The 144,179-nt window shown below is 40.4% G+C and overlaps 4 protein-coding genes across 6 annotated transcripts; 2 read left to right on the top strand and 2 right to left on the bottom strand.

Moving 5' to 3' along the window:
- The first annotated feature begins 62,531 nt into the window (after window positions 1–62,531).
- On the top strand, window positions 62,532–68,201 carry LOC110970141 (somatostatin receptor type 2-like). 2 transcript variants are annotated; one of them, XM_022220355.2, is made up of 2 exons: window positions 62,532–62,866; window positions 64,676–68,201. In XM_022220355.2, the coding sequence occupies exon 2, from the start codon at window positions 64,721–64,723 to the stop codon at window positions 65,831–65,833; it is 1,113 nt and encodes a 370-aa protein (XP_022076047.1). In that variant the 5' UTR covers window positions 62,532–62,866; window positions 64,676–64,720; the 3' UTR covers window positions 65,834–68,201. The 2 variants fall into 2 exon arrangements, with proteins under 2 accessions (XP_022076047.1, XP_022076046.1); XM_022220354.2 differs by having other exon boundaries at window positions 62,537–62,782.
- A 684-nt stretch (window positions 68,202–68,885) lies between these two features.
- On the bottom strand, window positions 68,886–118,305 carry LOC110970142 (ubiquitin carboxyl-terminal hydrolase 22-like). Of its 2 annotated transcripts, XM_051941296.1 has the most exons (14): window positions 117,811–118,305; window positions 116,933–116,965; window positions 87,590–87,722; window positions 80,704–80,817; window positions 80,501–80,602; window positions 78,106–78,272; window positions 76,499–76,658; window positions 75,875–75,980; window positions 74,567–74,725; window positions 73,451–73,577; window positions 72,117–72,208; window positions 71,585–71,647; window positions 70,928–71,077; window positions 68,886–70,843 (listed from the first exon to the last, which is right to left on the bottom strand). In XM_051941296.1, exons 1-14 carry the CDS (start codon window positions 117,928–117,930, stop codon window positions 70,801–70,803), a joined length of 1,569 nt encoding a protein of 522 aa, XP_051797256.1. In that variant the 5' UTR covers window positions 117,931–118,305; the 3' UTR covers window positions 68,886–70,800. The 2 variants fall into 2 exon arrangements, with proteins under 2 accessions (XP_051797256.1, XP_051797257.1); XM_051941297.1 differs by lacking the exon at window positions 116,933–116,965.
- A 9,126-nt stretch (window positions 118,306–127,431) lies between these two features.
- med9 (mediator complex subunit 9) lies at window positions 127,432–129,007 on the top strand. The gene is made up of 2 exons (XM_022221180.2): window positions 127,432–127,554; window positions 127,746–129,007. Exons 1-2 carry the CDS (start codon window positions 127,475–127,477, stop codon window positions 127,963–127,965), a joined length of 300 nt encoding a protein of 99 aa, XP_022076872.1. The 5' UTR covers window positions 127,432–127,474; the 3' UTR covers window positions 127,966–129,007.
- A 365-nt stretch (window positions 129,008–129,372) lies between these two features.
- LOC110970852 (dexamethasone-induced Ras-related protein 1-like) lies at window positions 129,373–131,080 on the bottom strand. Its single transcript, XM_022221179.2, has 2 exons — window positions 130,401–131,080; window positions 129,373–130,307 (listed from the first exon to the last, which is right to left on the bottom strand). Exons 1-2 carry the CDS (start codon window positions 130,669–130,671, stop codon window positions 129,784–129,786), a joined length of 795 nt encoding a protein of 264 aa, XP_022076871.1. The 5' UTR covers window positions 130,672–131,080; the 3' UTR covers window positions 129,373–129,783.
- Between the last annotated feature and the right edge of the window lie 13,099 nt (window positions 131,081–144,179).

The following is a 144,179-nucleotide window of genomic DNA, read 5'->3' as shown; positions in this document are numbered from 1 at the left end:
GGTCTGGTGGGTCTCTGGGTGCCCCGTGGTACCCTTTCCTCTCCCCCTCCTCCTCCTTGCCTTCTTTCCCCCCTCGCCTCCCTCCTCCTGTCTTCCTCCGCCTCCTCGTCCTCCCGCTCTGCTGCCTGTCCTCTCCTTTCTTGTCGTCTCCTCCTCCCCCTCCTTCTCCTGCCTTCTGCCCTCCCCCTGGGGGGTGGGGCGGGGGGTGGGTGTGGGATGGGAGGGCGGGCGTGGGACGGGGTGGGGGGGCTTGGGGGGAGGAGGGGAGGGGGATTGGGACTGGGTGCGGTGCGCGGGGGTGTTCTGGCCTAGCCCGCTCCAATAGACCCTGTGCACGTCAAAATGCTAACTTCCGGGTTCTGACCGGGAGTGCTTACAGGTCCTTCCGGAGGCTATTTTGCAGCATGGATAACATGGAATCAAAAAAGAAAAACACTGTTTTCTTGGCAAAACAAAAAATCAAATTTCAGCCTGTTCAAGGTCGATATGGGAGGTACTGTAGTGTACCATTATGTTCGGCTTCTGGTGTTTATAACAGTTCTATAAGCCTTCACCGTTTTCCAAAAGACCGGCATTTGTGGGCTCAGTGGATTGCCAAAATTAGACGAAAAAAAAAAGTTTCACACTGAGCTGAGGAAATCCAAGCATTTGTCATTTTGTTCAAACAAAACTACAAATATAATATGTCTTGCTGAACTCGACTAACCCTTTAAGCTGCAGTCAATTTCAGCCGTTTTCAGTACAAAAAAATCGCTAACATTTGTAAAAAAAATATGACGAGAAATACAGGGAATATTGGACGTGCATCGTGAGGTGCATTTCCTTGAAAACGACCTATTCGTGGAGTATATACCGACTTCAAGACATGTTTTGGACAAAATATGTTACTGGCTTGTTTCGTCTGGATGTCCAAGGTTGGATTATAGCCGGTTTTTGTGGAATATTTTCATCCGTGTGTAATAATGAACCCGGAAATGTGAGTCGTGCTGTGTACGTTGAAGCCGTGTATAGAGAATGGATGGATGGATATTCGTTGTTTGTCGGACAAATGTGTTTATATTACCCGCTGTGGTAATCACATCTGAAAGTGGTTTATACCGGCGGATTCATGAGAATCTAAGCTTTCCATCGGCGTATAGTGTTTGTGTAATCGCGTTTGCAGTTTCAGACATTTAGCAAATTGCTTATGCAGATCTCAAAGTGTTCCGCGGGCGGCACACTGAAGCGCAACGGGCTAAGTACCAAAGACTAAAGTGTAAAGTGGATTCTAGTAGCTAACGAAGCAAAAAATAGTAATGTATAAATACAAGAAAATAAAATGATAAGGTACATGTTTGGCAAGCCTTACAGTTAAGCTAGCGCTAGTTATGTAGGATGCGATGCCACTTACCTTCAAAGTTATATATGTACTGGGATATATAAAATTTGAATCCCTTTTCCCGTTTGCTTTGAGGAGCTGACGAAAAATCATCAATGAGACGATAAACATCGTCAACAGAAATTTTAGGCAAGTTGCCTAGGCATCTGGAAAAGTAAAGTGTACTGCTGTACTGCTATAGGGGGGCGGGGGTTTGGGGGCTGGGTTGCGAGGGGAGTCGGGTTGTGGGGGAGGGGAGGGGGGGGGCTGGTGGTCGTGGGGGAAGTGGGGCTGTGGGCCGGTGGGGCGCCGTGGGGGTCTGCTATGGCCTGTTCTGCTGCGCGGGCCTTGGGGCTCTAGCGGTGTCGGCGGGGGTCGCTCCGGGCTCCTGGGCTGGGTCTCCGCTTGGTGGCTCCTGCGGGGGGGCTGTGTGGACCTCCTTGGGCTGGAGGAGACAGCTCCCTCCTTTTGGTGGAGGTTTTCATGCATGCCAGACCCACCGCACCGGCACTTACCAAAACTCAATAGAGTTTGTTCCTCCGGTCGCTGAGTCAGTGGAGGTTGCTGGGTTAGTGTCTGTGGATCTCACTCTGCTTTATCTATCCTTCTTGTGGTCTCCTGACATCTTCATGATTGATCCAGTTGGGATTTTGTTGTATTTGGTGTTTGTGAAGGGTCTTAGATTTGTAGCTGGTTTTAAGGTGTGAATTAAAGAGCACAAACAAATAAAATGCACCTTTTCTCTTAGAACACTGTCTATGCCTCACCTTTCTGTCTGTCCTGTGTTTGTTTTATGTTTCACTTGGGTGTACACAGCCCTCAATGGCATAATGCAGGAAACAGCTTGAAATAAACATGATAGGTTAATTTGCCATGAGGACAGGTGATGGTCACAGTCACAAAGAAGAAGAAAAAATTGCACATGAAGTTTAAGCAATGACACCATGGTTGGTTGGTGTCATTTTTGAGCGGACTTGCAGACAAAAAAAAGAAAAAAAAAGAAAACAGATCACAACATACAGTTCTATGACTCGCATAAAACAATACATGAACGTTGATATAAACAATTTGATGCTTAGCTGTGTGTAATGTTATGCTGTGCTAGCTGTGTATGTGGAAGTCCAGTTACCACACTCTATGAAAGAAAAAGTGTTCCTCTGTGTGTGTCCTTGTTAGCTGGTGGTTCCATAAATCTTACCATCCGTGATGTGGAGGTTTCTAATGCTGCAGGTCAAAGGAAACCAGTTGCTCCTTTGTTCTCTGCAAATGTAGCGGTTTAGCTTTAACATGTTCTGTTGCTCCTGTTGCTCGTGCAGCTAACAGACAGATTTCGTGTCGTGGCTGCTTAGCTAACTGAACTCTGTTGTACTCAGTTAGTGGTTCTCGCGTTGCTGCAAGAGGAAGAGATTAGTGCATCTCTTCTGGCCAAAGCCCGTGAGTGAGAGAAGAGAACCACTGACGGAAGAGCAGTTCAGGGAAGAAAATGAACAATAGTCAATTACTTGACCACCAGACCAAAACCAGCCCATAGCCAATCTCTGTTCTCACAGTCTTGCAGTTTGCAAACCTGTTGACTTGTTTAATGCTGACCATGCTGCATTGTATTTCTGTGCATTGTTTTTTCTTGCAAGAGATTAATATCATTTTTTAGGTATGGCTTAAACTGGCGGCTTGTTCACAACCTGTCTGGTTGTCTGATCACTCCTTCTTCATAAGTTTAGCAGCCCCTCCCTTTTTCCATATCTCAGTTCCGGTGATAGGCACAATGCTTTATTAACTGATAAAAATAACTGCCCAAACTACAAAAGCACAAATCAAATTTTAAGTAAAGTAAAAACAGAGCATACAGGAGAAGGAATACTAGATGAAAGCACTATTCACAAGTGCTGCATGAGAATTATTCAGGGGTGACCTTCTTTCAGATACGTAAACCAGTGAAATTCCACTAATTAGTAGAGCCTAGTCTCACACAGCACGTTGCTCATAACTTGACCTTGAAAGAGAAGGCTTTGTGTTCTTAAGTACCACTTGTATGTGAATCCATGAGTGAACCGCAACAATGGGGTCACAAATCAGGGTCAATATATAACTGAGAGACTTTTGTCAATTTATCACATGTCAAACAACACTATCTTTATAAATAACTTTTAATTTAAATTTTACTAATTTGTTTATATATTTTAGAAGAATCTTTCTCTAAAAATGCAATATGGTGTTTGGTTATAAGTGACTCTGTTGATTTTAGGCCTAAATACAGCAAAAATGTCAATTATGAGACCTGTCAACTAGGCTACTGCTCCAAACAATATACATTTTCTGTTGAAACTAAGATTTACCAGCTGGAAACCCCAGGGACTACAAAATGAAGCCAGCATGCCAGTGCCAAAAACTGTTGTCCCTTGAATAGCCACTTGAGGCTGTCTCTGAAAGCAAGTCAGTCCCACAGACCACCATGTATAACTTTACAGTGGAAAAAAATAAAATAAAAAAATACCATTTACTAAGACAGGGATGAAGCTGTACACAATATTGTATGGATTTTGTCCTCCCAGTGATTTATTAAATGCAGTCCATATAGCATTTACTACACTATATATAGTAGGTTAATGAAAGCTTGATTTTGCCTGTTGGTGACTGTCAATTCCAATGAAAAAAGCCATAAAATGATGACTCATGTCACCAGATCTTTGAAGTTGTAACCGAGCTTCTTCAGCATGCTGCTGCTTTGGTCCATTCCAGACTCATTGTTGATCTTTGTGCTCTATTCTAAGCAAAAATAGTTGTTTGGATGATAAACAACTTTAAATATATGAGCAATCACACTACTTTATTGTTTTATCAGCTTGCAAGTGAAAAGGTTAGTCAGTAATTTCATTTATAAAAAAATAATTGCATGGAAAGAAATTAGACTTTCGCTTTTGTAAAGTGGTTTGAACAGTTTTTCTTTTACAAGGCTCCCTTTTCAAAACACAAAGCAGTGACTATGTTGCACTGAGGTTAGGTTTTTGCACTGCTGACTGGGCTTTCAGCATTATCTGATTGATTTATTAAGGACATACTAAAGACAGGCTTATGTGTCAACAGTAGTATTTGCTAGGTAACAAGTGTGGCAGTTGATTTGTGTGATTGGGGAAACGCCCTGTTTGTACATGGCAGGAGGTAGTCATGAAAAATATATTGTCATATTTGTTATTTTGTTGTTAATAATGTTGTTGATTATCCTCCAAACAGTCAGGTTGTGCAGCGATGATTTACTGCTTGTGGTTGTCAGGATGGGCTGCAGCAGTGCGTGCGTGTGTGTGCGAATTTGAGCATGTGTTTAAACCTGATGCATTACTGACAGGAGCGGGCCCTGGTGCAGCAGTGAGCCATTGTTTTCCTTGGCAGAGATTAGCGGCCCCCAAGGGCCCGTGCCACAAAGAGGTCTCTGTTACCCACTAGAGTGCTTTATTGTGCACCAAATTACCCCTGTGGAGAGGGTAAAAAACTGCATGGCAAATATCAAGCATGCATAATGTCAATGAGGAAAATGACAGCTGCTTAGTCCAGAAATTGCGTGCTTAATGCTTAGTCCGTGTTGCTTGTCCTCTTCAGAGCTGGATTGAATGTTTCTAGATTGCACACTCCTAAACTTAAAAATCTACCAAAAGTTATGTGTAAAGAATCTTTTTTTAAAATAGATTTTCATCACTGCTTGTAAATATTTTTGCTGTTTCCACTATGATTCTTGTGTTTGGAGGGCCTCATTTTATCACATTAGAATAAAGAAACCACATTGTTTTGTGTGGTTTTCTTCCGCTCTTAAAAGCTTGTTCTTTTTCATCCAAAACATGGTTAGAACCTCACATCCCTAAATTCCTCTAAGACGGCTCAAACCTCTCCAAAAGACGAATGGGGTCATGTCTACAAAGAGCAATAATCTTCTTTTCTCCACGGCTGACAAACAGGCCTGTCAATTGGCTTCATTGTCAACATCCTAGGGGACTGGTTTTTAAAAGTGTCAAGATCAAAAGGCTTGACTGACAAAGCACGCTTTTTATTATTGCAGTGGCAACCCATAAGCTTCTAATGTTGGAAATTACAGTAATTAAGAACAAGCTGTACAAGCCTTGGATCTTGACAGGGGCTTTGAGGAGTTAACCACAAATCAAAAAAACAAGCCCATAGCTGAGATAAAGAGGGTTGTATGTAAATATGAGCCCTTTGTACTGGTATGAAGTATAGAGCGCTTGCCTGCGGTGTCTCTTATCATCCCAAGCAGCATGGGATTGATCAAATTCAAAGTGTTTTCATGGTGTCGTTGGCTTAATGTGAAGGGAATGGAGGAAGGGAGACTGGAAATAAAGAAAGTGATAATTAACAAGTGACTGGGAGAAATATTTTAGAAAACTAGAGACAGTGGGAGAAGTAAACACAACACCACATAGCTAAATAGGTGAGGACAGAAAATTCAAAAAAAGAAAGAAAATGACATGAGATTGCTTGATAGTAATCATTGCTGAACAACTAACTTCAGCCGACACTAAATACGTAGCTTGAGACTTTGAAGAAAGATTTTCTCAGTGGTGATCTGTAATCAAGCCAAGGCCCCATACTGTAAATGAAACAGTTTTTGCCACCCACCTTTCACCCTGACCATCCATCTTGATGCCTTTCAACCTACATGTAACTGAAGCTGACTTGCATTCCAATGACATATGGCAACATTAATCAGATCAAGATATTAATCACGACTTAACTGCTTTCCACAAAAAAGATCATCTTGAGCACATTGTGCTGGTGTCATGTCAAAAAGTGATCATCTGCCAAAAAAATGATTGCCGTCTGTAGGAGCAGTGTACATGGATCTAGATCTGCCTTTATCTGGGGCAGAGTGCACAAATACACATACAGTGAGGTCCATAAATATTTGGACATTGACATAATTTTCAGCATTTATCTGTTGGTGGTACATGCCGTGGAGGGGCTTGTCTCATCATGATGGTCGGGCCGCCTCTTCTGCATTGCAGTATCTCTGTTGCCTGAGGTATTCTCCTCAGCCAACAGAGGGGGGGCATCTTCAGGATGTACTCCTGGATCTTAGCTGCTTCATATTTGACAGTGGTGCAGTCACTCACCGGTCCTCAGCTGCCCTTAGTCCGCTTCGTTGACGACCTCAAATTGTTGGACTTGAACCTTCCATGCATAGTGGCTTCCATCTCCTCCTTTGGCCAGCTGATTATACCAATGGGGTCTCGGATATCTGGCAGGGACTATGTCTGAATGTTGTTTCTTCCATTCAGCAGACTCTTAAGGACATGTCTTGGTCATTCTAAGTATTTAGCTGTGGTAGATTTCCATAGGTCATCAAGGTCTCCAAAGTGTGCCAAGAAAATATCCCCCAACTATTACACCAACAACAACAACAACCTGAATCAATGACACAACGCAGGATAGATCCATGCTTTCATCTTGTTTACATCACATTCTGACCCTAAGATCTGAATGTTGCAGCTGAATTCAAGACTCATCAGACCAGGCAACATTTTTTTTTGTCCAATTTTGATGGGCCTGTTTCTAGCTGACAGGAGTGGCAGTGTGGTATTCTGCGATTGTTTTTTTTTTTTTTGTCTGCAAGTCCGCTCAAAAAATGACACCAACCACTCATGGTGCCATTGCCTAAGCTTCATGTGCAATTTTTTCTCTTCTTTGTGACTGTGACCATCACCGGCCCTCATGGCAAATTAACCAATCATGTTTATTTCAAGCTGTTTTCTACATTATGCCATTGAGGGCTGTGCACACCCAAGTGAAACATAAAACAAACACAGGACAGACAGAAAGGTGAGGCATAGACAGTGTTCTAAGAGAAAAGGTGCATTTTATTTGTTTGTACTCTTTAATTCACACCTTAAAACCATTTACAAATCTAAAACCCTTCACAAACACCTAATACGACAAAGTCCCAACTGGATCAATCATGAAGATGTCAGGAGGCCACAAGAAGGATAGATAGAGCAGAGTGAGATCCACAGACACTAACCCAGCAACCTCCACTGACTCAGCAACCGGAGGAACACACTCTATTGAGTTTTGGTAGGTGCCGGTGTGGTGGGTCTGGCATGCATGAAAACCTCCACCAAAAGGAGGGAGCTGTCCCCTCCAGCCCAAGGAGGTCCACCCAGCCCCCCCGCAGGAGCCACCAAGCGGAGACCCAGCCCAGGAGCCCGGAGCGACCCCCCCCTACACAGCCAGAGCCCCAAGGCCCGCGCAGCAGAACGGGCCATAGCGGACCCCCACGGCGCCCCACCGGCCCACAGCCCCACTTCCCCCACGACCATCCGCCCTCCCCCCCCATCCTCCCCCGCAACCCGCCCCCCAGACCCCAACCCCCCCCCCCCACCGTCCCACCCCCCGCCACCCACCCACCCGGGCAACACCCCCGCACAGCACCCGCCGCGGGCACCGGGAGACGGCCGAGACGCATTGCGACCCAGCAGAGACCCGTGGGGCAGCGCCTGATCCAGACGGCCGCCAGGCCACCACAAGCGCCAAGGGAACCACGGGAGGCCAACGACACCACACAAAGCGGCCACCCCCATGAAGAGAACACGACAGGCGACCCAGCCCGGCCGGGCGCCAGACCCAGACGACTGCCGGGCCGCCATCCACGACATTTTTAGTAGCAGACGGCGACCAGGCGGGCGCCCAAACCAGGCACCCGACCGATCCGAACCGCCCACCATGCCCCCCACAGAAGCAGCCACCCCGCAGGACGCCACCAGCCCCCCACGACCCCCGGCCCCCGAGGCGACCCGGCGCCTGCCCAAACCGAGCGCCGCCCGGGGAACAAGGCCAACCACATGGAGCCACAGGGGACAGCACCTGGAAGATTAGCCAAGCATGCAGTAACACCAAGCTAGCCAGTCATGCATATAGACAGAGGATCCTGGGGAGTTGTTGACTGTAAGTTGTCGTCGATACGGCCCGCTCGATCCTGCTGACAGCGACTGGGTTCCTAACTGAAGACAATCATTAGTTACACAATGCCAACATACATAAGCAGCAACATATATTGGGGTGATGTGGTGGTTTTCGCTAACAGGCAGAGTCAGGTTACCAGGTTTAAGTTAAGGTAGTTAACATACGGTGACCATGTTTGTATAAAATTTAACAACTGATTTTTATTTGAAGCAGAGATTTTCTCCATTGAAATGTGATTTATTAGGAGGTTCAACCAGAGATTAATGTTCAGAGATTGCTTATTTTTCCAGTTAACAAGGATTGGTTTTTTGGCAATGGCGAGGGCTACAAGTAAGGATTGAGATTGTTTGCGTGGTAGGTCCGTTGTTGTTAAGTCGCCAAGTAAACACAGACTTGGAGATAGAGGAATCCTGCAGTTTAAGATAGCGGAAAGTTTTTCTGAGACGTTAGTCCAGAAATTTTTTACGGGGGTGCACAGCCATAGAGCATGAAAATAAGTATCAGCAGTGTTCTGGGAGCACTGGAGACAGATGTCGGAGTCGGAGAATCCCATTTTGTTCATCATACACACGTGGACAAAATTGTTGGTACCCCTCAGTTAAAGAAGGAAAAACCCACAATTCTCACTGAAATCACTTGAAACTCACAAAAGTAACAATAAATAAAAATTTATTGAAAATTAAATAATCAAAATCAGCCATCACTTTTGAATTGTTGATTAACATAATTATTTAAAAAAACAAACTAATGAAATAGGGCTGGACAAAAATGATGGTACCCATAACTTAATATTTTGTTGCACAACCTTTTGAGGCAATCACTGCAATTAAACGATTTCTGTATTTGTCAATGAGCGTTCTGCAGCTGTCAACAGGTATTTTGGTCCACTCCTCATGAGCAAACAGCTCCAGTTGTCTCAGGTTTGATGGGTGTCTTCTCCAAATGGCATGTTTCAGCTCCTTCCACATATGTTCAATGGGATTCAGATCTGGGCTCATAGAAGGCCACTTTAGAATAGTCCAACGCTTTTCTCTCAGCCATTCCTGGGTGTTTTTGGCTGTGTGTTTTGGATCGTTGTCCTGTTGGAAGACCCATGACCTGCGACTGAGACCAAGCTTTCTGACACTAGGCAGCACATTTCTCTCCAGAATGCCTTGATAGTCTTCAGATTTCATCGTACCTTGCACACTTTCAAGACACCCTGTGCCAGATGCAGCAAAGCAGCCCCAAAACATTACTGAGCCTCCTCCATGTTTCACCGTAGGGACAGTGTTCTTTTCTTCGTATGCTTGGTTTTTGAGTCTATGAACATAGAGTTGATGTGCCTTACCAAAAAGCTCCAGTTTGGTCTCATCTGTCCAAAGGACATTCTCCCAGAAGCTTTGTGGCTTGTCAACATGCATTTTTGCAAATTCCAGTCTCGCTTTTTTATGAGTTTTTTTCAGCAGTGGTGTTCTCCTTGGTCGTCTCCCATGAAGTCCACTTTGGCTCAAACAACGACGAATGGTGCGATCTGACACTGATGTACCTTGGCCTTGGAGTTCACCTTTAATTTCTTTGGAGGTTGCTCTGGGCTCTTTGGATACAATTCCAACGATCCGTCTCTTCAATTTGTCATCAATTTTCCTCTTGCGGCCACGTCCAGGGAGGTTGGCTACTGTCCCGTGGGTCTTGAACTTCTGAATAATATGAGCCACTGTTGTCACAGGAACTTCAAGCTGTTTAGAGATGGTCTTATAGCCTTTACCTTTAAGATGTTTGTCTATAATTTTTTTTCGGATGTCCTGGGACAATTCTCTCCTTCGCTTTCTGTTGTCCATGTTCAGTGTGGTACACACCTTTTCACCAAACAGCAGGGTTACTACTTGTCTCCCTTTAAATAGGCAGACTGACTGATTATGAATTTGGAAACACCTGTGATGTCAATTAAATGACACACCTGAGTTAATCATGTCACTCTGGTCAAATAGTTTTCAATCTTTTATAGAGGTACCATCATTTTTGTCCAGGCCTGTTTCATTAGTTTGTTTTTTTAAATAATTATGTTAATCAACAATTCAAAAGTAATGGCTGTTTTTGATGATTTAATTTTCAATAAATTTTTATTTATTGTTACTTTTGTGAGTTTCAAGTGATTTCAGTGAGAATTGTGGGTTTTTCCTTCTTTAACTGAGGGGTACCAACAATTTTGTCCACGTGTGTATATTGAGTAATATGTGTTCTATGGAGGATTTTGTATTGGATGAGTTGTAAGTTTGTGTATTTTGTCATTTTAAATGCATTATCGCAAATTTGAGTCCAGAAGTCTGGTTCCGGAGATATAGATAGATCTGACTCCCATTTAGAGATAGGTAAATGTATTGTATCAGTGCTTAAGAGTAACTTATATATTTTAGAGAGGGTTTTAGTTGTTGTCGGAGAAAGCTTTATGATTGCTTCAGCTAATGCCGGCGGCCGGAGCGTGCTTTGAAGTGTTGGGATTCTTTTCTTAATAATATTTTTAACTTGAAGATAATGTAAAAAATTCCCGTTTTTTATTTTGTATTTTTGAAGTAAGTTTGTATAGGACATGAACGTATTATCTGAAAAGAGGTGGTGGAGATGTGTGATTCCATTCTGCTCCCAAACAGCTAAATGGAGCGGCTGATTGTTAACTTGAAAATCAGGGTTGTACCAAATGGGAGAAAACTTACAGGGCTCCAATTTAGAGTTTGCAATTTCTAATGCCTTCCACCAAGCGGTCAAGGTGGAGGAAATCATTGGGTTTTTAAAACAGTTATGTCATTTGATGGATGTTGTAATAAAGAGTATGTCTGAAAGTTTGATGCTATTGCAATCCTTCTGTTCTAATTCTAACCAACAGTTGGCATCTACGGTAGGTTGTGTCCATAGAATAAGATATTGTAGCTGGTTAGCTAAATAATAATGCATAAAATTTCGTGCTTCTAGACCTCCTTCGGCTTTACTTTTCTGAAGAGTAGATAGACTGATTTTTGCTTTTTTATTATTCCAGTAAAATTTTGTGATAGCCGAGTCCAGTGACTGGAACCAGTTGGACGTTGGTTTGAATGGAATCATTGCAAAGAAGTAATTTATTTTTGGTAGGATTTTCATTTTGATAGTAGCTATTCGTCCCATAAGAGATATAGGGAGATTGTTCCAGCGCTGTAGGTCATTGGTGATGTTATCCAGTAATGGGGAAAAATTTAAGTGAGCTAATTCAGATAATTTAGGTGAAATTTTTATGCCTAAGTATTTTAAGTTGCCTGTAGGGAAAGAGTAGTGAGGGTCCTGGTCTGCAGGACTCCATGAATTTTCTGTGATCGGAAGTAATGTTGATTTTGTCCAATTTATGGAATAATCTGATAACTCTGAAAATGTAGTTATTAAATTAAATACTTCCCTTAATGAAATAGCCGGTTCTTCTAAATAAAGTAATATATCATCTGCGTATAAATTAATTTTGTGTTCTGTTGCCCCAGAGCGGATTCCTTGGATCCTGACATCCTGGCGCACAGCTGTTGCCAACGGCTCAATGAATATCGCAAATAACAAAGGAGAGAGTGGACAGCCCTGTCTGGTGCCTCTCTGTAAGGTGAAAATCTTAGAGGCGATTCCATTAGCCGGGTTCTGCTCGAGGCGATTCCATTAGTGGTGACAGTAGCTTTGGGAGAATCATATAGTGCTGATACCCAGTGAATAAATGACTCTCCAAAGCCAAGCTTATTTAAAACAGCAAAGAGGAAGGACCAGTTAACTTTGTCAAAGGCTTTTTCTGCATCCAACGATATGATAACTGCCTTTTTGTGCTGCCGCTGTGACATTTTAATCAAATTTAAGAGCCTTCTTACGTTGTTGGTAGAGTGTCGACCTTTAATAAAGCCGGTTTGATCATTATGTATAATTGTTGAAATTACTGTCTCTAGTCTAGATGCCAAGGCCTTTGCAATAATTTTAATGTCGGTGTTAATTAGTGATATCGGGCGATAACTTGACGGAAGGGTCGGGTCTTTATCTGGTTTTAATAAAAGTTTAATTGCTGCTGTGTTCATATGAGGCCGTATGTGACCGCTGGTTTTAATTTCTGTTACTAATCTAAAAAACAGTGGAGCCAGCGTTGACCAGAAGTGCTTCAGAAATTCGGCCGGAAAACCGTCTGGACCTGGTGCCTTACCATTAGGCATACTGTCTAGCACACTGGACAGCTCATTTATGGACAATGGAGCATCTAGGATATTTTTATGTTCAGTAGATAACTGAGGCATATTTAAACTACTGAGAAATGCCTCAATATGCTCAGGGTTGGGTTTGTTATTTCTGAATACAGATTCGAATAATAATTGTAGAAAATATGATTAATTTCTTCTGGCGATTGCGTATACTCACCAGTTGTCCCTTTATCGCTGTTATGAGAGATTTTTCCCGATTGCGTTGGAGTTAGTTTGCAAGAAATTTGCCTGATTTGTTATTATGCTCAAAGTTGTTGTATCGCAATTGTTTGTATTATGAACTCGGTCCTTTTGGATAACATCTCATCCAGCTGTATTTTGTATTTTGTAATTCAGTCCATATTTGATTATTTGGGTTTGTTGTATATTCATCAGTTAGTTGTTTAATTTTATCTTCCAGATCTTTTTCTAATTTTTGATCTTGTTTCTTTTATACGATGAATATGAAATAATTTTACCTCTAAGTACTGCTTTCCCTGCTTCCCAGAGTAAAGATGGAGATGAGTTTGGGGAGTCATTCATTTCCAGATAGTCTGCCCACTCTCTCCTTATGATCTTATCGAACTCTTCATCTTTTAACAGTGAGATGTTAAAACGCCATGTAGGAGGTGGTTTAAAGGTGAGGTCAGTTTGTAAGGAGAGGGAGACTGGTGCATGGTCACTGATAATAATGGGGTGTATTCTTGTAGAAGTTTTCTCAGTAATAGAATTATTTGTAAGAAAAAAATCAATTCTTGAAAATGATTGATGCACCGAGGAATGGAAGGTGAATTCCTTCTTTGTTGGATTTTTTAGTCTCCAGCTGTCGCCAAGGCCAAAATCATCCATATATTCTTCTATTACTTTAGCAGATTGAGATTGCCTTGTACGTGTTGTATTATTGGAGCGATCTACTGATGGATTTAAGACTGTGTTGAAGTCTCCTCCAATGATAACAGTTGAATTTGCTGTTAAGTCAGATAGTTGAGAGAAAAATGAATGAAAAAAGGCCGGATCATCATTATTAGAGGCGTACAAATTCCCAATCGTATATTCTTTATTGAATATAGTTGCCTGGATAATAATGTATCTGCCTTCTGAGTCAACTATTATGTCATTTAAAGTAAAAAGTAGCCTCTTATGAATAAGTATAGAGACTCCTCTTTGTCTACTGTTATAAGAGGCAGAATAAACCTGATTGAAATTCATGCCAGTAAGTAATTTTTCTTCAGATTTTTGTAGATGGGTTCTTGTAGGAGACAAATGTCTGCTTTTAATTTTGAAAAATGGTCTAAGATTTTTATTCTTTTTGTCTGTGAGCGAGTGCCACACACATTCCAGGAGACCAGAGTTAGTTTATGCATATAGACTGTTTAAATTCAGCCTTGGATGTATATCTATGTGAGCAGCTTACTAATATTGGCATGTTATGAAATAAACTCAGTCGACTGATAACGTTGGATGAGTGTATAGCAGGGTTTAAATCTATGATGGGGTGTGGATAACAAGACTGTAAAACATGTCAAACGTGAGCACAAAAAAACAAAGAACACTGGTGCCTCGACATATATAACACACAAAAGATTTACATTGGGAGTTTGTGTGGGGGGAGAGGGGAGGTGTGAGTTTAGGTGGTTAGGGGAAGCAGAGGGAGGGGAGGTAGACAAAAAGGTGAACAGAAGGGGGTCAAACATAAAACAGTGAGCCATTATTATAAGTAGCCATAGAGAGATTAAATACATATACATATATACATACCTTCATATATATACATGTATATATACACACAATATATACATTATTTTACAGTAAATAAACAAAGCTCTTTCGTTTCACCATACTGATCAGAACAGCCAGGGAGTGGTATTGGGGTCCCGGTACAGTTGGCCGTCGATATAAAGTTTATCTACAACCAAAGTAGACCGTTTACCCTTCTGTCTGCTCTGCTTCAGTATGGGAAACAATACCTTCCGCCGCTCGTTGATCTCTCTCGGGAATTGATCGTTCATTCCGAAAGAGGTCCCTTTAAGCTCCCGTCCTATACTTTTAACTAATTCTTTCTGTTTAAAATGTTCGAATTTAGCGATAATAGGACGGGATTTATTGCTTCTACGGGCTCCAAGTCTGTGAACGCGGTGAAAGGAAATATTATTCACCGTTTCCTGGGGAATTTTTAAAGCCGTTGTCATAAATTTCTTAATTTCTGTCTCCGGATTATCTGTGGTGCTTTCAGAGATTCCTGAAAATATTAAATTGTCCCGCATACTACGGGATTGAACATCCAGTACAGTTTCTTTAAGCGCTTTATTCTCCCTTTTAATCGTTTCCAGCTCGGTTGTAACTGCGGAAAAGTTAGAACGTAGTTCCGCGTTGTCCAGTTGGAGCTCACTTACCTGTTGATAGGCGTTCTCCAAACTTACCTTCAGGTCTCGAATCTCGTCGCGGAGGACGCTGAGAACATCTAACTTTTTATTTATAGACTCCAGGACATCAACCGGGACGTCCGTTGTAGCTAGGTCGTCAGTATCAGTCGAGGAATCGTTTTTCCTCTTTTTAGACGGATTGTCGCGGTTCGGGTCTTCCATGACGCAGTTGTAAAAATATCCGTCGATAAATCGCTCGAGGTCCTCCACGGTGGGTGGTGCTCCAAATCCGCAGTTCGAGTAAGGAAATATCAATAATTAAATGCAAGTAATGCGGTGATTAAATTTAATTTTGTTTCGAGAAACAGCTAAGACTAGTGAATTCTATTTCAGCAGCAGGGCGCCGCCATGTTGTATTCCGAAATCTCACTGGCAGTCTCGCGAGAGTCACAGCATAGCCTCAGCTCCTCACCCCTGTGTGCGTCAGCTGAATGTGCTCTCCACTACTACACTACTACACAACGTAGTGCACAACCTTTTGAGGCAATCACTGCAATTAAACGATTTCTGTATTTGTCAATGAGCGTTCTGCAGCTGTCAACAGGTATTTTGGCCCACTCCTCATGAGCAAACAGCTCCAGTTGTCTCAGGTTTGATGGGTGTCCTCTCCAAATGGCATGTTTCAGCTCCTTCCACATATGTTCAATGGGATTCAGATCTGGGCTCATAGAAGGCCACTTTAGAATAGTCCAACGCTTTTCTCTCAGCCATTCTTGGGTGTTTTTGGCTGTGTGTTTTGGATCGTTGTCCTGTTGGAAGACCCATGACCTGCGACTGAGACCAAGCTTTCTGACACTAGGCAGCACATTTCTCTCCAGAATGCCTTGATAGTCTTCAGATTTCATCGTACCTTGCACACTTTCAAGACACCCTGTGCCAGATGCAGCAAAGCAGCCCCAAAACATTACTGAGCCTCCTCCATGTTTCACCGTAGGGACAGTGTTCTTTTCTTCGTATGCTTGGTTTTTGAGTCTATGAACATAGAGTTGATGTGCCTTACCAAAAAGCTCCAGTTTGGTCTCATCTGTCCAAAGGACATTCTCCCAGAAGCTTTGTGGCTTGTCAACATGCATTTTTGCAAATTCCAGTCTCGCTTTTTATGAGTTTTTTTCAGCAGTGGTGTCCTCCTTGGTCGTCTCCCACGAAGTCCACTTTGGCTCCAACAACGACGAATGGTGCGATCTGACACTGATGTACCTTGGCCTTGGAGTTCACCTTTAATTTCTTTGGAGGTTGCTCTGGGCTCTTTGGATACAATTCCAACGATCCGTCTCTTCAATTTGTCATCAATTTTCCTCTTGCGGCCACGTCCAGGGAGGTTGGCTACTGTCCCATGGGTCTTGAACTTCTGAATAATATGAGCCACTGTTGTCACAGGAACTTCAAGCTGTTTAGAGATGGTCTTATAGCCTTTACCTTTAAGATGTTTGTCTATAATTTTTTTCGGATGTCCTGGGACAATTCTCTCCTTCGCTTTCTGTTGTCCATGTTCAGTGTGGTACACACCTTTTCACCAAACAGGAGGGTGACTACTTGTCTCCCTTTAAATAGGCAGACTGACCGATTATGAGTTTGGAAACACCTGTGATGTCAATTAAATGACACACCTGAGTTAATCATGTCACTCTGGTCAAATAGTTTTCAATCTTTTATAGAGGTACCATCATTTTTGTCCAGGCCTGTTTCATTAGTTTGTTTTTTAAAATAATTATGTTAATCAACAATTCAAAAGTAATGGCTGTTTTTGATTATTTAATTTTCAATAATTTTTTATTTATTGTTACTTTTGTGAGTTTCAATTCAACAATTTTGTCCACGTGTGTATATACACACGTGGACAAAATTGTTGGTACCCCTCAGTTAAAGAAGGAAAAACCCACAATTCTCACTGAAATCACTTGAAACTCACAAAAGTAACAATAATAAAAATTTATTGAAAATTAAATAATCAAAATCAGCCATCACTTTTGAATTGTTGATTAACATAATTATTTAAAAAAACAAACTAATGAAACAGGCCTGGACAAAAATGATGGTACCTCTATAAAAGATTGAAAACTATTTGACCAGAGTGACATGATTAACTCAGGTGTGTCATTTAATTGACATCACAGGTGTTTCCAAACTCATAATCGGTCAGTCTGCCTATTTAAAGGGAGACAAGTAGTCACCCTGCTGTTTGGTGAAAAGGTGTGTACCACACTGAACATGGACAACAGAAAGCGAAGGAGAGAATTGTCCCAGGACATCCGAAAAAAAATGATAGACAAACATCTTAAAGGTAAAGGCTATAAGACCATCTCTAAACAGCTTGAAGTTCCTGTGACAACAGTGGCTCATATTATTCAGAAGTTCAAGACCCACGGGACAGTAGCCAACCTCCCTGGACGTGGCCGCAAGAGGAAAATTGATGACAAATTGAAGAGACGGATCGTTCGAATTGTATCCAAAGAGCCCAGAGCAACCTCCAAAGAAATTAAAGGTGAACTCCAAGGCCAAGGTACATCAGTGTCAGATCGCACCATTCGTCATTGTTTGAGCCAAAGTGGACTTCATGGGAGACGACCAAGGAGGACACCACTGCCTGAAAAAAACTCATAAAAAAGCCAGACTGGAATTTGCAAAAATGCATGTTGACAAGCCACAAAGCTTCTGGGAGAATGTCCTCTGGACAGATGAGACCAAACTGGAGCTTTTTGGTAAGGCACATCAACTCTATGTTCATAGACTCAAAAACCAAGCATACGAAGAAAAGAACACTGTCCCTACGGTGAAACATGGAGGAGGCTCAGTAATGTTTTGGGGCTGCTTTGCTGCATCTGGCACAGGGTGTCTTGAAAGTGTGCAAGGTACGATGAAATCTGAAGACTATCAAGGCATTCTGGAGAGAAATGTGCTGCCTAGTGTCAGAAAGCTTGGTCTCAGTCGCAGGTCATGGGTCTTCCAACAGGACAACGATCCAAAACACACAGCCAAAAACACCCAAGAATGGCTGAGAGAAAAGCGTTGGACTATTCTAAAGTGGCCTTCTATGAGCCCAGATCTGAATCCCATTGAACATATGTGGAAGGAGCTGAAACATGCCATTTGGAGAAGACACCCATCAAACCTGAGACAACTGGAGCTGTTTGCTCATGAGGAGGGGGCCAAAATACCTGTTGACAGCTGCAGAACGCTCATTCACAAATACAGAAATGGTTTAATTGCAGTGATTGCCTCAAAAGGTTGTGCAACAAAATATTAAGTTATGGGTACCATCATTTTTGTCCAGCCCTATTTCATTAGTTTGTTTTTTTAAATAATTATGTTAATCAACAATTCAAAAGTGATGGCTGATTTTGATTATTTGATTTTCAATAAATTTTTATTTATTGTTACTTTTGTGAGTTCAAGTGATTTCAGTGAGAATTGTGGGTTTTCCTTCTTTAACTGAGGGGTACCAACAATTTTGTCCACGTGTGTATATATATATATGTGTGTGTGTGTATATATATACATATATATGTCAGGGTAGAGACTGCGATTTGGTAGAATTGGAGTCTCTACCAGTAGAGATTGCGATTGGAGTCTCTACCAGTAGAGTTTGAGATTGTAATCTCTACCAGTAGAGATGGAACTTTAAATCTGACCCCTGACCCTAACCTTAACTGACCCTGACCTTTTAATCTAACCCACTGCCCTGACCCCTGACCCTAACCTTAAAGCTCGTGTCTGGAGTTTGAATCGCAGCGTCTCCCAAAACACCGTTGGTCCCACCCTCCCTCCCTCTGATTTCGCCCCTTTATTTGTGCATGCGCGCAGTACCTGAGAGGAGTGCCCGAAGTGCTGCAGCATCTTGCCTGTTTTGCTGTTTTTCACTCTTCTACATTAAGTACATTTAGTAAATAATAAAGGAATTACGTTAGAATTCTGTATTGAGTCTAACTTGTCCTAATACCAAAATAACATGAATCTGCTCGGACGAACGAGTAAAGTTTCAGTATGTGATTACACTCGTGTATCCCTCTCGATGACGTTGTTTATCAAACTTAGTGCATTTACGCGTGTATATGTGTTACATTGTTTATTTATTTCTATCTAGACTTTAGAACTGCATGACTCCTCTGATGAAGAGTATGCCCCAGACGCCCTAACATCTTCCTCCAGAGGTCGGGCATCTAAACGAAGCCGTCAGGCGGGCTATGGAGGCCGTGGTCAGGGAGCGACACGAGCACCCCGAGCCAAAAAGCATCCTGCAGTCTCTTGGCCTGGCAAGCCGTGGGATTGGTAACTTTTCTGGAAGTTGCTGATCCCTGATGCTCTCTCCTCCACAGGCAAAACAAATGTGCGCGCGGCTGCATAGTGCGTAGCTCGCGCACCTCTGCATGGGCGTGCTTGCTGTGCGCGTAACCATTGATTGACAGCATGACAAAGCTGAAGCTCGAACTTGATTGGCTAGCTGCCGACCGGCGCTTTTTGGAATAACATGGGGGTCTATGAGAGGAAGGCGGAGCTCATGAATAAATTTTCATATCGTGTCATACTAACATTATATTATAGTATCGAACTAGATTAACACATTTAAGCTTTGTTAAACAATGATACATAAATTGAAAACAAACGGAAACTCCGGACACAAGCTTTAAAAGTCTAACCTTAGCCCTGACAAATCTCTACCGGTAGGATTGGAGTTTCTACTAGTAGAGATGGTAATCGCAGTCTCTACTGGTAGAGACTTCCAATTCTACCAAATCGCAGTCTCTACCATGACATATATATATTAACTGAATTGGATTTTTTTTTTTTTTTTGTATTTTTATATTATTTGCCAAAATCGATTTCCTGCATATTTGGTGACACACCATCACATGTCTTGAACTTTAAACTCCTTAGTGGAAAGCCCTGTCTCAGAGTTGGAAGGATGGACACTGTTTATTGCTCTACTGTCTTGCACCTTTTTATGCTATTGTTTATGAGTTAATGGAATTAACTCACAGGTGGGCTGGTCTGGTCCAAAAACTCCTGGGCCGAATTTGACTCCCAATCCGGCCCTGTCTAGGGGACTGCCTCCAACACACAGACTGGGACCTTTTTGAACACCAGGACCTGGACACATTCACAGGGACAGTACTGGACTACATTAAGTTCTGTATGGGAACTGTGTCTGTGGACAAAGTCATCTGGGTTTTTCCAAACCAGAAACCCTGGATGACCAGCTGGGTCCGCTCACTCCTCAAGGTCTGTGATGCTGCTTTCAGGTCAGGGTACAGACCTCTCTACAGTGTGGCTCGACCTGATAAAAGGGATCAAGGATGCCAAAGCAGACTATAAGAGGAGGATGGAGTCCCACTTCACCAGCAAGAGACCACAGGAGGTGTGGCAGGGTCTGCAGAGCATCACAAACTTAAGAGGGTGTGATGCAACACCAGAAGACCTGAGCGAGTCGCTGTCAGAGGAGTTCAACTGCTTCTTTGCTCAGTTTGAATCATCGCAGCAACACTCATCTGCCCCAGCTCTGCCCCAGCTCTGCCCCCACCCCCACCAGACTCCAGCACCCCCCTACTCCCTGTGGAGGAACACGATGCGAGGTGTGTGCTCCTGGCAGTGAACCCAAGGAAGGCTGCTGGTCCAGACAGAGTCCCTGGAAAGGTGCTCAGAGCATGTGCTCATCAGCTGTCTCGCATCTTCTGCAGGATTTTCAATCTCTCCCTGGCCCAAGCAGTCATCCCCACCTGCCTCAAATATGTCACAATCATCCCCACATCAAAAAAGTCACCCACAACCACCCTCGATGACTACTGTCCTGTTGTACTCACACCTGTTGTAATGAAGTGTTTTGAGAGACTGTCTCCCCCCCTCACTCGACTCCCACCAGTTTGCACACCGAGTGAACAGATTTACAGGGACGCCATCGCCATAGCTCTGCCCGCTGTGCTGGCCCACCTGGAACAACTGCAGAGCTATGCCATGATGCTCTTTGGGGATTACAGCTCAGCTTTCAACACAATCATACCAGACATCCTGATAAACAATCTGGACATCCTGGGCCTCCCCGATCTCACATGCACCTGGATTAAGGACTTTTTTTTAAACCAACAGACCCCAGTCTGCGAGACTTGGCCCCCACCTTTCCTGCACTCGCACACTGAGCACCGGGGTACACCACAGGGCTGTGTGCTGAGCCTCCTTCTGTACTGTCTCTACATCTATGACTGCAGACCGGCCCACAGAAACAACATCATCGTCAAGTTTGTTGACAACACCACAGTGGTCGGTCTGATTTCAAAAGGTGATGAGACAGTCTATATAGAGGAGGTCCAGAAACTCACAACCTGGTATTCAGGAAACAACCGGACACTAAACACCTCAAAGACAAATGAGATCATCATGGATTTCAGGAGGACCATTTAAGGACTTAAATACAAATTTATGAGAGGAAATGAAGTCAGTCTCAACAGAGGAACATAGTAAAGTTTAAGATACAACTAAAAGATTATTACTTGCAGGGCTGCACAGTGGAGTAGTGGTTAGCACTTTTGCCTTGCAGCAAGAAGATCCCCGGTTCAAATCCCGGGCTGGGCCTGGGATCTTTCTGCATGGAGTTTGCATGTTCTCCCTGTGCATGCATGGGTTTTCTCCAGGTACTCCGGCTTCCTCCCACAGTCCAAAAATATGCTGAGGTTAATCGGTTACTCTAAATTGCCTATAGGTGTGAATGTGAGTGTGGTTGTTTGTCTGTGTATTGTGTGTATTGTTGTATATTCTGTAATTCTGATTTGCATGTGTTATGTGTACATTCTGCATTTTGTTGTTGTTCCAAATTAAATTATGAACACCCCCGGAAGAATAGCTGCTGTCTTGCAGAAGCTAATAGGAGATCTTAATAAAACAAACAAACAGAGCAGAGAAAAAGAGACTTTATATATGTAATATTGAACATGAAAACATGATTGACGGAAACAGTGTTGAAACTACTATGTCCCACTATCACTTAGGTGTGTGCTTTGTTTTCCCTATTTGTTTCACAGTCAAGAAATAAAAACATTAAGGACAGATTTAGAGAACAGAAATTCAGCGATATTAGGTAATGTACCTCCTCATGCAGCTCTCCAAGGGATATGGGGGCTTATGTAGATCTGTCTTTGGCTGATTTGGAAAACAGGGCAGCGTACAGTATGTCTTCCCTGAGCAGCAGCTGGCTTGACAGGGAGAGAGGGAGGTGAGAAGATCCTGTCATCCACCAACTGGTCTAATGTCTTCCTAAAGACTCTGTTGAGAACGGAGTTCCTGAATGTCATTTAGGACATGCAGTAACCATGGTGATAACCCTGCAATGCAATAGGGCTTTTGAGAGGATTTTGGCATGTTTTATCACAGCAGAAATCAGTGTGTGGAGGCTAACCAGGAAGGAATACAATGGTGCATCCTGGTGGCTCAAATGGTAAAGACACACAACATGGTATATTTCACATTGTACTGCTTGTTTTCTGTCTGCTGTCTGCGGGGTGCTTTACAAAAAAATCATAAAATAAAACATCTCAAACATGAAATTATACTAATTCAATACAATTGCAAGAGGTTGTGTCTTTTTCTATTACATTTACAATATTAGGATTTCTGCTTGACCTTGTGCAACATTGTGGAGCTTTTTTTTCTGAGAATCAAGCAAAACAAATAGCAGGAAAACAGAATTTTCTCCATTCTGAAATTCAGTGACTTCATAAAAAGAAATGTGAATCGCTGGTTGAAAATATAGTTTCTTCTCCGCTCTCTGATAGGATGGCTCACTTGCTGTCAAGCTGTCTGTCAGCCAGGATGACTGTTGAGAAATGCAGCATGAGAAGTGTGGCTGAGGATTTATTGACCAAAAAGAGAAACTGACAGATGGGTAGCTTAGACTGGTTATGAAATCCTAATGGTGTTGCAACACAGCTAACTCTGTGTGAGATGCCACACCTACAAAAAATGTTTACCAAAATTTTGGATGAAAAGACTGGTTCCTTAAGCATAGGAAGAAGTTAACAAATACATAAGCAGTTATCTACAGTGTAACAATAATTACAGAAGTAATACTGTAATTACACACATAATTTATATAATAATAATATCATGTCTAAAGGCATACATATATATCATATACCGGTATATAAATGGTAAATGGTCTGTATTTATATAGCGCTTCACTATACCTCCAAGGTACCCAAAGCGCTTTACAAGATACGTCACATTCACCCATTCACACACACATTCACACACTGATGGCGGAAGCTGCCATGCAAGGCGCTAACCACCAACATATCTATGTTGTAAAGGTAGATCAAGCAGTTTGTATGGTATTCAATAATTTAATACCAACCCTTCAGCGAACAAAGCAGATATCACAAGATATTACCAGGAAATTACAGACCACTATCATACTTGTTTCTAATATTTTCTATAGCACATACATTTTTTAATCTTTCACCATCTGACACCTCTCACCCTTCCTGACATCTCCACTAAAACACAACTGAGATCTATTCTCTTTGAGGTCTTTGTATTTTTAAATGGTGGCAAGCAAGAAGATTTTTTTGTTGTTGTTGAAGAGCTGATGCCCCCAGCTATGACTTAGCAGTGAGTGGGGAATGTGTTACAGGATTAGGGTTAGGACAAAAAAAGACACAGCAACATATATAAAACTGGTACATGTTTTTTTTTTTTTTTTGCACAAATCAAGTAATTATTTTAAAGGTGACACCTCTCAATGTGCAAATGCAATTTGAAATATTTTGTCAATAATCAGTTGCTAAAAGAAGCACTGTTTGCAAAAGAGTTATGTCTGAAATTCTCAGTGACACCGACTTCATTTTTACTCAAAATGTCCTTGATGTCGAATAGACCAGTACATATTTGGTGGTGCTTGTGTATTTCAGAAATTAGAAATATAAGTTAAAAGACTTATTTCTCTTACTGAATGGAAAAAATATAGAATTGAAGAGGATACATTTAACACTAATACATTTAGCCTCCCCATCCATCGCTATCTTTTGTAGATTGCAATCCTTCCTCTGAATGGTGAGTTTGATTTTTCTAGCAAGAGTTGGAAATTATGCTTATGGTTTTTCTGCAATATTGTCCAGCATACTGTACCCTCCTCTGTCTCTGTTGCTATGGTTGCTCCCCTCCACAGCTCTGGAAATTCAATCACTGCTTGTTGACGTAAAATGCATGGGTACCAGTGCACTGACTCAGAAAGCAGATTTTAAACTTTCAGCACACTGTGAAATACAATTAGATTAGATACAATTACTTTATTAACTGACATACAGGCATCAGGAATATTTTGATAAGCAAGTGTGCTACTTCATTTATTAATCTACCAACCTGTTAATTATTTCTTTACTTACCTCACCATTTCGCTTCTTTCCATTGCACTTTATCAAATGATAAAGCGCATTCTTCTGATTGAACTAAACTTGTTCATTACTTGCTTCATGCATAACATTGTGTTAAATCAACCTTCTCCTGATTAAAATTCCATAGCTATATATTGTTATATTTAACATAAGCATGAGAGAGTAATGCCAAGGCACATGAAACTGTCAGAGCTGTGCACTTACTACAACTGTTGAAAGAAACTGTTGCTATGCTGCAAAGAGTTTTGAATCACAATTTTTTTATCAATTGAAATGGAAAATGAATGAAAGGTGGAATTAATTGAAATGAAAAAGAAATTTAGTGAAAAAAATCTAAATGGTACAATGGCACGGTCAAAGCACCTTATCTTCAACAACCTGCAAATCACACCCCATTGTTGCACTGCTGGCCAGGAACATGTTTGTGTACTTCTGAGATTGGCTTTTCATATATAGATTTTGGGGGACACAGCTGACTGGAAGCTCTAATGAAACCAATTCTCATCAAGCCTTCCATCTGTTCTCATAATGATTGTCAGGAAACGCATTGTTACCCTTTTTGAGAGAGAAGAACAAAAACCATTCCTCTTGCAGTCCAAGCCTGTCTTGGTCCATCTATGGTCCATTCCCCAACAAGTATGAGCAAGTTAATGGCAGCTGCTTAGATTTTGGTCATATCCGTCAGGTGTTGGTGTTATCCAGTGACAAAGCTGAGCCAAACACAGATGGCAATCACTGACAAGTATCAAGCCAACAGGAGAGCACCCAGATAAACAATGTGTTTCTGCTGATATCAACACATCACCAAAAATAAACCAATTAATGTAGCCGCAAGGGGACACAAGTCAGTGTCTTATTGTGCCGGTCCCAAGCCCGGATAAATACAGAGGGTTGTGTCAGGAAGAGCATCCGACGTAAAACTTTGGCCAAATCAAACATGCGAATCAAATGTATGACTTCCATACCGGATCAGTCGAGTCCCGGGTTAACAACGACTGCCATCGGTGCTGTCGACCTACAGGGTGCCGGTGGAAAATGGACGACTGTTGGTCGAAGAAGGAGGGGAGGAAGGTGTGTTCATAGGAAGAGAGAGAAGAGGAACACCAAGAGTCTAGGACTGAGAGTAGGGACTTTGAATGTTGGAACTATGATAGGAAAAGGTAGAGAGCTGGTTGGCATGATGCAGAGGAGGAAGGTGGACATACTGTGTGTCCAGGAGACCAGGTGGAAAGGTAGTAAAGCTAGAAGTTTAGGAGCAGGGTTCAAGTTGTTCTGTCATGGTGTAGATAGGAAGAAAATTGGAGTAGGAGTTATCTTGAAGGAGGAGTTTGTTAGGAATGTGCTGGACAGGGACGGCTGGTATAAATGGGCTAACAGGGCTAAGCCCTCCCAGGCCAACACAAAAAGATGAGAAAATTATTTTTAAAAAAACGTACAACAGATTGTTCTACGTTTAGGTGAAAACAAACAGCACCAGCAACAGCACCAATCAGTCAAAAGAAAAACATAGAATATCTCTAAATGGGCTTATTTTTTTACAGCCCCAGCAGATACAGTCCGCTTTCATTCATTTCATTCTTGTAAGTGATTGACAGGTGTCATGTCCCGCCCCGGTGATTTACCTATCGTTTGGGCTAGCTTCAGGCAGCCCACAGGCCACTGACTTTTGACCAATAGCAGCGAGTTAACACAGCAGTGGCTTTCATTCATTTCATTCTTGTACACACGTGGACAAAATTGTTGGTACCCCTCAGTTAAAGAAGGAAAAACCCACAATTCTCACTGAAATCACTTGAAACTCACAAAAGTAACAATAAATAAAAATTTATTGAAAATTAAATAATCAAAAACAGCCATTACTTTTGAATTGTTGATTAACATAATTATTTAAAAAAACAAACTAATGAAACAGGCCTGGACAAAAATTATGGTACCTCGATAAAAGATTGAAAACTATTTGACCAGAGTGACATGATTAACTCAGGTGTGTCATTTAATTGACATCACAGGTGTTTCCAAACTCATAATCAGTCAGTCTGCCTATTTAAAGGGAGACAAGTAGTCACCCTGCTGTTTGGTGAAAAGGTGTGTACCACACTGAACATGGACAACAGAAAGCGAAGGAGAGAATTGTCCCAGGACATCCGAAAAAAAATGATAGACAAACATCTTAAAGGTAAAGGCTATAAGACCATCTCTAAACAGCTTGAAGTTCCTGTGACAACAGTGGCTCATATTATTCAGAAGTTCAAGACCCACGGGACAGTAGCCAACCTCCCTGGACGTGGCCGCAAGAGGAAAATTGATGACAAATTGAAGAGACGGATCGTTCGAATTGTATCCAAAGAGCCCAGAGCAACCTCCAAAGAAATTAAAGGTGAACTCCAAGGCCAAGGTACATCAGTGTCAGATCGCACCATTCGTCGTTGTTGGAGCCAAAGTGGACTTCATGGGAGACGACCAAGGAGGACACCACTGCTGAAAAAAACTCATAAAAAAGCGAGACTGGAATTTGCAAAAATGCATGTTGACAAGCCACAAAGCTTCTGGGAGAATGTCCTTTGGACAGATGAGACCAAACTGGAGCTTTTTGGTAAGGCACATCAACTCTATGTTCATAGACTCAAAAACCAAGCATACGAAGAAAAGAACACTGTCCCTACGGTGAAACATGGAGGAGGCTCAGTAATGTTTTGGGGCTGCTTTGCTGCATCTGGCACAGGGTGTCTTGAAAGTGTGCAAGGTACGATGAAATCTGAAGACTATCAAGGCATTCTGGAGAGAAATGTGCTGCCTAGTGTCAGAAAACTTGGTCTCAGTCGCAGGTCATGGGTCTTCCAACAGGACAACGATCCAAAACACACAGCCAAAAACACCCAAGAATGGCTGAGAGAAAAGCGTTGGACTATTCTAAAGTGGCCTTCTATGAGCCCAGATCTGAATCCCATTGAACATATGTGGAAGGAGCTGAAACATGCCATTTGGAGAAGACACCCATCAAACCTGAGACAACTGGAGCTGTTTGCTCATGAGGAGTGGGCCAAAATACCTGTTGACAGCTGCAGAACGCTCATTGACAAATACAGAAATCGTTTAATTGCAGTGATTGCCTCAAAAGGTTGTGCAACAAAATATTAAGTTATGGGTACCATCATTTTTGTCCAGCCCTATTTCATTAGTTTGTTTTTTTAAATAATTATGTTAATCAACAATTCAAAAGTGATGGCTGATTTTGATTATTTAATTTTCAATAAATTTTTATTTATTGTTACTTTTGTGAGTTTCAAGTGATTTCAGTGAGAATTGTGGGTTTTTCCTTCTTCAACTGAGGGGTACCAACAATTTTGTCCACGTGTGTAAGTGATTGACAGGTGTCATGTCCCGCCCTCGGGATTTCTTCAGTCAGCCCACAGGCCTTTGACGCAGCAAGAAAGGGTTAAGCTATGGCAGCCGTGAGCATGAACAAGGTGAATTATTTGCTTTCATGTCCATTTTTCTCAATGTCTTTGGAGGAAAAGCTGGAAGTTAAGAGACTGGGATCACATCGGCCGTCGATGTGAGCGTCTTTTCAAATAAGGTAGGCCCATGTTGACCTGTTAAAGGACTGTGACACTTTGTTTTTGCTGAGGTTATCTGTTGTAGTGAAGGCGTGTTTTGCACTACATGTCGTCAAACAGTTGTAATCAGACAGTTGCAACAGGCTATCTGTGGACAGTCGTTGCAGTTGGAACACGTTTTGTAGTGGTGTGTGTGTGTGTGTGTGTGTGTGTGTGAGTGAATGAGTGAGTGAGTGAGTGAGAGAGAGTGTTGATGTAGAGCACTAAAAAAGTATAGTGTACCTGTAATTGATGTAACTGTGTGTATCATATGTGATGTTGCTTTTGCAGGTGTGTTAAAACCCGTTAAGCTTCAGTGTCCCGCGGGCGGGACACTTGAGATTTGCATAAGAATTTAAAGAATGTCCGAAAGAATGTCCGAAGCTGCAAACGCGATTATAGAAACCCTATTCACCTTATTCAGGAAGTGAGGCAGGGCGGCGTCATTTTTGAGATCGACTTCCGGTTGACCGTCTTCGCACTACAACAACATCGAGTCCTCTTGCTACTGTAGCTACTTTTAACTGTTCTTTTAAGCGATTTTAACATGTTTGGCATCAATTGCGCTGTCCGTGGGTGCCACAACAACTGGGGAAAGATGAAGCTTTCTCTCTCTCAGAATTGTTTAGAGCACGGAAAGGTTAGATCTGAATGCTGCGGACCAGCTCATGGCTATGTAAACACACAGCTTGCATCGGTCACTGTCAGCGCAGCTACAGCGATTCTACCAAAGTTCAGTTTCCACTAAAGACCTACCTATGCCATCAGTGAGGTAAAAGATACTCTCTGCCATTTTGAAACGTTGTTATGACTGCGGTTTGGTCAGAATCAGTTTTTTGTTGCTCCAGGGAATTAGCATTAGCTTGTGACAGGGCTAATAACACAGTAAACCGCAGGAGCTGTTTCAGAAATGACAATAACAACCTCCGTTTGCACAACCACATCATATATATATGAATCAAATAAAGTTTTATTCAAATCAACATACCTTCCATAATATCGCAGCAGTGTGACTGCAGGACCGTCCCAACCCAGCGATACAGGAGCATCCCGTGGTCTCCACCACTCCATCAGCTGTCACCAACACCCACGCCATGTGTGAGGAGGTATTAGCCTGACTCGGACTGACATTAGCTTTAAGAAACGTATATTCCCGTTCTTGATGTAACAGAACAGCGCCGACTTTACCACTGTGCAAATATTGATAGGCTTCAGTGCTCTTATAATTCCTCATAGCCAAGCGATCAACGCCAAGAGACAACACGAAATAGTTAAAAATATCGCCATACATGACTTGTGGCCACTTTTTCATGTCATCCTCCCACTCTGTAATAAGTCGCGAATGCGGCAGACTTGATCCATTTCTGTTTTTTTAAAGAGGTTTTCGTTTCTTCCCACATCACTCTCTCAGTTGTAAACACCGGTATGATCGAGTTACCGGAAGTGCTACTCAAAACAGGAAGTCCCGCCCGTTGGAAAATGGGCGGAGCTGAATAAGGTGAATACACCTATGTAAAACTTAGATTCTCATGAATCCGCCTGTATAAACCACTTTCAGATGTGATTACCACAGCGGGTAATATAAACACATTTCTCCAACAAACAAAACATTTAAAGGGCAGAACTCACCTTTGGACGCTCTTTGGATGCTCTTTTACTGGTCAAAGATGAAAATAATGCACAAAAACCGGCCGGAATCCAAGCTTCGGCATCCAGACAATACTAGCAAGTATAATATTTTGTCCAAAACATGTCTTGAAATAAGTAAATAATCCACAAATAGCTCGGCTCCATTCGCGCACACGCGGCGCATGGCGGCGCTGCGCGTCTCATATTCACTGTATTTATGCTCATATTTTTATTCAGCATACAGATATCCATGCGGTCTTCGACTCAAAATGGTGACTGAAGTCTATCCTTTATGTTTACACCGTGTTTCAACCAATCAAGTGACTCGGACCTGCCTCCGAGCCCTAAACGGCCAACCGTAGCTGAGACTGACCGATCTGGACCTACCTCATTTCGTCAGTAAATTCTGAGCAAATCACATCGGAGGAATCGTTTGACTGACAGGGCTGATAGTCAATGAGCCTGCTGAATACCAGGATATAAATAGAGCCTCTGCCAGCGGGGTTGTGTGACATTTCACACCTTGGCTGCGTCTGCAGCTGGAGACTTTCTGTCTCCCTCTCTGTCTCCCTCGCAGTCTCTGCGTCTGATCCACACTGAAGTGCCTTTTTTGAGTTCTTTATGAGTTTTTGCAGTGAAAATAATGTGAAAACAGGCTATAAAACGAACATATACCATTTTTGCCCAGGGTGTACAGAGGATGTACAGAGGGTGTCGGGCCATAGCAGTACAAATACATGTGTGAAAGTTCATTTCTTGTAGTATTGCTCTGAAATTTTGACCTGAACTATGTAAGACCCCCGGCTGTTGCCTTTTTGTGTTTTCAAGCTGTCACAGTGCTGCCACACTTATTTTCAGGTGTTTTATTAGGGAACAAATTTAGGCGAGAATAAAAGTCATCCTAATTCAGTGTGTTCCAACATAAAATACTCTGTGCCAGTAGCACCTAGAGTAATTCTGACTGCACTGGGTGAAATTCAGGTTGTCAGCTTTCAAAGGAGACCCCAACCATGCCTGTACTCCAAACAATTCAAGAACAGCATTCAATTTACTTTCCGTACATCTTCAGTAGAAATTTCAGGCGAATATTGATGGAAGCTTATTTAATCGGTATTATGCATTTGTTAGCCCACCCAAAAAATTTCACCACCAGCCGCCACTGGTCCTGGAGGTAAAAAGAGTGTCAGATTGAGTGATGAGCCTGAAGCTAGAAATCGAAGGTGTGATGTTCAATGTTGTTAGTGGGTATGCTCCACAGGTAGGATGTGAGCTGGAGGAGAAGCAGAAATTCTGGTTGGACCAAGGTCCAAGGACCAAGATGAAGTGATGCAGAGTATCCCTAGAAGTGAGAGAGTTGTCACTGGTGCAGACTTCAGTGGACATGTTGGTGCAGGAAACAGAGACGATGAGGAGGTCATGGGCAGGTTTGGTATCCAGGAGAGGAACGCAGAAGGACAGATGGTGGTTGACTTTGCAAAAAGGATGGAAATGGCTGTAGTGAATACTTTCTTCCAGAAGAGGCAGGAACATAGGGTGACCTATAAGACTAGAGGTAGGAGCACACAGGTAGACTACATCTTGTGTAGACGGTGTAATCTGAAGGAGATCAGTGACTGCAAAGTAGTGGTTGGTGAGAGTGTAGCCAGACAGCATAGGATGGTGGTGTGTAGGATGACCCTGGTGATGAAGAAGATGAAGAGGGCAAAGGCAGAGCAGAGGACCAAATGGTGGAAAAGGAAGTCCTACAGACTTGCTTTATGTGTGAGTTAAAGGACATGTCCTGGTCAAAAATAACTCCAAGATTCCTCACAGTAGTACTGGAGGCCAATGTGATGCCATCCAGAGTAACTATTTGCTTTGAAAGCGAGTTTCTAAGATGTTTGGGGCCAAATACAATGACTTCAGTTTTGTCTGAATTTAGCAGTAGGAAGTTAAAAGTCATCCATGTTTTAATGTCCTCAAGACAATCTTGCAGTCTAGCTAACTGATCAGTTTCATCTGCCTTCATAGATAAATACAATTGTGTGTCATCTGCATAACAATGGAAGTTAATACAGTGCTTCCTAATAATATTGCCTAAAGGAAGCATGTATAATGTAAAAAGTATCGGTCCTAAGACTGAACCCCGAGGAACTCCATGATTAACTTTAGTCTGCTCAAAAGAGTCATTGTTGACATGCACAAACTGGAACCTATCTGATAAGTAGGATTTAAACCAATCCAGTGCTGTCCCTTTAATGCCAATTGAATGTTCTTGACGCTGTAATAAAATTTTGTGGTCGACTGTGTCAAACACTGCACTAAGATCTAACAAAACAAGTATAGAGACAAGTCCATTATCTGATGCTATGAGAAGATCATTAGTAACTTTCACCAGAGCCGTTTCTGTGCTATGATGCACTCTAAAGCCTGACTGAAACACTTCAAATTATTCCTTTGTAAGTGTTCACATAATTGATTTGCAACTGATCTTTCCAGAATTTTAGAGAGAAATGGTAGATTGGATAAGAACAGAGGTGAACATCTGTGAGCAGCAATATGGTTTCATGCCAAGAAAGAGTACAACAGATGCAATATTTGCTTTGAGGATGTTGATAGAGTACAGAGAAGGTCAGAGGGAGCTGCATTGTGTCTTTGTAGATCTGGAGAAAGCTTATGACAAGGTGCCCAGAGAGGAACTGTGGTTTTGTATGAGGAAGTCTGGAGTGGCAGAGAAGTATGTTAGAGTGGTGCAGGAGTTCAAGGTGGAGGTGGGACTACATCAGGGATCAGTTCTGAGCCCCTTCTTGTTTGCTATGGTGATGGACAGGATGACAGATGAGGTTAGACAGGAGTCTCCATGGACTATGATGTTTGCAGATGACATTGTGATCTGTAGTGAGAGCAGGGAATAGGTGGAGGAGAAGCTAGAGGCGTGGAGGGTTGCCCTGGAAAGGAGAGGAATGAAGGTTAGCCGCAGTAAGACGGAGTATCTGTGTGTGAATGAGAGGGACCCAAGTGGAAGAGTGAGGTTACAGGGAGAATAGATCAAGAAGGTGGAGGATTTGAAGTACTTAGGGTCAACAGTACAGAGCAATGGAGAGTGTGGAAAAGAGGTGAAGAAGCATGTACAGGCAGGCTGGAACAGCTGGAGAAATGTGTCAGGTGTGATGTGTGATAGAAGAGTTTCAGCTAAAATGAAAGGAAAGGTTTACAAAACTGTGGTGAGACCAGCCATGTTGTTTGGTCTGGAGACAGTGTCCCTGAGGAAAAGACAGGAGGCAGAGCTGGAGGTAGCAGAACTGAAGATGCTGAGGTTCTCTTTGGGAGTGACCAGGATAGATAGAATCAGGAATGAGTACATCAGAGGGACAGCACATGTTAGAAGCTTTGGAGATAAAGTCAGAGAGGCCAGACTGAGATAGTTCGGACATGTCCAGAGGAGAGAGAGTGAATATATTGATAGAGGGATGCTGAGTTTCCCACTGCCAGGCAGGAGGCCTGGAGGAAGACCAAAGAGGAGGTTTATGGATGTGGTTAAAGAGAACCTGAAGGTAGTTGGTGTGAGAGAAGAGGATGCAGAAGAAAGGGTTAGATGGAGGCAATTGATTCGCTGTGGCGAACCATGAAGGGAAAAGCCGAAAGGAAAAGAAGACCAAAAATAAATCAATTGTTTCACAAGTTTCATCATCAGTGCTGCCTATTTGTAGCACTAACATACTCCAATGTAAGTCTGTATTGTTTATTACAAAATGAATTAGAAAGGATGAATAACATGACACACTTCAGGGATTACATGGCATAATTTATTACCTTATCTTTTAACTCAGAAGTTTTTCTAATGATCCAGTATGTGATGAGTGGATATAACATTTTTTTTTTGTTTCAAAATTGAGACTTTAACAACGTGTAAAGGCTGACACAGGTAAAACAAAAAAGCAATATCAAGGAAAAAAACCCTTTGATCTCTGAAATAAACAAGGCACACATTGACAGCACAGTATATTATATTCAGCTAGCTGTGCTCTTTTATCTCACTTCAAAGTTTTATCGCTAATCCCCAAAAGCTCCATCGATCACAAAGCAGCACAAAACCATTAACAGGAACAAAGAAAACTCATTTTGCTGTCCCCAACTTATCAGACTGACATTTTTGAGCAGCGCCTAGTGGCATTAATACCCCTTACTGTAGTGAGGAATGCTTACATTTACACACGTGGACAAAATTGTTGGTACCCCTCAGTTAAAGAAGGAAAAACCCACAATTCTCACTGAAATCACTTGAAACTCACAAAAGTAACAATAAATAAAAATTTATTGAAAATTAAATAATCAAAAACAGCCATTACTTTTGAATTGTTGATTAACATAATTATTTAAAAAAACAAACTAATGAAACAGGCCTGGACAAAAATGGTGGTACCTCTATAAAAGATTGAAAACTATTTGACCAGAGTGACATGATTAACTCAGGTGTGTCATTTAATTGACATCACAGGTGTTTCCAAACTCATAATCAGTCAGTCTGCCTATTTAAAGGGAGACAAGTAGTCACCCTGCTGTTTGGTGAAAAGGTGTGTACCACACTGAACATGGACAACAGAAAGCGAAGGAGAGAACTGTCCCAGGACATCCGAAAAAAAATTATAGACAAACATCTTAAAGGTAAAGGCTGTAAGACCATCTCTAAACAGCTTGAAGTTCCTGTGACAACAGTGGCTCATATTATTCAGAAGTTCAAGACCCACGGGACAGTAGCCAACCTCCCTGGACGTGGCCGCAAGAGGAAAATTGATGACAAATTGAAGAGACGGATCGTTCGAATTGTATCCAAAGAGCCCAGAGCAACCTCCAAAGAAATTAAAGGTGAACTCCAAGGCCAAGGTACATCAGTGTCAGATCGCACCATTCGTCGTTGTTTGAGCCAAAGTGGACTTCATGGGAGACGACCAAGGAGGACACCACTGCTGAAAAAAACTCATAAAAAAGCGAAACTGGAATTTGCAAAAATGCATGTTGACAAGCCACAAAGCTTCTGGGAGAATGTCCTTTGGACAGATGAGACCAAACTGGAGCTTTTTGGTAAGGCACATCAACTCTATGTTCATAGACTCAAAAACCAAGCATACGAAGAAAAGAACACTGTCCCTACGGTGAAACATGGAGGAGGCTCAGTAATGTTTTGGGGCTGCTTTGCTGCATCTGGCACAGGGTGTCTTGAAAGTGTGCAAGGTACGATGAAATCTGAAGACTATCAAGGCATTCTGGAGAGAAATGTGCTGCCTAGTGTCAGAAAGCTTGGTCTCAGTCGCAGGTCATGGGTCTTCCAACAGGACAATGATCCAAAACACACAGCTAAAAACACCCAAGAATGGCTGAGAGAAAAGCGTTGGACTATTCTAAAGTGGCCTTCTATGAGCCCAGATCTGAATCCCATTGAACATATGTGGAAGGAGCTGAAACATGCCATTTGGAGAGGACACCCATCAAACCTGAGACAACTGGAGCTGTTTGCTCATGAGGAGTGGGCCAAAATACCTGTTGACAGCTGCAGAACGCTCATTGACAAATACAGAAATCGTTTAATTGCAGTGATTGCCTCAAAAGGTTGTGCAACAAAATATTAAGTTATGGGTACCATCATTTTTGTCCAGCCCTATTTCATTAGTTTGTTTTTTTAAATAATTATGTTAATCAACAATTCAAAAGTGATGGCTGATTTTGATTATTTAATTTTCAATAAATTTTTATTTATTGTTACTTTTGTGAGTTTCAAGTGATTTCAGTGACAATTGTGGGTTTTTCCTTCTTTAACTGAGGGGTACCAACAATTTTGTCCACGTGTGTATCTGCATGAAATGTAGACTTCATCAGACCATTAGAAAGATGATAATGAGAATTATAATGGAGACTGGAGAAGACACATTTGTGTGTCTGAAAGTGAGCTGACATTATTTTTAGTGAACTGTTTTATGGGATCAGTAACATTTGACATCAAGAGTTATAATCTCAATCAAAACTTTGAGTCATCAGTGTGTTGCTCTGTTAAAAACTGTATGCCAACAAGGAATTCAGTCTGCTTTTCTACTGTAAGATTTATACATCTTTAGTTTTCCATGTGCACCTTGTTTCACTGCAAAACATCACTCAATAAAAACATGAGATTTGAATCTATTTGATTTGATATCAGGTACTTAAACTCTTAATCTGTTTTTTTTTCTTTGAAAGCCTTGAGAGGGTTTGTTACGGTGGCCGACAAGGGCATACGCGCCGCAAACACAAAAATGCAATACAAACGATCAAAACGCTGCAAACACAGCAATGATGCAAACCCAAAAACACATAAAACAAATGCAACAGAGAAATGCTGCAACCAAAAAACGATGCATTCACAGAAACGCTGCAAAAGCAAAAACACACAAACCGACAAAACAAATGCAAAAGGGAAATGCTGCATACAAACCCCGAAACAACTGCAAGAGAGAGATGCTGCAAATTCACGGAAGGTCGCCAGGCCACCAGGGGGAGCTGACCATACAGAAGGGACTGATCTTTTGTACCGACAGGAAATACCCAGGAGGAAGTTGCAAAGAAGACAGCGGGATAAGAAAGTTTGCAGACACTTGGAGAGGAGAACAAAAAGGTATGTTTTCCCTTACATCTTTTTTAAACACTCGGCCCTAGTCTCTTACAGTATTATCCAACAGCAGCAAATTTACATAGCAAATATTAGCGTGCATCTGTCTAGCAGACCGTTGCTAGGGACGCCGATCAAAACAGCTCCCCCTAGTGGCCTGGTGACCTTCCATGAATTTGCAGCGTCTCTCTCACAGTTATTTCGGGGTTTGTATGCAGCATTTCCCTTTTGCATTTGTTTTGTCGGTTTGTGTGTTTTTGCTTTTGCAGCGTTTCTGTGAATGCATCATTTTTTTTGTTTCAGCATTTCTCTGTTGCATTTGTTTTATGTGTTTTTGGGTTTGTATCATTCCTGTGTTTGCAGCATTTTGATCGTTTGTATTGCGTTTTTTGTTTGCACCCCGTATGCCCTTGTCGGCCACCGTAGTTTGTGGTTTACTTAAAGATACTATGTTGCCATTAAACGGATTTAAATAAAGACAGCCACAAGAAGTCTTTGACCAATCCCATTCTCAAAGAAGGCATATGGTGTCACGGATTAGACTGGGCGGACCCGGGCAGAGAGCCACACTACGAAGGCCGGAGGAGATGGAAAGGGTTTTTATTGCATATTTGGGTGGATAATGGCCAGGGTGTGAGAACCAGGAAGCAGAGAAGCGGTGGGTGGAACGATCCAGGCGGCCAAGGTGTGCGGAGGGCCAAGCAGCGGCTAACGTCCAGGTGGAGAGGACTTCCAGGGGGGGAGGCACCGGGAGACACCGAGCAGCCGGCTGGCTGCAGTGGTTTCTGGGTTTGGGTCGAAAGGGGGAAGCCGGTCAGGATTTCAGGAAGGGTTCCAGGCTGACTGGAGGGTCCATGGGGGAGTTGCAGGGCACTGAATGGATCCGGGGAGGGGACGTAGACAAAGGACTCGGAGACAGGGTCCCGGACAGCAGAGTCTAGGCAGAGAGAGAAACAGTTGTGTTAAAAACTACAAAAGTTTTCACTGGCTTACTGTGCGGCTAGAGAGTGAACTGACAAGTCAGTCATGTTCAACAATCTGGCAGGGAGTGGAAGGATGAGCCGGTTCTTGTTGCAGTGGAGAGTAATCAGAGTGATGTCCGTCAGCTGTCCGGGACCCACGGGGAAGGCTGATTACCTGAGTGGAGGCAGGTGTGAGCCTGCACTCTACTCAGGTGTCACACTGGGGAGGGAAGCAGAGGCAGAGGAGTGGATGGGAGACCAGGAGGAGACAGAGGGAGAGACAGGGGTAGAGGAGCACGAGTGGGAGAGGAGCAGGAGAGGAAGAGAGGAGCAGATGGGAAAAGGGGTATTTGGGATGTCAGGTGGGAAGGATGGGGGTGAGGAGGAGCCCTGACATATGGCAGGCTATACTTTTTTGCAGTGGGCTGTAATATGCTGAAACAGGTAGAAATGTCGCAAAATCATTATATAAATGACAAGTTGTCATATAGTGTTGTGTTTGATGTTTTTCTGCTTTTATATAGAATTCAAATGGATGTCCCTTTACTTTTATATTTTCTGTAAAGGAGATTCCATAAAAATGTTTGAATTTACTCCAAGACAAGCTCTCTATCTTGTCATTAAGTATGCGGACTTCTTGGGATACACACAATGTGTTGTGACTTTTCTATCAAACCAACCGTTAAAGGCTGGCCTTTTGGCCATCTGGCTGCTGGAGTCTTGATTAATGATCCCTGACCCAAGTTTCTCCCATGAGCCTGAACCTTAATTAACTTCAACAAAAAAAACACACAAACATGGATGTAAGCACACACACACACTCACACATACAAACAGCACACTGCAGTGAGATTTTTCTCCCAGTAGGGACAACCTAATTGGTGATAACAAGTATGAAAGCAGTCAAGACATGCCACCAAAGAGGTCACTCACAGAATCTCTTACCCTGCAATGGCAAGTAGAACATCCACCTATAGTCTCTGTAATTCTCAAAAGACATAAGAGCTATAGGTGACTAATCATGTTTTAGTTGAAAACCAGTACTTATAAAGAGACATGTCTGCAAAGCAATAGCTTTTTTCTACTCAAAAATGAGATTTCAGATCATACTGCTTACAGTGTTCCATCATTTACTGATTGGCATTCTGAGAATTTACTGTGGTTTTGCACCCTGATTCATGTAGATGTGAGAATGTTCTAGTATTTGGTTGGAAAAGAGAGGTGAAAGCTTGCCTCTTTTCTTTTCAACCACATCTGAGCAGGTCACTGGGTTGACTTACAAGCCTCGGAGTGTTCAGACACTCAAGAACTGCATATGACTCTCAGACCAAGGGAGGTAGTTTCACTCTGAATGCTATAGTCCAGTGGCAACACAGTTGTTGAAAAGATGATATTAATCATAAGCCTCTATGGGCTTGTTGTTGTTGTTGTTGTTGAGAGGTTATTCAGATCAATGTCATAAATCGAGAGCTTCCATGGAAGCAAGCTTTATTTCCATCCATCCATTATCTATACACCACTCAATCTTCATTAGGGTCCCAAGGGGGATGGCGTCTATCCCAGTTGACTTAGGGCAAAGGCAGAGGACACCCTGGACAGATCACCACTGCATCGCAGGGCTAGATATATTCACAACTTTGGATAATTTAGAGTTACCAGCTAACCTCAGCTTGTTTTTGAGACTGTGGGTGGAAACCAGAGAACCAGGAGAAAATCCACACTTGTACCGGGAGAACATGCAAACTCCAAGCAGAAGGATCCAGGGAAGGCTGGGACACGAACCAGGGATCTTCTAGCTTCAAGGCAAAGTGCAAACCACCAATCCACTGTGCAGCCCAGGAAACATACAGCAATGAAAATCATATTACACAGCTTTCAAAGCCAGAAAAATCATCTGATTCTGTCTTGGTGAATTTAAGTGGTGCTTACTGCTCCATTTCCCTGTGTCGTTATTATCTTCATGCTTTATATAATTGCACAGTGCATGCATTATGTAGTTAATGTAAATACTGCATACAAGAATAAGCAAAAACCTTACAAATCACTAAAAAAATCATCAGGCTAGAAGACAACTAAGTGAGAAAACAGGACACCTGGAGTCTTGTCATTCATGTGAACGTTACATTGATATTTGTTGACATATTTCATCATGCTATCCCTTGTCTCTCTAAAATCTAAAATGGAAAAAGGAAAGAACAAATTACCATTTCCAAATACGCAAGTAATTTCTTTCTTTCGGATGAATCTGAATGTATGTCGCACACTGTGGGCTGCTGGACACCTGAATTTCACCTCTGGGGATTAATAAAGTATCTTTATCTTATCTTTATCTTATCTTATATACTGATTATTAATGTTATTTACAGTTTTGATCTGTTTTTTTTTTTAGGATTAACATGTGAACTAATACTTTTTTCTGATTTTACTGGTTATCTGTAATTTAACAAAACAGAGGAAAGTTGTGAAATCACAGTAAATAAAGCCAACTACAGTATAAAACCGGTTAGAAAAGTTTGGTTGTTTTTACAGTGTGCCTTGCAAACCTGCACCACAGCAACTTTTTTTGGCAAACACGCAAGTTTAATTCCACTATGAAAAAAAAGCGAAGGAACTGAAGCTTTGCCTGCTGTGACATCTACAACCTATCAAAACATCAATATATGTTTGCTTTTCTGCTAATTTATCCATCCAAATTCAACAATAGGTCCTACACATAGTTTTTACTCTCATTTTCTCTGATAAAATCAGATAAACCTTTACACATCCTGCTGCTTTTATCAGTTTTGTTTTGTGTTGCATATGGCTTCATGATGGCTCCAGTCACAAGTCCCTTATATCAATGTCACAGCTCTACAGTATATGTCTAATTTAAATGAGATGCATCTGCTTGGGGATTTCTGACCTGCTTTGATCCATTTATATTAATATGTGCTCCATCTCTTTGCTGAGAGTCAGGAAAAATGATAAGGGTGAGTTCACACCAGCATGTGCACTTGGTTCATGAAATCTTAAATGACTCTTGACACCTGCTGTGTTTAGCTGGGTCAGGGCAGAGTGCTTGTTTGCACTGGTGTCAGGACCATACTGACACAGTTAAAAGTTTCTTTTTACCATATGAACCCTCTTTCAAAAATCTTGAAAACAAACAGAGGAGAGGTCAAGAGCATTACAACATCACAGCAATGCATTAAAATAGCCTTCCTTCTTACTGTCAAACATTTCAAACGAGGATTAGTTTGAGAATGAGTGAACAACTCTTAACTCTGAAAATTCTTCAATACAAAAATCTAAATTGTTGCACAGATAAACATTCTAGAAATTAAATTGCTGCTACTGCTTTTTTTTTGGGAGGGGGGGTGGTGATAAAAATAACCCATTTAAGCTGCTTTTCTGGCTCAGGTTTCATGTAATCCATATATAATCAAAGATTAAACTCAGACAATAAGGATCACACAGGCACAAGTTAAAGTTACGGCAGCTGTAATCCAGAAGAATATATCAGGATGAAATGTATGATATCATCAAGCTTTTATTGTCCACTGTCTTGCCTTGCCTTGCCTGATAAAGAATAATCATGTCAAACCTCGACTAGAGCAAGAAAACAAATTCCACAGAAAAAGCTCAGGACACTGTGTGTCATGACCTGCCCCTTTTGTTACATAGCAAAGAAAGCACAATAACAGAGGAGGTCATCCCCATCTCCTCAAGTGAAATATCTGCTCTGCGTATTAACATGTCACACTCCTGACTTTAAACCAGTGGACACGTTTATTCTGGAGATCTCTGGCAACGTGGCAGACCTAATGAATGTAACAGAGTCATGTTTGTTGTTTTCTTCTCCCAGTTTGCTGTCCTTAAGGCCCATCCATCCACATCAGTTCACATCAAGAGAGGCAAAACTGTCACCAAGAGTTATGTGAACACGAACAATGAGCTGTGGATGCTTAGTCTTAGCGGCTTAATGTGACAGTGATTTGAAGGGATTCTTTCTGGGTAAAATTTGGTGTGAAAAGAGTGGGCAGACTATTCTGTCAAGGAGTGTTTTAGAATGTGTAAGCCAGAGAGCACACACCATTGCCATACACACTGCTCAAAAAAATTAAAGGAACACTTTTTAATCAAAGTATTGCATCAAATCAGTGAAACATGTGGGATACTGATCTGGTCAAGTAAGTAACTGAGGGGCTTTTTAGTCAGTTTCAGCTGCTTTGGTGTTCATGAAATTAACAACAGGTGCACTAGAGGGGTAACAATGAGACAACCCCCAAAACAGGAATGAGTTTACAGGTGAAGGCCACTGACATTTTTTTCCTTCCTAATGTTTTCTGACTGTTTTTCACTAGTTTTGCATTTGGCTAGGGTAAGTGTCACTTCTGGTAGCATGAGGCGATACCTGGACCCTACAGAGGTTCCACAGACAGTTCAACTCCTCCAGGATGGCACATCAATGCGTGCCATTGCCAGAAGGTTTGCTGTGTCTCCCAGCACATTCTCAAGCGCATGGAGGAGATTCCAGGAGACAGGCAGTTAGTCTGGGAGAGCTTGGCAGGGCTGTCAAAGGTCCTCAACCGATCAGCAGGACAGGTATCTGCTCCTTTGTGCAAGGAGGAACAGGATGAGCACTGCAATAGCTCTACAAAATGACCTCCAGCAGACCACTGGTGTGAATGTCTCTGATCAAACAATCAGAAAGAGATGTAATGAGAGTGGTCTGAGGGCCCAGAGTCCTCTAGTGCCCGCTGTGCTCGCTGACTGGCACCGTGGCGCTCGGCTGGCAATACAGGAATTTGCAAGTCCACCACTGGTGCCCTGTGCTTTTCACAGATGAGAGCAGGTTCACCCTGAGCGCATGTGACAGGCATGAAAGGGTCTGAAGAAGCCGTGGAGAACATTATGCTGCCTGTAACATTGTTCAGCATGACCGGTTTGGTGGTGGGTCAGTGATGGTGTGGGGAGGCATATCCATGGAGGGACGCACAGACCTCTACAGGCTGGACAATGGCATTCTGACTGCCATTAGGTATCAGGATGAAATCCTTGGACCCATTGTCAGACCCTACATTGGTGCAGTGGTCCTGGATTCCTTCTGGTGCACGACAATGCCCAGTCTTATGTGGTAAGAGAACTCATGCAGTTCCTGGAAGATGAAGGAACTGATACCATTAGATGGCCCCCACACTCAGATGGCCTGAATCCAATAGAATACCTTTGGAACATTATGTTTTGTTCCATCCGACACCATCAGGTTGCTCCTCAGACTGTCCAGGAGCTCAGCGATGACCTGGTCCAGTTATGGGAGGAGATACCCCAGGACACCATCTGTCGTCTCATTCAGAGCTTGTCCCGGCATCGTCAGTCATGCATACAAGCACATGGAGGCCATACAAACTACTGAATACCATTTTGAGTTGCTGCCAAGGAATTTCAGCAAGATGGACCAGCCTGCCACATCAGTTTTTCACTTTGATTTTGGGGTGTCTTGAATTTAGCCCTCCTGGGGGTTGATAATGTTCATTCCCATCAAACAATGTAGCATCTTTTCATTCCTAACACATTATCCAGTCCATATCAATGCTAATATCCAGTTTGTTTTTTCCCCGTATTAAAATATGATGTATTTTCAAAGTGTTCCTTTAATTTTTTTGAGCAGTGTATATCTCAATCTGCTGAGGTGATCTATCACTATTTGCTCACATTGATACAAAATTATTTGTCACATACGGCAATGGCACTAAACATGACTTTAAATGTAACAAAATTAAAATATTCATAATTCATTAGAAGGTACTCGCCACTAAATACTAATCACCATTAGCTACAATGCACTGTTGGCCATTGTAAATCTCGGTCAATTATATTTAATTTCTGAATTATTTACAAGTCTTCTCATTTACGAAGCCATTAACAGCAACGCTCACGGTTTGTTCAATATTAAACATTCATTAAGAGGTGGACAATGCTTTATTGAAACAGGGTTTGTTTCTGCAGCCAGAGGCATTACAGCTCTCCATCTCTGTCACTGCGTCTCTAGTTGTGTATGGCAACAGGCTGCTGCTGCCACAGGAAAGCACCTTCCATCTCTCCATTTGCCACTTACAATGTTTCTCCTTACATAGCCATCTGTTCCTGGGTTGTGTGTTTTGTGTTCTGTGTTGATGTGCAAACATTATGTAGGCTTCACAGACAAAGTGTTCAAAGTCTCAATCTATAAGCTGCAATCTGTCACTGGGCACTATGTGTATCAACAAATTATTACTGTTTATTTTCTGGGGAGCATAAACAATCCATGAATATATATGTATGGGAACAAATAAGGGCTATCAATCTGCTTTTGGATGATTAACTTACCCTCTATACTTTGATTTGGATATAGTAGTGTACCAGTTAAATAACAGTAAATAAATAAATAAATGAATTACACTTCCACTAGTGTAGTAAGCTCAAGGCAACATTATCACTTCACTGCCTTTTAAACAGAAAGGAAAATGAGGATATCTCTGGGCAGATAGCCAATCTAACCAGACTGTTCTGAAACCTACATTCTGGCTATTACACATATGCAGTACATACATCTCAGATCTGTCTCTTAGACAGAATCATGTGATTTCAAAAACCAAGAAGGAATAATATTTGTAATAATAATAATGATAATAAGTTAAACCAAGATAGACACACAGAGATTTCTGAGACAGCATAATCTCTCTGGATTTATTTTTATGCAGGAAGACAAGTGGTGACAACACATAATATAACATAGATATTTTTAACACCTAGCAAGACTTACAACACTGTGCTCTTGAAAAATCTGATGACTGTGACTTATCTAAGAGGGAAGTAGCAGCTGTGTCATGAAGTGCAGGGTTATTCCTCTACCAAGTCCAAGGTATATTTTCAGTGCCATTTGCGTTTGTTTTTCAACAAAGATTATGCAGCTACTACAGTGAGTACGGAAAGTATTCAGACTCCTTGAAAATTTTCACTCTCTGTGTCATTGCAGCCATTTGCCAAAATCAAAAAAGTTCATTTTATTTCTCATTAATGTACACTCAGCACCCCATCTTGACAGAAAAAAACAGAAATGTAGAAATTTTTGCAAATTTATTAAAAAAGAAAAACTGAAATATCACATGGTCATAAGTATTCAGACCCTTTGCAGCGACATTCATATTTAACTCACATGCTGTCCATTTCTTCTGATCCTCCTCGAGATGGTTCTGCTTCTTTATTGGAGTCCAGCTGTGTTTAATTAAAATGATTGGACTTGATTAGGAAAGGCACACACCTGTCTATATAAGACCTTACAGCTCACAGTGCATGTCAGAGCAAATGAGAATCATGAGGTGGAAGGAACTGCCCAAGGAGCTCAGAGACAGAATTGTGGCAAGGCACAGATCTGGCCAAGGTTACAAAAGAATTTCTGCAGGACTCAAGGTTCCTAAGAGCACAGTGGCCTCCATAATCCTCAAATGGAAGAAGTTTGGGATGACCACAACTCTTCCTAGACCTGGCCATCCAGCCAAACTGAGCAATCGTGGGAGAAGAGCCTTGGTGAGAGAGGTAAAGAAGAACCCAAAGATCACTGTGGCTGAGCTCCGCAAAGTCAACTATCACTGCAGCCCTCCACCAGTCGGGGCTTTATGGCAGAGTGGCCCGACGGAAGCCTCTCCTCAGTGCAAGACACATGAAAGCTCGCATAGAGTTTGTAAAAAAAAAAAAAACCCGTGAAGGACTCCCAGACTATGAGAAATAAGATTCTCTGGTCAGATGAGACGAGGATTGAACTTTTTGGTGTTAATTCTAAGTGGTATGTGAGAAGAAAACCAGGCACTGCTCATCACCTGTCCAATACAATCCCTACAGTGAAACGTGGTGGTGGGAGCATCATGTTGTGGGGGTGTTTTTCAGCTGCAGGGACAGGATGACTGGTTGCAATTGAAGGAAGGATGAATGCGGCCAAGTACAGAGATATCCGGGATGAAAACCTCTTCCAGAGTGTTCAGGACCTCAGACTGGGCCGAAGGTTCACCTTTCAACAGGACAATGACCCTAAGCACACAGCTAAAATAACAAAGGAGTGGCTTCAGAACAACTCTGTGACTGTTCTTGACTGGCCCAGCCAGAGCCCTGACCTAAACCCAATTGAGCATCTCTGGAGAGACCTCAAAATGGCTGTCCACCAACGTTCACCATCCAACCTGACAGAACTGGAGAGGATCTGCAAGGAAGAATGGCAGAGGATCCCCAAATCCAGGTGTGAAAAACTTGCTGTGTCATTCCCAAGAGACTCATGGCTGTACTAGCTGAAAAGGGTGCTTCTACTCAATACTGAGTATAGGGTCTGAATACTTATGACCATGTGATATTTCAGTTTTTCTTTTTTTAATAAATTTGCAAAAATTTCTACATTTCATTTTTTTTTCTGTCAAGATGGGGTGCTGAGTGTACATTAATGAGAAATAAAATGAACTTTTTTGATTTTGGCAAATGGCTGCAATGACACAGAGAGTGAAACATTTCAAGGGGTCTAAATACTTTCCGTACCCACTGTACCTCTCAACCAAATTTCACGAAACTTAGTTGAGAGGTGGAGCATAGGCAATGGAAGGACTCATTCAGTTTTAGTGTGAATCCAAATCGCTTTATTTAGAATTACAAAATAGGGCAGAGGACTGCTCTCAGAAGTGCCCTTATAGTTACAATTCTTCTTTAACAATTATTGTTTTTTGCTGTCAGAATTGAGCTGAAATCTGGTCCAACACTACGTTTTCATTAGTATTGTGCATATGTCACCTCACACCCATTTTATTCTGCCTTTCTATACAGCCACAAGCAACATTTATGCTGCAATTGCTTACACTGGATCTAGCCATGCCACCATAAGCAGATTTTGTCCAATAATATTTTCAATAAAGCTTTTTCAACCACTTTCTCACCAGTATTCACAAAATTAAAGAAAGCATCATCCATCCATCCATCCATCCATCCGTCTATTATCCATGCAATGCTTAATCCTCAATAGGGTTGTGGAGGGCTGGAGTCTATCCCAGCTGACTAAGGGTGAAGACAGGGGACACCCTGGACAGGTCATGAGTCTGAGAAAGCATCATGCCTCTGTGCAAATCTACTCTGAACAATGAAAGAATAATATGAAGTTACAAGGTGGAAGATCCTATAGATAAATCTGTCTAGTCAACATGTGTTTCATAACATAACAGTTTTATTCAAGACTTAAATGTACAACATGTAAAATTTTAATTTAGCAATATAAGAACAATCTCACTTCATAATGGATCTTTTAACAGCAGCCATGTGGGAAATTAAACCATGGAAATTGCAAGACAGCAAACCAAGTTTTTGACATAAAAGCCAGAGTCTAGCTCATTAAGACAATTAGTTTGGCATTGTGACAACCCTCAAACTGCATGTCAAGAAGAAAAGAGACAGACTGTTACCCAGTAAGAATATTTAATCAGAATCATGGAGATTTACTGCCCCTCTCACTCCCACTGCTCTCTTTCAACCACCCGTCTCTCCTGCCTTTCTTTTTTCCCCTGTTGTGTGCATGAGTACAAATGTGTATGAGCGTAAATAGTGTTGTGTGGGTTGGTCTGAGCTGCTTTGTTTCCCTATTACACAGGCAATGATGTGTACAAATACCATGTTTTATGTTTTGTTTTCCCAGCATACACCCAGAACCAACAGCCCGTGAGGAAATATTCACTGAGTTTGACAAAAACTGTATTGAATTAAAATAGCTCACTACACCTCTGTGTAGAATGCCTAAATTTGGAGTTAAAATTAAGCTTAATATGTACAATTTTTTAGTAAGATTAAGGTACCTACTTGCTCGCAGCTGACAGAAAAAAAAACTATTTAGCTCCCAAACTGTGTTTAGCTTAAAATTTTCTCTCCTTGGGGTCAGATAGAGGCTTTCTGCAAGCTTCAGTATTAGTCAAAGCAATAATTAGCTGACCTTTTCACATCGCTCAGCAAGCAACCAAGTAGGCATCATTTTAATCAATTGAGTGTATTTTTTCCTGCCACATAAAGTGGCAGTCAAACAGCATTTGTTGTAACTAATTCCCTGAGCAGTCACACAACCAACAGTGCAATGCCACATGCCTCCACTGAAATAAGTATCAACTATGATCATGCCACATGTAACAGAGCATCTCCAAACCAAGATGCCGTCTTTTCAAAGGGATTTACACATGAAGGTGTTATATAATAGCAACTATGTAAAACAAAACCACAACCAAGATTTTATGTTCTAGTTAAAGGAAACACATTATTCATGTTAGAATCAAAGTTTTTGCATATGTGAGCTTGAAACGTTCCAAGCTGTGGCATTTAAGCAGGATAAATATGCACATTTATGTAACTGACTGTAATCCCAGCAGGGCCGTGGGCTATGCATTGTAAACATGGAAACAGCCTTAGCTGAAAACTGCTCATCTCAGATAGACAGCTATGGATAGGGAACATAATATAGCCAATCCCTCTTCACCTATGGTATGAAGTTGGATATTAAGGCAAGCCTTTGGTTCTGCAGCTGACCAGTTTTTCACCAACACCATTCTGCTATATGCTGCATGATCTATTGGACAATTACATGTATTCCTAACAGCTTTAACCCATAGATATAATTGTGTGCTGTACCAACAGCAAAGATGACAGCAACAAATTATTAACAGACCATTTTCTTGCCATAACAAAACACTGACATTTGGCATTTGGAAGACTCACAATTGCGGTATTTCACCATCATACCATTTAATTGAATCAATTTGTCCTTTGATTTAAAATTATTCAATCTGTTAAATATCTGCTAGGCTCAAACAAAAGGTTTCACAAGAAATAAACTGAATCAATAGAGAAAATCTAATCGGTTAACATTTGAAGTCTCTTTGTATTTGCACCGCAGAATGAGGATGCTTGCAGAATGTGTACAGATAGCAATTTCAGGCTCAGGGTCAGTTTTCTTGAATATAATGGCCACTTTTTCATGACATGACCAACAGACAGATTACACAGTAAGTTAAAAAGGCTCTGCTTTCACCTGTCAGCAAGAAAGAAATGGAATTTGATCTACTCATATGCTTCAGACAATTTGCTGCACTTTGACTGCTGCTGTAACTGCAAAACACTAAACACAACAACATGAAGCAATGGAATAAAAATCTGCAAAATATTAGCTTAAACTTTAAAGCCAATTTAAAGGTCCCATATTGTGCTTAATTTCACCAAATTAATGGAAGTTTCACATGTCCCAAGAATGTATCTTTCAAATTTACAGCTCTATAATGATGGTTTATTTTACCACAACTAAATAACTCCTGATTTTAGCCTGTTCAAAATGGACTTCAGTCTTCTGTCAGTATCTATAGATTTAACTGCAGCTCAACTGCTGCTTTAAAGCTTCAAGAAGAAGATTTTCTCTGCATATTTGATTTATAGTGTATATTAAACTGTTGACCAGACAGCAGAAACAGAAATGAATGATGAAACCAGGGCTTTTTATCGCTTTTTGTTCTTTGAGCGAGCTTTTTACGTGACATACAGTCCAATTCACAGCACAGCTGTTTTTTCAATTGTTTTTTAAAATATTATTTCTTTATTTGTGGTGAGATTGTTGGACAATGATGCAGTTATATAATCAATTGTTTAGCATTGAAGAACAGCAGCTTAGGAGACGACTGTGAAGTGACTACTGATTACCATAAAGTCTTAATGGGTTTATTGTAATCACTACTTCGTACTTTGCAGAAAGAGGAAACAGTGTTATTTGGAACTCACTTGTACTAAAATGCAGTACATGTGAACACAGTTCAGAAAAGAAGCAAATAGATGTAAACGTTGACTGGTTTAAGATGTACTGAAGCAGGAATGAAATGAAAAAATAGTAACCCACCCAATTTGTGTTTCTTCTTCTTCTTCTTTTCCTTTCGGCTTTTCCCTTCATGGGTCGCCACAGCGAATCAATTGCCTCCATCTAACCCTTTCTTCTGCATCCTCTTCTCTCACACCAACTACCTTCATGTCCTCTTTAACCACATCCATAAACCTCCTCTTTGGTCTTCCTCTAGGCCTCCTGCCTGGCAGTGGGAAACTCAGCATCCTTCTACCAATATATTCACTCTCTCTCCTCTGGACATGTCCGAACCATCTCAGTCTGGCCTCTCTGACTTTATCTCCAAAGCCTCTAACATGTGCTGTCCCTCTGATGTACTCATTCCTGATTATATCCATCCTGGTCACTCCCAAAGAGAACCTCAGCATCTTCAGTTCTGCTACCTCCAGCTCTGCCTCCTGTCTTTTCCTCAGGGACACTGTCTCCAGACCAAACAACATGGCTGGTCTCACCACTGTTTTGTAAACCTTTCCTTTCATTTTAGCTGAAACTCTTCTATCACACCTGACACTTTTCTCCAGCTGTTCCAGCCTGCCTGTACATGCTTCTTCACCTCTTTTCCACACTCTCCATTGCTCTGTACTGTTGACCCTAAGTACTTCAAATCCTCCACCTTCTTGATCTATTCTCCCTGTAACCTCACTCTTCCACTTGGGTCCCTCTCATTCACACACAGATACTCTGTCTTGCTGCAGCTAACCTTCATTCCTCTCCTTTCCAGGGCAAACCTCCACTCCTCTAGCTTCTCCTCCACCTGTTCCCTGCTCTCACTACAGATCACAATGTCATCTGCAAACATCATAGTCCATGGAGACTCCTGTCTAACCTCATCTGTCATCCTGTCCATCACCATAGCAAACAAGCAGGGGCTCAGAGCCACCCAATCCGTGTTTATTGGTTTGATATAGGTCTTTAAGATTCTATCAAATTCCATGAAACTCTGAACTGTTGACATAGAATCAGGGTTATGGTATTGTAAGCTACATTAGCAGCACAGCATGCTAACACAAATTATTTTTCTGTTGTCACTGGGATATTGCCATCTAAAATAAAAATAATCCAATTGGTGTCAGTTTCTTAGATGCTGGAAGTGCAAAGAGATGTTTGTGTTCACTCTTTCAGCCAAGAGCAGAACTTTTTGTGTGGTTTAGTCTTGGATGAGACATGTTAGAGTTTGCAGAAGAAGCTCTAGAAGGTAAATAAACCTGGCACACTGAGAGGCAGCAGCATTTTCTCAATGACTTAACTCCAGTATCACCGGGGGATTTTTCTGGGTTTAAGTCAAGTATTGGTTCCTCAGCTGAAATGTAGCAGCTGAGGAAAACTTTTATTGGAAGGCTATCTGGCTGTGAAAGTTTTTTTTTCTCATGTTGTTCTCATACTTGGCAAGTTTTGCTTTACACCTCCATGTTCCTAAGAAACATAAAACACAACAAAAACTGATTTACACCATATGGTGCCTTTAAAGCCTCAATATTTGCAATTTAAAATTCTCGTAACATGAACCGCCACAATTCTAAATTGTGTGTAGATGTGAATGTGAGTATCCTTGTTTGTCTCTATGTGTAACCCTGTGATAGACTGTTACCTTTCCAGGGTGTCCCCTGACTTTGCCCTAAGTCAGCTAGAAAATCTAAAATCTTTACCTTTCTAAATATCATCAAAAAGCCAATCTAATTGAGATACCTTTTGGTATATGACATTACACCTAATATCTTTCATTATATACTTACCCACACAATTCACTAGAAGTTCAGAGAAGAGAAGACTAAAAATCACACACTTACACAAGTGGAACAGAGCTTTCATCCACATATGTATATTCATAATATGTTAAATCAAAAACAGAGAGACTAAGGCTCACATTTTCTAATCTTATTAGCAAGCATCCTGCTTTAAAATGCAAATATGTCATCGTCAAGCATGGTAAATAAATTAAGACAAAATGCCTGTAGAACCAGGGTGTATAATGAGGGTTCAGGCTATTTTGATGCAATTTTCTTTATTTCTTATTATTGAATTTCTTATTAAATTTCACAATGCTTGTTTAATATTTAAAATTTCAATGGACAACACATTAACATGTATATATGACATGAGCTTCCCAGTTCTGAAACATATTTCTGTTTCATGTACAACACAAATACGTTGGACATGGTGATATAGTGGCTAGCACTGTCACCTCGCAGCTAGAAGGTCCTGTGTTCGAATGTTGAATGCTTCCTCTCACAGTTCAAGGTAAGATTAATTGGTGATTCAAAATTGGCTGTAGGTGTCCTGTGACCCTATAAAGCATTGTATATAAAGTTAGCATTCCCTTGCATCTTAACACTTGGTTAAAAAGTAGTCAGTCCTGCCAACATACCTAGTCACCGCATGCTTACTTTTTTGTCAGATTGTCCCTTTTGACTTTATTTTTGTCTTCTGAATTGTAAAGAGATTTTATGTAACTTTAACTGCTTGTGCTGTCTGTTCATATGCAATGCAAACAGTTGATATAGGGAACTTATGCTTTACTTTGTGTGTTGCTTGCTTTCCTGTACTTGCTTTAAACATGGTAATGCTTAGTTTAAGATCCAGTCAAGGGATAGCAGTCAAAAATTAGCCATTTGGTGAACACTGGCACATTTACAGTGATGCTGATTAATGAGCATTTCCTTAAACAAGTAAGCAAACTTTAGGGAATAATTTCCCTTTGTAAGCAACTCAAATGCTGGCAGGTGTTTGATTAGTGGCTGGCAGATGAGAGGTCTGTGCTGTGCAGATGGTTGTACTTTCTGTTTACACCTCTCCTCGAGAACAGAGCTGTAGCCAGACATTCCTGCCCTGCACGAGTCTGAATGTTAATATATAAAGTGCAGCACAGTCTTCTTCACATGCACACACATGCAAACACACCAATAGAGACAGCAATTTGATGAAATTATTCACAAACATCAAATGACATTGCCTATTGTCTTTGCAAATATCTCTGAGCCAGCAATTAAGTCAAGTCAACATTATGTTTAAAACACATTTAAAATAATGGCCGTTTAGCCAAAGTGCCTTTCAGCAGAGAAATAAGATTGAGAATTTACCTAACACGTTTAAAAATTACAGTTAAGTCACTTCATTATTGTTTGTTATGTGAAGTTGCACAAGTATTTTAACTATTAATGGTAGCAATAAAATTAAAAACCTTGCTATATGAATGGGATGCCTAAATATAATAAATATATGCCTAAATAAATAAGGCATTAAGGTTAAGATTCTAGAATAAGAAAAGAACCTAATCTCAATCTTTGGTCTGATGAGACAACGACAAATTTGTTTGGCTCAAATGGTGTTCAGCAAGTTTGACATGAACCTGATCCAGGCAACCACAGTGACTGCAAAATCCCAACAGTGAAGCATAGTGGTCGAAGTGTGATGATATGGGCTGCATGAATGCAAAAGTTGTTGAGGACATTTCTATATGGCACCAGTCTGCAAATACATTCAAATACTGGCTGACAAGATGACTCGTAGTCTGCAGAAACTTGGCAGAAGAAGAATATTGCAGCATAATAATGATTCAGTGCGCACGGACAAAATCACACAACAGTTTCTTAAGAAGAAAACAGTGAAAGGCATGACTTGGACTAGTATGTCGCTAGACTTGAATCCAAATGAACACTTTTAGGGTTAGGGTTAGAGACGAGCATAGCAAAACAATTCCTGAATTAATCAAGGAGGAGAACTGAGGAGAACTGAGTCTGTCATCAAACATAAAGGTGGAAGTATTAAAAAAAAAATTAAAAATTTGAATCTCATTTTTTTTGTATTAAGTTCCTGCTGTGGGTTCTGTATTTGGATCTAGTCAATCTAAACTATTATTTTGATTATACACAAAAGCAAATAACCTATAGTTCAACTTAAAGGCATTGCAATTTCTGCAGATGAAACAATATTCAATCATTTGACAATGAAGTGATATTGCACAAGGATATACTCACTTTTTTGTGTACTGTATTTTTCTTTATTACCAGTCAAAAGTTTTGACACACCTTCTCATTCAACGATTTTTATTTATTTGGATTTTTTCATACATTGCAGATTATTAATGAAGATTAACACTTTTTTGTTTACAACAGAATTCCATATGTGCTCTTTTTATAGTTTTGATGTCTTCAGTATTAATCTACAATATATAAAATAATTAAATAAAAAAAACATTGAATGAGAAGGCGTGTCCAAACTGTTGACTGGCGGTGTATGTTTACATTCAGATATTACGCAGATATCATGCAGTCCTGTATTTTGTCAAATGCCTGAAGCTTTATGAATATTTCACTTGTGGCAAGATTTGGCTTATCTAAGAAGAACGAACAGAACTGCTTCAATTATTGTTGTGTTTTTCACCCCATTAGTTTCCCTACAATCCCAAGGCAATTTATAAATAAAATGTACTCAGAATGATATGCCATCATTCTCAGCCCAGCAACAATGGTACTGTTTTACACATTTATTATACGAACTGGTCACATCCTGAACTTTGTAAGTAGCCCAAAATAATTTGGGGACAGTTAAAGAATGAAGACATTCTGCTGTGTCTCGGGATATTAACCAGATTTAAGTGGCTTTTGAGGTGACAGAAAGTAAGTTTCCAAAATTCATTGCACACTGCTGATAAAAATGGTTAGTGGCACTACAGCTGCAGTTTTCCATCCTTTAAAAGAAGCTCTGCACAACACATAATGTGATGTTTGGAATCAGTGGAGCTTGAGATGTAAAATGACAAGTGATATAAAAACAAACAACTGTTTGATAGAAATTTTAAGACCTATTTCAAACCAAGAGGCTTTGTTTATTTGATCTTAAAAATAGAATTTTAAAGGGGAAGCGTTGCCAGATACTGCATTGAATCATAGACAGCGAAGCAAGGCAGTTCAACAGTGACAACTCATTCAGGCAGAGCCCACCTGAGATATCTTATCCAATGCCTGCCACCCTCTGTGAGCTACACACGTGGACAAAATTGTTGGTACCCCTCAGTTAAAGAAGGAAAAACCCACAATTCTCACTGAAATCACTTCAAACTCACAAAAGTAACAATAAATAAAAATTTATTGAAAATTAAATAATCAAAAACAGCCATTACTTTTGAATTGTTGATTAACATAATTATTTAAAAAACAAACTAATGAAACAGGCCTGGACAAAAATGATGGTACCTCTATAAAAGATTGAAAACTATTTGACCAGAGTGACATGATTAACTTTAATTGACATCACAGGTGTTTCCAAACTCATAATCAGTCAGTCTGCCTATTTAAAGGGAGACAAGTAGTCACCCTGCTGTTTGGTGAAAAGGTGTGTACCACACTGAACATGGACAACAGAAAGCGAAGGAGAGAATTGTCCCAGGACATCCGAAAAAAAATTATAGACAAACATCTTAAAGGTAAAGGCTATAAGACCATCTCTAAACAGCTTGAAGTTCCTGTGACAACAGTGGCTCATATTATTCAGAAGTTCAAGACCCACGGGACAGTAGCCAACCTCCCTGGACGTGGCCGCAAGAGGAAAATTGATGACAAATTGAAGAGACGGATCATTCGAATTGTATCCAAAGAGCCCAGAGCAACCTCCAAAGAAATTAAAGGTGAACTCCAAGGCCAAGGTACATCAGTGTCAGATCGCACCATTCGTCGTTGTTTGAGCCAAAGTGGACTTCATGGGAGACGACCAAGGAGGACACCACTGCTGAAAGAAACTCATAAAAAAGCGAGACTGGAATTTGCAAAAATGCATGTTGACAAGCCACAAAGCTTCTGGGAGAATGTCCTTTGGACAGATGAGACCAAACTGGAGCTTTTTGGTAAGGCACATCAACTCTATGTTCATAGACTCAAAAACCAAGCATACGAAGAAAAGAACACTGTCCCTACGGTGAAACATGGAGGCTCAGTAATGTTTTGGGGCTGCTTTGCTGCATCTGGCACAGGGTGTCTTGAAAGTGTGCAAGGTACGATGAAATCTGAAGACTATCAAGGCATTCTGGAGAGAAATGTGCTGCCTAGTGTCAGAAAGCTTGGTCTCAGTCGCAGGTCATGGGTCTTCCAACAGGACAACGATCCAAAACACACAGCCAAAAACACCCAAGAATGGCTGAGAGAAAAGCGTTGGACTATTCTAAAGTGGCCTTCTATGAGCCCAGATCTGAATCCCATTGAACATATGTGGAAGGAGCTGAAACATGCCATTTGGAGAGGACACCCATCAAACCTGAGACAACTGGAGCTGTTTGCTCATGAGGAGTGGGCCAAAACACCTGTTGACAGCTGCAGAACGCTCATTGGCAAATACAGAAATCGTTTAATTGCAGTGATTGCCTCAAAAGGTTGTGCAACAAAATATTAAGTTATGGGTACCATCATTTTTGTCCAGCCCTATTTCATTAGTTTGTTTTTTTTAAATAATTATGTTAATCAACAATTCAAAAGTGATGGCTGATTTTGATTATTTAATTTTCAATAAATTTTTATTTATTGTTACTTTTGTGAGTTTCAAGTGATTTCAGTGACAATTGTGGGTTTTTCCTTCTTTAACTGAGGGGTACCAACAATTTTGTCCACGTGTGTACATTATCTGGGCTCTGAAGAGAATAATGAAAATTCATTTCATAAGATTAGAAAGCTGCAGTGGCCAAAAGCTCCACTTCTCAGCTTGACAATTCACATTCAATTGTGAAGCAGAAAAATGTGCATGTGAGCGCTTCCACAAGGAAACAAAGGTTTGTCTAAAGAATGCAACATTGATTCACAACTGATTACTGTTTACATGTTTAAAGTACATCTGCTGACTTGCTCTGTGGATATGATACAAGATGTGCACTGTTAGGCATCCATGTCATGTGTATAAAAGCTTTCTGAAGTGGGAAGTCTGAAGAAAATAATTAACCTTGTGAACATCAAAATCCACTGGCAGACCTGAAAGGTATGGTATTTTTTTATATAATTGCCCAAATCATGCCATTCTTCAGGGCCAGAAACTATAAAAACTGAAAGAATGTGGGTTTCCATCAGAAAAATACATTAAATTTAAGCCTAAAATCATTATATTTCATCAAAATCTCTTTAGTCAGTATGTCTTAATTTAAAAATTGTAAAAGAGAAATCATTTGCCACTAAACTCTGTAAGGTCACATGACAACAACTGGGAGATGTCTTGACTGAACTGTGTTTAACTGTAGGCTGTATATGCACAGCACAGATAAGAGACAAGTATTGAGACAGTTCTGAAATAATAATCTATAATATTATATATTAATTATTTAATATATTTAATATTTTTGTTGTTGTGTTTAGTATAGTTATTTTTGTTGTTATAGTTGTTGGTGCGATTGTTGTTATTATTAAAATTTTTAATTCAGTCAGTGAAAATCCCAAATATTGACTGTTTCCACTGGTTTCCGTGTTGCTTCAAAGTCAAATTCACATCACCCAAAAGGGTGTTTATTGACCAGACATTTAGGCAACCAGCCATTGATACTTGAAAGAGAGTATGAAACAGACAATGCCAAAACTGTGACTATGAAGTTTATAAAACTCTCTTTGAAGCCCTCTTGAAAAGAGAATGAAAACAATATCAAGGACCCCTGCAACTGTTTTTAAGAAGAAGAAGAAAATAAATTTTGAGGACATACAAAGAAAATGCGGTTGTGGCCTAACACTCAGGATTATACTGATACTAATCCTGGAAGTTAAATGAAATAAAGACTTTGGCATGCCAACTCACATACACCTAAATGTTATGAACTGGTTCCCAAGATGAGACATGGCACTGGTCTTAAAATCTGAAAGCAGGACTTCCTATTGAAACAAATGTTGGGTTCTACTGGCAAACAAACAAAAAAAAAATAGTATGTGCACAATCAAAATGAAAATGCATAAAACTTAGCAAGACTTGAAACTCAAAAAGAAAAACAAAAATGCCACCCAAAAACAAGAATACACAATAAACACTGATTTCAAACAATGTTCATTGTGTTACTCATAAACATCTTCGATATTGTAAAAAAAAAAAAAAAAGAATGTGATGGAAGAGCTATATTGCCTGCAATTCATGCCAGAAAGGAAATTAAAAAGAATTTTGAATTGAGCCTCAGAGAGGTCTGGTGACACAATCTGCAGCAAACATAATCAATCACACCTGAAAAAAGCAGGCTTTTAGCTTCACTGCAATAACAGAAGGTGAACAGTGGTTGGTTTACATGTCAGACAACAGGCTATGACAAGACCCTGATGCTCTACGAGCACAGACAAGCCAGTGTTGAGTCTAAGCCAATCTGTTACATATTTTCATGTGATTGCATCCACCGAGTGATGTCAGTTTAATTGATGTTGTAATTTACAGTGGCTATGGAAAGTATTCAGACCCCTTGAAATTTTTCACTCTCTGTGTCATTGCAGCCATTTGCCAAAATCAAAAAAGTTCAGTTTATTTCTCTTTAATGTACACTCAGCACCCCATCTTGACAGAAAAACCAGAAATGTAGAAATTTTTGCAAATTTATTAAAAAAGAAAAACTGAAATATCACATGGTCATAAGTAGTACAATACTGTTCAAATAATGTTCCGGAGGGTACGGTGCCATGGTATATTCTGACACTACTTTTATGCAGACAGAGGGGGTTGTAAGTAATCAAGAGAAGTTGGGTCACCTGTAGGACTTGGTAGCATCAACTTTCTAGGCTTGATCAACCTCTATTGCTGCAGAATAGCTTTAAATTGTTAACCCATTTCTTATATCCTGAAAAAAGGCCTTTTGGTATAACACTGAAATGTACATAATTTTTAATTTTGAGTAACTTTGCCATTTTTTTAACCTCTGGCAGTTCATCACTTACCTTTGTACCATTTCAAGCTAGTAAATTTCAATTTAAAAAATCGAAAATGGGGGCGTTCTAAAACTTGTAAATGGTAGTGTATATATAAATAATTCACTACTCACCTCACCTTCACCAAACAAATTTAATTACAAGCTTATTTACTGAATTTCAGGTGAGGAAGTGCAACCTTACAGATATAAGTAAATCAGATTTTACATGTTGTCTTGTTAAAAGTCGCCAGCAATTCAGTTCTATGGTTAGCAATAGTCTCTGCTGAGAATGATTCGTATTTAACATTAACTGATTCTTCATCATCCAGACATCTTGTTGACAGCATAGACCCAAACCAAGAACCATTTTAATTTTAGCTCCATTTGTTTAAGAATTCACTCATGCTGAAGTACTTGACACCCTGAATCTTCATGGGGCTGACAAAAAAAAAATAGACTAAACTCTGACAAAAAAGTAAAAAATATCTTTAAAAAAAATCTGAAGATCTGGCAGCATTTTCCTTAACTTTCAGCTGTATCTCACAGTAATGGAGTCTTGGAGAGCAATTAACACATGCCAGAAGGAGTTCATGTTATGTCAAAACAAGAGGATAGTTTTTGGCTAAAGCTGATGTAGACTGCAAAATTGAACGAAAATTCAATATTTTCCCAAATGACCACGGTCAGCAATAGATTGTCACGCTCAAATCTGAAAATCTATTTCTACACAAGAAATAAGGCACATTTCTACATATCTTAGTGCTCCCTCTTTGAGTCAATCAACTGGAGAAAAACACCAAACACAGACAGATCAACATCCTCCACAATCACCCATCCACTGTGTCTCCTAGGAGTTAAAATCAACCTCAGCAGGCCTTATCACAGCAGCCAGACTCATTTTATGTAAATAAACAGCAACGTGCAAAGAGAACAGAGGAAGGAGACAGCCCACGTATGCTGAGACCTATGACCGATACTGCTTTTGTTGATAAGAGTCACAATGAGGTGGTAAAACTTTGGAGTGCAGCTTTTGTACTGTGTTCAGGAAATAAAACATAGTAACAACAGTAATGCCTTTAAATCCTCTAATCATTGATTTTAACTGTAAAAATTGTGTATTAAATTGACATATTTAGAAGTTAGAATAAAAAACTTTCCCTGCCTTAAAATAGCTTAGCTGTAATTCTACACTGTTGATTTGTTTAAAACACGTGAATCTATCAAGATTATCACTTAATCAATTATTTTGACAACCAAATAATAATTTTCAGTTTCACCAGGTGAGAGAAAAGGTGAGTATTTCCTACTACTCTTTATTATATATGATTGGCTGAATAAAAGATTTGGGGGTTTTGGAATATTGGTCAGGGAAAATTTGCAATCTGAGAGAGTCGTATCCTAGGAAATTAAAATGTTGGGTTTGTGACCTTTTGTAACCCAGTCAAATAGCACAGTGATTAGCAGATGAGGACACCTCATCCAATACGATCAATTGGATTTAGTAAAAGGATGGAAAGTCAACATGATGTAGTCGTCTTTAAAATCTCTAGCACCTACACGACAAAGCACTCAAGGCAGTTAAAAACAACACCAAAACATGCATAGTGCTCTGATCCATTAAAGCAATGCCCACCAATTCCAAGTTGTATTTGTCTTGTAATGATTCTTAAAATGAGAAAAGGTTTGCTTGAAGCCACTGAAGAGTATAATACCTTTGCTCGTTGCTAAGATATTCCAAAACACCTGGTTATTTTGTTTCTTTCGTAACAAAACCATTACAAAAGTGCCAAAAGCTTTGGTGGTATTCATTAAATATTTACAGCTGCCTCAGGCTATCAGTTGTTTATCAATTTAGCTTAACAGGATGTAAAATCAATGCTTTCAGTTCAGGACCTGAATCAGAGAGGAGCTTGATTGTGGCTTTGTAATTAGAAAGCAAATGAAGACCTGAGCTGTCCAGCGAGTCAAGACTTCACTCCACAGATCATTCAAAGTCATTAGGTAAATTCGATCCAAAATGTCAATATTGAAATGTCACAGTAAAATTATTTTAAGACTTCAGTTCACCCGCATTGTATTTTACATAAAATCAAGTAAATGTGTCATTGATTGTTTCTGGTGGCAAGATAAGTAACAATAAAATATTGTTTTCTCTTCCTAAGCTGATACTGACCTTTTCACCTTCTCCATTTATATCAGTCCAGAACCTCTACACAGAAGGTGAGAAAACTAGCAGACTCAGGGCCGGCCGCTGGCATAAACACTCTATGCCGTTGTTTATAGCCACATCCACTAGAGGGGGCCACACCAGAATAAGTGTGTGATTCGCATTTTTTCCCTGTCTTTATTCCAATAAAACGTAAATCTGTTAATGCTGTTAATCATGTGCATGTGTGTTTTAACCCAATTACAAGCTGTACACGTGATTTGTTAGTTGCCCTGTGCATGTTTTGGGGCCACAAAAAAAATCTTGCTTAAGGCCACCAAAGTCCTAGGGCCGGCCCTGAGCAGACTCCTATAATTTTGTAAAATTGGCTTTTTTTTGACAGTTGGGATGTTTTTGTCTTCTCTCTTTCATTTAAGCACCTTTCTGTCAAAGAATAGTGTTCAATCACACAGGCTTCAGCAGGCCCCAGTGAATTCTAAAGGCAAGACAAACAGACAAGCATCCCCAATACAGTACACCAAGTACCTCATTATCCTTCCACAGCTATTTGTGTAAAGCAAGGCGTGCTTTAAAAGTGCACTGCCTCAGTGATAAAGTTCATGTTTTAAGACAAATAAAAACCTATATTTCCCAAAAGACACACAATTATGGGTTTTATACCTGATTTCAGTCTCAGACCTAATTTATGCCAGATTGATTGCTGGTTCAATCCACAAAGAGTTCAATCCACTACACTGTGAGGCCATCAGGCTTGACACAACAGTGGTCATGGCCATTGTAACAAAACTAAAACTGAGCAGCACCCAGCAACCCATCATCTTGACTAATGTCCCTGGCAATGTGTAACTTGAAGGGTGTTATTTAGTTGTCTTTTACCCACTTGCAGATCATCTTAACTAGCCTACTACACCACTGAGTCAACACATGCTGCCAAAGATTTAAGTGTGGGGGCGGCATAGCTCAGTGGGTGGCGTGGCCGTCTTGCAACCGGAGGGTTGTGGTTCGATCCCTGGTCTGTTGTGCTTATGCTGAGGTGTCCCCGAGCAAGACACCTAACCCCCAATTGCTCCAGGGGCACTGTACCGTGGCTGACCCTATGCTCTGACCCCCCCAGATGGGGGGATATGTGAAAATCTGAATTTCCCCTTGTGGGATTAATAAGGGATATTTAAAAAAAATACATCTAACAGTTTTTTGTTCCATTAAAACTTTATATATTGCAACTTTTGAATAAACAGTGGTGTCATTGATCAACACAAATCGCGACAATCATAGTAAACAGAAAAAAAAAAATCACCTTTTTACTGTCAAAACTGTTTAACCCTTCCACTAAAGAGTGCATTTGTACTGAAAAGTGTCTTGCCTGTGCAGCAGGTAGGACAGCGCTCTCATCAGAACACGGGGTAAAAATCTGTCCATGGGCGAAGGGCAAAGTGGGGGAAAACATGAGCATGGCATATAGTCATTCACAGACTGATGAAGAGATGTTTGGGACACTGGATTTGGGGTTGTTAATCACCACCATAATTAACTGCTTTTGAGAAAAGCAAGAAATTCACTGCTGCTGAGCAAAGAAAGCATGAAGCAAACACAACAAGGTGGAGAGACTCCAAACAGTCATCTTGACACACTTATCTTGTGCATGTAACAATTCAAGCAAAACATGCTCAAATTGAGTTGTGTTTTCGTTATGTGATTTGGAGCTCAGTGCTGCCTCCAAAGGCTGAGAACTAAATCAAAGGTGAAGCATATGCACTGACTTGCAGTTGGTGGTCTGGGGACACTTTATTGAAGTCTGTGTCCACTGAATAACTGTCACCTATCTTGGGTATACTTACTTAGTGTCAAACTCTGAGCATCAGAGTTTGACACTAAGTAAGTTTTCCCATCTGGAGATTGCATAAAAGGCATGGTTGAATTAGGAAAATCCTTCTGTAATCTTGCAATGTCTATTGAATGATTGACTGAGTTGTAATTTTACAAAAATCCCAAACTAAATCGAAAATTGTTCACATCATGCATCCAATAATATATAGTAACATCAGTAATTTAATACTAGTAAATTCCCCAATCTCTGTTTGTCAGCCATACTCAAACTGCACTTTCAACCACAGCCATACGTTTATCAGCGTCCCTAAATGCATAAAATGGTGTTAATGTTAAGCTTTTAGTTTGAATTGAAGGGATATTTTTCTTGACAATTCCTGGTCAACACAGCCATTGTCTTTTTTTGTTCTTTTATTTTATTTACTTAATAAACCATTGACACTGACACACTGGCCGGTGCGAACAATGCCCTGGATAAACATGCCTCAGAGCCCCAATTCTGACATGCTGAAAGGATCTATTGGTAATTTGATGAGGCAGTTTAGATTGACCTGTCGGAGTCCATTTCACTGTCACTGCCAAAACAGTGTGTCAGCAAAGGTGCAATAAAGTGTGTATTTGCTAAATCAGCTTTGTCTGAATGCAGAATTGGATCTCTGCATTATAAGAAACCGTCTCTCTCTCCGCTCAGGGGTGAGTTTCTTCAGCACCTTCTCGACGCAGTTCATGTGCGTCCACTCCTTTAACATCTCCGCGCCGAGACTGTCACAGCGCGCATCGCGCCACGACTAATTCGGAGCCTTTTTTCCTTTCTTTCCGTGTGTGTATCTCACGATACATTATGGGATTATTAAGAGGGAGTTTTACACCTCGGCGCCAGTGAAGCAAACTTAAGGAATATTTGAAGGTGAATCTGCTTCAAACACTGAGATACTTCCATCAATACAGAAACAGCGCAATTTGTGGATAGTGAGGTTAAACCCAGTTTCAGGTACGGCGGTGCTAAATTACTTTAAAAGGATTATCACAGCTGCCACATTGGTCAGCACATGTACAAAAACAACGCAGTATATTGAAGGATGGCGTGATTATTCCATTTACGTATATATGGCATCATTTGGCACTGAGCGAGTTGGATCGTTTAAGCTACCAGCTGCACATTCACCGCATTCCCTGATCGGTTTGTTGCGCACAGTTTTGTAAACTGGTATTGTGACGTTTTTATGCCATTTCGTAATTCACCAAAGCAAATAAAATTTTCAGGCGATTGTGTATAGAGTAACATTGTTAATGACTGACTTGACCTCACTTTGCTTCCGATAACCTTTATTTGGCATTATTATCGTTGAGCATTAAATAATGTATTCGGTTGAATGTCCTTTTTCTTTTTTTTACGTGGTAGCTTCGCGAAGAAAGAGTTAGAGAAATTGTGGCTTCAAGTCGTGGTGGAGAAACAAACCATTTGAAAAAATCCATCAAAGAGGTTGTATGTAGAGCAAAGTGTATTCTTTCTTTGGACAGTACAGGCTCGAGGCTGATGTTTACATACCTGTTGCACAGTGTCTCAAATACAGCATTATAACTAAGTTCCAACATAACTGTATATTCTTTCACAATTTTGCAAAAAAAAACCCCAAAAAACAATATATATCTACAGTGTACAGTGATTCATTATTTCATTTATTGTTCACATCAGCAACTGAAGTGCCTCACAGGACATCATGTTGTCATCTCTCTGCTCTGTTCTTGTAGGAATAATTAACATACTGTTTTTCTCACACAAGCCAAACAAAACGTGTTCCACTGCTTCCAAATGATGCATTATGGAATATTCTGTCTTTCCACCTCACTCGGATAACAGACATTTATTTGTCACTGAGCTCAAATATCACTTTTAGTAACATTTGGTCCTCTATTCATCAAAAAAAAATAAAAATCTCCAGGTACAATTCACCGTATCTTGCTATGGAGAAAATGACAGACAGGCATATAGCAAAACCTTTCATGTTATTGGCACCAAACTAAGTTGTCATATCATGTTTGCTCCTATGCTCTGACAAGCAATTCAATCTGATTGCAGTGAGGCTATTGGCAGTACAGTGTTTTCCCTCATTCAGTTACTTTGGCTGACAATAATTTGCATCCACACCAATCCCCTAATAAATTGGAAAAATGTGTCAGCAAAGAATTTGGTGTAACCTGTCACAGCTAATCATTTAGCAACACGTGAAGTGCAAGCATTTCCCCTGGGACAGCTTATGGCTGTGAGGCGTGCAAAGTAATTTCCCTTGATAGCAGTAAGCCTGCCAAACAAACACTCAGGAAAGGTCTGGTGGAAAGCAATGCCTCAGATCCAGAGCTGCTCTTCTTTAGACATGCTATCAATCAGGGCTGTTCTCAAAAGAGATGATCAGTTCCCTGTAGGGCCAGCTGGCCATGATATTTCCAGGAAAAGGAAACAAGTAAACTGAAACATCTAAAAGCGCTGAAGACACACTCCTGTATTGTGTCACTCATGCATACAGTATTATTGCAAAACGCCATGTGATTACCATCTATTTCATTCAAATCAATTAGGGTGATTAGCTAACATCTGGCATCAAGTGGTCTATCTGATGACCATGATGACTTAAAGCTCCATTTTCTTCCACTGGGAAGGAAACAAATCAGTACAAAAATACATATTAGATGGAATAATGATTTTATTCTCTGTTAGTTAGACCATAACTCTCAGGATGGGAAGAATCACTTATTTTAGAACATTTCATATTATTACTGACAAAGCTTTTCTTGTCCGCAGGTGGAATGCCATAACCAGTGTGAGACTGTGAGAAACTGAGGCATCATGGACTTCTGGATCTTCCCATCATCCCCTCCAAACCTTTCGGAGCACCTCATCTATGACAGCTTTGTGCAGGGCAATGAGTCCAACCTCCATGGGAACTACACAGACCACAGCTATAACAGAACCAGCACGGTGGTCATCACTTGCATGTACTTTCTGGTCTGTGCCGTGGGGCTCTGTGGGAACGCCCTTGTCATCTACGTCATTCTGCGTTATGCCAAAATGAAGACTGTCACCAACATCTACATTCTCAACTTGGCAGTAGCTGACGTCCTCTTCATGCTCAGCTTGCCGTTCATCGCCATACAGTTGGCGCTGGTCCACTGGCCATTTGGGCCCGTGCTGTGCAGAGTAGTGATGACTGTCGACTCCCTTAACCAGTTCACTTCCATCTTCTGCCTGATGGTTATGAGCATTGATCGATATCTGGCTGTGGTGCATCCCATAAAGTCCACAAAGTGGCGCAAGCCCCGTATGGCTAAGACTATCAACCTCGCAGTGTGGGGGGTGTCGCTGGTGGTTAATCTGCCTATTGTTATCTACAGCGGCATCATTACAAAGCAAGACAGCTGCTTCTGTACCATTGTGTGGCCTGAGCCTCAAGAAGCATATTACACTGCATTCATGTTTTACACCTTCATTCTGGGCTTCTTCCTGCCCCTTATGGTAATCTGCCTTTGTTACTTGTTCATCATCATTAAGGTGAAGTCCTCAGGCATTCGTGTGGGATCCTCCAAGAGGAAGCGCTCAGAAAGGAAGGTGACCAGGATGGTGTCCATTGTGGTGGCAGTGTTTGTTTTCTGCTGGCTGCCTTTCTATGTGTTCAACGTCACTTCAGTGACAGGCACCATCAGCACCACTCCCATCCTGAGAAGTACCTTTGCATTTGTGGTGGTACTAGGATATGCCAACAGCTGTGCCAATCCCATTCTTTATGCCTTCCTATCCGAGAACTTTAAGAAGAGTTTCCAGAATGTTTTATGTCTTAAGAAGGTAGGAGGGCTGGATGAAGCTGAGCGCAGTGATAGTCGGCAGGACAAATCACACATGATGAATGATCCCACAGAAACCCAGAGTACTCTGCTGAATGGTGACCTACAGACCAGCATCTGAGACGCAGGTGATCAGATTCTCACATACTAGCAGACAGATTATCTGAGAAACAGTCGTCAGTCTCTCTAATGAGATATCAGAAAGGACATTATTCAAGAGTGAACTAACTTATTCAGAGGAACAGAGCAACAACAGAAATTAATAATGTCAGATTCCAATGCTATTTATAGTACATTCCCCAGTATGTAAGCAAATTGATTATTGCATGATCATAAATGCAATCAAATGCTTTCTATAGGCTGTAAATGAAATCTGTTTGACTCTTCTCAGTCCTCAGTATTGACTCTTAGGTAAGTTAGAGCAGACATCAACACCCACTTGTCAGTGGTCCCCTGGTTGACACGGATTTTCCTTGGACACCCAGGATTATATACATAGTTTACAGGAGAGGGCCTGTGCCAAGTTTCCATGTCTCTTTATTGTGTGAATGTAACAAAATAACAATGTGATGATTTGCTGTAAAACAGCATACTGTTAATAAAACTGCAAGTTATTAGAGAAAATGGCTGTATCTTTAGTTTTTAATTATTTGGGTGATTTGTAAATAAATAATGTTATTTTTTAGACTATGAAAGTAATTGTCAGCACTGTTGTGTTTATCATGTTCTGTAATGCAGTGGTCTTTGCTTTGTCTAATTTGTGTGAGACCTTTTAGCCGTGGTACAAAATGTATGAAATATAAATGTGAGTAACAATGTTTAGTAAATATTGAGCCTGTTTTCACTTTTTCCCTGCTTTCCATTCCATTAATAGTAATGGCTTGGCAAATTGTATAAAGTCAGTCTCTAACCAAAGTGCTGCTAAGATGTATAGGAACTTGACTACAGTGCTGTATAGTATTAACTACTGTGATGTCACCTGCCTGTTATACTAGACTGAATGCATATGGGCTACTGTTTCCTATCAATTGCTTATCTACAGTGGATATTTATGAATATCACATAATACTGCTGCTGTCACTGCTAACCTCATTCAAAAATGTTGGACAGTATGATGTTAAATTCATTTTGAATCTTGAATAGTGAATCAACTTCTTGTTTTTATGTCATCTCAGTGCTGTTCAGATAATGTTTTATGAAAAATAATTTGACTCTCCTTCTGTATCCTCTCTGAAGGGAAGCAGAATGTGTCAAAGGTCACCTGGTTACTGACCACATTATCCCTGTATTGAAGTAGAGTTTCAAGGAGAGGATGGGTCACTATTGTTGCGGTTTTGAAGCCATGAAGAAACATTAACATAAGCAGGACTATGTTTACTTTGCTACTGTGGTCCTCTTTTTGATAATATAAGGGACTAAACTTGTCTCCGACTGCCTCATAGTAATCTTTCTAACACTAACAATTCAGTGATATTTGGGAGGGTATTTGAGTATGGTTTTTGAAACTGCATGACTGAGTGATGTAAATTTGTGAAGGGCTAGAACACTTATCCCCAAAAGGTTGAGGTGTTCCTTTATCATCATCATCATCACAGTGCGACTCCAGGAGTCCTCATGCCATGATGACAACCTGTGCCTCGCTGTTTGTTACTTGTATCCGATCACTCTCCTTATGGTTTACCACTACATGTGGAAGCACTCTCGTATACATTAAAGTTAGGGGTAGATTCTGATAACTACACAAAGATCAGTGACTATGTGTGAGTGCTTTGAGTTGATTTGAGCATCCAGCTAGCAACCTCTAGCCAGCATGAATGTTACTACTAATGTAAGCATGGTGTTAGAATTTTGGGGGGCTGCAACTTCTTACCATCGAAACACATGGGACGCATCTAGTGCCCCATATTTCTGTAGCAACAGTTGGTTGGTTGCATAGAAACAACCATTAGCATGTTAATAATAGAGATGACTCAAGGCATGAATTATGATTGTAGACATGGCTTGGATGACCAAAGAAAAAAAGAATTAAATGGGAAGGTCTATCAGGATCAGAATCCCCAGGCTTTGTAACCAAACACCTCAGTTACAATAAACCAGAAAAAAGTGTAAAGTTTTGTATTAGTGTTTGGTACAAAATGTAAGCCAGAGCTAACCAGACATATTGCATTATGTATCATAGTAGCAGAGATTACAAAGAGAAGTGTTATTCTTTATTTATTAATGAAGGTTTTGTAAAATAATACCTATACATATTTTTTTGTCATAGTATGTCATGTCATAACATTTTATAACCTATTTCCTATTTGATATTTGTCCCATTAGTGTTTGAGTTCAATGTGTTTTTTTTATCGTGGATTTTACCGTTTCTGCAGAAAGTTTATAGCAAGTATGTTTTTCCAGCTTCTGTTTTCTTAAATAACAGCTGACAAACCAGGTTTGTTGAACAAAGATTGTGTATACCTGTGTTGAAAATAAATAAGAAAAAGTAACTTTCTTATGGTACAATACTGTGGAATAGTCATTTTCAAACTGTACATGTATGCTACATAATATCAAAATTAAATCCATTTTATTTACTTAAAAATATTTTAATTGATGATAAGATATGCTTACATCAAATTAAAGTTAGAATTTTCCACATAACATTTTTTTCCCAAAATAATTATGCCATTGCAAATCACAACTATGATGCAAGTTTCAGTCACATATCACATACGTCAGGTCATATTATTCTTCTAATGACCTTAAAATGTGAAGCATGTCAGAGAAAAAGAAAAAAAATTTAAAGGTAAAGCTTTTTCAGTCTGAAATGTGTTCATATGCCTTGATTGCCCACAATCCTGTTGTGCTTCTTGGTGTGACCACAAAGTGGCGCCATATTCATCTACATAACTTCATCTGCTCAAAGAAGGTAAAGGCAACACTGACCTCAACATGTTAGCACGTGGTTCACTGTGTTCCTGCCATCGGCTCTTGACAAAAGGAGAATCTGTTTCCTTCCTCTATGCTCTTTCTTCTTCTACAATGAGAAAACCTTGGCAGTAATAGAGATCGTACAGAATACTGCTTTAAATACCACATTCTGAATTGGTATGGTTGGTACCTTACGCCTGGCAATATATTGCCCTACTGAGAAAGTGTAAATGGATAAGACAAAAGACAGAACATACACATTCCAGTTTTGTTCCAAGTTTAATAACTGAAACAGATAATGAAGCTCTTCTCTTCCTTTTCGTTTCAGCTGTGTCCCTGAATGTCCTTGGGTGGCCTTAACTGCTCCATGATCATAACAATAGTGTGGCCAATGCACCTTCATTTTTCTTTCTGAAATCCATCGGTTCCCTCTAGCCAAGGCTCTGCAGCAGACCAAAGGATATGCATGTTTGTTTTCAATTATTGAGCAGCTAAACAAACAGGGGCTGTGTATTTTATGTGGCATTACTTTGTGACAGGTACGGGCCCTTGTGTATTATTTGAAGGTATAGTTAAATTTTTTATTTTTTTTTATACATACATACATACGCAATCAGTGACCACAACACCCTGACGTGTATGTGTATTGTGACTAAAGTCTCACTTGACAGCATACTGATTGAATAGAGTACAAGGTTTACTGCACTGCAGAGGCAAGACATACCACAAACCACGCTGGTCGAGACCAGCCACAGTTGCCATGGAGAAGATTAACACTGATGGATTGAGAGCCAGGCTGTGGTCGCATAGTGACCATATATGTGCAATGTTTTACCCTCTATAAATTGCACACAATCACCTCCTCCATCCCTAAACCCCCAAACTACAGAACAAAAAGTCATGACGGGCAGGCAGCAAGCCTTGAGCCATTATTGAGGGCAATTTTTCACACATTATAAGATCATGGGAGCCCAATTGCATGCAGTGTTGTTAAATGGGCTTTTTTGTTGCACAGAACATTCAGAGTGTTCAATTAGGAGAGAACACATCATCCTCACATATTATAGGACCTGATACTGTATTGAGTCTTATCTTTAAAATGCCATATGAAACCCAAATCTCACATTCATCATACAGTTTCTAAACAACAAAGATGAGCCAATTGATCATCACCATCATTATACCAAAAATTCCACGAGAATGAAAGTATAATACGTCCATAAAACATTTCCAGTACCAAGACAGCGAGGGACATATGACTGTACTGAAAACAATTATTTAAAAAAAAAAAAAAGACACTGTAAAGAACAGTAAACAAAAACTCAAAATTCAACGAGTTGCTAAAAAAATAGATATTCCCTGCCCTCAACCAGACTTAAAAATGAAACAATCAACACAGTAAATAATGGAACATGAGAACGCTCAGGTCCAAATCTTTTTAGTTTCCATGGCAGCGCTGCCCCAGCAACTGGCAAAGGCAGCGCATCTCTAAGCTCTCCCATGTTTTCTTTACTCTTAAAAAATAGATGTATACTAGATTCATACAGTATTTCATAACTAAATTCACAAATAATAAAAACATAACCATACCTTTAAAAATGTTCTTGCAAAGTTCATAATACACTGATTTATATATATATTTTTTGCGTTCAGTCCTATATGCATATGACAACATACTGTCCTCCATCATGACTAAGTTAAATGCTTGGTCAGTTGAAATGAGAGCACCATGGGAGAAAAAGGAAGGTGTGTGGGAGGTGAAGGGGGTCAGAATACTGTAAGAAAAATCCAGATGTGCCCAATCAACATGACAGTCAGTCATGTTTAGACTCTGCCCCTGCAGCAGGAAGGGGAAGGGAGAGAAAGTGAGGGATGTGGGGCCTCTTCCCTCTACAAGCCTGGAACTGAAAGCACCAAACTCTTTGTCCTTCTCTCCTCTTCATTCAGTTTTGTCAAGTAGATGCCAAGAAGTAGCTCAGTGCTTGTTTGTTTTCTTTTCTTTTAAAAGGCTGCATGATTTTACATGCCTTTTTATTTTTGCCCTCCAGAGCTGGAGGAGCAGACTGGTAGTCAAAAAGTTTCAGGTAGGTTTGTGTGTTTGCATTTCATCCTGTCCCCAGTCCCTTGACTCTCTTGTTAGAAGCAGTGGTTCTTTATGGTCAGTGGTCACAAAGACTACTCATATTCAAGAAACTGTTTATGGTAGAATAAAAGATACCTGAAGGGAGAAAGAAAAACTAAATTAAGATTGCATAAAGTTTGACATTTTAAAGAACTTGTAATTTTTTGTTTCCACTCTTACCCTTCACTATCGAGTACATCCTTAATGCTGGCCTTGGTGATAATGGCATCATCACATTTAAACCACTGGTCTTTGTGCTGGCGGATGAAGCTGGTGTAGTGGCCACTCTCTAATGTGCCTTGGTGGTTAACCACTGCAAACAAGGAATACCTGGAAATAAAGTAAATAAAGAAGTGTGATGTTTCTTTAAGTTTGTCCTTTGTTGTGTGACTTTGACATCAGTATCTCACAAAGCCTTATTATCCTTCCCGTACACAAGGGCTTGATGGTGTTCAATGTTGCTCTTTAAGGTAATTTTTTACACTGCAGAGCCCAAAAAAAAAAAAAAAAAAAGAATTTTGAAATTTTGAATAGCATCTTCTGTCCTTACCACAAGACAACCTGTCGGTGTGATTAAGATAGTAAATTCTTGGTAAATGTCCTGGAGAATGAAAGCTATTGTCATTGTCATGGATGAAGAAAAATAAGCAGCTTTTAATAGGCTTCAAACTGATTTAATTGGGGGAAGTCACAGCTGGATGTTTTCGGTCATTAGCATCTGCTGCTGTGCTAGAGTTGAAATTTCTCTGATCATATCAATGCTGCTGTACAACTACTGAGAATAGAGTGTTAATAAATCAGGTTGCTGTAACAGACATAACCCAATCTACTACTCACTTATTGTCGTTGTTTAATACATCAACCGACTGTTGATACTGCCCGTTCATTCTGCTCTCTTTACTGAAAAGAGAAAAAAAAAAACATTTTCAATATTATATGCATGCGTAAACAGGCGACACTGGCCCAAAAATCCACTAGGTGGCAGAATAATACCATCTATGAAAGAAGATCACTTCTGTGCTTGTACCACTAATGATCTTTCTGTCTATGAACAGAGCTGAATGGATGCAACACTGAAGGGTGGGGCATGCCTGCTACTGCATGCTCTACTAACACGGATGTATATTTATTGGGAGCCTTTAATAAAACAGCTTTTGTATAATTGCATATATGTGCAGCTTATAGGTGTATTTGTAAAAATGAAAATGCAATCAATTAAGGAGCAGCTTTTGGATACGAGAAAATTCTGTTTTCCTACATTGACTCCGGCAATACAGTATGCACAGCAATACATGGGAAGTTAGAGTAACACTCTGTTCTACAGTAAAAAAACAAACATAAAAAATACTGACATCTGCGGTAATCTCACCTGGATGCCATGAAGGGTGTCATGTCCAACTCTAGAGGGAAGGAAACATAAGTAGTAATCTTCCTCCGCAGTTTAGCGGAGTGCTCAAATCGCTGAAGAGGGCAAGAGAGTGACGAGGAGACAGGAGAGGGGGGAAGGGGCAGAAAAACAGCAAGAAAATGAGAAGGATGGGGGGATGGGAGAGATGGGAGAAGAAACACATTAGGAATATCAGGCATCATCATTACAATGTGCAAAAAACCCAACACATCTATTGAAAAGTGGAAATACATGTTTTCCACCCTGGCTGTCACACTTTTACACATTCATAACAAGATAACAACAGACTTGGATTTATCTAAGACAATGTTTGTGCAGCCTTGTCCTATGAATATCATAAATACATTATAGGTCTCTAGTACCTTCTGATAAATAAAAAATGGACAGTGGAGGACTTTATGAGTCATTAAAATCATAGATGTCCTGGGACACTGCATGAAAGTCCTACACGGTCATACGTAACAACTAAAATGAGAGATGTGAGATCTCTGGACAATAAGATGGACAAGTCAACAGCCTCGGTGAGGAAACAAGAAGACTTCTGTGAGTGTAGTGTTATGTGTTTCAACATGAATTTGGTTACAGTGAAATCGTATTCCATCATGACTATCAATGGCTTCAGGACGGTTTGGGTGGAAAGGAATAAATTCCTAGGGTGGCAAAGAAAAATATGAAATACTTGCCACCTTCTTTAACAATAAATGGTCCCACTTTGGTAACATGACATTGAAAGAACATTTCTGCACACCAGACACTGAGTGTTAGCAATGAGGCTACATCTATACAACACACCCAGGAAGTTTTGGATGCTATTTAAATCACAGGACTGTGGGCTCCGCATTACTTCATGATTTCCAGAGACTTAAATCACACGAAACTGGGCAAAACTGTCCAACTCGATATGCAGGATTCTGTACCAGCTGCGGCTATGTGGTTATAAACTTCCTCATCTTTCTGCTGAAGTTATATAATTTTACAATTTCCACAACCTTGAGCAACTGTTGCAAAGCAATTTCCCTGCAGGGATGAAAAAGCTTTTCTGATTTTGAACACCACCACACGAAAACAATACACCACGTAGCTGAGCCACTGCAAAATCTGAGCTTTGTATGAAATATTTTCTCAATAAAAGCTAAATTTAAGCCACATGACAGAGCCATATTTACAAGGTTTTGACAAAATTAGACATGTGAATGCTGTGAAACTCAATGTTCCCCTAAATAGTCAAATTGTTAGTCAGTGACAGATAAGATATTGACAGAAAATTTGCAGCACATTGTCACTGACTGACTCACTTTGAGATGGAAACATGCTACGATGGGGAGCTTCTTCATTGTCAGCTGTTTGGTGGACTCCTGGTAACTATGGCAACCGCCACACTTGATTTTGGCACTGCTTCCTAGATGCTCAGGCCGCGTAAACCTGCAGAGTGAGTGATGGAATAAAAGAGAAAAGATATGTAAGAGTGATGAACACATGCAAATGCACAGGGCTGCAAACTAGGAGAAAGAGAAAGAAAGCTGTGATGGATTCTATATGGTACATTTCAGGCTTTGTACTTGGAGTATGCACTAAGTTAATCTGAAGGTGTGTATAATAAGCCAGCCAGCAGGGTTTTGGTGCAGTCTGACTGTATGTCAGTTCACCCAACACAAGCCCTGCTAGTATTGCCAACGCCTCAATCGCCATGGCAACAGTACCAACCAGTTCTGTACCTTTAAGACACTTGCTGCAGCAACTAGGGGTGTGCAAGGAGCTGCAGTAAAAAAAAAAAAAAAAAAAAAAATCAGCAGGAAAGGAGGTGAGAAAAAGAGAGCGGGAAGATGAGACAAATGGGAGAGGTAGAGAGTGAGGGCACAGGAGAAAAAGGAATTAGATGGAGAGGAGAGAGAATGAAATAAGATAAGGAGGGGGAAAGAAATTGCAAGAATGAAGAGGCAGAGGAGGAAATATGAGAGGTCACACCTGCTCTGTCAACCTGGTGATGGGAGAAGATGAGATCTAGGGATAACAGAATTCTTGCGCCTGAGCAGACACCATATGTGACCCCTCGTACAAGTGAAGGGATGAATTAAATTAGTTTGACTACTCCTGAAAGAAAATAGAGTGGTAACACCTCACTTTCTTTTAAAATGTTAGGAACACGATTTATTTCTATCCAATAAGGTTTAAATACTATCAGCTGTACTGTCCATCAACTTAAAGGAAGTCAACATGCAGTAGCTCAATACACCAGCTGCATCTGAATACTGGGTTTTTCGCAAGACGCACATTTGATTGAGCATTACAAAATATTCCCTAACCTACATGACCGAGAAACTGTTTTGATAGCTCTAACAGATATACAGGAATAAAGCAAAAGTGGAAAAATAAGATAACCTGTCTTGTGCCAGCTAAGTCTGAAGGTGTACCTGCGCAGGCAATCTGTGAGTGTGGTGGATCCTGACAAGTGGCTCTCTCCATTGACTGTGCTGCCATCCCCTCCAGGGCTAAGGGGCCAGAAAGGCGTGGATGAGCCAGGCAAGTCCAGACTGATGTCCCAGAATGGATCTATCGTCGTGGAAACCCCACTAGAGAAAAAAATAGAGTCCAATGAGTATATAACAATAATAAGTAATGTGAAATCCTGACAGACAGACGATGACACTGACGGTAGTACATAAGCTTAAATTCACATAGCTTCTGCAGATTCTGATCATGTTTTGGTTTAAGCCTGCTGGGAGATCGAACGAGTGTATGCGCACACTGTCGTTCCAGGTCAATTTGCAATTCAGTGAAGTATTACATCAGACAAAATTGGCTTTGCATAAAGAATTTTTATTATTCCAGCCCAATGACCATGATGGACTTAGCCTGGGCAAAACGGAGGCCTCCAGTGGAGAATGACACGAGTTTGCATAAAGATATACACACAAAGATGGGCTTCTGCACATTATCACTGTTGATTAGATGACTCATGGTTTTGTAATACCCAGAGGTACCAGTGGGTGGCTAAGAAGACAAATAGGCATTTACAGTGATGTGAGAGCAACCTTGCCGTAATATGGCACCATTATGGAACCATTTCTGCTAGAAAGCCTCAGCTGCTGTATTGTTGCTTAAGGCCTACCCATTGACAATCTGTTGTCAACAATATTTCTAATTATTATAAAGGGGTTCAATTCATTGTCAGAATGATACACTAAACAGCATCACTAGTTCTCCATCAGCAGTGTCTCTTTATCCCGTGGATGCAGGTAACATTGCAGTGATGTAGGTTTGGCTTGCCTGCTAGTCAGTGGAAGGTGCTTTGCAGTTCAGTGCAGTGTGCTAGTGCTAATGTGACAGGACAGCTCTAGGGGGCAGACAGGCAACACTTGGATTGTGTTGCTGTCTAGACAAGCCCCATTAAAACAGCTCTGCGGGGATTGGGCCTTTGAATAAGAGCAGTGGTGAAGATACAACCAGCGGTTCTCCCACTATAAGATGATGGGCGGCATCCACTTCAGTCAGCCCAATGGTGAGAGGTGAGTATTGGAGGACAACAGCGAGAAATGGATGAATAAGTAAATGCGGCAAGACAGAAAGGAGGCATATAAGTGATCATGTGATGCTCCATCAAGATGAATGGGCAGCAAACATCTAAGGTGGGATTTTGTTTCAGCAAATTGTCCTTTGCATTTTTATCCTTTTTTTTTTTAAAACAGCACAAACACATTTAGACAAACACGCAAACTTACTGGCAAACTTGACAGGTAACGTCCGATTGCAGGCCCCCAGTGAAGATTTGGTCAATGATGCAGTTACAGTGATTTGGATTGTTGGCCTTCTTCCCATTGTCGTCTCCTGCGGGACACAGAACAGAAAGTAAAAATAAACAACACCTCCTTGGTAATTTCTCACTTTACTTTGCAGCAGCATCTCTCTGCTGCTTCACAACTATGCATTCTCTCTAGCCAATCAGAGCAAGCATTACTGCTGGGTCTGGGGGTGACTCAGACTGCTATTACACTGCAGTAGGGCCAATTGACATTCTTCACACTGCTTGCTTGCTGTCCCCTTGGTACACACCATTGTTAGTCTCCTTCAGTGTGTTTCCAGAGAAATAAGGCAGTATGCTCCATGGGTAGATCTAATACATAACTCCAGATGCTGGATCACGGGCAGAAGGTGGCCACTCATTCTCAGCTGACACTGTTCTTATTCCCATTCAGTGAAACTGCTGTCTTAGACCACCAGAAAATATTTCTGAATGTCCATGTAAGAAATGACTTAGATAAGCCTAATGTGTTTAAGGACAGCATAGTACAATGTTTGAACATTAAGTCTTTGCTATTGTCCATAGGGATTCAAGTAAAGCTTACTGATGGTGTCTCCTTTGCAGTGCCTATGTAGTACATCCAGTGCTGCGATGAGGAACTCGTGGGCATCTTGCTGCTCGTAGCCTGCTAGATGACGTGCATGAGTCCACACCAAGTGCAGCAGCCGGAAGGGAATGTGGGGCGAACGGTGGCCCGAGTAGAACTGAAACCAAGGTGGAAAGATAGGACAGGAGGTGGGGGTGAAACAAGGAGGTGGTTAACTTATTTTTCCAAGTCTTGCTTAGTGTGTTATTATAATACCTTTCTGTCAATTCCATTGCTACATTACTCACAGTCATCTGTAATTTACCATTGAACACAAATGTTCTATTAGTGGAGGTGATCCAACTCTTTTGATCACTTCTCTTGGTCTCGTCAGACATGAATGAGCTCCAACATGTCACCAAACAGCAGCAGCTATAATGACAGTTCATCCACAGAGTGGGGAAGTGTGAGGTGCAAGACAGAGAAGTCAAAGTGGATGGCTGGAAAAGGGGAGGGCTTGGAACAAAAACATCCCTGTTAAGTGTTGCAGAGTCTCTGTGTTGCCATGGGAATTTGAGTGAGTAACAATCCAGTTCAGGGTCAAAAGATGCAGGTAAGAAAGCAACAGAGCTGAGGAGAACTGAGAGCTGACAGAGTGTAAACAGCACAATAAAGTTGCAACGAGAGCTCATTTATGCCGGAGAGTGCTTTCATTTCTCGTCATGCAGATGTAGCGCACACCTCGTTCTATTCTCCACAGCTCTCTCTGAAGTGTGATTAAGCTGTGAGAGAGAAAAAATATGCCACGCCACTGTCTCTTTTTGAATTTTACAGACTCTTCCCATTTTCAACAGTTTGAAGGTGGCTAACAAACAAAAGACCCTACAAGAGGACGAGGAAGTGAGTTTTACATAAGCAACTCTGCATATGTTAGGAATTAATATATTAATAATGAACCTAAATTTTCTGTCCCAGACAGAAACAGAGTCATTCAACATCTGCCTCTCCGGGTGACAGAGGTGAGCACTTACCTTCTTCATGCGTTCTATAGCTGAACAGACAGAGCTCTTCATGTCTGTGTGTGTTGTGGGGGGTAGGGAGGGGTAATGAATCAACTTATTATACATTATAACACCACTTGCCATCTGTGTCTATATATACTAGTAAGTGAGAGGGTGTAAGAAGAAAGTGAGGCAGTGTGGGAGCAGAACAGGCAGCCATTATGCAACACTTTCAGTTGATGAGTTTGTGAAACATACAAACTCAAACTTTTTGCAGCAAAGAACTGGGAAAGGCAAAAATGGCTGTGTAACATAATCTGCACAGACAGCATTAATGTAATTACTGTATTCTACTTATTACCTTGCATATGGCTCAGTACATTCCTTTCAGGCAGCATTTTTTCCCCTCCAATCTGTCTTACGTTTTAGACTCAACAAAAGAGCGCAACAATGACTCAGCCTTCTCCGGTGGATTACATTCCAAGAAAACATTCTGTATTGCGTAGTTGTGGGGAAAAAAAACTCTCAAATTATGGCTGTTTTAACCAAAACCACAGGTTTTTCTTTTCTTTGTGGCATTTAACAAACCTATGTACTAAGTTCACACACACAAATAATGCATACCTCCTGAAAGAGCTGCGACATCTCACAAACCAGACAGGAGTTTGATTGCATCTCGCACTTGTGTCTGTCAGACAGAAAGAAGTCTCGCAGCAGTGGTGTGTGTGTTAGGGCCTGAACAATACAGTTCATGAAACATGTGTTGCCCAGGTTTATTAACCCTCGTAAACCTGCAGGACAAGAAAAAGACAAAAATGAGAATAACATGGCAACGATATGGCAATAAGCTGATCATTCTCTTTTTATTTGGACCAAGTCTTAACTGTGGTGAACTTACTTCTTAGAAACCGCCAGAAATAGTGAGCATAACTGTATAGGTAACCACAAGAACCATGCAAATTGTTTCGATATTTTAATGCCAAATGTGAAACACTACCTTGTCATAGATTGTCAATGGTGAGAACTTGCTGCTGCTCTTTGTGTGATGTGATAGAAGACAGAATATTTTTCATTTTTAAAATTTCCAGACTTTTTCTGAATTTTATACACCCAACTATTGATTAGAAAAATAATTGCCAGCTTTAATAATTTTCTAAATATTTGGTAGTTGCAGCCCTATACAGTATGTAATCACAGACACAGAAGATTCAGAAAGTATTCATAATCTTTCCCTTTTTGCACACTTCTGTAGTTGATTTAATCTTACAGCTGTAAAATTGCCATTTTTGATTAATCTACGCTTACTAATCCATAATGAGAAAGTTATGAAAGGTTTTAATCTACCATTTTCAAATATGTAATCTCATATTTACTAAAGATTCAGATCTCTAATTCACTACATTGTGAAGCCCCTTTACCGGCAATTGCAGTTTGGGTAAGTATTCAGTAGCATGCACACCTGGATTTGAATTTATCTTATTCTTACTGCCAGATACGCTATTGCATGGGAACCATCTGTGAACTGCCATTTTTAGATCTTTTCGCTGCTGTGAGTTTTAAGTCTGGGCTTTGGTGCAACGACTCAAAGACGGTAAGGGATTTATTCCAAAGCCAGTCTAGCATTGTCTTGGCTTCAGGCTTTGGGTCATGGTCATGCTGAAAAGGTGAACTGTCACTCTAGTGCATTTTTAATGTCCCTGCCACTGAGAAATACCCACATAGCCTGATGCTTCCACCATCACGTACCAGGAATGGTATTAGCCAGGAGATGAGCAGTGCCTGTTGTGTGCCACACATAGTTAATAAAGTCTTTTCCAACGTGTTCTCAATTATACCAAAAAAATGCTTTACCCCATGCCATTAGAATGCTTTAAATGATGCTTGGCAGAGTCCAAGTGGGATGTTATATGTCTTTTGATCAACAGTGGCATCCGTCTAGCAACTCGACCATAGAAGCCCGTTTTCTGGAATGCTGTAAAGATAGCTGTCTCACCATAGGACTTTTGAAGCTGTCAATTATTGAACCACAGGGCTACAGGGAACACTTGAAGTTTTCAAAATGGTTTTATAGCCTTGCACTGATCTATGACTCACCACAGTTTTATCACATCCTACAGAGAGTTCTATGGGCTTGGTTTGAGATTCAGCTGGAACTGTTTTGTTGTCATCATGTTTTACTTACAATAATGTTGAAAATAGGGAGATTAATTCATTTAAAATTAAATCTAGTCTATAGTCTGTAGCACATCCATCTAAATACACAAGGTAATTAGTAAACATAAAAGCCACTGACACTGTATTACATGGCTAGAAAGTTGGATCAGGTCTGCCAGAAAAACTGTGTGTATCCTGGAAAAGACCCCAAAACTGTGAATGAATTCATTTAGTGTGAGACAGAAAAACTCTTCTTTGATAGCCAGTAGAACAGGTGAGACACAGCAAGGTCTTGGTTCTACTCCAATTGAGCAAGGTTTGTTTATGGAAGAGAGTGCTCAGTAAGAGCTTAAACACTTTAGACTAGTCCTGGCGTACACACATGCATAAAGACACTGGCCATTCAGGGAGGCCAAAGAAGCTGTTTGAAAATATAAGGGAGTGAAGGATACCAGAAGAAAAGGTGCAGAGAGAATAGTGAATTCAGTACATGGACAAAATTAGAGACACAACAAAGAGAGACAGAAAAAAACAAAGCAACAGATAACTGAAAAAAAAGCAGAACAGAGGGAAAGCAAGTTCTGGGGAGACAAATTCAGGAATGCTATGTTGTGCATCTGTCAGAGAGGGAACATTGTGTTCTGCCTCTCCCAGTGTACTGCCTGTGGGGCTGCCCAGCCTTGTTGACCTTGGGTATCACTCTTAAATGCATGAGTGACCCTAAGTACATTTGCTCCATAGGCACATGTACAGATACAGAGCAATAGAAAATCCTCACAGCACTCTCATACACATGCACAACTGTAAGGATGAAAAGCTGTGATTTTTAAGATGTGCAGGCTCAACAGTGCAGTCTATTGCCCACCTATGGTACAGTTTGTAGTGATTTTCCTTCGCTTCGGATTGTGTCGCAATAATTCTAGTTCCCTCTTGGTCGGCTCCCATGTTGTGTATTTCTCCCCTATGCCTGTGGATACAAAGAAACATATATGTGACGGCACACAGATATCAGACAGATTAATTTCAATGGCTGCATTAATTTCTCAGACAGAAAACAGGATGCTATACCTTGCAATTTCCAGGCTTTCCTCTGTTCCTCTTTGGCAATCTGCTCCATGTCTTTGTCATATATGTAGTCTTGACACACAAAACAATATATTCCACCGTATAATAAGTCTATTGCTGGAAGCAGGAAGGAAGGAGAGAGATGGAGAGAGATTGCACTGTAATTACAAATAGATTTTGCCTACACAGTAATACACATTGGGTTTTATTTTTCTGTTCAACCTCACTGGCGGAAACAGCATTAAGATAAAAGCTTTCTCCTCCCTACACTTTTCGATCACTGCAATATGTTACCATCTCATTGCTTTGTACAGAACAGTTAGGGGAGATGTGAGGGGAGCACTGATAGGTATATTTGTCTCCCACCCCCACCTGTGCTTCCTACTAACGCACCACTTTCTTCCATTCTCAAACTCCACAGCAACAATACCTCAGCTCTGTTGCCGTGACAACCTATTTTTAGCTTAACAGGACATTTTTATGTTTTTGGTGCTACCCACACTGAGAAAGTGAGCTAACACGTATAAAATCTGACTGGTGTATGTTGTGTTGTGCCATGTTTTTTTTGTTGTTTTTTTGCATTTGCATGTATATGTTACCTAGTGATTGCATGTAAATGAAACAGGAAAATATACAAATATATAATGCATGAGATTAGTAAAAAAAAATAAAATTGATGAACATGATAGTCTTTCTATCTCATCATTCTCATCATTGGTTAAGCATAGCTACATTTAGTAACTGTGCTCTCCTTACCACCCAGTTAAGAAAGAAAAATAAGAGCAACACGTGGCAATGAGCAAATAAGATGTACAGTACTGCACAAAACATGAAAAGGAATTCATCAATCTAGTTAAGCTGAGTTAAGGACAAGAGACCGACAGGATGAGGAAAGAGGACTAAAGAAGGAGGTATATTCAAGAAAGTGATGTGGAGGAAGATATGAAAAGAGTCCTGAGAGTCAAGCGGTTATGAATATGAGGTAAAGAAGATGTAAAATTAGCCCTGAGTAGGGAGCTTGCTTTCTAGCAGTCTAGCAGGCAGGGGAGTTTGGATTAATTTGATTAAAGGTAGAGATGAACATAGTACCAATGTCAGAGAGGCTCTTGTGGAAATCTCAAAACTAATTAACACTGTAGCCCTGCACTTGGGAGGGTATGTGTGTGTAACCAAACTGTTGAAATGCATTAAATCAATTAAAGCCACTAAGACAACTACGAAGTCACTTTATTGTCTCCATTGTGTCTATATTTAGCTGTTCTCATTGGGGTAATATCAAAATCTTGCTCATTAGTTGCATTTGCATAATCAGCATATGTATTGGTTTCCGGTAGCTGTAGATTACAGAAGCCTATGACTCCTACCATCTTGCTGCTGGATGAAGGGGATAGTAGTCTCTTAAATCCATGACATCTGACTCACTCCTGCTATAATAGCAATGTTTCACCACTAAAACAAATGTTTCTGTTCACTAATGCAAGCAAATACATTTTTTCTCAGCTTTCTAGTAAAACAGTAATTAAAAAAAAAGAAAAAGGATTACAACAAAATTATATTGTAGCATTGAAGATATCGTTTCAATTAAAGAGTTGTCACATACTGGTAGATTAACCATGACAGAAACACTAAGAAGGGCTGGCCTGAATGGCAATTTTTGGGCTCCGGATATTGTCCCGATTATTGATGAATATCCGGTTCAGTTCGCAATGTCCGTCTGACGGGGGTACAGATGAACTGATAAGTCAAATAACAGTGACCATGCAACATTGTCTGACGAGGGGGGCAATCCGAATATTCGGACCTGAAAATAAATATTCGGACACCACCGTCACGACCGAACATTCAAGTCCAGCCCTAGACATATTTTGGTGGTCTAAAATATATGTTAAGCTATATATGTATATACACACGTGGACAAAATTGTTGGTACCCCTCAGTTAAAGAAGGAAAAACCCACAATTCTCACTGAAATCACTTGAAACTCACAAAAGTAACAATAAATAAAAATTTATTGAAAATTAAATAATCAAAAACAGCCATCACTTTTGAATTGTTGATTAACATAATTATTTAAAAAAACAAACTAATGAAACAGGCCTGGACAAAAATGATGGTACCTCTATAAAAGATTGAAAACTATTTGACCAGAGTGACATGATTAACTCAGGTGTGTCATTTAATTGACATCACAGGTGTTTCCAAACTCATAATCAGTCAGTCTGCCTATTTAAAGGGAGACAAGTAGTCACCCTGCTGTTTGGTGAAAAGGTGTGTACCACACTGAACATGGACAACAGAAAGCGAAGGAGAGAATTGTCCCAGGACATCCGAAAAAAAAATGATAGACAAACATCTTAAAGGTAAAGGCTATAAGACCATCTCTAAACAGCTTGAAGTTCCTGTGACAACAGTGGCTCATATTATTCAGAAGTTCAAGACCCACGGGACAGTAGCCAACCTCCCTGGACGTGGCCGCAAGAGGAAAATTGATGACAAATTGAAGAGACGGATCGTTGGAATTGTATCCAAAGAGCCCAGAGCAACCTCCAAAGAAATTAAAGGTGAACTCCAAGGCCAAGGTACATCAGTGTCAGATCGCACCATTCGTCGTTGTTTGAGCCAAAGTGGACTTCATGGGAGACGACCAAGGAGGACACCACTGCTGAAAAAAACTCATAAAAAAGCGAAACTGGAATTTGCAAAAATGCATGTTGACAAGCCACAAAGCTTCTGGGAGAATGTCCTTTGGACAGATGAGACCAAACTGGAGCTTTTTGGTAAGGCACATCAACTCTATGTTCGTAGACTCAAAAACCAAGCATACGAAGAAAAGAACACTGTCCCTACGGTGAAACATGGAGGAGGCTCAGTAATGTTTTGGGGCTGCTTTGCGGCATCTGGCACAGGGTGTCTTGAAAGTGTGCAAGGTACGATGAAATCTGAAGACTATCAAGGCATTCTGGAGAGAAATGTGCTGCCTAGTGTCAGAAAGCTTGGTCTCAGTCGCAGGTCATGGGTCTTCCAACAGGACAACGATCCAAAACACACAGCCAAAAACACCCAAGAATGGCTGAGAGAAAAGCGTTGGACTATTCTAAAGTGGCCTTCTATGAGCCCAGATCTGAATCCCATTGAACATATGTGGAAGGAGCTGAAACATGCCATTTGGAGAAGACACCCATCAAACCTGAGACAACTGGAGCTGTTTGCTCATGAGGAGTGGGCCAAAATACCTGTTGACAGCTGCAGAACGCTCATTGACAAATACAGAAATCGTTTAATTGCAGTGATTGCCTCAAAAGGTTGTGCAACAAAATATTAAGTTATGGGTACCATCATTTTTGTCCAGCCCTATTTCATTAGTTTGTTTTTTTAAATAATTATGTTAATCAACAATTCAAAAGTAATGGCTGTTTTTGATTATTTAATTTTCAATAAATTTTTATTTATTGTTACTTTTGTGAGTTTCAAGTGATTTCAGTGAGAATTGTGGGTTTTTCCTTCTTTAACTGAGGGGTACCAACAATTTTGTCCACGTGTGTACACACACACACACACACACACACACACACACACACACACATATATATATGTCAGGGTAGAGACTGCGATTTGGTAGAATTGGAGTTTCTACCAGTAGAGATTGCGATTGGAGTCTCTACCAGTAGAGATTGCGATCGCAATCTCTACCAGTAGAAACTCCAATCCTACCAGTAGAGATTTGTCAGGGCTAAGGTTAGACTTTTAAGGTTAGGGTAAGGGGTCAGGGCAGGGGTCAGATTTAAAGGTCAGGGTTAGTTAAGGTTAGGGTCAGGGGTCAGATTTAAAGTTCCATCTCTACTGGTAGAGACTCCAATCGCAATCTCTACAGGTAGAAACTCCAATTCTACCGAATTGCAGTCTCTACCCTGACATACATACATATATATATATATATATATATATATATACACACAGTGCCTTGTGAAAGTATTCGGCCCCCTTGAACTTTTCAACCTTTCGCCACATTTCAAGCTTCAAACATAAAGATATAAAATTTTAATTTTTTGTCAAGAATCAACAACAATTGGGACACAATCGTGAAGTGGAATGAAATTTATTGGATATTTTATACTTTTTTAACAAATAAAAAACTGAAAAGTGGGGTGTGCAATATTATTCGGCCCCTTTACTTTCAGTGCAGCAAACTCACTCCAGACGTTCAGTGAGGATCTCTGAATGATCCAATGTTGTCCTAAATGACTGATGATGATAAATAGAATCCACCTGTGTGTAATCAAGTCTCCGTATAAATGCACCTGCTCTGTGATAGTCTCAGGGTTCTGTTTAAAGTGCAGAGAGCATCATGAAGACCAAGGAACACACCAGGCAGGTCCGAGATACTGTTGTGGAGAAGTTTAAAGCCGGATTTGGATACATAAAGATTTCCCAAGCTTTAAACATCTCAAGGAGCACTTTGCAAGCAATCATATTGAAATGGAAGGAGTATCAGACCACTGCAAATCTACCCAGACCCGGCTGTCCCTCTAAACTTTCACCTCGAACAAGGAGAAGACTGATCAGAGATGCAGCCAAGAGGCCCATGATCACTCTGGATGAACTGCAGAGATCTACAGCTGAGGTGGGAGAGTATGTCCTTTGGACAACAATCAGTCGTACACTGCACAAATTTGGCCTTTATGGAAGACTGGCAAGAAGAAAGCCATTTCTCAAAGATATCCATAAAAAGTCTCGTTTGAAGTTTGCCACAAGCCACCTGGGAGACACACCAAACATGTGGAAGAAGGTGCTCTGGTCAGATGAAACCAAAATCGAACTTTTTGGCCACAATGCAAAACGATATGTTTGGCGTAAAAGCAACACTGCTCATCACCCTGAACACACCATCCCCACTGTCAAACATGGTGGTGGCAGCCTCATGGTTTGGGCCTGCTTTTCTTCAGCAGGGACAGGGAAGATGGTTAAAATTGATGGGAAGATGAATGGAGCCAAATACAGGACCATTCTGGAAGAAAACCTGTTGGAGTCTGCAAAAGACCTGAGACTGGGACGGAGATTTATCTTCCAACAGGACAATGATCCAAAACATAAAGCCAAATCTACAATGGAATGGTTCACAAATAAACGTATCCAGGTGTTAGAATGGCCAAGTCAAAGTCCAGACCTGAATCCAATCCAGAATCTGTGGGCAGAGCTGAAGACTGCTGTTCACAAACACTCTCCATCCAACCTCACTGAGCTCGAGCTGTTTTGCAAGGAAGAATGGGCAAGAATTTCAGTCTCTCGATGTGCAAAACTGACAGAGACATACCCCAAGCGACTTGCAGCTGTAATTGCAGCAAAAGGTGGCGCTACAAAGTATTAATGCAAGGGGGCCGAATAATATTGCACGCCCCACTTTTCAGGTTTTTATTTGTTAAAAAAGTTTAAAATATCCAATAAATTTCGTTTCACTTCACGATTGTGTCCCACTTGTTGTTGATTCTTGACAAAAAATTACAATTTTATATCTTTATGTTTGAAGCCTGAAATGTGGCGAAAGGTTGAAAAGTTCAAGGGGGCCGAATACTTTCACAAGGCACTGTATATATAGATATATAGATAGATAGATAGATAGATAGATAGATAGATAGATATAGATATAGATACACACACACACACACACACACATTTATAAGCTTGAACTATTAATTATTTTTCCAATCAACAACTTTTTTTCCAACAAGTTTTGCCACACATTAGCTTTTGTACACTTGCACTAGTCTCACTTAACCATTTCTTCAGTGCAGAACAGTTTGGCTGCACTTCACTATATTTTACTATAGGAGGAAAAAATGCACTGGCTTGTTTGTATTTTTTTTTTTTTTACACCAATTACAGTCATCTCGAGTGGAGCTTCAGTGTAGTGACAAGTAGAATTGTGACGGAATACAACAGGAATGCCTTACTGCACTATGTGCCACTGCAAAAAGAATTTTAGTGTGGTAGGTTGCTAGCTTGGAGGTTGTTGTCATTTCCCATAGCCAAGTGGAATTTGAAAACAGCAATATGCAGATAGTGAAAGGAGAATGCCAACTTACAGGACGAGACAATGGGAGGCCTACACCTGCATCCTACAGTTGATGAGTCAGACTAGTAGCATTGAGTTATTTTTACTTTCATATTTAGCAAAGTAACAACAAAACAACAAAATATATATTAAATCTAAAAACAATACATATTATAGCTAAATAATATAAATTTAAGGACAAATTTGCATATAAAATAGCCAACAATTAAACTATCCTATTACAGAAATGGCTGAAGGACACACAAGCAACTGCTGACATCTGAACTAACACTACCACTGCTACTTATGAGCCTGATTGCTAATGCAGACATCTGTGGGATTCAGATTTCTGTATGACACACATCACCCCTTTGTTTCTTTGTCCAAACTGCTTTTGGACCATAAAACTGTATGTTTTGGCAGCCAAACTTGCACCGTCAAGCACCTGTAAAGTGTTATGGGATGATAATGGTTTGTTGAATTTAAGTGGTCACCTGGATATCTTGCTTGGTTGCTTATCCAGCTTTATAAATCCAACACATTTCCAAATCAGCTTGTCTTCTCTGCAGTTTTCTGATCTTTTTAAGACATATACAATCTGCATACTTGTATAGGTCACTCTTCCAATGACACGTGCAATTGTACATGTGTGTTTATGCATGTCATTGATTGTGCTAATAAAAGCTGCCAAATCAAATACATTTACTGTTTACTACTCATTTGTTTCAATATCTCTATTGCGAATTTTAGATATAGTAGAAAAATTAATAAAAATAGCAATATATATTTATTTATAACGATGAGTGAGTGAGTGAGTGCTTGAGTGAATGAGTGGCTTACCTAGGTTGTGTCTCTTGTTTTTTGCGTGTTCGTGGATGTGTTTCTTCGTAAAACAGCCGAAAAAGACACAGTAGAGACAAGAGTGGAGTCTGTTCAGGTGAGCGCCACACATGTGACACATACACGACTTGGCCTGCAGAGTATAGTCAAAGGAGGACGGGGGGGGGGGGGGGGGGGGGGGTGTTATGGGAAGACAGAAGAGAAAAGGAATTGACAACAAGAAAAGTCAGTGTTGTGAGAAAATACACTGAAGCAGGACAGAGACCTGAGCTGTAATGTAAAGTGACATTAGCATAGAAAGTGGAATTCCCTGCCAGCTGAATTAGATTTCCATCTCCTAGTCACTCATAATAAATACTTCAGAGGACATGGTGCTTGAACTGACCTGATATGAAGGACAAACTACAGATTGCTGGGTTTGTTGACGAATCAAATGCAGATAACTAACAACACACATTCACACTAAATCCTTCACTCTCTACCACATGCAGGCCAGGATGGGATTTAATGCTCGGCAGATACACTGGAGAATATAAGTGGAATTTGTCTGAAGCACACAGTAACAGCAGTTAGAGTGCACGTGTGATTAGTTTGACCACAGCGCCCAAAGGTTACCAGAGAAATTGTGCATTAGAGTGCCTGACATCACTGGCAAACATGCAAAAAGCAGGTGACCAATTCAGTCTGAATTCACAGATGGGGGTTGCAGCACCATTTTCAATTTGGCTTTGGAGGATAGTGGTTGGAGATCATGATAAAAAAACTTTATGTGCAAAATTACAGGCATCTACTCCCAGTAGTTTTTGAGTTATGGCATTTTCAAATTTTAATAATTTAGGCCAAAATGCCCTCCTCCCAATCCTCGCCTGGAATTTTTAGGTTTTAAAATGCTTATATCTCTGCTTCTGGGTATCACAGAGACTTGATTTTTTTCTCCAAGCTCTCTACATGTTGGTGATGTCCTAGAAACAACACACACACTCGGGAGAAGTCTCTACACAGCAGGGGGGCTTGCCCAAAATGTATAAATTATTTGTAAAAACCACTCGCGAGTAGGGTTAAGGGTGTTAAAAATACTAGAAATCTTACAGATTAATGTCTTAGCACCATTTAGTATTGCTCTAGACCAGACTGGCTTGTAACTTATACAGGGGGAGCCCTCTAGGCACATTGTTTTTGAGAGATATGGACTGCTGAACATTGCCCCCCCTGAAAAGTGCCTAATTTTCAAGGACCCTGAAGTCAATGTAGCACAGGTGGTAGAGATCTGCAAATTTGCACAGAAACTCATCTATCCTCTTACTATAGCCATGCAAAGTCCCAACTTCTAGCCATCACTGCATCATGCTCAATTTTACCCTCAAACTATGCCATTTTTGCTAGTCACGAATCTGAACATTACCTGTTATGCAGATATAGTGTGCATATTTATGCTGGTGTGTACAACTGGAGTTGGAAAAATAACTTCCACATTTTTTTAGATAACTTGCAAGGGCTGAATTGTGCTCACTGAACTTCTGAATTTAATAGCATAAACATACCTACTTTCATTCAAGAAATTACAGAACAAATCATTTCATCTTGAAAATTTCCTGGACATACCTTATCTTGAGGAACAAAACTCTTTCAAGCCCTATGTCACTACATAGGCAAGTATAATTATCATAGGCGTCAGTTTAGGGGGGGGACGGTGGGGACGTGTCCCCCCCACTTTTTGTCAGGGGTCATTTTGTCTCCAACACATTCAAATTCTTCACATGTAAGCCGTTGTAAACCCAGTTATTTTCAGTAGTATAGAAAATTCCGATGCTCCTGAACGCACCATCCGCACTCGGCCGAGAGTTGCACAGACACACACCTTCGTGAGGTTAAAAAAAAAAAAAAAAAAAAAAACCGTGCAGATGGTAAATTTGCGCCAGTGCCAAGTGGAAGCTCCGACCAGAGGCGTACAGGGGCAAAATTTCGGCCCGGGAGAATTAGTAGTATAGTGGCCCACAGACCCCTCCACCTGCATGTAACGATAGCTCAACAGTTTGAGCCTCCGCCTTTGGTGCGGTTGTTGTGAGTTCGAGCCCAGCTTGTGGCATTTTGCCGCCGTTCTTCAACATTTTCTCAAAGTGCTGTGGTCTCCGTCCCCCCCACTTTTAAAAACAAACTGACGCCCTTGATAATTATATTTAAAATACCTGCAATCAACTTTTTATAGAACACAGGATGAATACATGATCAATTAAAGCTGCTCCAAACCCAGAAATAACAAACCCCAAGAAGTAAATATTTTGAGAGCAATTTTAAACATTTCTTTAAAGCATACATCAATATACAACATGAAAAAACTTTTATATATAGATCACATGCCCGGGATCACATGAAAGCTATCTGGAGCAAAATATGGAAAAATGTATGACAGTGTATGATCAATACCCTTTTGTATCATTAGTGGATTGTTATGCACAAAGCCCCAAGTATTTTCCAACATAAATACCACACCAGTGGATACACATGTATTTTCATCTTGTTGTACATAGTACCCTATAGTGTAGATTCAGATTCACCAGTAGCCAGTAATGGCCTAGTTTGGGGGTAAAATTGAGCATGATGCAGTGATGGCTAGAAGTTGGGACTTTGCATGGCTATAGTAAGAGGATAGATGAGTTTCTGTGCAAATTTGCAGATCTCTACCACCTGTGCTACATTGACTTCAGGGTCCTTGAAAATTAGGCACTTTTCAGGGGGGCAATGTTCAGCAGTCCATATCTCTCAAAAATAATGTGCCTAGAGGGCTCCCCCTGTATAAGTTACAAGCCAGTCTGGTCTAGAGCAATACTAAATGGTGCTAAGACATTAATCTGTAAGATTTCTAGTATTTTTAACACCCTTAACCCTACTCACGAGTGGTTTTTACAAATAATTTATACATTTTGGGCAAGTCCCCCTGCTGTGTAGAGACTTCTCCCGAGTGTGTGTGTTGTTTCTAGGACATCACCAACATGTAGAGAGCTTGGAGAAAAAAAATCAAGTCTCTGTGATACCCAGAAGCAGAGATATAAGCATTTTAAAACCTAAAAATTCCAGGCGAGGATTGGGGGAGGCCATTTTGGCCTAAATTATTAAAATTTGAAAATGCCATAACTCAAAAATTATTGGGAGTATAAGCCTGTAATTTTGCACACAAAGCTTTTTTTTTTAATCATGGACTTCCACCACCAGCACCCACAGTATAATTGAAGATGGTGCTGCAAACACCTTCCTGAATATTTGGTGTTTTGCGATGGAATAAGCCAGGTTGCACTAGAGCACAAGTCCTCACAACACTTTACAAGAATCTTGAGAAAAGAGAACCCCAACAAGACGTGCTACTCTAGCAAGACCAGTGACCTACTCTGTATCAGAAGATCAGACAAAGCAAAAATAAAAATACCGAATAAAGTCTGGCAGACATTGTTCAAAAAAACGGGGACAAATGAAATACAGATGCTGTTTGTGAGCACAGATGCACACACCTTTTGTGATATAATTGTAAATTAATTGTGTTATAGAGGCCTCAAGAGCACAGTTAGGACTTCTTATGTAACAATAATACATTTTATTCATAGATGCCTTTCAAAACACCCATGTTCACCTTACAAAGTAAACAAAAATCCAACACATTCACATTAACAATGTAAAACTTAAAGATGCTATAAGTTTAAAAGTAGGAAATTTGGCAATTTAAAAAAAACTGAAGAAAAAAGAGGAATGGAAGTCAGAGTGAGTATGACTGTTTGAACAGGTGGGTTTGGAGATGGGATTTAAAAATGTCCAGAGTGTCAATCTTTCGGATGTTGGGTAGGAAGGAGTTTCGGGGGGGGGGGGGGGGGGGCAGTTGAAGGCTCTGGAGTCCATGTGGTCATACGGGTAAGAGAGATCGTGAGGTTGAGGGAGGAAGATCTGTGCTTGCACTAGGGAGGTTTTGTCTCTAGCCACTGTGGCTAAAGTGCTAGAATTTTGTTTAGCCACATTCAGCTACACTTTTTCAGTATCTGTACTGCGGCACGTGAAGTTGTGGACAAAAGACAGTTGAGGACATCATCTTGGACTTTGGGAAATACTGATATAATATATTTTTCACACTTTTCTGACAGTTTATAGAACAAATAATTAATCACTCAATTGAGAAAGTAATGGACAGATTCAAAAACAATGAAATGACCAATTAATTGCCAGCCAAATAGCAGCTGAAGGCCTGAATAGCAATATTACAGGAAGAAAAAAACCCGCATGGGGTTTACAAGTTGGGATGCACAAGAACCAGGGGATTGGGGATGAGGGAAGTGTATGTGCATGTGCGTGTGTGTGTGTGTGTGTGTGTGTGTGTGTGTGTGTGTGTGTGTGTGTGTGTGTGTGTGTGTGGCAAAGGGGGAGGGATGTTGGTGGAAATGGAGTAAGCCAGGTGCAGAGAGCGAGAGAGAGAGAGTCCGAATCCTTTTTTCTGATTGGCTGAGACGAGACACGTGAGTGTGCATCTATTAATGATCGGAAGCATTTGGGTCGTTCCGGTTATACTCGGTAGCGCTCTTCAGTAAAGGAGACGCGGTTTGTTATTTTCTTTGATTATCGCTCGGCAAATTAAGAAAAAGTTGTAAGTTAACCCTTTTTTCACATTTATTAGGGGCTCGACACACGGGAAGCAACAGTTGAGGGGGGAATGCGAAAGTCATCGCAACAGGAGATAAATTCAACACACAGTGCGCGACACTTGGCAGCGGCAGGCGACGGCGACACACGGCACGCTGTGCAAAAGCACAGATCGCTTGTCTCCCTCACTTCTGATTGGCTGTGAAATTAGAGGGATTTTTTCATGACAGAAAAGCATAAAGATGGTGAGCCAGAAGATATTGCTTGATTTAGCCGAAACTTTACTATTGACATTGGCTTATAAAGTTTACCCTGGCGCCAACCAACTCCCATGCAGCAGCTTTTATATTTATATCACGATAGTCATTAAGGGAAGGATCATAAAGAATCGGGAAATCAATCACGGCTAAAATAATTTGCTCCTCCATGTTAAAAAGGGCTGAAAACAATGGTTGAAAACCGGAGCGGACCATTAATGTATAGGAGCGGACTGTACTGTGTAACATGCTGTAAGTTCATTGGTCAGTGAGTAAAACCCTCGCTGATTGGTTGAAGCTCCAGGCGACAGTGACAAAAGTTGAACACGTCTACGTGAACGCGTGCAAAATTTCACATGCACGAATGTCGCTGTCGCGTTGTTGGGAGGGGGAAAAGCGATGTTCGTCTCGTCGCACAGCAGCCATAGAAAATGAATGGAGCATGACTGTTGTCGCTTCCCGTGTGTCGAGCCCCTTAGGCAAAATTAGCTTCGCCACCATGGCTAAACATGCTAAAAATGGCTTCGCCATCCTGAGGAAGGCTTCGCCTATGGCGAAGTGGCGAATGGCTAGCGCAAGCACAGAAGATGATCTGAGAGTCCAGCTGGATGTGTTTATGTTTAGTTGTTAAGTGAGGTACAGAGGGACGAGGACCTGGAGGGCCTTGAAGATTAGCAGCATAGTTTTATAGATGTGTGTGGGATAGGGAGCCAGTGAAGTTGTTGGAGAATTGGGGTGATGTGCTGGAGAGAAGGTGTCCTGGTGATGATCTGGGCTGCAGCATTCTGAACTAGTTGGAGTACATGTAGGAACTTGAGGGGGAGACCAGAGAGAAGGGAGTTGCAATAATCCAGGCGGGAGGTGACCAGAGAGTGGACCAGGATGGCGGTGCTGACAGGAGTGAGGGAGGGACAGAGGTAGGGCTAAAACTAACGATTATTTTAATAATCGATTAATTGGCTGATTATTTTTCCGATTAATGGATGAATCGGATAAAAAAAAACACATTTGCAATTTCCGCCTTTTCATTCAGAAATAGAAGATTTGGACTTACAGAGCAAATAAGATAACTGTAGCGAGGCCTTTATCTTCAACCATCAAAAGAGGCCTCATGTCAGTGACGATCATGTTGAGGAGACAAGTTGAGTGTTGACATGTTGAGTCAAGACAGCTGCTTGCTGTGGTGTACATGTCTTTCTCATCATGAAGCCTGCCAATGCAATTCATCCTACCTCACTCCAACACAGACTTCATTCAGACTGTCAGAAAATCAAAACTTGAGGCTTAATCTTCAAATAATTACCACCATTGTGTGCAAGTTACGTTTATTTATAATGCATATTCAAACTTTGCTTAAGCTAATTAAAGTGAAATATAAAGTATCTCTCACACACATGTGCCCTATCACTGTCATTAATCAGCTAACAAGCAAACGCTAGCATCAGGTGAGCTACCATAAAGACTGATGTTACGTTTCCTCACTTTAAAACTTCTTTCATTTGTAGAGATTATACTGGAGCAGTCGTAGGTTTAGTGTTGACCAATTGTAGTGATCGAATGAGTACTATATTATAGAATAATTAGTGTTTCTCATTCCGATTCATCACACAAACAGGTAAGTGTCCAGAATAACCAGGACGGGAGGTGGACGGCTTACAAAATTACAAAAATTTACTACAATATAAACAGAATAAACCAAACAGTAAAATTCGGATAATAAACGGGGCTACAGCTACACAGTAGTCAATTCAATTGTGCAAAATATGCCAAAGGCAGAGGGCGATTGTGCGTTGTGAGTAAAATAGCAGCCTATGAAACAAAGAAGGAAGAGGGTAGGGCGAAATGGTAGGTGGGACCTACACACTAACAAAATCCCATAGGATCTACAACCACTGCAACCGTTTAAAAATCACCAATAATCAAATTTCACACCAAAGGGGTCACCAAATGTAAGGCCCACAACTTCCAACCGGCTATAACTCAGAAATTGCACAATGCCCATAAATATTGCACTTAGCCCACTTAAAACAGATACCGAAAAGAAAGTAAACAAACAAAAACAAAATAAACCAAAGGCCCGTTAAAACTAAGTCATGGAGTGAAAGAAAAACAATGACAGTCACCACACTTGCAGACAGTCCTATAAAACAGTCAGAGGTTAAGATATATTCGGTATATTAAAGATCAGTTGCTGATAACATAATTAACCTATATGCCATACCTTTAAATCGTATACTCAATACTCAGACCAGCAGTGTGCGTGGTATCATAACTGCCACTGCCACGCAGGATGTGGTTACTGTAAATTTCTTTGTGAATAGTGAGGCCAGTTTTTCTGTAAAGCCGCTCAAGTTGCCGAACTTTGGCTTTCATGAGCCGAAGATCAAGGGTGAACCAAGGGGCGGAGATGGAGAAAGAAACAGATCTGGTTTTTAATGGAGTGAGGGAATTAAGAATTTTATGGAGTCCTGTGTTATAATGAGAAGCCAATTCATCGAGGGTGGATAGACTGAAGTGAGAGTGGTGGGTTGATGTTCTTAGTATTACGGAATAATATAAGACGTGGTGTTTTAGTGATGGAGAGAGTGAGTTTGACTGTAAATGTGAGGAGAAAGTGGTCAGCTATAGGGAGTTTATCAGCTGTAAAGGTGACACCAGAGCGACAGATTAAGTTTAGAATGTGTCCTTTGGTCTGTGTAGGAATAGTGATAAAAAAAAAAAAAAAGCAAAACTTTCTAACCAGGCTGTGAAGTCTTTGGTGAGAAGAAGATTGGCATTGTCCATGAGGATATTGAAATTACCCAGCAGTAATATGTTTGGTGAGAGAGATGATAGGTGGTGAGGAATGCAGCAAAATCAGTATTCGTGGTTTAGGGGGGCAGTAGACAGCAACAATGATGGTGGGAGTGGGACCAGATAGGTCGCAGACAGTGGATTCGAATGAGCTGGAGATGGGCACAGACACCGGCGAGACTTTCCACTTCTCGCGAAAATCGTTGGGCTGTTGCCATGTCTCGGTTAAACAAAGAAAGTCTAGCTTACGGTCAGTGAGGAGGTCCTGAATGAGATGTCACTTGCCGGTCAGTCAGCGGATATTGAGCAGAGCAAAGTTGAGTGAGATGCTGCCATGGTGGTAGTGCTAACCAACCGAGCTAGGCGGGCTAACACGTTGTGGTCGGCAACCTGGCTGGTGGAGCGTGGAGGGCATCGAGAGCTGGACCAGATGGACTTTTTGCTGTCGAACTGTTGCGGTGGAAATTCCAGCAGGATCTTCAGTGGATGTATCTCCGACGGGGTTGGAAGGTTATGTCCGGGTGGAGGTGGAGTGCCGCTGGCACAGGTCTAGACAGGTGACAGCGCAGCTGGAGCAGTTCAGCAGCTGAGTACTGGAGCAAGTCCGTCACAGGAATGGTGAACAGGCAGGTGGAAGAGCCAGACACAGACAGACCAGATGTATGTCCAAACGGGCCCGCATTCTGGACAAGGACTCTGGTAGAATCAACGTCCAGGTAAAAACGCGAGGTGAGCCTCAAGCCGGGACAGGAGAGGTCACTCAGATAGTTTTGGCAAACCATAAAATCGCTCCAAATGAGGAAAATTGCAGGATCCAATAAAGTCATGAAACCTAAAATGTGTCTAAAAAGTTGAAAAGTTACCAGCAAGCAGCAGCAGCAAGTTGCGCTGTTGTTCACTTGTCAGCCATCTTGGTAAATCTGTGAAGTGGTCTCTTGTTTACTACACAACCCCCTAACACACCAACAGGTTTTACTTTTAAAGCAGAAATGAAATAAATACACCAACTCCAAATGAACTAAGCAGCATGAACCACACAGAGATACACCCCCTTGATTTGGGAGATTTATCAGTTTTAAATTTCTGGTACACAGTGTGAAACTAACTTGCAAGATAGACACACAAAATTCTAAATAACTAAAGCTATTGGACATTAATACACTGGTCCTGTACATTGTTGTCTACCTATTGCTAACCTTTGACTAGAGATATAACAGTGTAACCTGAGCTGATTGGACCAGAGAAATAAAGTGGTTTTTGCCAGGGAGTCACATGTTCTTCTCTATGGATATTACAAAACACATAACTTAGAACAGTGCAATGACATTACTACACAATCAGTGGTAGGCGACCAAGCCAAAATGTAATATAATGATATTTTGGTCTAAAATTACAAATCTCAGTCCAAGTCCCAATTTTAGCATTAGATTTAGTTGAAATGATGTGATTACAAGTTTAGCTATACATATGGTTGCTGGATACAAAGTTTGCCACTTCAGCTCATCTCTAAAGGCCTATTTCACAAATCTCTCCCTCTGGTTTTTGCCCTGATTTTAATAGTTCAAAACAAAAGACTGTGGTTTGTGTCCCAACTACACTGACAATTTTCTCAGGATGTTGGTCCACTTGCTGCTATTCTTCATCTGCCATGCTGCTATCTGTTTACAAAACAGCACAAAATACTGCAGTCCAATATGGCAAAGTTTGAGTCCATCCATGGGATGATAGACTCACTGAAGAGGCAGCTGAGTTACATCAATGACTACTACTACAACAACCTGGGCAGCCAGTAGGTAGGTAGGAATGGTTTGAAGTTAGCAGTTGGAATAATGAGGCTACTATCATAATGCTGGTCTATGTATGAGTTCAAATAAACCATTCGCAACAATATAAAGTTCTGTTTTTATCATATTCACTTGTCAAAACCACCAGTAGTGTATTTTTTGTTCGAATAATGTTGAAAACATTAAGCAAACTATCATTATTCAACATCTTATTAAAATATATTCATAACATCAATAGTGTTGTTCATTTATTGTAGTAGAGGGCAGGCGGATTTTCAGCATGAAAAACTGCTACTTTGAGACCTCAGTGTCTGCAGAACTGAGATGCTTGCCTGTGGGAATGGGTAGAAATGGTCAGAAAGTCTGTATGAGAGCATGTGGGGATAAGACTGAAATAACAGGACCATGCAGAACTATATAGTTAGGACCAGCAGACAGAACGTGCATAACAGGACCAAACGATTTAGGGAAAATATCTAATTGTTATTGTTTAGGCAGATATGGTGATTATGATTAGATTTGCAATATAATCATTTTATGGCCTATTTCAGTTAAATATTTATTGTGTAATAGATGTGCTGGAGTGCTACCATCGCATCAAAGGTGCAACTATCATGAGAAATGCATGAATTTGTAAAATCATGCTGTAGAACATACATCCTAAACCGCAGCCTTTCTCAAATGTATATATTCAAAATGTGATAGGTGTGACATTGCACCACAAATTCCAGTGTCACGGAGATAGGCAGCAAAACTCCCAGTCAGGTCTGTGTTTTGGCTGAGCATTAGTAGGCATGGACTAGTTTTTGATGACATTGCAGTAGAAGGGATATTCGGGGTTGCAGACACTAAGCTGTGTTTTTAATTTAAATCTGTCTGCTAGCCAGCCAGCTCTGAATGGATGTGTGAGAGAAAGCACAGCACCAAAGCAGAGAGAGAAGCTTTTCGAAAAGGAATAAATAATGAGTGATCGAAAGACGAAACAAAGTGTTCACATCACCAAAACAACCAAGACTGGCATCTACTAGATTCTTTAAAGTTTTACAATAGAGCATGTATCAATGACATGTAAAGACAAAGAAGGGCATAGAGGAGATGAAAAGGGATAGAGTGAAGAAGGAATTCTGTTTTATAGGTGTAAGACAGGCCACACCTTTTGAACCACAGATGAGTTTAAAAAAACAGAAATCCTAAATGTATGTTTTAGTGGACTCCTTCAACCCATCCAACCTTAGGTGTGATACTGGTAATCCTCAATCCTCTACTGCACCACAACACTAAGTCTTAAACAAGAAAACCTGCCATCGCCACACCTTGGCCTCCTTCTCAGAACCTGAACACTATCTTAGTGGGCAGAAAATCTATCTCTGTCGTCTCCATCTCACCATGGTTCACAGGCTGTCTATTCCTCATTGTCAGCAGTCCGGCATCTCTCTGTGCCCAGGGCTTTTAATGTTCTATTAGATCGGCTATTGATCAGGCGCTGGCTCAGATGACTGGAACAAGTGTTGGGCAGGTAGCAAGCTCATGATCGTGCTGCATCTCCCATCTGGGATGCACTCTTTAAGGGCCAGTCAGGCTGCTTATTGTGTGAGGGGAACTTACCTGCTAATGTACAAAGGTGTTGACTGATAGAAGAACAGATTCAGAAAGGCATTAGCTGAATGAATAGCTCTCCAATGAATCTTCAACATGAACCTCATATTGTATTTGAGGCTTCATGGGCCTACTGAAGCTATGAAATTTATGTTTTAAAACCTAGAAGCATACATCTAAAAACACTATTCATGTACCAAACTCAGGTTTTCCACTTGAATTCTTTCAGTCTGGCTGCATTATTCCTCCCTCCTTTAAGGTAATGCATTCATATATTCAAATGTAGCCTGAAATGTGATGAGCTGTAAATGAGGAGAAAGAATGACGATGGCAATTATGATGTGGACAAAGGTCTGGCTCTACTAAGCATGCTCCTGCTGCTCCAAAGAACTAAGCAGGGAGGGGAGGGGAGGGGAGAGAGAGTCAATACAGAATAGAAAGCATGGCTATATGAGAGCAGTGACTCACTATGTTGCCTAACACTCATAAGCCTGTGCATTATTCTAAGTATACACACATTCATACATAACAAAAAAAAACTAACAGTGGCTGGCATGCATACTGCATGGTATAAATATGTCCAAAAACATATACAGAGTCTCTCCACAAGCAGGCAAGCACACAGAGACATTGTTACACATTTGCTGCGAGAAGTCAGACAGACATACATAGATACACACAATAGTCTTTGATTCTATATTTAATATGAACAAGCCGAGGGAGGCTGGGGAAGGAAACTGATGATGGTGCTCCAGAAACGTGCTGCCGACTGACCCCGTGGGGCTGCAGCCTGTCAATGCCTTGGCAGGATGATGTCGTAGCCCACCACTCCCCTACCCAATACGCAATATGCACTCCCAGTAAGCTGCCCTGGAGACGTATACAATATGAATCTTATTCCATTCTTTTGTTCACGTCTGTCCTCCATCAGCTCATCATAACCTCTGCTGACAATGGCATGGTGTGTGGTCTTTGCATGAGAATGTATTCCCAGTTCAATCAAATGAATCTGAGTCGTGGGAGATGTGGGATTGTTGAAGTGTGCAGTTTACGCATATACTGTCACATTGGGACAAGGAGGCAAACCCAAAGCCCCACACTATGGAGTCGACCTTCTTGACATCTCCAGTAAACAAAATTAAAATGATTAAATAAAAAAGTGAAAAAAGATGGTTTGTGCCACTATTCATTATTTTTGTGTTCAGAGAGGGTCTAATGGAATACACACTAATAGGGATGCTGTGATCCGATCCGCGGATCGCAAATATGCTACGATCCAGCCAAGAAACATGGATCGGATCGGAGTGCAAGGGGAAAACTGCGATACTAGCGCGCGATGCAAGCTATCCAGTTAAAAAGTCCGCTCCAGCTTTTCTATCAAGCACTTACTTCTAACACACGAGGAGAGGGCAGGGGGAGCTCACGTGACAACAACAACCGGAAGAAAACAGTCTGTGGAGGGGAGGGAGCTCACTGAGAGTAAAGAAATGTCAGCAGTGTGGCAGTACTTCATCATCAAAGATGAAAAAGTTGGAACGACGGAATGCAAAATGTGTTATGCACAAGTGTCAGGCGGTGGCGCCGATGCAGGTCGGTTTAACACGACAAACCTTATCAAGCATTTGAAGAAATACCACATGGTCGAACATGCGGAGTTTCCACGGACCTCCGCAGCAAAGAAGCAACAGCCCTCCGGCTCCCTCACACAGCCAACGTTATCCCAAACACTTGAAAAATGTGAACAACTCAAACAAGAGAGCAAAAAGGCAAGAGAAATATCAGAAAACATTGCGCAGTTTATCATGCTTGATGACCAGCCTCTGTCAGTTGTGAGTAATGTCGGATTTCAACGCTTAATTAAACACCTCGAGCCTCGCTATGCTATACCTAGTCGGTCCTACCTCACTGAAACAGTTATCCCCCAGATGCACAAAGAAGTTCGAGATTTCCTTCTTGCACGTGTGGAGAGGGCTCGTGCTATTAGTTTCACGACTGACATTTGGAGTGCAAGCGCGAGTCCGATGTCATTGAGTCTGACCACACACTGGGTGGACGCTAAGTTTACCTTAAGAAGAGCAGTGTTACACGCACGCGAGTTTAGAGGTTCACACACAGCTGACGCCATCACGAGAGCCATGGAGGAGATGCTACGTGAGTGGAAGGTCGACAAAAAGAAGGTCTATGTAGTATTGAGAGACAATGCTGCTAATATGAAAAAGGCAATGGATCAGCTAGGTGTGCCGAGCTTGGGGTGTTTTGCTCATACTCTACAGCTCATAGTCCATGAGGGGGTCTTGTCACAACGAGCTGTAAATGATGCACTTGCCACCGCGAGAAAAATAGTGGGGCACTTTAAACATTCCCCCTTGGCCTATTCACGACTTGAGGACCTACAAGAAGAGCTAAATATCACAGCCAAGCGTCTGCAGCAAGATGCCCAAACAAGATGGAGCAGTACCAAGTGTATGATTGACAGCCTTCTTCATCAGAAACGGGCACTGCATGCATATGCATCTGAACACAACCTGCCAGGTATTCAAACAGGAAACCAGTGGAGCCTGTTAGAGAAGACATCAAAGGTTCTGGCCAGCTTTCAAGAGCTAACAACTAATGTCAGTGCGGCCTCTGCCACTGCAGCTGAAGTCATCCCCTCTGTTAATGTCCTGATTTGGTTTCTCAGTAAGGACAGCGAAGAGGACCAGGGGATCCAAACAATGGAAGCCACCCTTTTAGATGGAGTTCTCAGACGTTTTGGTGATGTGGAATCAGAGCCCTTATATGCCTTGGCAATACTCCTGGATCCTCGTTACAAAGACAAGTGAGGAAAAATGATATTTAATTGTTGTATTTCTTAAGCCTTATCTGATGTGTGGGAGACAAACTGTATGGTAACAATATGACTGTGTTGCCTATGTGACTGTTATATCACTGTGTTTACATTATTTACTAGGGGTGTCCTGATCCGACTTTAGTGATTTTCACTATAGATACTGCTGCCTTGATTACATATTGGGGGGAAAAAAACAACCTTAATGTACTGTATTTTTTATGTATATGTCAGGGTAGAGACTGCGATTTGGTAGAATTGGAGTTTCTACCAGTAGAGATTGCGATTGGAGTCTCTACCAGTAGAGTTTGCGATTGTAATCTCGACCAGTAGAGATGGAACTTTAAATCTGACCCCTAAGCTGACCCCTGACCCTAACCTTAACTAACCCTGACCTTTAAATCTGACCCCTGCCCTGACCCTAACCTTAACTAACCCTGACCTTTAAATCTGACCCCTGCCCTGACCCCTGACCCTAACCTTAACTGACCCTGACCTTTTAATCTAACCCCTGCCCTGACCCTAACCTTTTAATCTAACCCCTGCACTGACCCTAACCTTAAAAGTCTAACCTTAGCCCTGACAAATCTCTACTGGTAGAATTGGAGTTTCTACTGGTAGAGACTCCAATCGCAATCTCTACTGGTAGAAACTCCAATTCTACCAAATCGCAGTCTCTACCATGACATATATATATACATCAGGTACTTCACGAATGCAGACACCTTGAGACATGCAAAGGAGGCATTAAAGGCAGAGGTGGGGAAAATTGAAGAGGTGCTGAACACCAGGCCCCTGTCTGATGAAGCTGTGTCTGAGCCAGCAGAGAAGGCTCCACGGATGGAAGGTGCAGGCAGCAGCCTTGGCAGCATCTTCGATGAGATACTGGAGGAGCACAGGGCAGCAGCAGGTCCTTCTATGCAGATCACCCCAGGAGCAATGCTTGAAATAGAGAGCTGCAGTGCCTTGCGAAAGTATTCGGCCCCCTTGAACTTTTCAACATTTCGCCACATTTCAGGCTTCAAACAAAGATATAAAATTTTAATTTTTTGTCAAGAATCAACAACAATTGGGAAACAATCGTGAAGTGGAATGAAATTTATTGGATATTTTATACTTTTTTAACAAATAAAAAACTGAAAAGTGGGGTGTGAAATATTATTCGGCCCCTTTACTTTCAGTGCAGCAAACTCACTCCAGACGTTCAGTGAGGATCTCTGAATGATCCAATGTTGTCCTAAATGACTGATGATGATAAATAGAATCCACCTGTGTGTAATCAAGTCTCCGTATAAATGCACCTGCTCTGTGATAGTCTCAGGGTTCTGTTTAAACTGCAGAGAGCATCATGAAGACCAAGGAACACACCAGGCAGGTCCGAGATACTGTTGTGGAGAAGTTTAAAGTCGGATTTGGATACAAAAAGATTTCCCAAGCTTTAAACATCTCAAGGAGCACTGTGCAAGCAATCATATTGAAATGGAAGGAGTATCAGACCACTGCAAATCTACCCAGACCCGGCCGTCCCTCTAAACTTTCAGAAGACTGATCAGAGATGCAGCCAAGAGGCCCATGACCACTCTGGATGAACTGCAGAGATCTACAGCTGAGGTGGGAGAGTCTGGCCATAGGACAACAATCAGTCGTACACTGCACAAATCTGGCCTTTATGGAAGACTGGCAAGAAGAAAGCCATTTCTCAAAGATATCCATTAAAAGTCTCTTTTGAAGTTTGCCACAAGCCACCTGGGAGACACACCAAACACGTGGAAGAAGGTGCTCTGGTCAGATGAAACCAAAATCGAACTTTTTGGCCACAATGCAAAACGATATGTTTGGCGTAAAAGCAACACTGCTCATCACCCTGAACACACCATCCCCACTGTCAAACATGGTGGTGGCAGCCTCATGGTTTGGGCCTGCTTTTCTTCAGCAGGGACAGGGAAGATGGTTAAAATTGATGGGAAGATGAATGGAGCCAAATACAGGAGCATTCTGGAAGAAAACCTGTAGGAGTCTGCAAAAGACCTGAGACTGGGATGGAGATTTATCTTCCAACAGGACAATGATCCAAAACATAAAGCCAAATCTACAATGGAATGGTTCACAAATAAACATATCCAGATGTTAGAATGGCCAAGTCAAAGTCCAGACCTGAATCCAATCGAGAATCTGTGGGCAGAGCTGAAGACTGCTGTTCACAAACGCTCTCCATCCAACCTCACTGAGCTCGAGCTGTTTTGCAAGGAAGAATGGGCAAGAATTTCAGTCTCTCGATGTGCAAAACTGATAGAGACATACCCCAAGCGGGCCGAATAATATTGCACACCCCACTTTTCAGGTTTTTATTTGTTAAAAAAGTTTAAAATATCCAATAAATTTCGTTCCACTTCACGATTGTGTCCCACTTGTTGTTGATTCTTGACAAAAAATTAAAATTTTATATCTTTATGTTTGAAGCCTGAAATGTGGCGAAAGGTTGAAAAGTTCAAGGGGGCCGAATACTTTCACAAGGCACTGTACCTCAGCGAGGGTCTTCTTGAGTGCAAGAATAATCCTCTCCATTACTGAGAAGTCAACAGGGCTCGATTCCCCACCCTGACCACAACAGCAGCTAAGTTCCTTTGTGCTCCCTGCACGAGCGTTGAGAGCGAGAGACTCTTTAGCACAGCGTCAATTATTGTCGATGAGACAAGGAGCAGACTGACAGCTGAGCATGCTGAAATGCTCATATTCTTGAAAAAAAATCTCCACTCCATGCTGCAGGAAGTGGAGTAGGAGGAGTTCATTACTGACTGATCAATTTTTGTTTCTCAGTTTTCACTCAGTTTAGTTTACTGTTTGACTGCATCATGTTGCACTGAATTGAGATTTGAGCCCTGGACTTTGAACAGTTGGCCAGTTGACCTATGTTTGGTCCATGCAGTTCCAAATTTTGCAGTAGCACAAGGCTGCCACTGACAGTAGAGATGTTATGACAGAAATGTTATTCATTTATTTATTCTGTTACTGCCTATTTTATGTTAAAAATTAAATATTTAATAAATGGTTTAAGCTTTGTTATAATAACTCACTATTGTGGTCTATTCATCTTGGGAAGGATGTTAGTTTCATTTTGAGTGATGTCACTTGATCAAACCTTTTCTTTTATATTACACTACAAAATAAGTACAAAAAGTGAACCTTATGGTCAAAACAGAGAGACAAAAATATGCGCTGGTATCGGATCCGTTCTAGGGCTTAAACATCGGTATCGGATCGGAATCCAAAAAGTAGGATCGCAGCATCCCTACACACTAAACATACATGCATTAAAAAAAACAGCCACACTATCTCAAAAGGTAACCATGCAGAAAGCCTCATCACACAATAGCACCAAGCCAATCATCATTAGATTCATTAGTGGGTAGACAGACAGGCTACAAAAAAATAAATCAACCAGTAACAACACTGGCAAGAAGGCAGCTCATGCATAAGACTGTTTACTTGTCTGCACAGATGGTTAACAGTGGCGCTCCATGTTAACTAAAGGCTGCAAGATCATTTGTCAAAACTTGCAGATGCTCACAACAGAGGAACGAATCGAATATTTGATTCGGTTTGGTTCGCAACGACGTGGTAGGGGTAAGCTGAGCCGAATTTTAGGATTGGTTCATATCAGAGTGTTCCGAGAGCGACCGCGGCCCGCGGATTAGCGCTCATCTGTCCGCGGATTGCTCTCCCACAACCTATACGTGGATCCAAACTTCAAGCCGTATCACTGCCGAAGTCTAATCACTTGGTCCTTGTGTTATTTCTGACCGACCCTGAAAACTTCATTCAAATCCCTGAGTCCGTTTTGAGTGATGTGGGTAACAAGGAAATGATTCACACACGCTGATCGTCACATAACTCCGCCGTGGCTCTCAGCGACGAGACCGAGACGCCCCGTCTGCCCCAGTTGTCCGACCACGGAGCGCGTAGCCCGGGGTCGCGTCCCGCTCAGGCGGTGGTCGACCCTCCGCCACAGACATTTCTCTCCACTCTTGGGTGGAATAATTAATCTAATTTTCCTCATTCTTTCAGTGCTCTAACGGATCTGGATGCAACAGTTTCCATCATGGAGATTTGTCTGGTCTGTTGTCCGCTCATTTCAGTCGTTCTAATATGTTTCGTGATTTTTTTTAATTTTTTTTTAAAGTGTGTATCAATCGATTATTTTTTTTTCTTTTTTCTGTATTCCACCACAATATTGCACGGTTGTAAAACAGTTTAGCTCCGCTTTGGTGAAGAACATCAGTGAATTAATTGTTTATCATGGTCTTCAGCAGTAATTTTTATTGGTAAATGAGAGACATTAGTATCGCACATAGACATAATAAAGAGTAGACGCCGCTCGGGGTTCTGTGAAGCAGATATCTCAACTCTTTTGACTTCCATCTTGATACAACTTCATCGGAGAAAAAAATTGTATTAAGGACACCTGCCTATAAGGTAGAACTTTCAGTTTGTTTAATGGAATTTTTCACTCCGACATGTAAACGTCTCTAAAGATCATGAAACCGTGTAACAGAACTTTTGCAAAGCCCGGTATAGCGTAACCATATAATGTCTCTTCAAATTATTAAAATAATTGACTTTACTGCCATTATTTGGTTCTCATTATCAGTTTAATATTCAGAGTTAAGGTAGATTAAATGCGCTGTCAAACAGTGCTGAGTGAAACGGGTGACCGGTCCAAGATGGTGACCCCACCGCTCGTCAGCCTCAATAGGCAGTAGCGGTCGATGCGGCATCTACTATTTATATATGTCTATGGTATCGCACATGTCTGCATCTTCAAACCATAAACAGGAAGTGAATTTGGTGATTACGTGCATTACGTTTGCGCTGGGAGCTGCTATGATTTCATGTCTGGACTTAGAAAATATTCTGGGTCCTACCCATATAGATCTAATTTAGCCTTTTTCATTAATGCTCTAAATGATTGTAAATATTTTGTAAGATGAGTGAAATGATAAAATACAGGGGAAGTCCTGGCCAATTTTTTTCACATCTGGACTTAGACAAACATTCTGGGCATTTTGACTTTTTAATTTATGTTCTGATCCGCTGTATAATAATCAATGACTTTTTGTTTTCAGAGCTAGCAGTCACTCAGCCAGTCTATGATCCCGTAGTTAAGGTCTCACACATAGTCATTAAATTAGGTTAATTAATATTTTCCCAAAACCAAACATACAGAAAGATGCACAACATCTATGCTAAACATGCAGTTATGTTACAAGCCAGACAGCATACTACAGAGGTTTACTAAGAGACCAGACACACATACTACTGGTGAAAGTGCAGTTTGCATTAAAATTGTGTACTTAAAACTCACATTTTGATGAAATGTACTTAAATACACAAATCACATGACAAAACCAAGTGCTAGAAAAATGTTAAATTACACAAATAAAATGCACCAGAGGCCACCAAATAGCACTAAAAAAATCAAAATTTTCTTGGGGGGCATGCCCTCAAACCCCCCTAGATCTTGCGTGCTTTGTTGCGCTGCGCGCCACCATTACACAAAAGTGTTGCAGGCTACTTTATTTCTAGTGCAGGCTACTAATACTTCTTGGGAACACTCTAGATTCATATCGTAACGCCCGACGTTGTGGGGTGGGGGTGTTCATCTGAATATTCAGATCTCGAAATGAATATTCGGATACCACCTTCACGACCGAATATTTGGATATTCGGATCCAGCCCTACTAAAATAGCATACACATTCACTCAGTCGCACACATCCACAATGGAGAGGGACTCCTTATAGTCATAGCACTCACAGCACGAAAGCTTGGAAAACTCCTCCCCCAACTTTTATATCGTCAGATTGCATATTTATTTCTTCTCTATTCCCACTGCAGCAATCAGGGTCTACAGAGTCATAAACATTACCTGCAGGAAAGGGTATGAGCACTACTGAATAACAGGCACAGTGGGGCTATTAGTGCACTACAGAGTCTTTAAAAGTGAGAATATATAACGCAGACTCAAGCAATAATCTATCTTGGAAGGGTCTAATGCCACAGTCTTTATCTTTCTAGTCTCTCTGGGCTACCTGGTTGATCCTGCCAGTAGCATATGCTTGTCTCAAAGATTAAGCCATACAAGTCTACGTACACACGGCCGGTACAGTGAAACTGCGAATAGCTCATTAAATCAGTTAAGGACAGACAACCGTTTTTTAGACAGATTGCCTAGTCTAAAAACTAGGTGGCTGTGGATCAGGTGGTAGAGCGGGGTGTCCAGTGATCAAAGGGTCGGCGGTTTGATTCCCGCTCTCACCTAGTCATGTGCTGTTGTGTCCTTGGGCAAGACACTTTACCCGCCTATCCAGTGCGGCTACTCATACTGGTGTATGAATGTGTGTGAATGTTGGTGGTGGTCGGAGGGGTCGGAGGGGCCGTAGGCGCGGATTGGCAGCCACGCTTCCGTCAGTCTGCCCCAGGGCAGCTGTGGCTACAAATGTAGCTTAGCACCACCAGAGTGAGAATGTGTGAGTGAATGAATGATGGATTCATTGTACGCGCTTTGAGTATGCCTGAATAGAAAAGCGTTATATAAATCTAATCCATTATTATTAGTCTAAAGAAAAGCTGTCATTTGGATCCAAGGTTTTAACAATAGGGAATAACTGAGTGTCCACAGTAAAAGAGATTGATTGCCTTTTGGTTCTGGGCTTGGTCAGCTACTGGTGGGTGACTGACAGCTCATTAGCCAGATGGTGGTGCAAAGGGATGGCTGGACAGCAGCGTCAATGGCTGGCTCAGGCCATGACTAGCATGCTTTGTACCACTGATGCCTGTCCAAAGCCTCTCAAATGAGAAGTATCACTAGTCAAAGGAAGGGCAAAGAGAAGAAATGGTCAGTGGAAGGGGGAAAAAATGGAAGGGTGAATAAATATTGCAAGGAGGGGCTGACATTCGAGCTGGATACAGCTTACAGAGAGATTAGCTTAATCTAAATGCAAAGTCTTCCACAGTCCAAAAAACTCTCAGATTCACATTTAACACTGAAGTGATGCTCATTGCAAAATGTCATTCATATGAAAATTGTTCTCATTATTCCTCATCTGATACTGTCCAATAAACAGCCTCATGGAGCACTCCACTTATGCCTTTGACCTCCACTTTTACCTATGTGTCTATGTCCATGTTGCATCTACTTGAACACGTTTGTTCCCTAGCAGAAGATTACTAAAGCTTAGTAAGACACCAAGCATTTTTGCTACTTTAGCATATATCACCAGAAAAAAAATGGCACAGATGAAAGCACATCTAGCAATACAGTATAAAGAACACAGCAAGTATGCTACAGATACCAGGATATACGATACAGACTACATATTACACCAGCCTCTTTAGGTGGAAAAAAAAAGGAAGGCAAATAACATGCGAAAGGGACATCCCAAGGTAACACACCAAGACAACAATTACTCTGGGAGGAGTTCACAGACCTTCTGCCATTTGTTTAGTCTGAGTCACAGCCGTGGTGACTGACAGACCAAAAGCCACATTCGGCCAGACCTAGGAGTGACAGGGAGCATACAGAGATTCAGGACTGGATGAGTGCCAGAAAACAACACCTGACATCAAACCCACAGTGTTGTCTGCGAGGCAGTGGGATGAGGAAAAAGGACAGAATAAGAAGATGGTAAAATGAGACTATTAGAGGCTTGGAAATGAATTCACTAGAATCTAGGAATTCGGGATGAAAATATCCAATTGGTGGTTTAACAAAGCAGTCAATGTATTGTGTAATAACCACAGTATTATAATTATTGACAGATAAACAATACAAGTGGATTGTTTTTCACACCAACTTAACGGGACAATCAAGAGGCAACATGCATTGTGAGCTGAACCAGGTTTGCACAGAAAAAAACTAAAAGCAAGGAAAAGAAAAGAAGATTCAGCGTAGGAGTGAACGCAGTAAAGGAAGGAGCAACCAATATTAAGAGTCTGTAGGAAAAGATCCCAGTGCTACAAACATATGCTGATGAGTGAGGGAGCAGGCCTATGATGTGATGGAGACAGATCTGACAAAGAGATCTCCTTATAGCAAAGAAATCAACCGCTCTCTGGGATGGGCCTTGCCTCAGTGCATATGTGTGTGCCAACTAAAAACAGGAGCAACACAAATGTGTCATCCTTAAAAATATATCCATTTTCCTACCTCTGAAATACCCAGCAACATCTAGCAAATGATTTCTCTCTCTTATATTCCTTCATCATATGCAGAAAGGAGGCTTGCACTTGTGGGGGGAGGGTGGGGTTATGGTTCCTTGTATTGTATGATTTATCAAAACTAGAAAATAAAGCATGACTTCAGCCAGTTCTCTAATCATGATCCTGTCAACCCCACCTACCATGCTTTCATCTTCTCCAGTTTCCACTCAAGCTAAGGGAAAAGCCCTGATTTTACTGCATAACACAGTCATTCTTTGTGGCAGTGTTTTAGTAGACCAGTATACTGAACTGAGCATATCCTGCTGTATGGAGCAACCGCCTAGATAAAAAAAAAAAAAAAACCTTCATGAATATTCACACTATCCCTCCACCACCATAGCCATTCGACAAACCATAAATTATAAATATAACTTGAGTTAGGGTCTCCAACTGAAATCTATATAAAGAAAATGAATTCAGCCATTAAAAGCAAGGGCAGGTTTCTGTCCCCGGGCTGCTCTGACATCTTTTTGTCCAATTCTACTTAAATGGCACATGGTAATGTGGTGGAACATCAATCTCAATTAAGAGAGAAAAGATCAGAAAATTACTTAGCCACATGTGACATAACTCAAAACTTCATATCAATTACTAAAAATGGTCAAAATAAAGAAAAGGACTCTGGAAGCCAAAAAAGGGAGTAGTTCAGAACAACAGCTTCTAATCTGAAATCTGGAACAGTGTTTTTGTCTATACCAGGGGTCGGCAACCTTTAACACTCAAGAGCCATTTGGACCCGTTTCCCACAGAAAAGAAAACACCAAGAGCCGCAAAAATCTTTTGGCATTTAAAATGAAGACAACACTGCATATATCGTTTTTTTTACCTCTATGCCCTTGTTAATTTTGACTAATTAATTAATAAAAAAATTATGCATTAAAAAATTATGTATTTAACCGCACCTTTCTCAGTTCCCAAATTTCTGGCACACCGGTAACACTGATGAACACTCCAGCCAGGTAGGTAGCACTAATGAACCTAAAGTCTGTTTTCCAGCCGTGAAGAAGATTCACAGGATGCACTGTCAGCGCACAACAAAGTTTGGTGAACAGTGATTGAAGACAAGAACACTCTGAGTGTGTTGAGCAGAAAGTTTCTTTAAAAAAATCTTCCTGATGGCAGCTTGGATAAAAACGTGGTTATTTGGAAATTGTGCAACAAATAGTTTTCTGATCACCGCAGCACCGCAGTGTATCCATCCCATAATAGACCACTTTTCGAGATGCTAAAGGTGCTTGAGTTTACAAAAAGCTTTAAAATATTGAATATTATCGCGATAAATGAACTTTGAGTTTGCAGTAATCTGTAAATGTAGTAGACAGATAAATATAAATGAAATATACTTGTACAGGACTCTGCTGTGAAGGCTGAGACGTGCGGCGGTGGTGTATTTGCGACAATAAAAAAGAAAGAAATTTGAAGGAGCGACGGCTAGGATTTAGGAATGGTGGCCAGCCACTGCTGAATGAATGTAGAGCAAACACTGGGATCCGAAGATCAACAGGACTCCAAATGAATACACTGTTAACCTTTCCTGCTCAGCTCCCGAACGTGGTCAGGAAGCCCAGAGGAGGACAGTTCTCCAGGTCCGAAGTTAATGTTGTTACTTCGGGGTTAACCCCCTTCACTTCCTCAGCAGTCGTAGAAGGCAAAGACACAGGAGCCCGGCCTTATTGAAGAATACTGCAGCCTTTACTGCGAATTAACAGTGGCTGAACCATACAGCCACGCTAACCCAGCAGCTACACACCTCTTCTCTCCGAACCGACTGCCGTCTTCCTCACTCGTGCTGCATTCAGGGTCGCTCAGACATCTCACTCTCCCCCTCTCTCACACACACGCACGCACGCACGCACGCACGCACGCACGCACGCACGCACGCACGCACGCACGCACGCACGCACGCACGCACACACACGCTGCTCTCTCTCTCCCTCTCTCATAATGGAGCCACACACTCTCATAACAACACGTAGGCTGGCGAGTGTTGGAGATTGACGGCTGGGACGCATATTTTGACAGACAAAAATTAAGATTTTTTTATTTTGATGTTACAAGATCACAATAATCTTCAAATTTAGAATTAAATTTTTAAAACTAACAAACTAAAATAAAAGAAATTTTAAATAAATAGCCTGCTGATTAATAATTTTCCAAAGCTACAGGGAGCTGCAACAGAGGGACGAAAGAGCCGCATGCGGCTCCGGAGCCACGGGTTACCGACCCCTGGTCTATACTGAGTGCAATCCCTCTGGCTAACAGGCATTGCCAATTAGGACCTTTCCAAAAACAGATAGCCCTTGACACATGGCTGCCTCAGTCACAACAGAAACTAACAAAGCATTAAGTGAAATCAAATTAAGAAATATTTATCTGAAGTAAAAATCCCCATTAACACCAAAGAGAAAACAATTGCATACTTGTCTATTTTTGTCATCGCACTTTGGGACATCTTTAATAGACTGCTTAATTTGAACTAAATTGTTTTCCTCTTCGAGCATTTGTGTCACAGACAGTTAAACAATGATTTTGATATAGGTGATGCAGAGACAAATATTTATCAAATATGGACGTCATACTTAAGGCCTGATAGAGTCTTAAAAAAATAACAAATTTGTACAATTTAACACACTGTGTAAGTGTAAAATATTGTGTTATGTCCAGGTTAATGAGACATTCTTTCTAGAGCCATTATGTTTAAGAATAACTACATTTATGTCACCAAAATTAAACACAGCAGATTCTAAGTCACACAGGGTCATGATGTCTCTCCTGCAAACTCCTCTCACTGCCATCCTTTTGTTATTTGTGCAGAGCAGGTGACAAGTTTTCTATCTATGTTCCTGCACATCGCCTGGGAATTGATTTTTGCTTGAGGTAGAGATTATGAGAGCTTGCAGGAAGGCTGCTGAGGACAGACTACAGAGAAAAAAAGAAAATGCAGAAATTCAGGATACTAGGCACTGCCAAATGAAACCAAGTTGTTGAATGATAATGCCCTTCAACTTCCCTCTATGTCAAAAGTGTCTCTCTTCTTCAAGAGTGCTTGTCGCTGTTATAAGATGACTATGCAGTAAGCAGTGCAGTGACAAGCTCTTGTCCAATGAACTATTGTAATGTTCAGAATACCTCTCAATGTCACTGGCATCAATTCAAATGAGATTTTGATATAGCAAGGACAGAAGCTGATTTTGTATACGTAATCCACAATGGTACATTACCAGTATCTGATGTTAAAGCCGTCTTAGTCATCTTGGCCCTAACTCAAGCCTGCACATAAAAACCACAAGTGCCTTATCTCACCTCATGAGAATACACTGTCTATGTACCACTAGAGCAGCACTACACCTGGTCTGCATTTCACATGAGACTCAGTACGGAGGGTGTGAGGCACAAGGCTTCTTAAATATATTCATCCTGAAGCACAAATAAGTAATACAGAGAACATTTCAGACAGAAGCTTAAACGTAGGCTCTTGTATGCAAACCTGATTATAAATGCTATTTGTCAAACAACTCTGTCTATAGCTGTATTTTAAAATGCAACAGCATCACCACTGTAGATATATAATGATTCACTCAGCGCATGGTGACATTTCTTAAATAAGTGAACAAAAGCAGGGGCTCGTCTTTCTCTTTTTATCCATCTTTCAGCCCCAGTTAAATGTAAAGCTAGATGTCTTCTATTTCAGTATTGGATACAGTATTGTGTGCAATGACGCAAAGCTAGCAAAGGCTAAATGCCAAATACTTCACGCTAGGGTAGGGCGATATGGCCAAAAAATAAAATCTCGATTTTTTTAGTCATCTTGGATGATTATGATTTTAATTGATTTTTGTTGTTTCTTTGCGGTCTGTTTGCTATGGCTAGTGCTAGCCATGCCTAGGGTTGCCATCTTTCAGAAACGAAAATAAAGGACACCCACCACGACTCCTCAGGGCCACAGTTCAGTCAAATTGAAAAGACATTCACAGATTCAGACTTCCGGCATCAATAACTCATTAGACATACATTGTTAAAACATAAACGATGCCTCTTTCCCCATCGTTGTAAGGCAGATGTGCTACAAGCCCAGTTTTATCAAAAGTAGCTGTCTTTCAAGTTGCAGAAATAACATTGGTGTCTATGAGCAGCCGGCTGTGAACAGGGACCGCCTGCAAATTGCAAAACTGCTGCAACAGCGAAGAGAGACACAAATATTCAATAACCTCACTCTGATACACTGTACTGTCACCAGAATCACTGCAGCCTTCAACTGGCTCCGGTTGACACCAGTGTTATTCCTGCAGCTTGATACCAGTCTACAATACCGGATTCTGCAAAAACCGAATGCAGAATACTGGACAAAGAAATTCTCTACAGATATTTTTCCCATCTAAATCTTATCTTTACACGGTTAATGCATTAACTTATTTATGTGTGTATGAATGTATTTGCTGACGTATTTATTTAGTACCGTTAACATATCAGAGTTCTGAGTGAGTTTTTCTTTAGATAGGCAAAAGTAATTTATTGATCACATACAGGCTATTAAATAAATTATATTTAAAAAAACAAAAGCATTTAAAATACTAATAAACAACTTAGGCATTTATTGAATCACTAAAATACTGTAGAGTCTACGGCCACATTAGTCTTACCAAAGGGACTTCAGGAGATGATTAGATGATGATAAACTGTGTCCTGCTGGTTGGGTTCTCTCTGTTCTCATGTTTCTTACATGTTTGTCTCCTGATGCTGCCTTACTTCAGCTAGTCTATGAGCAACAGAAACCACAGTTTGCCCTGTACCTATTGCCAGGGTTCCAGTCTTCCAGTCTGTGCTTTTGAAAACGTTTTTGCTTCTTTGGATGTGGTGGAGTTTCGGGTGTAGACATTTTTAAACACGCGGGAGCAGCAGCGTCTGTAACCAGGAAACCCGCCGCAGAACCGGCAAACAGACCTGCTGGACGTCGCATCGGGTCCTCACTACATAGGTCTAAGGAAGATGAAACTGGCTGCCCTTAATATTTCCTGTGTTTTATTTTGTTTATTATGCAGTTTTGATGCGTGTGTGACAGACGTGTATGGGACATTTATGAAAATACGGAACAATTAGCCTCCCGTATTGAATCAATACGGGACGCTACAATTAATTGTCAAATAAAGGAAGATTCCGTATTTTAAGGAACGGGTGGCAACCCTGGTCTTGCCACACTCCCGACGACAGAGGTGCAACGATTCCGACAGAAACAACCAGAAACAACTAGCCTAGCCGTGCTAGACAACCTACGGCAACAAATTTAATTCTCTGCCAGGGTCGACAACAAAAACAACAACAGTCGTTGAGCTCCATTAGCACCGACTCTAAATAATCTTTCTGTTAACATGTCTGTAATATACTTGAGCTTCACCCATTGATTGTATAAATAAGGCTTCACCGAACTCCTGCATCCTCTGATTTCCGGCGCTCTAGGAACTACGTCAGCCTATTCGTTGCGCTGATTGGTTGTATATCTACCCAATTGCTGCAGAGTGATTTGAAAGACAACCTTTTAGCCCGCCTCCCTCCCTGTCGAGAGTTCCTCGACCCTTGCGTCTTCAGACCTGGGTCTAGCGTGGCTAGGCTAGCTACTCTTCGTTTTCACAGTACTTTTGCAAACCTTGCACATGACTGTAGTTTGCTATGTGTCAGTCTTGTCAAAGCCGAACCATTTCCGTATAATCGATGTAACATGAGGCTCTTTTCTCGCGACCAACTCTTCATCTGCTGTTCTGTCCGCCATGACAGGGTCGGCGATGTGAGTGTTTTGGCGGAAGGAGATGAGAGGCGGAAGCAAACGCCAGTGCACAAGTCGTGAAAGGCAGAAGAAGAATTTGTATTGTTATATATTTAAGCTCGCCTCGATTTACGATTTCGCAAATTTTCAAATCGTCAGGTTTTAAAAATGCGAATTAATCGAATTAATCGAATTAATTCGATTTATCGCCCAGCCCTACTTCACGCTGGTCATTCTAGGGATACAGGAGAAGCAGGTGGTGCTCATTTGGAAGAAAAATAAATTCACTGACAGGTGACATGGAATGATGGAGTACAAAGTGTAAAAATAGAGTCCAACTCAGCTTTATATTACCAATAAAGGTATTACAAAACAAAGGCAGTTTTAAATTGTATACAAACCTGCCTATGGCAAAAATACCTAAATGGTTCCAATGGAAGACTGACATTTATCCTTTAGGAATAAGACAACTAGCGGATTCTGACCTGGAGATGGTTATTCATGTATCATGCATGCATTACAGAGATGTCTGGGGATGAAAAACGTGGAAAGTGAAACTTCACCATACCCCTCATACATTACCATTGTGTTTATCAAAGGTGAAAGGTAGTAATTGCTGTTGATACACTGACTGGCTAAAAAAAAAAAGTCAGTGACAAAAAGTAAGGCTGGCAGGAAAACTAAAAAAAACACAGGAATGCTTTAAAAAGTGATACGGAAGTTTTTTGTTTGTTTTTTAAAGCCATGTTTGAAACAGTTACACATAGCCAGGAGTTTGGGGAAAAACAAACTACTTGATATTTAGTAAGCAATACAAAGCACCTCTGATGAGTCTCATATTTGCAACCGACCTACTAAGCTCATACTGACTGCATTCTTGTAAGGCAGAGGGTAACAAAAAATTAAGCAGGTGTAATTGACCTTCATCAAACACTGATAAAATTGTTGCAGTGTCACCCACAACATTGTCTGACAAATGTTTAGGATTGTGTCATACATTTTCAAATGCCCCCCTGCAGTTTCTGTTTTAATTATGCTGTACTTCAGGGTATTGAAAGAAAAAATTAAGGCAGTTTGAGCACTGTGTTCAGAGGAAAGTATGTCAGTGTCACTACAACACCTTATCAGCAAAAGGTTCAGAGACCATTTACAATTGACTTAATTGCTTTGACATGCCCACAATGTAACTGAGATATGCTTTTTGCTGTTCCACTCATGTTTCCACCTTCCCACCAGGTAATCTTTCTGGCTGCAACAGTGCATCGAAACAAACAGAAAAGAGAATGTTGATTCCTCCTGCTGGATTGTGTTACATCTAATAGTCAGTCCATTAAATGAAAACACACTGAGGCAAGTGGGTGAGCAGGAGGAGAGAAAGCAATGCCAGCTTATACTCATCTAAACTACCTGCAATATGTCAGAGAAGATAAGGAGGCAAAAAGCATCAACTCACCAGCTCTGTCCATCCTGCATCACTCTGAAGCACCTATTTTATCACAACGACATAAAAATGCATGACATATGTAAGAAAGGCATGGATTTCTTATGAGCAAGTGACAAATAATTGTTGCCAGTCCTCACTGAAACTAAAACTGTCTTTCAATGTGAACATCATGGCACAAAACCAAACAAAAAGAAGGAAGTTGACATAAAGGAAGATTAAGGGTTGGAAAGTAAGAGAAATTGTAATACAGTCCACTGATGACATCACAATGTAGAGAGCTAATTCGGAACTGTGCAGGCCGAGCAGGTGTGGGATAAGCCCAAAAAACAAATTGGCAGTAAGGCAATCAGCTGAAATTTCAGCATCGTAAGTGGATGACCACGGCAGAAAAAACACTGACATAGGATGCTCATGAGAAACCCGCTCTTGTGTAGACCCAGTTTGAGCGTGTGTTCGTGTGTGTACAGACACAATGGGTTTTCTCGGTGTGTTAGTGTTAACCCGTGGCCATAACTCTTCAAGAACCTAAGTTTAGTCATCCAGCTAACCGCTCCGCTAACCCAACCAACTGGCTGAAGATAGAAAGGTTTAATTATCGTTGTTTCAGATAGAAAAGACAAACTATTACTGCTAAGTATCCGCAACTCACCAAGCAGAGTCTTGCTAGCTAACTCACCGGTGATAACCTAGCTGGCTAACCATAGTACTACAACATTACTGCTGCATGAGGACAGTCTTAGCAAGACCTTCATTTTGCTCAGTCCATTCAGTGATTGTGCTTCATGTGGGACATCATTTGCACTCCAGTTCTGTGTCTGTCTGCGTGCTACATCAAAATTATTTCACTTCTGTTTCCGAAGCTAACGTTGCAGTTCCTGTGTTTTTACCTTGCGTCTCCTGGTCTCAGCAGTACCACTCCAAACAAAGCATTGGTATATGACTCGAAGATTTTGTTTCCAATTATCCACCTTATAACCGTTCACATGGGAGCACCCGGCCGGACTCATGACAGACAAAACATTCAGTTTGGGTTTTTAGGTGACAATGAAAAGTCTCCTGGATTATTCACTTAGCTAGGATAGCTAGCACGAACTGTCTGTCCAGAAATGGTTTCCGTTAGGAAATGGGACAATCGATGTAGTATCCAAAATGCTCCTCGGGCATCTGACAAACACGGTCTTTGCTTAACTTGCTAGAAATCTGATTGTGTAGCCATCTAACAGAATTATCACGCCACTAAAATTTCTGTTCCCCTTGCTGTTTTGACAGTTGTCTTTCCTTTAACGTTAGCTCCACTTCCACTCTCACGATTAGTTAGCTTTCTTTCTCTAGTTAGCCTGCTAACACTCAACTACAGCTTCACAATGCCCGCCCAGCGTACACCATGATTTGCCAACACAAAGAGGTTACGTCACTACGTTCACTTTAGAGCACGTTGGGTGAGCCTGGTTTGTAGTACAGCGCGTCCCGTACAGCTGGATGTTGAATTTAAACCGTTGGATGCATTGCTGACGTTGCCTCGACAAAAACACCTCCCATCAAGGGTAATCGGGAAGATGTAACCGATCTGAGATTTACGACAATGTTGTTCTGAATGGTGCAAGGTTGGGCTTCTTCTGAAATCATTACTAGCCCAGTAGGTATCGCCCCTAATTGTGAGCTACTGTTGAATTGTGTTTTCGAGAGATTATCTCTTTCTCACTGATGCACTCAGTATTCCGACATTATTTATGCAGAAGTGTCAATTTTGTGTCAATAGAGTGGGTGACACCTAAATATTCTAATATAAACATTTTGATAAATCACTTGCAAAAATCGTCCATATTTATTTGAAAGTATAACTATTGTCAAGTACCCTTTTAGATTGATCAATTAAAGCCTACCACCTAGTGGATATATAGCGTATGTGTGCAGTTACAATCATACAGCATATAAGATTCAACTTCAAAGTCACCTTTGATCCCCAAATGTACATGTTTGGACACAACTCATGGGTTTTCTGTATTTTCATGTCTGTTTGAATTCAAGATTCTCACTGAATGGATCAGAACTATGAATGAACACATATGGAATTATGTAGTAAACAAATTATGTGAAATAAGTCAGAAAATAAAACAAAAATTTTATTTTCTTCAAAATAGCCACCCTTTGCTTTGATCACTATTTTGCACACTCTTGGCATTCTCGCCATGAGCTTCATGAGGTGGTCACCTGAAATGGCTTTCACTTCACAGATGTGCCTTACAGTGCCTTGCGAAAGTATTCGGCCCCCTTGAACTTTTCAACCTTTCGCCACATTTCAGGCTTCAAACATAAAGATATAAAATTTTAATTTTTTGTCAAGAATCAACAACAATTGGGACACAATCGTGAAGTGGAATGAAATTTATTGGACATTTTATACTTTTTTAACAAATAAAAAACTGAAAAGTGGGGTGTGCAATATTATTCGGCCCCTTTACTTTCAGTGCAGCAAACTCACTCCAGAAGTTCAGTGAGGATCTCTGAATGATCCAACGTTGTCCTAAATGACTGATGATGATAAATAGAATCCACCTGTGTGTAATCAAGTCTCCGTATAAATGCACCTGCTCTGTGATAGTCTCAGGGTTCTGTTTAAAGTGCGGAGAGCATCATGAAGACCAAGGAACACACCAGGCAGGTCCGAGATACTGTTGTGGAGAAGTTTAAAGTCGGATTTGGATACAAAAAGATTTCCCAAGCTTTAAACATCTCAAGGAGCACTGTGCAAGCAATCATATTGAAATGGAAGGAGTATCAGTCCACTGCAAATCTACCAAGACCCGGCCGTCCCTCTAAACTTTCACCTCGAACAAGGAGAAGACTGATCAGAGATGCAGCCAAGAGGCCCATGATCACTCTGGATGAACTGCAGAGATCTACAGCTGAGGTGGGAGAGTCTGTCCATAGGACAACAATCAGTCGTACACTGCACAAATCTGGCCTTTATGGAAGAGTGGCAAGAAGAAAGCCATTTCTCAAAGATATCCATAAAAAGTCTGGTTTGAAGTTTGTCACAAGCCACCTGGGAGACACACCAAACATGTGGAAGAAGGTGCTCTGGTCAGATGAAACCAAAATCAAACTTTTTGGCCACAATGCAAAATGATATGTTTGGCGTAAAAGCAACACAGCTCATCACCCTGAACACACCATCCCCACTGTCAAACATGGTGGTGGCAGCCTCATGGTTTGGGCCTGCTTTTCTTCAGCAGGGACAGGGAAGATGGTTAAAATTGATGGGAAGATGAATGGAGCCAAATACAGGAGCATTCTGGAAGAAAACCTGTTGGAGTCTGCAAAAGACCTGAGACTGGGATGGAGATTTATCTTCCAACAGGACAATGATCCAAAACATAAAGCCAAATCTACAATGGAATGGTTCACAAATAAACATATCCAGGTGTTAGAATGGCCAAGTCAAAGTCCAGACCTGAATCCAATCGAGAATCTGTGGGCAGAGCTGAAGACTGCTGTTCACAAACGCTCTTCATCCAACCTCACTGAGCTCGAGCTGTTTTGCAAAGAAGAATGGGCAAGAATTTCAGTCTCTCGATGTGCAAAACTGATAGAGACATACCCCAAGCAACTTGCAGCTGTAATTGCAGCAAAAGGTGGCGCTACAAAATATTAATGCAAGGGGGTCGAATAATATTGCACGCCCCACTTTTCAGGTTTTTATTTGTTAAAGTTTAAAATATCCAATAAATTTCATTCCACTTCACGATTGTGTCCCACTTGTTGCTGATTCTTGACAAAAAATTAAAATTTTATATCTTTATGTTTGAAGGCTGAAATGTGGCAAAAGGTTGAAAAGTTCAAGGGGGCCGAATACTTTCACAAGGCACTGTGTCAAGGTTAATTTGTGGAATTTCTTGATTTCTTTATGGGGTTGGAACCATCAGTTGTGTTGTGCAGAAGTCAGGTTGGTACACAATTAACAGCCCTTTGTCAAAGCCTTCAGGAAATATCGGATTCCACAATCCAGAATCGACAACCTCATTAATTCTTTGCACTGTAGGTGTATGATTCATCACTGATTTGGGATTTCTGGTCTTGATCTTCCATTAGCATTTCCAAAATAGTGCATAGTTAGTTGTTTCATGAAGTTCATTCTGTTGTAGATGTGCAGTAATTATTCCTTTTTGTTAGAAAGAAGTGATAGAATGTCATAAAATATTACACTCTGCATTTCCCTTTAGGTTTCCCTGTATAGTGTGGTTGGATATGCCATTGGAATTAGGGGTTATGCAACTTCTCTGGCCGTAGGGACCTCACAGGTGTCTATCATTACCTAAGTTATGACTAACATTAAGGCAAGACCTTAAGTGATAACAGTCCTCTGGCACAAATGGTAAATATTACAAATCAAAATCTGTGTAATTAAATGCAGTGCTTGAAATTAGAATGAATTAATTATAACACAATGAGTGATACCAGACTCCATTATTTAAATCAACAGAGGTCCAAACTCCTGACTAACTGCAGCTGAGAAAACCTAGCACATTTAATGAGGGTTGTATGGCAGCCTTCACTCGAATGCAGTGTCCACTTCTAACTACAAGGATCATACTCGAGTACAGACCTCATGAATAAAACAATAGCGAGACATTAGGATACCTTATGCATGGAATGTAAATGACATTTTCACATGGATCAGATTGGAAGAGAACTAGTGGTAACAGGCGGAAAATATAGAACATATAGAAGTTTCTGGAAAATATTCTGTTGCCTCACAACTTTAGAGGGTCTTCTCATATTCGTGTTTTTCTGGTGGTGGAAAAGGTGGTAGAGGAATAGGTTCAATCTGTAACTGAGAGGAAAACAATCAAGAGAACAGCCACTCTAAGTTTATTCTGCATTTTCTTGACAGGTATAAGCTTACTCCATTACAGTTATCTAAACGCTAATTGCAGCACAAAGACTGACTTTTAGATATCTGGCAAACATGATTCACATTTACAATTAAGTTTTCGGGACTTAAAATTTTTAGGATGAGAAAGAGTGTAGTTTTACTCAACATGTTACTGCGTATCACAAACTGAGAGACACATAGGTCAAACAATATCACTAAATGTTAAACTATGACTAGATAATTGTTTTTATGTGAAACACAGGAAACATTATTGTTCTGTCCTGTTGTCCCATTTTCTTGTGCTTTTTACCTACACTCAGAAAAATAATGGTTTTTGAATGGTTTTAGAAGAAGGCATTTTGTTTTTTCAAAGCACCATCACCTATGGAAGAGCCTCTCTGTTTAGGAAGAGGTTTTTCAATGTCTTCATGTGGTTCCTTATAGTACAAAAAGTTCTTCATTTTTACCGGAATCATTTCGTTTGGTGGCAGATAATAGCATAAAATTAGAGCTGCAACTAATGTTTCTTTTTATCATTGATTAATCCTTCAGTCTATAAGACCTCAGAAAACAGTAAGAAGAAACGCCCATTACAATTTCCCAAATCCTAAGTTGGCATATTGTAACATGTTGTTTTGTCTGACCAACAGTCTAGAACCCCAAATATTAAATATGTAAAAATCTTAGAGAACCTAGAGATGCTGTAATGCTTAAAAAAATACATAAACAATTTACAAGTTATGTTAACAATACAGAACCAAGTGGGTCCACAATTAATTATTTTGAAATGTTTAAACCTCTTGCCATTAGGTTGTTTGTGGAACTAAAATGATTCTTCTATGACATTTCTGTGAAGCACCAGTTCTGGTTTCAGTTGCGTGGGCAACTTCATTTTCCTGACATTCATGTCTATAAAATAAACTGAACCTAACAGAACTGAGAGAGAGAAAGATGAAGAAGAAATATAAAACCTGTTGACTGTGGAATAGTCCAAGTGTTATTTCCTTGATTTGTCACTTGGGGGCATTGCAGATCTATTTATTTGAACAGTTTGAATTTTGAGATTTTATGTGAAAATCCCCTCCACCCCAGTTTTTAAAGCTTTCAAATAAGATTTTCTAACTGCTAAAATAACAGTTTATTAACTTAATAGATAATTTAATATGTCTTGTTTTAAGAATGTTCTACATAATTCTAAGTGAGTTTTAGAGAAGTTCCTGCACACACTACTGTTTCGCCATCATGTTTTCAGATTCTTGCTTTTGTCTGTACAAAGAAATTAACAAATGGCTAACGACAATAGACATGAACAATTACAGATTAGACCTTTTAATCAGTAATGGTCCCTTGTGAACACAGAGCAGAGAAGTGACACAACAGGAATGTTTTAGTCTTCAGAAGAGTTCATATGTTTCATGCTGCTGTTTGTCATGGACTCAGTACAAGAAAAGTATATTCTTCTCCAGGAACTTTTCATGACAAGTCCTTGGCAAATTGATGCATATCTCACACACAGGATCCTCCACAGGATGTAGGAATAGGAGAAAATATATTATAGAAGGTACATTTTTACATGGCTTAAAGATATATAGCATTTAACAACCATACCAATGCCCTTCATCTGAGAAGGGATATATTCTTATTCAAACACAAATTAAGCACTTACGTTGCAAACAGTCATAGCCTTTTTCCTGCTGTGCTCAGTTGATTGATTTTAACAAGCAGAACACAACAATTTGTCCAATGGTTGCACAGCTATGCAGCAGTAACACAAGCTGGAATGCAATTAAAAAACTAGAAGGTTATCAAAGTTCCACAGAACTGAGCTTCAGCTTTCTAAGAAATATGAGGACACAGCAGACACTGAGCTAATTCTGTGTAAACTAACAGCTGCAGAGTTAGTTCTGAGAAAAACTAAGCACAGACACCCACAGACAATCCTCTTCTGACCCAGAAAAACTGATTATTAATCAAATTAAAGGCAACTTTGAAAAAAAAATACAAAAAAGTGTGATTGGCTACTTTAGTTTTAGTGTATGGGTAAAAGTCTCTTTTTGAGAACTTTCCCTTGATTCAGGATTCACACGATGGGAATACAGTCCCTGTCAAATGATACTCTTGTTTAGCAAGAGGCAATCTAATGTACAGCCTAAATGTCCAATATTTTTGATATAATAAACTCACTGTATTTAGTTATTTAGTGAAACAAGAAATGTTTGTGTTGCTGGGAAAATATTTATTATGTGCAGCTTCAGTGATTGTGTCCTTTATATTGCATGCTTTTAAGACCACAGATCAGCAGACAAGACATCTGCAACCAGCCAGAGATGTTGAAAGGAGAGATATCTGTATGAAACTGTGGGCTTTCTTTTCACATCATTACAGGGGTTAGGTGGGGCAAGGCAAGCCATTTAGGGAGTACTATGCAGGGGTTCAGCAGGATGCATCCTGAAATCACCCAGGCCCAAAAGGCATCAACAATTCCCTTGTTAGCCATAAATCATAAATTTACTCTGAGCTGTGCATGAGAAAGAGAAGGAAGCCTGTGTTTTAGCACTGGAGTTCATACATAGGAATTTCTGCAAAGAGCCAGAAATTGTGACAAAAAAATGTTAATTGTGAAGAGTATGGTGAAAAGAGACAAATTACTTGTTATTGGTTTTTTGCTGAAAAACAAGACTAACTCTCAGATCAATATTTCTCATGACTTTGTGTGTAAATCTAGGCTTTCTTCAGTTCAGACAGTTAGTCAGAATAAAGGATGCTCATCTAGTATACATTTTTGCTTATGGCTTATCATTACAATGTATGGAAAGTAGAAATACCAAAGAATATATATTGATGTCACTGGTGATTCAGTATATATATACATTTTGTTGGATAAATATTCTCACAGAGCATAATGACAAACAACAAATTTCAGTCACTTCTATACAGGGAAAATTAACTTCCCATTCCTCCTTCTGTTGCTGTTGAGATGAGCAAAGTATGGAATAGAGTGGAGAGCCTAGGCATGAGACGACTATTGTTCCCATCTCAAGAACTCATATTAGTTAATGAGTAAAGGCCTATGGCAGAATTAATTCTTCTTAAAAACTGTGTGCAGGAGATATATATCATGATGTTTGCTTGAAAAACAAGACATAAGAAAAGGAAATGTAGTGCTTGCAAATTTAACATGTAAAACAGTGTTTATTAACTTATCCAAGAAGAACTCTAAGAAGAGCCACTTTAACTTCACATGTCCTCTAAGCAGTTATCACCATCTAAGAAAAAGAGAATATTTTTTATTATTTATTTTTGAACAATTTAAAAAAAAGTGGTGGGGCCATGTGGCTTGAATATCAACTTGAAGCAAAATAAATAAATAAATAAGATTTTCACATTGTTATTTTCATCAGTGTCATTAACTTTATAAATGTTTAAATATTGTGAACTACTCAATGTCTGAATTTGTTTAGGCAAACAAAGGTCAAACAATTAATTCAAGACAGGATATCGTACTGTCTTTACAACTGACGCACATTTTATTCTGTGACAAATTATATCATTCCACTCACAGCGACAGTGTACATTTCATTTCCTTAGAATATATTCAATTGTTTGCGTTGGATAAAACTGACCCACTTTTAAGAACTCATATATGTAATGTGTCCGAGCTTTTCCCAATGGTAAAAAAAAAAAAAGAAAGAAAAGAAAAGCTTGGGAAACACAATGCCCTGCTATTGCAAATCTAGGTCACATGTACAAACTCAGGTTAAGTCAGGTTAAGCAGTATGTAACACTAAAAGTCATATTGCCAATTCCTGCAAGCACTGAGTGTCATATAATAACCGTTACACTACCACTCAGTTGGAGGCATCAATAGTTCAATTAGCCTCACATCTTAATGTGAATTTAAGTCTCACTACATGCTCTGTGGCTGTGTCATGGAGGTGGTCTCTCTGCTGTGTTGGCTAATGAGAATTTGTTCCTGCAGTCTTTACCACAGTGTGAGTGTGAGGAGACTGAGAGGATCAACTACTGAATCTATCCTTTGATCAGAACATAGCTGTGAAAATATATAGGTCAGACAGGTTTAGAAGATCAAGAGATAAAATGAAATCTCTAAAAATATAACCCTCACATTTCAACAGCAGAGACAAATGACTCTGCCCTGTGGTTTTGTGGTGTTTGAAAGAAAATCTTCTTTTGATTCTTAATTAATTGTATCATATACACAGTGTGTAATCTGTGAAGCTGTTCATCAAGCATTGTTATTAAATCACCCTTACCAAGTCAAACACTAAGTCAGCTGCTTGGGAAATCATTTAAACTGTCAGGTCAATGAGGCATATGACCAGTAGTCAGATGCCTGAGACCTGTCGGTGACAGAGGCCTGATAGCAAATGAATATGGGTCAATGAACATGGAAGACAGAGACAGATGAGGCCGGGTCCATATTTTCAGAAACCCAGTGTATTATGCTACTGAATTTGTGCATCTTAGCTGCCTTTGAGAGGTAGATATATGGTAGACAAGAAGCAGTACAGAAGCCGCCCAATATTTGCTAGGTATTTCCTTTTATCTCATATGCTTAATCTAGTTTCAATATGAACAATCTATGTGTGCAAACAAGCAAAAGGGATACCCAGACAGAAGTGTATGACCTGCATACGGTACTTCAATTATCTGTAGAATACACATGTAGTATGACACATTATAGTCCATTAGACTATGTTTGAGCCGTGTCATGCACAGTAATGTTTACACAGGTTGCCATGTTTCAGTCTATATGAACGTCCTGTGACACATTTGCTGACAAAGTGGGTTGAATTTAGGTATAGGTACTTAAGGTTGCTAGGCAGTGAGATGTGAAGCATTTATTCACAGTCATCACAGGTCAGGTTTGTTGGTTCTCTGTATTAATAGATTATCTGTGGCCTACTTGGCGGAAATATGGGTTATCAGGGGTTTCGTTCGAATACAAAAATTAATTTTAAGGAAAATTTTACTTAAATAGAATAATTTAAGTACAAACATAAACAAAAAAATAGGTTCTGAGGTTGCCTAAAACAGAATTTAACATCTTTTAATGCAATATATGTATATGTCTTAGGTAATGTATATGCAGTTCCTTTTATTCTAATAAAGTTGATGTTCATGATTTAATTACCCTTTAAATTTGTTAATTTAAGAATACATCTTGTGCGCATATTATATAGACATTGAATACATACACAAATAGACTTTTTTGTCAAGGGGTTGTATCTTACTCTGGTTTACCTCAAACTGTAATATCTACGATTTGGGCAAAGAGAAACAAGCATGGTAAGACTTAAGTACTTTTGGATAATTTATTTGATGACGCCATTTAAATACAATTGGAAGTGACTACTGAATACAGCTGTTCTCTAAGAGTTTGCTATGAACATCTAGCTCAATTATGGAATATGAATTTTGAATTGTGCCACATAAACTGTGCAAAGATTGGCGCCAAATATAATATAGTAATCTCATGTTAGCGTTATAAAAACAGCGTGTTAGCGTGTTTTATCCCTTTCCCAATGCAGTCTACAGGCCAAAAATTAAAATAATTGTTATTCACATATTTAGGTCGTTTGTAGTCGCTATGAAGTGATGTCATCAGATTGGTGCACAACGTAAGCACTCTGCGCCGGGAAGCAGGTACAGCAATGGCGGGGCTTCCAACAAAGCTCGAAAAAGAGGGCGAGGATTGTTCTTTGCTGCCTTTAGTTCATGATATTATCAAATGGTAAGACCATATACCATTTTACGTGTGCAAGTATTACTTGTGTGCTTATGGTTCAACCTTTATTTGTCTGAAACGGTCGTTTAGTGGCGCAGCTTTTCTTGTTGGTATGTTAGCTAAAGCTAATAACTGTAGCTGGCAGTGTTTTGGTAAGTGTCAAAAATAACGTGCTCGTATTTACCTTAATTTTTAAGCATGGACAAGGACAGTCAGGATGTCCATCAAGAACTGGCTAAACTGAAGGCAAAGATTCAGGAGGCTCGGGAGCAGATCTCCAACATGCCCGGGACAGACAGCAGTCCCCTGGAGCAGCAGCAGCAACTGGCCACGCTGCGGGAGCAGGTCCGCACCAAGAACCAGCTGCTGCAGAAATATAAAAGTCTATGCATGTTTGATGTGCCGAAAGTATCATGAGACACAGGACTGGATTGCTACGCTGCCTGGAGAAAGCCGAGGAACAGTCCAAATGCAGATAAGACTTTTAAGAGCACAGGATGGACGGTTGATGAAGAGGAACTGCTTCTTATTTTCTCAGATGCATCATACTGCGGGATGTTTTTTTTGTCAGACAATGTCCTATTTTGTCCTTGCTTTTTTTTGTTGTTGTTTTGCATTGCAAGAATGCAAATTTGGATTTGTAGTGTTTTTCTTCTTAACACACACACATATATTGTAATAATTTATTGAATTATATCTGTTTTAAAATGAGGTTGGGGAGATTTGTTGTTCCAAGACATCTCTGCAGTAAAACGAACATCATGAAACAACCAAGTATGCAATACATAAGAATTGATAATGTACTAATGGAAAGTGGGGTCATAGACCAGAAGTAAGTACTGTGCCACACATATGAAATGCAGAGTTAACAACATTGCTGTCCTACTCCTCCTGTGGAACTTGAAGTTGACAGGATCACATCGCAGTATGTACATTCAAAACATTAGGTTTCAGTCTGTCCGTTGTACTTGGGTGTCTGAAATGAACTCTGAGACAGCAAATCATAGATTTGTGAACATTCAAGTGCCTGGCTAAAACCTCAACTAACATGACAGCATCCAGAATACCAGCAGCCTGTTCTCATTTTTCTTCTCTCATCTTTGCCATTTTTTCACTTGAATAAAGCTGCATTTTGAGGTAGCTTTTTATAGTCATTGGTCAGGGTAATGTCTGTGTACTGGTCATGTTGTCTGATCATTGTCCTTTAAAGCTGCACCTGCATAGGTTGTGGATTAAGTCATTGTTCAAGAATTTGTTACCACTTGAGCAGCTAAAAAAATATTTGAGCACAATTGGCTAAATTCATCCCATTCAAGGTCTACCAATAGAGTTTAGATTTTAAAATTTCTCGCAGTAAAAAAGACTATGTGCATGCTACATTCAGATTTAATTTTGTATGACATTTCTTGTCTTGCATTATTCATATTTTGTAATTAAATTACTTCTTTAAGAGCTACAATCTGCATCCTTTGTAATTATTTAAGCATTTTTTTTATGCAACTGAGCCATCAATATGCACAGTGGGCATTCTATTTGTTCTTTTTCTAAATGTAAAATCTGGAGATTCAATGAGGAAGACCAAGTATAATGAGCAGCTTTAGGGTCTCCAATCAATTTTCAGTTTAGCATGTTGCGGTTTTAACATCTGCTTGTGTGTAAAGTGACAGAATGATGCAACACATTATATATTTCAACAAATCACATACTTTCCATGAGAGAAATTGTTGAATGAAGTGTTCAAGAGAGTGTACATACATTTTAGGTGATCTGTTTTTATTGTAACTTTGTGTTTTGCTTGATAGGAAAGACAAGAGGAAGACAGACTATAAAAAGTAACAAGTGGTTTTATTTCTCTGTTATGCAAAAGTTGACAGACATAATAAATACATATTTAGAATTTGTTCATAATGCAACAAACATTCAAATTCCACCATGTCTGAAAAAATAAAATGTAAACATGTTTTTTAAGTGCTGCTCTCACAAAGCTAATGTAGAGACAGACTGACAGCATCTATTTTTAGAGCATCTACTGCACTTCTCAGGGATAGACTAGGTGTACAAGCTGAGCCACTTCACCCACCTTTCAGCCCAATTTGGATCATGATGTTTCACTATACCCTGGGGTGCTCAAGTCCACACTTTATTGTTGGCTAGTGTTCTCTGTTGGCAGGCTAGCTACCATTACAGTTCTGGAAAGCCTCACAAAATGTCTCTTGCACAATGGCAAAGAAAGTCTTAGCATATGATGCAGCCCTTTTCTTTGACCTGGCTGCCCCCTACAGCTTTCTCCTTTATGTACATCAAGTCACTGTGCACGCTTGGTCTTCGTGCAAATGGTGCCACAATCCCATATGCGTTCCCATCTTTGCACTTCTTGCTCCTAAAGGACTTTCTGTGCAGGACATCGCAATACTGCAAGGAAACTTTGCAGTGCCGGTCGGGGCTCATTTCGTTTGGCAGCTTGGCCATGGTAAAGAGAGTCTGAAACATTTGATCTACGTTAGTGTTTTTCTTTGCTGAGATCTCGAAGTAAGCGCAATGCTCGTCTCCACCAATCAGCTGTCCGATGTCGTCCTCCTGCACCTCACGATAAAAGTCCCGGTCACACTTGTTGCCGCAGATGACAAGAGGGACTTCCGCGTTTTCCTTGGTTTTGTTTCGCAGGCAGGACTTTGTCTCATATATCTGCCGCTTGAGACGCTGCACCTCTTGGAAGGAGTCTCTGCTGTCTAGACTGAATACCAAGATGAAGACATCGCCTGGAAAACACAAGAAATGACATGTTTAATTTCAGATATCATTTTAACGAGCTGCATGACAGAGGCTTAAAGTGGTTTCAAAACTCAATTTACCAGTAAGTATTGAAAGCCTCCTCATCGCAGGGAAGGGATGATTCCCAGATGTGTCTAGAATGTCCAACTGGTAAACGTCCCCCTTGATGCTGTAGAATTTCCTGTGGAAGTCCTCAATAGTGGGCGTGTACTGGTCGTCAAACCTTTCGTTCAGAAACCGAGAGATGATGGCTGTCTTTCCAACTTTGGTGGAGCCCAGAATCACCATCCTGTGGCAGTTCTTGGCTGGTATATCGAACTCACTCTCGCATGCTGGCATTTTCTTAATCATACTTGCAGCAAATGCACCCGGTGGCTGACGGGAAAATGTCAAGGGGTGGTTTTAAATCCTTTCCAGCAACGTGAGGGATCTAACCTCGTCCTCTGTCTGAAGCCAGAGAAGAGCAGGCTGAACAATTTATAGTGGATATTTGCCGCGCCTCCAATACGTCATGCGTCACTCCCCAGCTTTTGGAGCTGAAGCAAGACCTGAAATTATAATGTTTCTACTAAAACTGTTTTAGTGCGTCAACCCTGAACGCCCCTCAGAAAAAGCAGGAAAGATACGATTTTTTAAATTAAATGTAATGCTTTATTGTTTTAAGGTTGTACCGTCGTATTTTTGTGCATAATGACAAATGAAATGGCAATAATGTAAAGAAAAAAGTGACATACTTAACAGGCATGTTTGCTTGTAGTGCATATATTATAATAACCTAAATGGCTTTAATTGGATTAAAAGGCATTAAAAAGCATTTATCTCTTATGTGCACGCAGCAAAACAGTCTCTTTTTTATGTTATTGCAGACAAGAGAAAATAATTGTAATATGTCAGGTTTAGAGGAACAGAGAGGGCGCAGCTGCAAACACACCAGACATGTTAAAAAGCCAGGAAAATGAGTTTTCAGAGTCCTCATACTTCCATCGTGTTTTCCTCCTTCATGTGTTGGCATATCATGCTATATGTTCATTTTTGTTAGTGTTCAAGTAAAACATAACGGTTGAAATCTCAGATTACCTCGAGAGTGATCACGTCACAATGGAGAATAAAGACATAAATAAACCCACACTGGTGCCTGCAAGACGTCCAATCCGATTTGTATCGACTTTCTCATATGTATTAATCGATGTGGCTTAAGATAGAGCTACTGTTTGTGACTCAGACTCCGCTCTTCCACTTTGCCACTTTAAGCACTTGTCTTCTTTCACTTATCTTCTCATCTGTGTGTCAGAGAAAGCTGCTTCTTAGACAAGAAAATCTCGTGATATGGTTTCTACGTTATTCCTGCTGCCAAACAAACGTGCTGCCAATCCACTCCAATAGGCTGTTCATTCAGGAAACTTCTATTAGCATGTATGCACTCTGTGTATATGGCTTTGTTTGTTTTGCTTTATTTTTGATTTGTGATAGTAATTCTTTTTTCTTTTATATTGCATGCACTCTTTTATGTATTATTAATGGTGCAAATAATTTTAGCAAAATGTTTTTAAAAAAATGATAATGCAACATGATGTAATCAAACATCGAATGGAAAGGGTGAATAATGAACAAAACATCAATGACACACAATTCACAGTGAACAGTCAACTCACAGTGAAAAGACAATCAAATACATACACTGCCAGTCAAAAGTTTAGACACACCTTCTCATTTATTGTTTTTTATTTTCATGACTGTTTATATTCTAGATTCTCAATAAAGGCATCAAAACTGTGAATGAACACATATGGAATGAAGTAGTAAACAAAGAAGAGTGAAATAAGTCAAAACACATTTTATATTTTAGATTCTTCAAAATATTCACCCTTTGCTTTGATTACTGCTTTGCGCACTCTTGGCATTCTCTCAATGAGCTTCATTCATAGTTTTGATGCTTTCAGTGAGAATCTACAATGTAAATAGTCATGCAAATAAAGAAAAAACATTACATGAGAAGGCATATCCAAACTTTTGACTCGTAGTGCACATCATATAATCATTAAACTTTTGCTCCCCATCAGCTTTATTAAGTTGTTTCAGAATCCTGACCTAATTGTGAGGATGATATTAATTTAATATAAGGTGCCCTGCATCATGTTGTGGACAGTTCTGTTTATACCTGACTATTTAGCATGTGTCAAGATTCATACTTGCCTCATCACTTAATTAAATTGAAGCAAGAAAACTACTAACAAAGTTCACAATGTCAGCACCTAATAATTCAGTCCTCGTTCTGTTTCTACTTGATTCATTCTCCCACCTTCCTAACAATGACGAAAAAGGGAGCTTACATTGTCCACACGTCTGAGAAAAACTTTGTCATATGTTTTGTTATTTACCTCTTCATGTGAAATCTAAACTTGCCAACAATGATGACCTTTTTTAGTCCTCTGTGGGGCAGCAGTAATGAAATCAGATAGGTCTACTTAAGCCTAGTTGCTCTCAGCTTTAAGCAGTGGGTTTGTGTAACCAGGGTGGAGTGGACTGTGCTAGCGCCTTGACTATTGGTCAGTGTGTTCCCTAGCAGTCTGTATAATACGACACGTGCAGAATGGCTTGTCCAAGATGACACTGCCATAACACTGCCTGCACAAAAACACAAGGGGGGGCATTATAAATAGTCTCATCTTAAATAGACAAACACATCTTTGCCCATCTAAGTACATTTTACTTTTTTGTCAAGCATTTTGATTAAGTATAGGTAATCACAGATTTTTTTAATGGACTGATCAAAGACAGATATAAGCAACTCTGTAATATATATCCAGACAGAACAATGCAATATCAAGCACACATACAACAATTGTAGTATCTGATCTGAGACATGTGTTGCTTAATATATTTAGTAGAATGGCATGCACTTCATCTGCTTTCAACTGTTTAGAATGAAATGTGCTATGTTTGCTCCTGACTGTTCAGAAGGGTTTAAGGTTGTGTCCAAATAAGGGTCCCAATCTACAGGTGGTTGACCGATGGGGCTTTTAGGGGCCTCTGTGTCTAGGAGGATGATTGAAAGGGCCCTCTGTTTCCTATTTTGGTCTTTGAGCAGAAGCTATTTGTGGTGACCTCATACTTGACCTTCTTGTTCAAAGTGTATAAAAATGACCTGACTTCTTTGTTCGGGGTGAGATTCTCTATTGGCTTTGGAATCCTCCACAGGCAAACCATGGTGCCTGTTCAGATGCTGTCTTTTTATAATAAAATCATATAAAAGCAACAGTGTCACCGGACGTGTTATTCAACCTCGGCACATCTAAGAGAAACCACGACACAATATTAATATAAAATTGACAATTTGGAAAAGCTCAAATAAAATTGTGCAACCCGATCAAACATAGTAATTCACCATGGAATGAAGATAAACAAGGTTCCGTAAAAAAAAGAAACTACTCAATTTCTTGGTAACAGCTAACATTTGTTGCTCAGGCATAGAAATAGAAACATTAACATTTTCACAGTGGATTTCCTTGAACTAGTGTACTTGTTTGTTTGTCTCTATGTGTGGCCCTCCGATAGACTGGTAACCTGTCTAGGGTGTCCCCTGCCTTCACGCTGAGTCAACTGGGATAGATTCCAGCCCCTGCGACCCTAATGAGGATTAAGTGGTGTAAAGATAATGGATGGATGGATTTCCTTGAACCTCAATGACAGATACACAAACTTCAGTCCGAGAAAACACACTCATAACAGTACACCGTGTCTTCACGAACAGTATCTTTGTTTGTGTCTATTTTATTCTTGTCTTAAATGTCAGAAAACTATGTTTGCCACTCAGTTTGCAGCCTGGATCTCAACACATGCATCATTCTGGAAACACGGCTTTCATCAGAGTAAACACAACAAGGACAGCCCACTCAGAGCATGGCCAATTATGCACATTAGATTAATTTCCTTCTCAGCCATGTTTGCTTTCATCAATTAGAAAGGAGGGATGAAAAAACTGCTGCATCCATCTGTTAGGATACAACACAGCCTATGTGAAAACAAGATTGTGATTTTTGACCTGGTGAAGTGACTGAGCCTGTAACAATAAACCTATACCTGGAAATTGTTTGAGATGTCTGGGTGGGCACACTAAATGCTTGTTTTACTGTGAAGACCCCAATTCGGTTCAAAAATATGAAACAGGATCATGGACTGTCTCCTTAATTTTGTCAATGAAAACGCTATAAAGTCTGAACATGCAGCTGCGGCAGACTGTGAAGACACAGTCACAGAGTCACGTTGTTTAAAGGTGCTACAGAGATTTCTTTTAGTGATCTGCTGTATTACCCTATTTTCAGTTTAATGTATAAAAGATTACATTGCTAAAGCATAAAGAAAGCTGCAGAAACAGCAGTGATGTACTTGGTAATAAAGCACATGTGTTAGAAATCTTATAGCAGATAGTAACATTTTGATCATTATGTCATGATCCTCATTCCATGTCATGGCCGCTAACACATGAATAGCCACGTGCTTGTAAAATCTCTGAGACACAGTCATTTAGTGATGCACCTAATTAACATTCGGCAAGAGCATATGTGCATGTGCGTGCATTCATGTGCCTGTGTGACTGTGAGTAAGCATACTGTATGTATGACTGTTTGTAGAGAAAATCCACACTGACTTGAATGACTTTGGGATTCTGGAGTCCTTTTTAGCTAAATGTTTCATGTCACAGAGGCATCATAGACTGAAATGTCAGTGTATCTTCACTGATGTGCCAAGAAACTGGTAAGTTTCTGGAATATTCTTTTACAGTACATAATCACACTGTGTAACTTTAACAACTGTAGATGCTCACAAAAAATTCCAAGATATTTTTTTCAATTTGCAACAATTTAACAGAATTAAAACAAGTCTTATCTAATTTCTCTACTCACATTTTGCAACCTCTCACAGACATCTTACATAACACGGTCTGATATAGTTAAGTATTAATGTCTTAATTATATTCTAATGTGTTTTCCAATAATTGGTTGTTGCAAACATAGTGTGTTTGGCATAAACCAACAGTACATTGACATTTGTGCAGTTCTAGCTGAATTTGTAATGTATTACAAATTGGAAAAAGCCATAAGTCAATGTTCATTAGCCAGACATGTTTTTTTGCTTGGAGTATTGCACAGTTCATCCTTTCACAGGATTTCAACATTTAAAAATATATGTCTTTGGACAATATCACAATGATAGTACTATTTATAACTGTATGACTTACATTTTTTTTCCTTTGTCTGCATTAATTCTCATTGTTTAACTCCACGGAAGGGGTGTCAACATTTTATGAGATTAATGCATATTTTAGTCTTGCAGCCAAATATTTTATCATTTGGTGCATGCATGTGACCATCACCAGCCCTCCCTGAAAGCTAAGCTGACATTCTTTATTAGAATTCCCTGTTAAGAACCAGGGAGGGCAGTGCTACACCTCAGTGGTGACATGCAGGGAAACAAAGGGTGGACAGGACGAAACAGGATGGACAGGGACAGGGACTAGCAAGCGGTGCTATTACATCTGAAGAATATCAGGTGCTGTGTTATTCCTGACTATTAATTACCCATCAATAAGACAAATAAACAAAAAACAAACAAACAAAAAACCAGAAAAACCAAACAACCAAACAAAAAAAGAATAAATAACCAAACAGTATTGAACACCATAGTTGTGGGTGTCTTGACAGTATAGAGTGGAATAGGCCAGAAGAAGATACTAGAGAACAAAAGAGTGGGTTTAGTGTGAGTTTAGACTCTGGAGAGAGTCTCAGCACATTCTGGCTGGTCCCATCACTGCTTAACAACGGAACTCGACAGGAGCTGGTGAGACCTGATCAAACATGCACATGCAAATGTGAAGGACTCCAAAGTCCAGAACCGCTATCACGGCAAGGCCGGGCCAAGCTGACAGGGTGCCTCCCCGAGATACTGTTGTGGAGAAGTTTAAAGCCGGATTTGGATACAAAAAGATTTCCCAAGCTTTAAATATCTCAAGGAGCACTGTGCAAGCAATCATATTGAAATGGAAGGAGTATCAGACCACTGCAAATCTACCAAGACCCGGCCGTCCCTCTAAACTTTCACCTCAAACAAGGAGAAGACTGATCAGAGATGCAGCCAAGAGGCCCATGATCACTCTGGATGAACTGCAGAGATCTACAGCTGAGGTGGGAGAGTCTGTCCACAGGACAACAATCAGTCGTACACTGCACAAATCTGGCCTTTATGGAAGAGTGGCAAGAAGAAAGCCATTTCTCAAAGATATCCATAAAAAGTTTCTTTTGAAGTTTGCCACAAGCCACCTGGGAGACACGCCAAACATGTGGAAGAAGGTGCTCTGGTCAGATGAAACCAAAATCGAACTTTTTGGCCACAATGCAAAACGATATGTTTGGCGTAAAAGCAACACAGCTCTTCACCCTGAACACACCATCCCCACTGTCAAACATGGTGGTGGCAGCCTCATGGTTTGGGCCTGCTTTTCTTCAGCAGGGACAGGGAAGATGGTTAAAATTGATGGGAAGATGAATGGAGCCAAATACAGGACCATTCTGGAAGAAAACCTGTTGGAGTCTGCAAAAGACCTGAAATTGGGATGGAGATTTATCTTCCAACAGGACAATGATCCAAAACATAAAGCCAAATCTACAATGGAATGGTTCACAAATAAACGTATCCAGGTGTTAGAATGGCCAAGTCAAAGTCCAGACCTGAATCCAATCCAGAATCTGTGGGCAGAGCTGAAGACTGCTGTTCACAAACACTCTCCATCCAACCTCACTGAGCTCGAGCTGTTTTGCAAGGAAGAATGGGCAAGAATTTCAGTCTCTCGATGTGCAAAACTGATAGAGACATACCCCAAGCAACTTGCAGCTGTAATTGCAGCAAAAGGTGGCGCTACAGAGTATTAATGCAAGGGGGCTGAATAATATTGCACGCCCCACTTTTCAGGTTTTTATTTGTTAAAAAAGTTTAACATATCCAATAAATGTCGTTCCACTTCACGATTGTGACCCACTTGTTGTTGATTCTTGACAAAAAATTACAATTTTATATCTTTATGTTTGAAGCCTGATATGTGGAGAAAGGTTGAAAAGTTCAAGGGGGCCAAATACTTTCACAAGGCACTGTACATCTCATTATGCTCTCAGGAGTTTGGGCATAAACTTTTAAATATTTATGTACCACCACAGATTCAGAAGTGGTGTGGGCTCAGATTCATGATGTATGCTTAAATCTGCATATAATTGATGGTGGGGCTTACAGGTGCACTTTCTAATGCCATTTTTAAAATACTAAATTTAGGAGCCCGTACGGGAAGGTGTGCACTCCCTCAAAACCTTGTAGGTATATTCACTATAGATTTTGAGCTTTTGATTAATATGAACATTATAGCTCAAGTGTGGCAGAGAGCTGGATATGGATAAAATTTGTTACACTCCATTTAAAATCCATCACCGAATAACAGGTTCTAAAACTCCAAGAAATGTTCTGAGTTTGTGCCCATGTAATTTGGTTGCACACCCCATTTTGTTTGCAAATGATTAAATGCAAAAAAATTCTGGGAAGCGTTCCAAACAAAGACAACAGACATGTAATAATGACTCATCTAGACTGCAAGTCTCATCAAGTTAATGATACTAATTAATAATTCAGAGTTCTTTTTTGTTGTTGTTGTTGTTATACAGGTAAAAGGTGTAATCTGTAAATTTTGATAACAATTTCTCAGTTAAATTCACTGAGATAGGATCTGTTGGAGTGGTGAACTCAAATTCGAGGGATTGGGTCTTCTGAGAGCATGGGATGAGAGAGGAGGCCACCTGAGCTTGTATGTTCATGGGCGAGGAGAGTTCATGTTGTGTTTACATGGCGTGAGACTCGGGGCTGTTGCGTGTCAGGCTGGACTGTCTTGTAAAGAAACCGTTGAATGAAGCATGAGGCTGTGATTTCCAATATAAAGGCTGACCATTTCAGAGCCAATCAGCGTCCTGGTCTCAGTCCAGACTTCGTTTACCAACCACCTGTATGTTTTGATAATCTGACAATCTGTCATCTCTGTTATCATCTGTGATTTTGCTATCTGATGTCAGGCTCCCTGTATGACATCATGAGGTTGTAGTATGTGAAACAAAACATCTCTTGGTAGCCATAGGGTGACATCTGCGTTTTTAGTATTTTATGTTCATATTTATATCTTCATATTTATTTATTTATTTATCTATTTATTTATTTTTGTTTTGGTTTGTTTGTTTATTCATTCATTTATGTGATCAGGGACCATGCAATTATTATAGAACATGCAGAACTGATGCATTGCATATACGTAGAGTGTATAGCATTGAGCTAATTTTCAACTCCCCACTCCCCAACTTGTTCTCATCCTTAGCTGTGTTGCGCTGTTACACAGCAAGTAAGTGTACTCTACTGCAGTAATCAATGTTATGGAAGAGCTGCTAGTTGTCAGCCTCACAAATGGTTGATTAATGGCACCCCATATTAGAACTTCCATTAATGCTTCCCACTGTTCAAAAAAGAAAAAAATGAAGAAGGGGGGGATGTTTTAGGACAATCTAAGTAGTGACTTCAAATTTTAAAATTCTTTCATTGAGACCCAAGGGATCCATTGTTACCAAGTTGCTGATCAATCTCCTTTCCATCATTTGGTGTTGTTTTAAGGACCATTTATTTTTACGCATTTGCAATGAGAATATTATTATTTTACCCCCACAGAAGTGGATTATTATGTTAATAATGCTTCAGCCTCACTGCGTACAACTCTTGATAGTGTTGCACCTGTAAAAAAGAAAGTTATATCTCAGAGAAGACTTGCTCCTTGGTATAATTCCCAGCTGCGGACTTTAAAGCAGGCATCCCGAAAGCTGGAAAGAAAGTGGTATTCCACTAATTCAGAGGTAGTGTATGTGGCTTGGAAAAATAGTCTAGTAATCTATAAAAAAGCTCTTCGTAATGCCAGGACAACTTATTATTCATCTTTAATAGATGAGAACAAGAACAACCCTAGGTTTCTCTTTAGCACTGTAGCCAGGCTGACAAAGAGTCAGAGCTCTGTTGAACCTTGTATTCCTTTAGCTTTAACCAGTAACGACTTCATGAGCTTCTTTACACATAAAATAGTTCTGATTAGAGATAAAATTAATCTGGCCATTCCTACAAATGTCACAGATGCTTTTGAATTGGCTGTTAGACCTGATGAATCTTTAGAATTCTTCACTCCTACATGTCTCTCTGAACTAATTTCAACAGTTTCTACATCCAAACCATCAACATGTCTTTTAGATCCTATCCCAACTAGACTGTTCAAGGAGATTTTACCTTTAATTAATTCTTCAATGTTAGATCTGATTAATCTCTCTCTAGTAACAGGCTATGTACCACAGGCTTTTAAGGTTGCTGTCATCAAACCTTTGCTTAAAAAGCCCACTTTAGATCCAGATGTGTTAGCTAACTATAGACCGATATCCAACCTACCATTTCTCTCTAAAATTCTGGAAAGAACAGTTGCAAATCAATTATGTGAACACTTACAAAGGAATAATTTGTTTGAAATGTTTCAGTCAGGCTTCAGAGTGCATCATAGCACAGAAACAGCTCTAGTGAAAGTTACTAATGACCTTCTCATAGCATCAGATAATGGACTAGTCTCTATACTTGTTTTGTTAGATCTTAGTGCAGCGTTTGACACAATCGACCACAACATTTTATTACAGTGTCGAGAACATTCAATTGGTATTAAAGGGACAGCATTGAACTGGTTTAAATCCTACTTATCAGATAGGTTCCAGTTTGTGCATGTCAACAATAACTCTTCTGAGCATACTAAAGTTAATCATGGAGTTCCTCAGGGTTCTGTCTTAGGACCGATACTTTTCACATTATACATGCTTCCTTTAGGCAATATTATTAGGAAGCATTGTATTAACTTCCATTGTTATGCAGATGACACACAATTGTATTTATCTATGAAGCCAGATGAAACTGATCAGTTAGCTAGACTGCAAGATTGTCTTAAGGACATTAAAACCTGGATGACTTTTAACTTCCTACTGCTAAATTCAGACAAAACTGAAGTCATTGTATTTGGCCCCAAACATCTTAGAAACTCGCTTTCAAAGCAAATAGTTACTCTGGATGGCATCACATTGGCCTCCAGTACTACTGTGAGGAATCTTGGAGTTATTTTTGACCAGGACATGTCCTTTAACTCACACATAAAGCAAGTCTGTAGGACTTCCTTTTTTCACCTGCGTAATATTGTAAAAATCAGGAACATTCTGTCTCAGAGTGATGCAGAAAAATTAGTTCATGCTTTTGTTACTTCCAGGCTTGACTATTGCAATTCCTTATTATCGGGTTGTCCAAATAGCTCTCTCAAACATCTACAGTTGATCCAAAACGCTGCTGCGAGAGTACTGACAGGAGTTAGCAAAAGAGATCATATTTCCCCTATACTTGCTTCTCTTCACTGGCTTCCTGTTAAATCCAGAATAGAATTTAAAATCCTTCTTCTGACATATAAAGCTCTTAATAACCAATCTCCATCATATCTTAAAGATCTGATAGTACCTTATTATCCTAGTAGAACTCTTCGCTCTCAAGCTGCAGGCTTACTTGTTGTTCCTAGAATTTCTAAAAGTAGAATGGGAGGCAGAGCCTTCAGTTATCAGGCGCCTCTCCTGTGGAACCTGCTCCCAGTTTGGGTTCGGGAGGCAGACACCCTCTCTATTTTTAAGACCAGGCTTAAAACGTTCCTTTTTGACAAATCTTATAGTTGGGGCTGACTGGGTGACCCACAGGGGTTCGGCTTGTGTCTTCATTGCACAGCTGACTCCCTCTTGGACGTCCCTTCGTTCTGCCTCTAGTCATCCTGCTATAGGCTTAGGCTGCTGGGGGACTTTTCTTGACGCACTGAGCCCTTCTCTATCTACCTTTACATTTAATATGTATTGCAGTACATTCACTCTGTTTCCCCCTGTGCTATTTCTCCGAGTGTCCCTGGTCCCAGAGCTGGATACTTCAGATCTGCGGTTGATGTTCCACCAGCTGGTCCAGTCTCCATCATGTCCACTGTGGGATGCTGCTGCTGACCTTCCTCCAGCCCTCTGCTTCCAACTCCCCTTTTTCCACCAGTCAACTCTGCATTGCCTTCACTATACTGTTATGCTAACTTACATACTGTTTGAATTTTACTGCTAGCTATATATGGAGTATGTTTAATGTCAGAGCCGTACATCATAAGAGTAAATTATGAGTCAGTTTTCAATGTTAGCTTATACTTTGTCTGTGTCACATATCCTGTCATGCATGTATCCAAATGTGTGTTGTGTTTTCCTTGCTTTCCCACCCCTCCCTCTTCTCCCATCCCTCCCCCTTGCCCTCTTCTGTCCTTCTCAACCCGCCCGGCCAGCAGGCAGATGGGTCCCCCCTATATAGAGCCGGATTCTGCTCGAGGTTTCTTCCCTGTTAAAAGGGTGTTTTTCCTTGCCACTCTCGCCTTTGGGCTTGCTCTGGGGGTCAGGCATTTGGGTTCTGTAAAGCGTCTTGAGACGATTTGACTGTAATTGACGCTATATAAATAAAATTGAATTGAATTGAATTGAATTCAATGTTACCAGCCTCATGTTCTTTAACATGATGGGAAAGAACTGTTAATGTATTGCTTTTATGAATGTGATACATGTATGTGTATGTTCTGATTTGTAAGCTATTTCCAATAATTATAATTATGATTATTATTTCCAATGTAGAGTTTATGGCAAGTGGTGCACTGAATAGTCTAAACTATATTGGTGATGTCTATTGATGCAGTTTTTGGACAGGTGCTAATAAGTTTGTGCATCTGTTTTACAAATAGAAGGTTGCAATGAATTTCTGATTGCTGGTTTGTAATTTTTCTTTTCATTTAATCTGATTTAACGCTGTCGGAACTAAAATGTCCTTAAGATTTTAGTTTCTTTTAAAAGCTGTCATCATTTTAAAAGTAAATGAGTTGAGTTGAGAGATGATGACTGTGGTGAGTAAGTGGGATTCAAGACATTTGATATTTTTGTACTTTTTTATACCATCGAGATTTGAAATATTGAATTAACTTCCTTCTTCATTTTCCTGAGGAACCGGGTTGAATAACATCTGAAAAAATGTCAGGGTTGGAAACTTGTTTTGTATGGTAATCAGTTACTACTGACACAGACCTACTGGTCTGTGTCTTTAAAATTAACTCTGGAGGCTAAACTTTTGAAGGTGCTGTCAGAACTTGAAAAGAAAATTTAGGTGTTTAAAATTTTCTACCTGAAGTTGTTGAAGATTGGCTTTTTGAGTGGTGATTATTGAGGATGTTAATGAATTGTGCAAAATTGTTTTGTGAGTGAGGCAAAATATGTCATCCAGATAGGTATCTGTAGATGGTAATTTGGGACATTTGGGGCTGGGGTTAGGGTTCCTTAAATTTTTAAGAATTCAAGGAACACCTATTAAGCATGGTTACCACAGCATCCCCTGTGGCATGCATTTGGTGGAACCATTTTTTGTTTTTAAAAAGGACAATAACAAAAACACCCCTGCTATGCATGGGCCATTTGGAAATGAGCAGCAGATGATCTGGCCTCCCCAATCATCTGGCCTTAACCCAACTGAGGTAATTCGAGATAAGTTGGACCACAGAATGAATGAAAAGCAGTAAACCAGTGCTCAGGATATGTGGGGACTCTCTAGAACTTTAAGAGGTTTTTAAAAAGCATTCCAATATGGTTGAAAGACTGTGTAGAGTGTTTGAAGCTAATATTAAAGCAAAAGGACACTATTTTGAGGAAAGTGCAATTTAAAAACTTTTGTTTTCCACATATTTTGATACATGTTATTTTAATTTTGATGTCTTCACTGTTGCTCTACAATGTAAAAAATATTGAAAATAATGAAAATCCGCAAATGAGGAAGTGTGGCCAAATGTTTGATGGGTCACATACATGTATGTATGGATATATGTATGTATATATACATTAAAAAATAGCACACTCATACATAAAAAAATAGCACACTCAACATATAATTACAGTCGTTCTTGCTACTTGCCTTGAATATTGTATTAGAATTGTACTATTTATACCCATTTTAAATTTCTCATCATTGTGCAGAATTTGCTGTGCTGATTGCATACACATAGTGCATGGAGTACATGAAAGTACTGCATGTCCATTAGCTTTGTATTAGACTTTAGTGACCAAAACCGCTTGAATAGGGCTAAAGAAATTACAGTTTTTTTTATGATTGCATAAACACTAAAAACAAAAGAATCACATAATTATCAATATCTTACACTCAAGGAGCAAAACACGGGACCAGTTTTTCACCACTATAAACACAAAGTCAGCCTCACACTTTTTGCAGAACAATACACACAGTCATTTCCAAAACACTAAACACACTTGTATACATTAGACGCAGATATATATCATGATGTCACTTCCTTGCAATTCCACAGCACTGATGGACAAATCACCACACCCATGAGCCATTTGGTTAAACACCCACATCAGGTGTGCAAAAACATGATTGCTTTATTGTAGACACACCAATCAGGTTTGAGCACTATAAAAATGCAACAGGTGAGTTCACCTGCTTTCCACCAAAATGGAAGCAGCCAGAGGAAGACGAGTGAGGATGAGAGGGGGAATCCGTGGAGGACGAGCAGGAGGTAGAGGCAGAGGTCAAGGAAGAGGAAGAGGAAGACCTGAAGCAGGAGGAGAACACCCTCAAAGAAGAAGAGGACCAAATTTGTCTAATGAGATTCGAGCAACACTAGTTGATCACGTCATGAATCATGGATTGAT

The sequence above is a fragment of the Acanthochromis polyacanthus genome, chromosome 21 (genome assembly GCF_021347895.1).
Source record: "Acanthochromis polyacanthus isolate Apoly-LR-REF ecotype Palm Island chromosome 21, KAUST_Apoly_ChrSc, whole genome shotgun sequence".
NCBI lineage: Eukaryota > Metazoa > Chordata > Actinopteri > Pomacentridae > Acanthochromis > Acanthochromis polyacanthus.
This window is presented reverse-complemented; position numbering and strand designations above follow the sequence as displayed.

What these genes read in the sequence shown, in the direction of transcription:
- LOC110970141 (XM_022220355.2), top strand. Translation starts at nt 64,721, where the DNA reads ATGGACTTCTGGATCTTCCCATCATCCCCTCCAAACCTTTCGGAGCAC.
- LOC110970142 (XM_051941296.1), bottom strand. Translation starts at nt 117,930, where the DNA reads ATGAGTCCGGCCGGGTGCTCCCATGTGAACGGTTATAAGGTGGATAAT. An exon ending in TAGCATGTTTCCATCTCAAA is followed by an intron (nt 72,209 to 73,450) that starts GTGAGTCAGTCA and finishes TGCCCTCTTCAG; the next exon opens with CGATTTGAGCACTCCGCTAA. An exon ending in GATGTACTCGATAGTGAAGG is followed by an intron (nt 70,844 to 70,927) that starts GTAAGAGTGGAA and finishes TTCTCCCTTCAG; the next exon opens with GTATCTTTTATTCTACCATA.
- med9 (XM_022221180.2), top strand. Translation starts at nt 127,475, where the DNA reads ATGGCGGGGCTTCCAACAAAGCTCGAAAAAGAGGGCGAGGATTGTTCT. An exon ending in GTTCATGATATTATCAAATG is followed by an intron (nt 127,555 to 127,745) that starts GTAAGACCATAT and finishes TTAATTTTTAAG; the next exon opens with CATGGACAAGGACAGTCAGG.
- LOC110970852 (XM_022221179.2), bottom strand. Translation starts at nt 130,671, where the DNA reads ATGATTAAGAAAATGCCAGCATGCGAGAGTGAGTTCGATATACCAGCC. An exon ending in GAGGCTTTCAATACTTACTG is followed by an intron (nt 130,308 to 130,400) that starts GTAAATTGAGTT and finishes TGTGTTTTCCAG; the next exon opens with GCGATGTCTTCATCTTGGTA.